This window comes from Ostrea edulis, chromosome 8, assembly GCF_947568905.1.
Source record: "Ostrea edulis chromosome 8, xbOstEdul1.1, whole genome shotgun sequence".
Taxonomy (NCBI): domain Eukaryota; kingdom Metazoa; phylum Mollusca; class Bivalvia; order Ostreida; family Ostreidae; genus Ostrea; species Ostrea edulis.
The window spans coordinates 3,616,576-3,760,754 of record NC_079171.1 but is presented as its reverse complement, the minus strand read 5'-3'; the positions used below and the strand labels follow the sequence as shown (position 1 = coordinate 3,760,754).

Genomic DNA, 144,179 nt, shown 5'->3' with positions numbered 1-144,179 from the left:
GTAGTATATAGCCCTAAAAGGACCCCCCCCCCCCCCCCCCCCCCTGCTACCTGCCTGATTTAGCCATACAAAGATATACTACATTGATATAATCGCCCTTTCCCTTGTCTGAAAAATGACTGCACAATCTAATTTAGGTTAATCCCAAATATGCTGAACTCATTAATGACAGTCCAAATTAGCTCTTTCACAGTCAATGACTTTTTGAAAATGCAGTACTTAGATCTGGGAGAGGGGAACGTATCCCGGAAGCGATCCAACTTATCCAGTGGTAGTAATCCATTCTTTCACTATATCATATCTGAGTGTTCTGCCTTTCAATTCATAGAAATTTGTTTTTGATAGGTTGTGTTGTACCCCCCCCCCCCCTTTTTTTTTGGAGCTCCTGCAGTTTCATAGCCGGCGATGCCTTCCGATGTGGAAGCCAATCGGATCCTGCGCTCGTCCTTTTCCGTAAGGGGTTTATTTGCAGTTACGGAAATAGCCGAGTAGTTACGATTGAGCCTTGTACATCGGATCAGAAAGCCTCGGGAACAAGATGAGCGGTTTCATAGTTATAGAGTTATCTTTCTTGACGAATCAGACGACACATGCACGAGCAGCACAAAAATGGACGCTGGAATCGAAGTTGGCAAAAGTGGCCGCCACTCAGGTACTCTCTATAATTCAATGTAGATAATTGATGTACCGACATATTGTTAAACTGTAACGAAACAAAAAAATGTACATTCCGTTCCACTCACTGCTGTAAAATGCGAAGTTGGCGGTCGAGCGCAGTATGTACAACCACATTTACATATGTACACACACTGTTACACATGTACAAACACTGCTACACATGTACACACACAGTTACACATGTACACACACTGCTACATTGTACATACACTGTTACACATGTACACACACTGTTACACATGTACACACACTGTTACACATGTACACACTTTGATACACATGTACACACAGTTACAGTACACATGTACACACACTGTTATACATATATACACACTAATTGCTCCATATGTACACAAACAGCTTTGGATCTGTCAGTCAGTTAGTGTTTCTGTCTGTAAGCAAAGTCATGTGATCTCTACTATTATTGGTTGAACCCTTTACTTGACAGACATCAAACTTGTTACACTGATATATCTTAAGGAGTAGATGACCTCAATTAATATCAAGGTCACATGGTCAAAGGTCAATCCACTTTGGTACTATTTTCATTTCTATATGTTGAGTTGCTTCATTGACACTAAACTCGGTACACCGGAACAGCCCAAGGAGTAGATCCTAGTTGATTTTGAGGTCACATGCCAGGTCATGGGGGAAAAGCCACTGTGACAGAGGTCAAAATAATTGATGGTCTGTGACCAGTGAGTTTTGGATTTGGTCTAGTGCTTTGTAAAAACCTTGCGTCATTTGGGCTAGTTTATTTAGATATTTATCAAAATTCCTCAACAATCAGGGTAGTAAATATTAGATATGTGTGTGTCCATGTTTTTATCGTATGTAAAATGATTTCTTGATTTTGCTTCTGTTAAGTTGTACTATAAAGCAAATCGCAACACAATTTAAATAAATTCTAGATACAGATCTGAAGCTTTCTCAAAAAAATATTTGAACAGATCAGAGAGCTAAAGATCCACCCCTAACAAAAACCTTTGATTTACGGTGCACAAAAAGATTCGCTTGTTGAGGCCATTTTTCTAGCATCTCCGTCTCATCGATTTCACATAAAAAAATTCCTAACATATGTTCCTCCTATATACTTGTTGTACTCACACATACCTCGAAATATTCATTCAAGTCGTATACAACCTGAAAACCCGCAGCCTTTAATGATTTCATTATTGCAGTAAACGAAATACATGAATGTTTTTAAGAACGAGCTGTTTTACAGGTCATAGGAGACAATTTTCAGAAAAATTGTTGTTTTGTACAAAAATGTGTTTCATTACTTTATTTGTAAATAAATCAATCAGAAAAAAAATCTTCATGTAACATATCGTAAAATTTTGCTGTGGTATGAAGTGTCAATATAGTATGATGACTTGATGATGTCAAAGAGACCATTGATGCAAATGTGTATTTTCATACCCTCGCAACAAAGTTGGGGGGTGGGGGGTATACTGGAATCAGGTTGTCCATCCGTCTGTAGACGCAATGGTTTCCGGGCCTTAAAGCATTATCCTTTCCACCTACAGTCACCATATCATACATATGGACTACCCATGGGACGAAGATGTTCCCCATGGATTTTGGGGTCAAAAGTTAAGCACACTCATAGAGGAGAGACTACACAGGGTTTTATCATGCCCTTTCTTTTTTACACTCAGGAAAGATTGATTGATTAAATAGTGTTTAACGTCCCTCTCGAGAATATTTCACTCAGAAGGAGACGTCACCACTGTCGGTGAAGGGCTACAAAATTTAGGCCTGTGCTCGGTGCTTATGGCCATTGAGCAGGGAGGGATCTTTTTCGTGCCACACCTGTTGTGACACGGGACCTTGGTTTTTGCGATCTCATCCGAAGGTCCGCCCCATTTAGTGGCTTCTTACGACAAACAAGGGGAGAACTGAGGACCTATTCTAACCCGGATCCCCACGGGATACCTACTTTTTTGAAAAAATTGACCTTGCTAATAACTTTTGAACAGTAAGTGATAGAGCATTGATATTTCACATGATTATTCCCTTTGACAAGACTTTTCCGTTAGTACTAAACCTTTTGACTTTGACATTTGACCTTCTTTTAAGAAAATTGATATTGGCTATAAATTCTAAATGGTAAACATCAGGGTTGGGCGGTTAAAACCGCCCCCGGTTTTAACCAGTAGTTTTAACCGTCCCGGTCAATACTCCCCAAGTGGTCAATAATGGTCAATTGTGATTTAAACTGTCCAATTTCCTATTTTTGTACATTTCTGGCAAAGATAAAGATGAATTAACTTAAGTCTTTTCATTATATGGATCAATTGTTGATTAGTATTTTTCATTAGATAATCAAATGTAATTTCATAAGTTTAATATATTTGGTTTGCTGAAACTGACCAAAATATCTTTAGTACCTACCAGAGGGTCACAATGCTATAGCATAGCTTGACAAATGGAGACAGACCTGTTAATATATGTACCTGGACAGATTAAGAATAAAAGGTAGCTGGACATTACCTGAGCACAGGAAGCAGAGTTGACAGGTGTTAATAAGCATAGGCAGGGACCAGAGATGACCAGTGTGTGTGTTATTGTTATGAAAACATCACCAACCCACCCCCTCAAATGTTTATTTAACACTTGATATGAAGATTGATCAAACAATACTTATTAAAATGTAGGTAGTCCTTGTTAAACTAAGGAATTTGAACAGAAACTTTTACATCTTCCCCAATTCAACAGAGTCATTTGTACATTATTTATTTAATATTATGACTTATAAGTTATTATAAACTGATAGTGCATGTTATGAATACAGTGTTTACCATAATGGTCACTTAAACATTTAAAATAAATAACACAGACTATAATGACCAAATAATTTTCAATCGACCAGTATTGACCGGTTTTAACCATATTGACCACTGGCCCGGTCAATACTCATATTGACCACTTTTTTGCCAACCCTGGTAAACATTAGAGCTTTTATATTGCACATGAACATTTCTTGTGACAAGATCTTTTTAAGTTGTTACCAAGGAGACCTGGCGTAATTGTAATGTGTAATGATAATGCATTGTAACTAATCATTACATTTTTTTTTAAAAGGAATGGGGTGTAATATGTAATACACCCATTTTTGAATTACAAGTAATTGTAATGTAATGCATTACTTTCATAAAAATGCCAGTAAAGACCATTACTTTTCAATTACATTTGAATTACATATCAACATCATATATTTCCAAAGAGGTCTAAATTAGGGGGTTATTAACCCCTGGCCTTATCTTCACCTTTCATTAGGCCTAACCATGAAAATGCTTCATTATTCAGGGTTCCAAATTACCGCTTGCCCACTTGGTGATCGTAATTGTCCAATCAAACTTTTATTTCTGACCGATCCGAGTCCTATTATAATTGATTTAATATTAATTACAATGTCCGGTTGAGGTTTTGCCACTTGGCAAGACATTTCTGGGGTATCAAACCTTGCAAAATGTATTTAAACCAGAAGTTGAACAACGCAAGGGTTACTTCAAACAAAAGAAATCGCTGCTTTTACCAAAGTGGAAAGACGGGGATAATATGGCTCGATGACGGCAAAAAGGGATGACGTGCTGTCACTGCTGTGTGTACAAAACATGATACGAATCGTTGTGACAGCTTGCCCAAGTTATAAACTTAACAGCATCGTAAAGCTGAGAAATTTTGAAATCACATAAACAGTCTGAAAAAAGGTATGTTAAAGTCAGACCCGCGAAGATCATAATGTCCATGAACTCTGATATTTTTGCTAGGTTGACGAAATGAGAGTGGAAATGAGGTATTTGAAAGAATTACGGAGAAGAATCATAATTTAGATATTGATATTTTAATATTATTGAGTATGGAATTTAGGTCAATCATTTTCATATCTAATGGTCCGAAGGGACAGTAAAGTTATCAACTGACCACTGACCCGTAAATATTTATGTTGATGCCTAAGTGACCAGTGAATAAAATGATTATTTCTAGTCCTGCTGACATTATACAATTAACCACCAGTCATCAAGTCAAGTCTACATTAAAAATGAGAACCCAAAGGTCACACAGAGGTCACGATCAAGTCTGGTTCCCTATCGGAAGCGGTCGAGGGTAGTGATGGGCAATCGGACCAAAAACCATAATTGATTATCGGCAATAATCGGACACATGTAATCGATTAATAATTGATTATAATTGGAATTGGCATTGAAGTGTTTTCCCCTCAAAATACATAACAGAATCATTAAATGTATGGAAACAACATTTGAATTCTGTTTTGTCTCATTTGTTCACAGCTGAATAAATCAGAATTTCAATATATGAATTTCAATATATTATCTATAATGTCAACGTATCAAAGATATCAGAGATAGACTCCTTTATTTGACTGTTGAATATCATTGTTTTTACTGTCCTTCACATCTCCCGCCATTTCGTTTGCTTATTTTTGATCGGGTTTGACATACAGCAAATAAAATTTGAACAAAGTTGAAGTGATTTCTGGTCGATTTTGATTGGTCAACAATGTCGGCGACTTTTATTTTGTAATCGATTAGTAGCATCGTAGGTCTCTGAACGACCGACAATTGATCATCGGTGACAATCGTTTGTTTCATCACTACTCGAGGGTCCTCATTTTCCCATGCTAAACTAATCATGGTTTATTCAGTCGTTTTGTTATACCAATATAGATATAAACAGATATGTATTATGGATTTATAACACATTTAGATTTCTATTCTTTGTGTGTTCCATTGTTCTTTTCAAACAGTAGACTTAGTATGGCTCTAACATGGACGGGGGATTGTGCACCGAATTTAAAATTCAAAAGATAATTAAATGATCATTTCGTTTAAGAGATAGAAAACTGGCTTACTACAAAACAATCTGATTAAAACCAGATCCTGAGATCCGCCCACTTAAATCGCTACACTAGGATCTGACATAACCCCATACTTGGTCACGTCCGCATGACCTTTCGTTAAGCCAATCAAATTGACCCTGTCGATTTATGCCAACAATAATTTTTCTCCCATGAACCTTTGCGTCATTATTTACGTTAGAGATGCAATAAAAATGGCTGAGCGTTTGACAGACGACTGCACATCTGTCAAAACATGCGATTTAAACAACGTCTGCATTCTCTGCGGGTTTTCTTTCATTCAAACGCTAAAAAATTCCGATGGAGTTCACAATTCAAGGAAAATGGCTGCGATTGTTTGCTTTGAAAGAAAACATATCGCAGCTATATGCGACGTTACAATCCACCGTTTACGTCGACTGGCGTTATATTCCTTGCATTATTTAAGTAAACCATCTTGAAAACTATTCAAATCGTACCCATCCCTATTCATACATAAATCGGAATTCACAAAACATACGATATGAAATACACCCAAATTAAATTAATTGTTGTTTGTATGAACGGAATAGATTAGGCATTATTGCGAAAGTTTAAAATTCGTTATACTAGAATATACAATTTTACAGCGTGGAATAAACCTCGTGAGAGAGAGATTACAGCAATTTGTTTACGAATTGCCAGGAACCGCCTAAATAGCCATCATTTTCTGTATGGCGCAATCTGACTGGCTGATAGTTCTCTTGAATATTTCAAGCGAAAGGTCATGCGGACATGACCCCCTATGGGGTTACGTCAGATCCTAGTGTAGCAATCTAAGTGAGCGGATCTCAGGATCTGGTTTTAATCAGATTGACTACAAAAAAAAATTCTATGATTTTACGTCTGATAAAAAGTCCTACCTCTGTACCTTTAAATATAATGATATTTAAACTTAATATAGTAAGTGTTTAGGGCTGGGACGATTCAGGGTTAGCTCGATTCGGTTCGGTTTCGATTCATAACAGCACGGTTCGATTATTTTCGATTCGGTTCATGTTAGGTCCAATTTATCTAATAATATCACAAAAATTAACAACTTTAATGAATAGCATATTTTATTTTATTTTATTCAAGTTACATAACTATATGTCGTCATTTGTAAACATCATATCTATTTATTATGGCATTGTATAACAATGAGAGAAAAAAGAAAACAATGACAGTCTATTAAAATTTGTTATATTAATGTGCTACATAAGTTTTGGATTATTAAACAAATCTATAGTGAATCTAAAATGTAAATGATATTGTTTTCATATGTAAAAATTCAACAATACTTTGAAAATCTCTCCTTTTTAGCTCACCTGAACCGAAGGTTCAAGTGAGCTATTCTGATCACATTTTGTTCGGCGTCCGTCTGTCTCTGTCCGTCTGTCTGTAAACTTTTCATATTTTCGACTTCTTCTCCAGAACCACTGGACCAATTTCAACCAAACTTGGCCAAAAGCATCCTTGGGTAAAGGGCTTTCAAGTTTGTTCAAATGAAGGGCCATGTCCCTTTCAAAGGGGAGATAATAACAAAAATGCAAAAATAGGGTGGGGTGATTTAAAAATCTTCTACTCAAGAACCACTTGGCCAGAAGAGCTGAAATTTACCTGAAAGCTTCCTGACATAATGCAGATTCAAGTTTGTTCAAATCATGGGCCCCGGGGGTTGGATGGGGCCACAATAGGGGATCAAAGTTTTACATACAAATATATATATAGGAAAAATCTTTAAAATCTTCTCAAGAACCACTGAGCCAGAAAAGCTGATTTTTACATGAAAAATTTCTGACATAGTACAGATTCAAGTTTGTTCAAATCATGGCCCCCGGGGGTAGGATGGGGCCACAAGGGGGGATCATAGTTTTACATACAAATATATAGGGAAAAACTTTAAAAATCTTCTTCTCAAGAACCACTAAGCCAGAAAAGCTGAGATTTATATGAAAGCTTCCTGACATAATGCAGATTCAAGTTTGTTCAAATCATGGGCTCCAGGGGTTGGATGGGGCCACAATAGGGGATCAAAGTTTTACTAAAAAAATATATAGGAAAAATCTTCTTCTCAAGAACCACTGAGCCAGAAAAGCTGATTTTTTCATGAAAACTTTCTGACATAATGCAGATTCAAGTTTGTTCAAATCATGGGCCCCGTGAGTTGGATGGGGCCACAATAGGGGATCAAAGTTTTACATACAAATATATAATTATGATAAATCTTTAAAAATCTTCTTCTCAAAAACCACTGAGCCAGAAAAGTTGATTTTGACATGAAAACTTTCTGACATAGGGCAGATTCAAGTTTGTTCAAATCATGGCCCCGGGGGGTAGGATGGGGCCACAAGTGGGGGGGGGGGGGTCAAAGTTTTATATACAAATATAGGAAAAAGCTTTAAAAATCTTCTTCTCAAGAACCATTGGGCCAAAGAAGTTGACATTTACAAGAAAGCTTTCTGACATAGTGTAGATTCAAGTTTGCAAAGGGTAGTTTGGGCCATAATAGGTACTAAGGTTTTACATGCAAATATATATGGAGAGTCTTCAGATATGGGCCAAGCTAGGTGACTCAGGTGAGCGATGTGGCCCATGGGCCTCTTGTTTGATTTACTTCTCTCATATTAACTGTCAAATCTGTGTCATTACCTACGATGTTGATTTCACTCCACCACTGACAGAAATGCTATATGTCATGTAAAGATAAACTGCAATGATCTTACGGACCATATTATGCTGGTATCTGAGTGGTGAAAATGCTAACTCTCAACACAGTAGTGATTTAAATCCATGTTGCATAAAAAACACGTTCAGCACATCACTCGGACGCCATAGTTGTTGTTTTGGTGTATGTAAAAGACATGTTCCATGAAAAATGCTTGTATTGACTCCCATTGGGAATGTCTTTTCAAAGTGCCAAACTGTGGTAATTTTTTGTGGTAACTAAAAACATTAACACTCAGGATCAAGAAAATGTAAAAAATAAAATTATAAAAGTATTCTTTCAATTTTAATTTCATTTTTTAAAAACGGTTGCTAACATCACATTTTTATGACGGAACACTTGACGGAAAATGACATTAGCAATTAATAAATCTTCTGTTTACTAAACAAGTTATGAAATTATTTAACTACATGGCTCTCTTAATGAAAGGTTTAAATGTAATCTATATACATTACATCGATACCAATGTTTGTTGTGCTTTAATAATGACCCAGAATCTTTTATTTTCTGTCAATGCTAATGTCAGTTCTTGACGGAACTTTTTTTATGCTAATGTTATTGTTTGACGGAACAAAACCTTGTGGAACTTTTTCGCAGCGATGTAAATCATGATAGACTCTAAATAGTTTCCCATGACGAGTTTTTATTGCAACAAAATAGTCTTTGAATTCATAAACCGGTAGTTTGACGTACGATTTAGTACAAATAGAACGATTTCTTATGCTAACGTCACATGTTGCTAACGTCAGCAATTTTGACAGAAAGTCTATCGCTTGAAGTTTTACATAAGTCTAGATACCTCATTCACTCAACCTGCCATGCAATTAGAAAATCCCATTACAACGCCCCTTGCAGGGAGAATTGTAATAATAACAAAGAACCATAACTCTTACAAGGGTTTGGTAAAGAAGTGTGCTAATGTCACATTGTGCCGAGTAGAGTTTGACAGAATGATGTTAGACCAAATATCAATGTAATTTCTTAAGTCAGATATTTTGTTTAAAGAAGATAAAATCTGTTCCAAAATTAGATTATGACTTTTAATACTTAATTCCAGAAAAATAATCAAAGCAAATTGTTTTGCAGTACATCTCTAATGTATATGTCCATTAGTGCTAACGTCAGTATGTTTGACAGAACGAAAGTTACAAAAACTGTTTACTTTGAATTTACTTTTGTATAATTTGTTTTCATAAATAGTTTGCAATTTTTTTTATAAAGATTAAGTAAAAGTACATACATTTTATGTTACATTTTTTTCGCCCCTTGTTTTCTTATATAAGTTGAAATAAAGTACCCAAGAAGTTGGTACCACTTCTCACGGGAGTTAATTCTGTCAATTTTTCTCATATTTTGAACATTCATATACCAAAATAATTTTAATAATTTATCTGTGGCAAAATATTTTTGATTTTATAATTAACTCTAGTCCATTCAAGTTTGTAATTAACAACATTCTTTACTTTTTAAGCATATTTATCTTTAAATACGGAGGGGGAAAAATTGACGGACATTTATGCTAATTTGGTGGAATATGTCAAAATCTAAACCGAACCGAACCGAAATCCGGAATTTGTAATCGGTGCATCGAATCGAATGGTATGAATCGCGGTGCACCGCACAGCCCTATAAGTGTTATTTACAGTAGAGATCCAAAAATGCACAAAAACGATGACGTAATGTCTGTTCAACAAGCGGGGGATCAGAACTTGTCTATCGGGAGTCTACCTAAGATTACATTGGGATTGGATTCACTCAATATGACCATGTATTCTGTTGTATTAGATTGGCAATAAATTATATATTGACTGTATCTAGATTGATGATTGTAGGGGGTCATGTTTTAACCAAATATTTTCAGCCTGTTCAATGCATTGGTGTTTTTAGCTCACCTGAGTCAGAGGCTCAAGTGAACTTTTCTGATCAAAATTTGTTCATTGTCTGTCATCGGTGTCGGCATAAGCTGTTCACATTTTCATCATCTTCTCCAGAAGCACTGGGTCAATTTCAACCAAACTTGGCACAAAGCATCATTCGATGATAAAGGGCTTTCAATTTTGTTCAAATGAAGGGCCATGCCCCCTTCAAAGGGGGTGATAATCACAAATATGCAAAAATAACATAAAGGTGGAATCATTTTAAAAAAACTCAAAAAGGAGCTACAATAGGGGATCGAAGTTTTACATACAAATATATAGGAATATCATTAAAAATATTCTACTGAAGAACCACTGAGCCGGGAAAGTAGTACATGTATATAAAAATGCCCTGACATTGTGCAGATTCAAGATCGCTCTGACCATGACTCCCAGTGATAGGATTGGGCCACAATAGGGGATCAAAGTTTTGCATACAAATACATTTATTAGGATACAATGTTTGAAAATCTTCTCAAGAACCACTGGACTAGGAAAGTACAAATTTACATTAAGCTTCCTGACATAGTGCAGATTCAGGTTTGTTAAAATTATGGCCTCATGGGGTAGGGTGGGACCACAATAGGGGATTAAAATTTTACATACCAATAGATAGAGAACATCTTTAAGAACCCTTTTCTCAAGAAAAAATATTGGGCCAAAGAAGTTTGCATTTACATGAAACCTTCCTGACATAATGCAGATTCAGGTTAAACTTTGTGAAATACATGGTACATTGGTAGTTTGGGGTCACACTAGGGACCAAAGTTTTACATGCAAATATATAGATATGGGCCAAGATGACTCATTAGCCTCTTGTTGTGTGACAATCTCACCCTTACCCTCCGAGTTCAGAGAGTTAATGTACCTGTCATGGCTTGAAACAGTTATGACACACGGGGGCTTGTTTCCCTGGGAATATTGTTCAAAGCTAATAACACCTCATGATGTATATTCTCAATTTTGTCATGACTTTATTTCTGGATTCTTGTAGGGGCTTGTCTGGAAGAAACAGTGAAAAACATTCCTAGGCTCATCATCACCTACAGTAGCTGGACTCAGGCCAACCTTTGAACTATGACAGCTTGTCTACTTGGAAATTGGTCTAAATCTCACACATGTTGTCACTCTGGTCAGTGTAATATCATCCGAGTTGGTCCCAGATTAGGGTTCAAGGATAAAACAAGACCACACCTCTCAATAGCCAGATCCCAGGTCAGTGTTCCAGTACAGCTTGACCTACCCTGCTGGTGGAGGCTGAACATCTCATTAACCTGCAGTCTTACCTGAGTGTAGATACCTGTGGGAGTCCTCATTTACTCTAAGAAGAGTTGGAGAAGTATTCAGTTTTCTTAAAAAATTGTAAAGAGAATGGTAGATATTACAGTTATCTCCCTTAGACTAGATGAATGACCTTAAAACAATCATGTAATTTTAGATATTGCTTTTGAAATGTTTCAAATCTGGTCATTTGTCAAAAGCGTGACTTGTAACTCCACCCCTCACTTTATATACATTCTACATTTTGTCGGCGTGGGTTTGAATCCCGCTCGCGCCGGTAAGTGAGATAGTTTCCCAGTTTACTTTTGGAAGGTCGGTGGTCTCTTCCCAGTACATTGTATCTGTGTTCTCTCTTCCATCAATAAAAACTGGGGTCACCATATAACTGAAAAAATGTTGAGTGTGGTGGGAAAAAATCAATAATTCTACATTTAGCAGCAGATTTCAGGAACACTAGTAATGCAATTGATTGATTGTCATTGAATTACACTAAATCTTACTTCCATGTCTGAATTCTGGTCGTTCCAGCACTCATTGCCACAATCATTTTTCAGCTTTCTAGACCTCAAGAGATGTTGGCATCCTAACCACAGAAGCAGTTCCTGTCCTTTAGAATTGAGGGATCATCTCTTACCATCTGATCCAACTCTGGAGACCACCTTTTGTATGCTGTCGGTAATTAAGTCTCCCCTCTGTCAGGGACATTGTTTTTGGCTCACCTGAGCCAAAGGCTCACGTTAGCTTTTCTGATCAAAATTTGTCTGTTGTCGGTGTCAGCGTTGTCAGCCTCGTGATTGTTGTAAAATTATTCACATTTTCATCTTCTCAGAACCACTGGGTCAATTTCAACCAAACTTGGCACAAAACAGTCTTGAGTGAAAGGCTTTCAAGATTATGTCCCTTTCAAAGAAGAGATTTAATCACAAAAATGCAAAATTAGGGTAGGGTCATTTAAAAATCTTAAGAACATCTGGGCCAGAGGAGCTGCTGACATTTAGATGAAAACTTCATGACATAGTGTAGATTCAAGTTTGTTCGAATCATGGTCCCGGGGATAGGTTGGGGCCACAATAGGGGATTAATATTTTACATAGAAATATATAGGGCAAATCTTTAAAAATCTTCCTCTCACGAACCACTGAGCCAGAAGAGCTGGTATTTACATGATAGCTTCCTGATATAGTGCAGATTCAAGTTTGGTAAAATCATGGCCCCGGGGGTAGGCTTGGGGTCACGATAGGGGGTCAGAATTTTACATAGAAATATATTGGGGGAGGGGGGATATTTAAAAATATTCTCAAAAACCATTTGACCAAAGAAGTTGACATTTACATGAAAGCTCTCTGACATAATGTAGATTCAAGTTTATAAAAATAGGGACAGTCACGAAGGTTTTACATGCAAATATATATGGAAAGTCTTCATATATGGGTCATTTCTACTCAGGTGAGCGATTTGGCCAATGGGGACCATTGTTGTACTGTCTGATCATCTGTCTGTACCTCCGTCCCATCTGTCTGTCACGAAATCTTATCAACATTTCTCTTCCTTTATGGCTTATTGGATAAACTTGAAACTTTGTATAATGCTTCAATGTCCTTTGTACATGTGCATATTATCAGGACGTGATGATCCAATAACATTCCTGAAAGTTATAGTGGATCTAAGAGGGATGGGAGGTGTAACATAGCTTGTGAACACTTACTCCCATATGGCTTATCAGATAGACTCTAAATTGTATGCAATACTTCATTACCATTAAATGATGTTTTCACTGTTCTGATCCTGGGATAAAGTAATATCCCAGAATTTAGAGTTGATCAAAGAGAACTGTTTTATAAGTTTTTAGCTCACCTGAGCTGAAAGATCAAGTGAGCATTTCTGATCGCCTGTTGTCTGTCTGTCTGTAAACTTCTTACATTTTCGACTTCTTCTCCAGAACCAATGTGCCAATTTCAACCAAACTTGACCAAAAGCATCCTTGGGTGAGGGGCTTTTAAATTATTCAAATGAAGGGCCATGTCTCTTTCAAAGGGGAGATAATTCCAAAAATGCAAAAATAGAGTGGGGTCATTTAAAAATCTTCTCAAGAACCACTGGGCCAGAAAAACTGAGATTTGCATAAAGCTTTCTGACATAGGGTATATTTATGTTTGTCAAAATCATAGCCCCGGGGGGTATTATGGGAACACAATAGGGGATCAAAGTTTATATACAAATATATCTATAGGGGAAATCTTTAAAAATCTTCTCAAAAATTACTGGGCAAAGAAAGTGGAGATTTACAATGAAATCTTCTTGACATAGTGCAGATTCAAGTTTAAAAATCATGGCCCCCCGGGGGTAGGATGGGTCGACAATATGGGATCAATTTATGCATACAAATATGTAGGGAAAATCGTTACAAATCTTATGAAAAAACACTAGGCCAGAAAAGTCTACATTCACATGAAAGCTTCCTGACCTAGTCCAGATTCAATTTTGAAAAAATCATGGCCCCCGGGAATAGGTTGGGATCACAATAGGGATCAAAGTTTTACATGCGAATACCAGTATATAGGACAAATCTTTAAATATGAGCCAAGGTGACTCAGGTGAGCGATGTGGCCCTTGGGTCTCTTGTTGTTGTACCAAGGTATATTGACTTTCTACTGGTACTTCAGCATAATAGTCATTAGTTTTGTATCATTACAATTAATGGCATCAGTCACATCGAGATAGAATCTTTTCACTATCTTTGTCCTCAATACACAAAGTGCGGTTCATAATGTTGATGTTCCTGCTCATGCTTTCTCCATACCATGCAGTGCATTAAAGGGGGTGTGTAATTTGGAGCAATTTCAATTTGGGGAGCTGGGGAGACATTTGTTCTTAGGTCACCTGAGTCACTCAGATGATGTATTGACTTTGGGATCCGTCCGTCTGTCAGTTCCTTTTGTGTCAGCGCAAATCTCTGAGATCGCTCAACAGAATTTCGTAAAACTTTGTAGTTAATAAAGGGCATACTTTGTAGATGTGCATATCCACAGGAAATTCTGATTCAATAATTTTTGTGGGAGTTATGTCCCTTTTGAACTTAGAATTTTGAGTCTGTGTGTCCTGTTCTTGTCATTGCAACTCCTTGGAGATCGCTTAGCATGATTTCATGAAACTTTGTAGATAATAAGGAAACACTGTGTAGATGTGCATATTCCCCGGAAATTCTTATTCAATAATTTTTCTATGAGTTATATTATACCTCTTTTGAATTTAGAATTTCAAGCCCATTTGCCCTGTTCTTGCCGCTCAACAGAATTTCCTGCATCTATGTAGTTAATAAGGACACATTGTGTAAATGTGCATATTCCCTAGAAATTCTGATTCAATAATTTTTGTGGGAGTTATGCCCCTTTTGAAATTAGAATTTCGAGCCCATTTGTCCTGTTCTTGTCAGCGCAAATCTCTGAGACCGCTGTAAAGAATTTTGAGAAGCTTTGTAGTTAATAAGGACACACTGTGTAGATGTGTATATTGTACTTATTCAATAATTTTTCTGGGAGTTATGCCCCTTTTGAACTTAGAATTTTGAGTCTGTCTGTCTTGTTCTTGTATTGATGTATAGCATTACCATTCAATTATGTGAGGTTATAATTATCAAGCAATGTTGGAGCGTGGGGTATGCGAGCTTGCTCACCTCTGCTTTCTTTCATTCACATGTGTATTCCTTGTGACAAGACCTTTCCTCTTGTACAGAACGTTGACCTCATGACCTTGTTTGCAATTTAGTCAACTTCCGAAGATTTACTACCTTAGCAATAAGTTGTTAACAGTTAGTGTTGTTAGATTTACAAACACGTCTTCTCATATTTTACTTGTCTGTCATACATTAACATCAGTGTTTTACAAACACATCTTGTCAGATTTTACTTGTTTTTTATACATTAACATCAGTGTTACTTGTCTGTCATACATTAACATCAGTGTTTCACAAACACATCTTGTCAATCCTGTAACTATGCAAGCATCCCCAGTTAGCATAGATACAAGTTTGTTTAATTCACAACCTCAGAAAGGGAGGTAAGTCAGGGCTAGATAGGGGATCAAATACTTGTAACAGATGTGCCTTGATTGTTCAAACCAGCATCCTCATGTTAAGCACATTCAATATTGCTTAATCTTTAAACATATTTTCTCAGCAACAAAAAAAGCCATGATCAGTCATATGATATTCAAGCATCCCTATAGAGTGCAGATTCAAGCTCGTCGAAGGTAGATCTTTCATGTTTTATGCCCCCTTCAAAGAAAAGGGCATATAAATGATTGCTTTGCACCTGTCTGTCGGTCGGTCGGTCTGTCGGTCGGTAAACCACCTGTTGTCTGCTCTATATTTTGACAACCATTCACTAGATCAAGATGTTTCAAATGTGGGTTGGTTATTCAGGTCAAAAGGTCAAGGGTCAATCCACTCTGGAAATAGGAATATATTGTGTGCTCAATATGTTGAGAACCCTTTGCTTGACAGACATCAAGCTTGGCACACTGGTACATTGTAAGTATTGGATGACGCCTAATGAGTTTGAGGTCACATTTTCAAAGGTCAATAATCAGTGCACTTTAGACATAGGAAGAGATTGTATTATCAATGTCCTGAGAACCCTTACATAAGGAGTAGATGACCTTGAATTAATTTTGGGTTAACATGGTCATAGTCAAGGATTAAACTGGACATAGTAATATATTGCCTGCTATATTTTAAAAATCATTTGCTTGATTGACACCATACTTGGTACACTGATACATCCTAAGGAATAGATGACTCCTATTGATTTTTAGGTCACATGGTCAAAGACTAAAGGTCGGTCAACTCTGGACATGGGAAGGTATTGTCCGCTCAATATTTTGAATTGTTGTGGCACTACTATCAATTAAATGATGCATGTGTATAACCCGTTTTAATTTTGCACCATGGGGGTATTTATGTTTTACAAACATTTCTTGCTTGTATAAATGTACAGTGTAGCTTCGTTATGGCAGATCTTGTATTGCATACAATTTATCGATGACTCTGTTACCTTGTGTCACAGATATGACAAGACGCTTTGGGGCTAGGTTGGGGATATAATATGATGTCTTAACTTGTCATGGAAATAAAGATTGAGAAATAAAAATATTTGAAAAATCACAACAGGGTCAAAGTGACTGATGTGACCGATGTGGCCTATGAGCCTAGTTTACTATTACAACCTATCATTGGGTCAAATGTTGTCTAACATGTTTCATACCGATAGTTAGGCAGCTCTTGTCACACTGATTTTGACTACGGGCTACTCCATTTACCTGATTAAGACATGGAGCTCACGACGGGTGTGACCAGACGACGGGATGCTTACTCCTCCGAGGTGTGTCCATGGGTCCGTGTTTGCGCAACTCTTTAATTTGTATTCCTGATAGGAGTTATAAGATTCATTACTGTTCATTATCTTCACCTCTTATGTTATCTTCTTCATAATGCCTAGACAAGTAGTTACCAAACTGAGTACAAAGCATTAGCGAGATCAGGAACGGCTTTACAATTTATACCATGATCACACATTTACTTGACTTCTTGACATCACATAGCCAAATTGTGTTCATAATAATGAAGATATAACTCTCTAACAAACTTGTAAAATTCACGGTCCCTGAACAAATTGTTGTGTACTTTGTAGTTCCGATTTATAACACGGTTTATATACTAGGCAGCCTATGTATGGATCCAAGGTAGCTAATGACGGACAGTAACACTGAACATTGATTGCTCAACCAAGGTCAAGGTCACTGTTGATACATGTTTAAAATATTTGTCATGAGCTTAACTTTTAAAATATAAACGTTAAAATACACGAATGTCGCTGTCAATCAACCAGTAGCAGTAGTTCAATAGTAGTACCTTCAGTTCTTAACTGTGAGGTCATGTGTTCAAACTCCTCTTGTGCCAGGGTCATGAAACCTAAGACAAAACATGGGCATTGATCGCTCCTTTGCCAAACATACCGGTAGCTTGATATAATCTTTAAAATGGAGCTCCCATTTTCTGGCATGCATTAACACGTTAAAGATTCCTCACTGATACAGTCCTGAGCACTATAAAAGGTATAAAATTGTTTTACTTCACCTACAGCTTGTAGCGTCTCAATATCAGGGCTTGAAGCACATTTTTTATGTCACCAGTCCAGCCAGACTGATGGGGTATAATGTCAACCAGTCCGTAGAAAAATTTACCAGTTCAACAGAGTTTTCCAGAAATAGTTATGCACATTTCATTAATGTTATTAAAATGAAATTTAGCTCAATATGTCTTAAACAATATTGTAACACTTAAATGTGGGATTTATATTTACAAATCAGATTTGTCTGATAGGTCTACAGATCGAAGCATGCCAAATGTGTAAATTTCATAAGTATATTTTCCAAAATGATGCTTTAGAAAATTAACTGGTCAGTCTCATCGGACTGACTAAAACAAATGTCAGTCAGTCAGCCAGCCTTTTAATCAGTCACGGAGTGACGGACATATGTTAATTTTTAGCCCTGAATATGAGTGAATGATTCTCATAGGGACCTAAAACAAACAGGCACTTTTAATCGCCTAGATTAAAACCTTAGTTTTCTGAGTGTGACAGATACATCCATTACACCATTAATATTCATTTTTTAAATACATAGAAAGCAAGCACATTATGTAATTATTTCAGGATTTTTATCATTTTACATTGTCTTTATTTGGAAATTTCTTTTGATAGATTGTCAAACTGGACTGGTGTAAGAAATAGCGGTACAATATAAGGAGGTGATTGGATGTATGGAGTTCTTCTCATATCCCACGAACCATACTGAGGTCAGTCTGCTGGACTTCAACAGATTCTGATCAACACCTTTGGTCATTCAACAAGACTGGAGAGCAGCCTCGGCCTGACAAATTGTTAATCTAACTGGTCAGTCAAATTCTGTGTCTCGAAAGGGCGGTGCGGGATGCTCTAGTTTTGAGTGTAAACCGTGCATTGTTTTCTCTTTGTTGGCTCACCTGAGCTGAAAGCTAAAGTGAGTTTTTCTGATTGCCTGTTGTCTGTCGTCTGTCTATCTGTTCGTCTGTAAACTCTTTACATTTTCGACATATTCTCCAGAACCGCTGGGCCAAATTCAACCAAACTTGGCAAAAAGCATTCTTGGGTGAAGGGCTTTAAATTTGTCAAAATGAAGGATCATGCCACCTTCAAAGGGGAGATAATCACAAAAAATATAAAAATAGAATGGGGTCACTTGAAATCTCCTTCTCAAGAACCACTGGGCCAGAAGAGCTGAAATTTATATCACTTTCCCTGACATAATGCAGATTCACGTCTGTTAAAATCACGGCCTCTGGAGGTTGAATGGGACCACGATAGGAAATAAAAGTTTTACATGCAAATATATAGGAACATTCTTTAAAGATCTTCTCAAGAACCACTGGGCTAGGAACGTAAAGATTTACAGGAAAGATTTCAGACATGTGTAAATTAAAGTTTGGTAAAATAATGCAGCGCTCCAAGTTGCGAGTAAAACCGTCGCATTTGCGACCAGAAAATTGATTTTGCAACTAAATATTATAATTAAGGCGCATTTTCGCGAGTGGACAAAATTCGGACTTCCAGTGAAATTTTATCATCGGGATCGGAGGTTTGAATAAATATTTTTCAGTCTCTGTCAAAACAACATTTTAAAGCAATCAAGAATGGCGGGAAAACAAGGTTTAGAGCACGCATATACGGGGTTGCTTTTTTTATTGAAAGACATCAAATTAAAAACACAACTTGCAAGTTTTATTTACAAATTATTTTATCATGGCGAGTAGAAAAATTGTAATTGGCAACTAGAAATTTTAAAATAGCGACCTCTGGTGGTAGGTTCGGGTTTGATCAAAGTTTTTCAGGCGAATATATCGGGAAATTCTTTAAATATGGGCCAAGGTGATTTAGGTGATTGATGTGGCAAATGGACCTCTTGTCTTTCTTATGTCGCCATAATTGTAGATCAGAGACATATAGCTTTTGGTCTGTTTGAATGCAGAAATTTTAACCTAGACCACACTTTTAAATATTAGTAATAGGGCTTTCATGTTTCACATATCTATTTCTCATGACGTGACTTTTCTTTTCATATCAAATTTGTTGGCCTCGTGACCTTGACGTTGGGGTTTGACATATTTTAGAAAAACTTAAATTTGGTATAAATAGCTACATAATTACATTCCTGCCATACTGGGATTCAGTGATTCCTGTTTTTGGTATGGTAATTTCAGCAATGATTTCTGACTTGCCTTGGTAATGATAATCACTAATTCTACACGCTTCCCATTTTTCTATGTTAGATACACTAAAATCAAAATCTCCAAATTTAGAAGTTTGAAATTATTCAGGTGTCTTTATCTCTCAAATCCATTACATTTTACACCCATAACAAGAAGTGTTTGTGAAACAGTATTGCAACAAAGAAGAACAAGAGTCACCTTCACTCTACCATTGCTAAGCTGTTGTGGATTTTAAAATAGTTTTTATAAACATTTTTTCCTATGAAAAATATTGACCCTATATTATAACCCATAACCCTAGCGTAGCCCAAAGTGATCAAAGCATAAATGAAAATGAATTCACATTTACCTCCAATAGTTCAGAAGATATTGAATAGGTCAGGTATATAAAAAGTAGGTCCAGCTCTAATGTCAAGGTCACAAGGTCAAACCTCACAAAATAATAAGGTCTTGTCAGAAAGAACATATACGCAAACTGTGTAAGCCCTACCTTAAATTGTTCAGGAGAAATTGAATAGGTCAGGGACTATTTTTGAAACCTGCCAAACTCCAAGGTCAAAAGATAAAACACCATTGTGTAGAAGGCCTTGCCATAAAGAATCTGTATACATAATGCAAAAGCCCCACCTAAAATAGTTCCGCATATATTTAAAGTTATGTTTTCTTGAAAAAAGATCAGCTCCAAGGACACAAAGTTAAATATCAGGTTATGAAGTGAAAGACCTTGCCATAAGAAAGATATCTGCAAGATAAGAGAAATCTGCCTTAATTAGTTCTGAACATATTGTATAGGTAAGGTGTTTGATAAAAGTAGGTCAAACTTCCAGCTCAAGGTCAGAAGATCACACCCCATTGCATAACATGAAAGGATGATTGATTGTATTTTGTTTAACGTCCCTCGAGATAATTTTTCACTCATATGGAGATGTCACCAAGACTGTTGAAGGGCTTCAAATGTAAGCCTATGTTTGGCTCTTACGGCTTTTGAGCAATGAGAGTTCTTTAGTGTACCACACCTACTGTGACACGGGACATCCGTATATACGGTCATCTCTGAGGACCCGTGACATTAACAACTGATGCAGAGCGTTTGTCGTTGGAACTGTCACTACTTGTTTTAACGACCTTGGTCTGTCACAGCCGGGATTCGAACTCTGACCTTCTACATGAGGGGCGAACGCTCTGCCTCTAGACCACCGTGGCGGTTGAACACATGAAAGATATTTTCATAAAGAATGTATATACAGAATATGAAAGCCCTAGCTTCAATAGTTCAAGAGATATTTCAAACATTTGTCCTATATATATCAGCTTATAACACTTTGATCCCCTACTTTGGCCCTAATCTACCCTGAATTGCTCAGGCTCGAATCTACTCTATTTCAGGAAGATTTCATGTAAATTTGAACTTTTCTGGCCCAGTGGCTCTTTTTAAAGATTTTTAAAACAATTCCCCCTGTAAGCTTGTTTGTAAAACATTTATCCCCCATTGTTGCCCCATGCTACCTACAGGGGCCATGATTTTAACAAACTTGAATCGCTTTCAGCTAAGGATGCTTTTTGCTAAGTTTGGTTGAAATTGACGCAGTGGTTTTGGAGAAGAATTCAAAAATGTGAAAAAGTTTACAGACAGACGGACAATGGGTGATCACAAAAGCTCATTTGAGATTTCAGCTCAGGTGAACTAATAAACAAGGTCATGAACTTTGTTACAAAAAGGTCTTGTTACAAGGACTGCTGGTGTGATATATAAAAGTCATCACTCATCAGTCATAAGTTTTGAACAAGGTTAATGTTTTGGGGATTTGAATCAAACTCGGTCACCAGGTCAAAGATCATACTTTAAATCAAAAGTTGTGTCATAAGGAATGTATATACAAAACACAAAAACTCGACCTTAATTAGTACAGGAGATATTGCTTAGGTTAGATGTTGTTAAAGTGGGTCAAATTCCAATGTCAAGGTCACAGGTAAAACATACTCATGGAATCAACTGAAAAGAATTGCCATTAGGAATTCATACACAAAATATGAATGCTTTATCTTATATAATTCAGGCAATATTGGTAGGTGCAGTATTGTTAAAAGTAGGTTGAACTCCAAGGTCAAGGCTATGATATGAAAAAATTGCATCAAATGAAAAAAAAAATCATAAGAAATCTACATATAGAATGTGAAATCCCTTCCTTAATTAGGTCAGGAGATATTGCCTTAATTAGGTCAAATTCTAAGGTCAAGGGCATGACAACAAAAATCTTTGCATCAAACAAAGTATTTTGTCAAAAAATTCAATTTTAATAGTGCAGGGGATATTGGGTAGATCAGATATTGTTAAAAGTAGGCCAAAAGTCAAGGTCACAAACTTTTGTACCAAAATAAAGATTGTATATATGAGATATGAAAGCTTTATCTATCATCATTCAAAGGTCAGAGGTTAGGAATTAGGTGTAAGATTTGACAGACAAAACTTACCCCCCCCCCCCTTATTTAATGAAATACCACTAAACACTAATAGTCAACCTGTAGCAGTGTGTTTTAACTTGTATATAATATATGATACCATATTTTAATAAACATGAATAGTGCATATGGAATTAAAAGCACATTTTATGATTTAAGTCAAATTCCCAAATTCACCCCCCTTATTATATACCCCCCCCCCCCCCCCCCCCCCCCCCCCTTCAAAGAAGAGGGGCATATTGGTTTGCACCTGTTGGTCGGTAGACCACATGTTGTCTGCTCAATATCTTGAGAACCATTCACTTGATGATAATGGTATTTCATATCTGGGTGGTTATGAGTGGAAAATGACACCTATTGTTTTTGAGGTCAAAAAGTCAAAGGTCAAGGATCAATCTACCCTGGACATAGGAATACAATGTCCACTGAATATCTGGAGAACCCTCTGCTTGAAAGACATTAAACTTGGCACACTGGGACATCCTGAGGGGTAGATGACCCCTTCTGATTTTCACGTGATATGGTCAAAGGTCAAGTGTCAAACTGGGCATAGGAATAGACTGACCATTCAATGTCTAGAGAACCCTTTGCTTGACAGACATCAAACTTGGTGCACTAGTATGTCTTCAGGAGAAGATTACCCCTATTGATTTTGAGGTCACATGGTCAAAGGTCAAGGGTCAAACTGGACATAGGAATATATTGTCCGTTCAATATCTTGAGAACCCTTTTCTTGACAGACATCAAACTTGTTACACTGGTACGTCTTCAGGAGAAGATGACCCCTATTGATTTTGAGGTCACATGGTCAAGGGTCAAACTGGACATAGGAATATAATGTCCGCTCAATATCTTGAGAACCCTTTTCTTGACGGACATCAAACTTGGTACACTGGTAAATCTGCAGAAGAAGATGACTCTTATTGATTTTGAGGTCATATGGTCAAAGGTCAAACTAGACGTGGGAATATACTGTCTGCTCAGTATCTTGAGAACCCTTTTCTTGACAGACATCAAACTTGGTACACTGATACGTCTTCAGGAGAAAATGGCCCCTATTGATTTTATGGTCAAAGGTCAAGGGTCAACCTGGACATTGGAATATACTGTCTGCTCAATATCTTGATTTCCTTTTGCTTGACAGACATCAAACTTTAAATAGTACACTGGTGTATGTTCAGGAGAAGATTACTCCTATTGATTTTGAGGTCACATGGTCAAAGGTCAAGGATCAAACTAGACAAAGTAATATACTGTCCACTCAATATCTTGATAACCCTTTTGCTTGACGGACATCAAACTTAGTACACTGGTACGTCTTCAGGAGAGGATGGCCCATATTGATTTTGAAGTCAAAAGTCAATAGTTGAAATGGACATAGTAATATATTGTCTCCTATATTTTAAGAACTATTTGATTGATTGACACGTACCAAACTAGGTACACTGGTACAGCATACGGAGTAGATGACCCCTATTGAATTTTAGGTCACATGGTCAATTCACTCTTGACATAGGAAGATATGCTCAATATTTGAATTGATGATAATACTATCAATTAAATGAGGTGTGTATAACCCTTTTCAATTTTGCACCATGGGGGGCATATGTGTTTTACAAACATCTTTTATTTACTTACATTTAATGAAATACCACAAAACATTAATAGTCAACCTATTTACAAAATTGTTAATTCTAACATTATTCATCAGTCCAAAATATGAAAACAAATATCATCATAGTGGGAAGTGTCGCTTTGTGCCATTATTTGCTAAGGTCAAAGTCCATAACTCTAGGAAAAATAGGTCAAGGGAGCCCAAGTTCATGTATAAATTTTAATTCAATGGCTGCAGTGATAGCAAAAAAATCAAGATAACTGTCAATGTACAGACACACAGGCTGATCACTATAGGGCTCCCACCTATATAACAGGGGCCCTAATTAATTGTTGTAACAGACTAAGCCCAGTCAATGTACAGACACACAGGCTGATCACTATAGGGCTCCCGTCTATATAACAGGGGCCCTAATCAATTGTTGTAATGGACTAAGTCTGGCCTTTTGTAAAGAGGAATTAACTTTTAATTACAAGAGATTCAGTTTGTCATGATTTTAATTTGTGAGTGTTTATTTTGTAGAATTGTGGAGATTTAGATTCGTGATGTTTATTGACGTGATAAACAGAAGACTGTGACCTTGTATCTGAAGATCTGTGAAGGAGGCCGGACGTTTGTGGTCACTCTCTGTTAAAGTACTACATATCTAAGTAAGTACTCAGTAATAATGTAAGACTGTACACTAAATCATGTTTATCTATCTGTACTGACAGTAATAATGTAAGACTGTACACTAAATCATGTTTATCTATAATATATACATTGAAACATAACACAGATAACAAACAAAATAAAGTTCAATCAAACACTCATAAACAAACACACATTTAATGTCAATGCAGGCGTTAAATACAAATCCCAAACACTGGTGTAATTAACACAGCTGTGATCAACACAGGACTGTAATTAACATCGGTAATCAACACAGAACCTTGTACATGTATAATTAACACTGGAGATGTGAAATTAACACCATTTTGATAGATGTAATTAACACTGTAGAGCTGTGTAATTAACACTGTAGAGCTGTGTAATTAACACAGTGTTTATAGATATTGGATTTTCTTCACTTTAGCAGTGAGCCACTCAGCCACAAAGAGGTTGTCTCTGATGTCCACACATAAACCCCATGGAGACTCTAAATGACAGTGAATGTAACGGAGGAACTGTCCGTCCTGATCTAGGATGTGGATACGGTGATTGTCTGCTGTCAGGATGTGACTCTGGCTGTCTGTAGTGATGCCGCCTGGATAAAATGATTGCTCGGTATTAGAGGGATGACCAGTGTATCTAAATCGGAGTTTTCCTGACTGATTGACCACCACTACTGCACTAGCTGTACAGTCAGCCACACAGATATCCAGGTTCTTGTTCTCACTGAGGCATTTATTGTAATCATCAGATGAGTAGAGAGGACGACCCTGATCATCAAACTGAATGCTTTGTGTCTCTGTGGAGCCGGAGTAACGCACGACTTTGGATTGTTTTCTATCATCACTGACCATGGTAACCAGGAGATTGTTATCCGCGGTACAGCAGACACCGCGAGGTGTCCACCCCTGTAGTGTGATCACGGTCCGTATCTTTTTATTCTTAATTAAGTTCACGGTGTTATTACTATAGTCAGTATAAACAAGATCTCCGTCCCGTGTCACTGCTATGTCGTGTGGTACGTTCCTTGACTTGGTTTGTATTGATGTTAGTAGTTTACTCTGGAGGTTGAACAGCTTCATGGTTTTGTTATTCCCGCCTGTCCAGACTTGATCTTCACTCAGACAGCTAACACTGGATAGTGTGTTATACCCAGTGTCTATGGCGGCGGTAAGTCGCGGTTCATCAAGCAGTGGTTTGACTGTTGTAACGGAGAGTGAAGATAATAAACCAAACATCTCGTTAAGTTTTTCTGTGTTAATTGTTGGAGTAGATAAGCTTGGTAATGTAACTTTGATTGTAGGAGGCAGTTTATTGAATTCATCATTTCTAGATTTGTAAGTTGATGTTAAGGAGATGTCGTTGTTGTCCAGGATGTTTTTCATTTCTAGAATGGCCTGGTTGATTTCAGTCATTCTGTGCGTGATTTCATCTGCTTGTTTATCTAATAGAGAGAGATGTTTAGTTTTTGTCTCTACAATGTTTGCTTTCCGTTTGTTGACAATGGCGGTGACCTCGCGATGCCAGACTTCTCCTTGTTGGTCAGCAGTTGTGGCCAGTTTTCCGTAATTCGTTTGTACTTCGGCTTTCTCAGTTTGGACAGCGGAGGAAATTTCCGTATATCGGGGGTAAATTTTCTTCTCGAGTTCTTCTAAATCTTTTTGTATGCGTTGTTTTTTAGAGCCGAGTTTTTCCAGAATATCTGATAGATCGTGACCTTTGTGTTTACCTGAGGAGATGCAGTTAGAACAGACGGGAATGTGACAGCTCTCACAATACAGTTCGCAATCTTTGTCGGCGTGTTTCAGACATTTTGAGAATTTAGGAGTAAACTTTCTGTGTAAATGATAGGGTGCGATTTTGTGTTTTTTAGAGGAATCTGAGAGATGTTTACTGACACAGTCAGTACAAAGATTGATATCGCAATGTTCACAGAGATACTGTAGGGGGTCAGTTTCACAGAGGTCACACAGTAGGACGTCCTGAGCACGCGGGTCCATCTCTAGGGTCAGGGGTCACGAGTAGTTAGCTGTCAATGAAAAAAAATTGTTAAAACAAAATATTTAGAGTAAGTGCTGTTTTGTTGTTAATAAACAATGTATCGCGGTTTTATCTCGATTTAAGAACACATCTTCCAATTTGACTTAAAAACGTCATATATGTATTACAAAACATAAGAAATAGATGTCTAGGTGTCAGAAGTTTTGTTTGTAGCACACAGGAAATATACACAACGGAAGAATGAGTTAATTTCTACAGAATTGACGAGACATCATTTTAATTTTGATAAATTAAAATATGATATAAAGCCTGATTTCTTTTTATTTATTTATTTATCATAGATGAAATGTTTAATATATTAAGATCATGAAATGTATAATATAGATCGATACCCCCCCCCCCCCCCCCCTGTGCTCTGAAATACATGGAATTAAGATGCTCACTAGTAAGCATATTTTTATTCAAAATAATTTTCCAATACATTTCTAACATTTTAGTTGCTGTACAATGCGTATTGTAAAATAATGGTGTCTAACCTGTAAATATCCAAAATGTCCTCTGTACAGCCGCCTCTTCCTGGTATGTCGACCTGATGATGATGAGTGAATTTAATGTGCAGGCCCAGCTACACTATATATGTAGACCTTCCGCCCTGTCATGTGATTTAAACGGGAAATGCGATCATTTATCCAAATAAACCAAACTTCATTTGCATAGCCACTCAAACTTTCTAATGTAAACAATACATTTATAACGGAGGGGGTATTTATGAAATACACATACAAAACTAAGTTGTCTTTAAACAAACAAATCAGTAACCTGTTTAGGGGCGGATCAAAAATAGTTTAGGTGGTGGTAGCAGCTACCCAGCTTTTCCCATTAGATCCGCCACAGCTGTTTATTTGACCTTTTTATAATTAATACTTTGTGAATTTCAGTTTCGACTTGAAAGATATCGGAATATTTACACCAGTTTGTGTCCCACTCGGGTCGTTGTTTAGCGGTAACAATGAATTGACCGAGGGAAAAAAAATCTTCTATGTAAATGTGCGTATGTATAACTACAACGGCTGTTGTTTTGTAAATTAGCAACTTTTCACAATTGTAAATAAATGTATTGAAATGTAAACGTGTTTAGTCAACTGATAGATAGGAAAGGTTTCTCCATCACGTGACGGCTAACTTTCACATTCTAGAAGCGGTGGGGGAATTATTGTAATTTTAAACATTTCAATCTACAAATCCCGACACTTGTTTTTGGTGTGGTTTGATATCTAAAGTTTTGCCGTATACGACCAGGTAGTTTATTTGTAGGAGAAATAATTATCGCTTTATTTTCGGAAGGATGGAGGTCAAGCGAAACTTTATAAAATAATGTCAGGTGTGGAGTCAGCAGATACAGGACATTGGGAAGTCTGACCACGCCCCTCTGTTTGTTTTCTTCTTTTATTAAGACGAGTAACAGATTATTTCGATTTAGGAGTCCTAAACAAATTTAGATTACTTCCATTTAGGATCGATTGATTGATTGTATATTGCTTAACGTCTCTCTCGATAATTTTTCACTAATATGAAGACATCACCAAGACTCGTGAAGGGCTTTAAATCTAGGCCGATACTCTGCGCCTACGGTCATTGAGCAGTGAGGGTTCTTTAACGATTTAGGTATGTCGCTACCGAGATTCGAACCCCGACCTTTCGCATTCAGGGCGAAAGTAGAGCTTCTAGGTCACAGCGGCGGTTCCATTTAGGAGTCCTGGACAGATTTAGAAAGGGGGATGGGGCTTGTAAAATGGTTTACGTATTCATATCACATCCTGTCTAGAGCTACAGGGAATGATCATTAATACAGTAATTATTAATAATTCTCTTGTTCTTTTTCAGGAAGCTTGATTTCAGGAGGAATGTCTTCTGAGGGGTCCATGAAAAAGCCCCGCCCTACATACCAGTGCACAAAGAATGGAAGACACCTCAAACATTATAGAATCATTGAAATAAAGAATCATTTCCAGACTAGATGTGTTATTATCTAGCTGATCACGTGACCTCAGTGGTCAGAGTTTATTCATGACAAGGAAGTCGTGAGTTCTATTGATTGATTGATGTTTTCCTCTGCACTCGACAATTTTTCAATTTCGAACCCGCGCCGACCAGAGGTGAGAGGTGTGATTTTGAGCGCGATGCTCTAACCACTACGCCACGGAGGCCCCGTCGCTAGTTCGAGTCCCGCTGGTGCTGTGATCGCGTCAAACTTACGACATTAACTTTGTTAGTAGTTAATGCTTGGCCCCTCCTCAAGCGCTTGACATTTACAAAACTACTCCGAAATAGGAGAAATGTGACTACAGTGGCTTTGGCGTATCTAAACCATTTTTTTTTTTACATTATGGAGTAAATTCATTGTTTTATCGATGCTTGATTTTGATCTTGCAGAATAAAAAAGTTTCCATAGTTTTTTAATCAATAACATATGCCTCTTCGTTTTTTATGGTTTTTTTTTTTTTTTTTTTTTTTTTTTTTTTTTTTTTTTTTGAATTCGTGATTTTATTCTTGAATCAGCCAAATGGAAAATTTCAGAACGAAGCATCACAATAGACGCTTAAGTCAACAAGCAATCGTATATTCTCGGAGGCGGACCTTTCCGGCAAGTCAAGAAGTGATGCATGATCAGCATACAATTGTGTAGGTGTTCAGTGTTAGTTATGCTCACAATACTTCTGACTAGCCACATATTTATCATTTGATGAGAACTTCTACGAACGACACCCCCCACCCTCTCCGAGACCAACGATCTGTGAAACGTCGATTAATTATTTTATTACGATAGTCATCTGATATTTTTCGATGTTCTTAAATTTCCCCCTTAATTATAGAAGTCCCTATTACGACTTTTTGTAATGCTTTATCAACAGTTACCAGTATGTACAAACACATGGAAAATCACAAAAGTACTTTTTTTTCTGGTTGATAATATTTTGTGATGACACAGAACATGAAATTAAGTAATAAGTCGAACACTGTCTAACATGTCCTATATAGAAAGGTTTGGGACTTTCTGGAAAGTCTGCGCCTTATAACTTTAAAGTTAAAACATTTTACGGAAATAAGGTTGTACATCTACACTACCAGACAGTGTCCAAGGAATCAGGCCACTGTTTACAGTACAGCAGTACAATACAAAATTTCGAAATTATGAATGACCGTTCATGTTGTCTTTTGTCAACTATTCGTCATGAAGGATCAGGGCGAATCCAGGAATTACGATTAGGGGGGATGTAACTTTGTGAGGCAGGGGTTCTGGGGCCGCCTTGAGACCTTCAGTGGGCACAAGATGAAGCCCGGGGGTGGGGGAACCCCGGGAGCTCCTGATTTTTACAGAGCTAGAAATATGTCTCCTATGTTGTGATTTTTACTGTAAAATTAATAAAATGACGCAAATTAATAAAATGACGCACATTTTAATAGTTTTTGTAAACAAAAAAGGTCCCCCAATAAAAGTTATTCAATAAATCAGAAGATTTATTTATTTCTCCTGGCGTAAAAGAAATTGGTACTTATTTTATTGTTTATTTTTTCTCAATGAAAGATCACAACGTTCCTTTAATTTGAAGATTTTAGCCTCTTGAATCCTACACTGCGGATTGCAATTGCCTTAGACTAGTAAAATCATTAACAAATACCCAATAAGGAGACAAATCATTTTTGTTATATAAGGAACATTTAACTAATGCACGCAATTATTCATCAATTGTTTTTAAATTCATTTCAATTAAAGATATCTTTCATTCAATACATGTGCGCAAACACGCATTAAAAAAGTCCTTCCCTATGCAATATTTGTGATTTCCCGCGGAGTTTTATCTAGTATTATAACCAATGATTACCGGTGCTCTCTCTCTCTCTCTCTCTCTCTCTCTCTCTCTCTCTCTCTCTCGATGTTATAGATTCAGTAGAACTTCATTATTTTCATACATTTAAACTAAAAATGATTTACTGCAGAAATTAAAAATGATTTAAGATCGAAATTAGGAATGTTGATAATCGATATCATATGAACAGAGGCGACTTAAATAAAAGTTATTGATTTTTATTTTTTGGTCTATTAAATGATTTTCATGAACAAGTATTTGACCGAGGTTATACATCTTTGCATATTGAATACAAACCACAAAAATTGAGGGGGGGGTGCCACAATTTTAATGACGATCATTATATTGAGTGTCTCGCTTATTTTTGATTTTAGCAGTGAATGAATGTGAGACGAATGAACATGCAATATATAAGCTTTAAAGTTAAGAATTCAATCCATGTAGCGACCACAGTCCCATTTAAGAAATTGAAGTTGGGAGGGGGGGGGTAAGCAGTTTGCGTGGACGACGACTATTACTCCACCCCCTCCGTCACAAACATATAAATGTACACGATCTAGTCGCAAACATATAAATGTACACGTTCTAGTCACAAACATATAAATGTACACGATCTAGGGTCTTGAAGATCAGATAATTTAAATAACTTATTTTTTTTCAGGAGGAATTAAGCTTCAGATTTGATGCTAGAAATAGATGGACATTTAGTTACTAGTCTTTGTGTATACTTTATCAATCTTACCTGGTGATCGAGACGTCCGTGCTATATTTTGATGCTTACTGCGTAAACCAGCTCGAAAGGGAACCGGTTTTGATCACACAATAATAGTAGTGAAGTTTACACAATCACACGAATTATTTTAGAGTATATAGTAGGTTATGCTTAGGAACGGGTACGATTGATGATAATTATTATGGATTGTTAATACACTGTATGTTTATGAAATTTTGTTAACACTCGGTTTAAAATTTTTACGCGTGATTTTCCCTCGACACATGTCGACAAAAGTACATGTGGCTGTCAACTTATCGGAAGAGAAATTAGCCGTTATAAGGGCTCTTTCTTGCGTATAATGGTTGAAATTGGGATCCAGATTCGGAAGAAAGAATTCTTCGTCTGGACCGATTATTTTTTTAGGAGGTTCGCTACACCAGAGAAATTTGATGTAGATGAAAAGTGGAGGATATGTACAACAATATTTTGAAGTTGAAAATTTTCAAATTTACTTTATTTTGTCAAAAAATACAGTTTTAGTAGAAGGTAATCTGAAAAAAATTTTAAAACCCCTGCTGGACTCGAACCTGCGACCTACAGTTCAGCAGTCGGTATTCAAACCTACTGAGCTAGGTATTTTAATGGAAAAGGAAAACACAAATATTGCTGATATCGATTTTTTCATCCATGTTTTTAAAGGAAGTCAGCCATTATGACGATGTAGAGTACTACCTTTTAAACGAACTGTTGGGAAAATCCAAATGTCTTGACTGTTTTTGTAGGCCATGCGTTATAGACGAGTCACATAGACAACTTTGGTAGCCAGATAATTCTGGTGTGTGGTCCAGGAAAACTAATTCAAACAGAATAAACCTTTCTTGCAGTTTTGGTATTGGCTGCGTAACTGTAGCTCTCTGTAAAATAGTTTGACGGAACAGAAAGCTACAGATCCACCCCTAATAAAAACTTTCGATCTACGGCGCATAGAATTAAAAGCTGCGCACGGTTGAGGCATGATATCGTTATCGTTGTATTCTTGTGTTCCTGTCTCAAAAATTTAATATAAAAAGTTCTTAACATATTTTCCCACTATATTTGCGTCCAAACATACCTTCAAATATTGATTAAAGCCCCATACGACCCGAAAACTCACAGCTTTGAAATGATTTCGTTTGTTGAGGTAGCCGGTCTGTCAAGATATTTTTTTTCGGAGAGCTACAGTTCTGCAGCTAAGCTACAACCCCCCACCCACCCACCCCCGATACATTGAAAATTAAGTAATGATATTATCTATGCCTATTACAATGACTTGTGTATAACTTGTATGTTCCATGCAAATTCAAAGAACTTTCGCCACAATAAAACTATTGATGGTCAGCAAATTCGGGTATTTGAAATCAACACAAGTGTTTGACTTCTAGCGAAATGTGTGAAAGATGTATTTGAAATCAACACAAGTATATGACTTCTAGCGAAATGTGTGAAATACGTGTACATTGCATAACGTGTATCTTGTACCGACCCAATTTCACACTTTCTACAAGAAGTCGAGAACTTTTGTTAATTTGAAATACCGGGAGTTGCTACCCGTAATTTAGTTCTATTGTGACAAAAGTCCCCAGAATGTGTATGAACATATACTAGTTATACTTAAATCATTGTATTAGCCAGGCCCTTCTGATGGACAAGTTTTGATGCTTCTGTTATAAATTCATTCCAGTTTGTTAATCATCGACATTGCTGTAATTTCTATTTTGAATCAAATGTACCTAAACACTTGTCAGAGAGAGAGAGACCACATCCATACTTATTCAATATCCATATTACATGTAGCATGTTTTTCCTTTACTGAATACAAATTTGCATTCAAAACAGAGATTGTCCGCATTACTCATAAGTATTACTATTATTGTTAAACAGTGAATTTAAGCAATAATGAACGGGATTAGGGTTTGAAAATAAAATTTTAAAAACCAGGTTTTTTTCCCCACAAACATACGTATACAGTGGTGTTTTTTTTTGGTATCGTTGGAATTGTCTCAAAAAAGGCTGGAAAAACCATATTTATATCCTGAAATAATTGATATATTTTTTTGATTCCACCTTGATTATGATATGATTATTTAACCTGCTGTAAATTTTCACGCCCCCTGCAAGGCGCTGATAGCCACAAAAAGGTCCCAGGATGCTGTATGTATTGGTAGATAATATACACCGTGGGGCACGGAATGGTATCCACGGTGTAATCTGATTAAAATTAGATCCTATGATCCGCTCACGTAGATCGCTGCACTAAGGAGCGGATCATAGGATCTGATTTTAATCAGATAGTGCAGGGCGGGGCGTATAAAACTCGCGTCGTGTACTGTATATGTGTATTTAACATAGTCGAGTAAAAAAAAAGAGCGACTTTAGCGACACACTGTAGTGTAATCAAGGTGGCTCGATACATGTTGATAAAAATATCTTAACATATCTCTATCCTATGTCATGGGGGTGTGGGAGTCTCGATACCCGCTTCCTGTTTACAGGCACTCGACGTCACGCATGGTTTCCCCGGGACAGGGGTATGCTGGGGTCAGTCTGACCGCGGGCTGACTCTCGTCTTTTTCTGTGATACAGTGGCTGGGACTGGGCTGAAGAATGTATACTACTCCGCTGACTGCCTTTCACAACATGGATGCAAACATAAATATCGGCAATATTTGTTCGGTTCCTTTTGAAAATTGAATTGTCCAGCTAGGTTTGCATGTCATCTGGTGAACTGTAAATCACGGGATCGGGTCAGGCAAACCGATTTCACACATAAACACCACATTTATCAAGTTTGACTCCGCCTTGTAGATAATTAAACATACAAGTGTGGTAGAGTTGGTAAATCTTTTTGCTCTACATGACTATGTATTATTTTATTTACATAAGTGGTTGTAAATGATAAAGAAGAATTTTGAAAAAAAAAGTCAAATTATGAAAACTTTAATTCCGCCTTGAAGGAGGAGATTGCAGATACTTTAAAAATTTACAATATCTGCCCCCATCCCCGTCCCAAGGGTGCTTAGTACCAAACTTGAAAAGGAATGAAATTATAATGACCAAGAAGTCAAAAATGTTCGATTGTTTACACATTTCATCACTGACCATTTTGGCCACACCCGATACCAAAACCACCGCCAATGCGCTCTACCTCTGTTGTTTAATAGCCTTTCACCCATAGTAGACCCCGCCCTGAAAAATCGCGATATAGTAGCCTCTACCCCATAGTAGCCTTTCTCCCATAGTAACCCCCCCCCCCCCCACACACACACAGAATGACTATATAGTAGCTTTCTTCCATAGTAGATCCCCCTGAAAAATTGCTAAATGATAGCCTTTCCCCATAGTAGCCTCTCTACAATAGTAGATTACCACCACCCCCCCCCCCCGGAAAAAAGGATATATAGTAGCCGTTCCCCAATTAAGGGTGAAACACTACTATATAGTAAATCTTTCCCATAACAGGGCTACCCACTCATGTTTTTGGTTTTGATTTTAGAAAACAGACTATGGAAAGCCAATGGGGCTTTGAAGAATAAATATTGATATTGCATAGATTTGAGTATCGAAAAATGTATGTTACCGATAGTTTGAATACAGATCCATGTATTTTCATAGAGACAAAATTTAGCGATATGCTTTGCAGTATTACTGAGAAAGTATAAAACATACGAAATCATAATAAAAACAATTAAATTAATCCCATAGTACACATGTAAAAGAAAACACCAGGGGCGCAGCCCCCCCCCCCCCCCAAAAAAATCAAATTCAAATTTAAGGTAAATCGTGGCATCTTGTTTAGAGAAATGTACTAAACGATAAAAGAAGTAATAATTTCTTCCACACCCGGAGAAATAAATGATAAATGATAAATTCTTTTGATTTCTTGAAATATTTTAATGGGAGAACTGAATTTTTTTTAAAAACCCTTAAAATTTGCGTCATTTCTTTTTTTTTTAATTTCACCTTATCAAAAATGATAGAAAATAGTACAAATGACTAAATAGGAGACATATTTCAAGCCCTATAAATCTGTAAAATCCAGGAGCTTCCGAGGGCTTCGCCCCCTAAACTCCACCAGGGCTTTGTACTGAACGCACTGCCTCATAAAGTGGCGCCCACGTAACCGCAATCCCTGAATCCACCCCTGAACACACTCACATCCACCCCTAAACCCCCAAAACACAGACACACGCATATATATATATATATATATATATATATATATAGATAGATAGATATAAAGAGAGAGAGAGAGAGAGAGAGAGAGAGAGAGAGAGAGAGAGAGAGAGGGAGAGAATCCCAGCCGCGACAGTCTTAAGTCGTTAAAACAGGTAATGACAGTTCCATCCCTAAAAGCTCGGCATCAGTTGTGAATGTCTCGGGTCCTCGGAGATGACCTCAAAAACGGATGACCCGTGTCTCAGTAGGTGTGGCACGCAACCCTCAATGCCCAATAACCGTAAGCGCCGAGCAAAGGTCTGAATTTGAAGCCCTTCACCGGTCTTGGTGATGTCTCCATATGCGACGTTAAGCAAGATACAATCAATCAATCTCAAACATGTTTACTTCGAATTTTTAGATGAAACAAATGGTTTGAGGCCGTTCTTTTGACACTTTGGTCATTTTTTCCGGTTGTATATATTGATCATTAGGGCATCTGCAATACCACCAAACAAAATCGAAACGAGCCTAGGCCTACGTAGGAACAAAACGAAACCAACCAAAGTTAGGGGTGGATCCAGGTAATATTTTCAGGGGTCCAAATATTTTAAGTATAGACCCAATTTTCGCAGGGCGTTCAACATTGGGGGGGGGGGGGGGTGCAAATATATATATCATTTAATTTTATATGTTACACGTTTTTTTTATTGGTTGAAAAGTTATTGGAATATCTTATCCAACAAAAATAAATAAATGAATAAAAGGTCGGATCTGCATTCTGTTGGAATGTTAAGGATTCCTCTGGATGCTTCGTATTTATATATAGATTGGGGAAGCCAAATGTGGAGTTTTACTCACAATTTGTTGGAAAAGGGGGGAGAGGTCCTACCCCTACTAAAAAAATCTAACGTTGGGACTAGCCGCGAAGACACTAAAAGTAAGTGCTATATTTATGTCAGTTGTATAAACATTGGTCAGTAGGAACAAGGAAGGGTTTCTGTTAAACTAATGATTTTTCTTTCTAAACAACACCTTTGATGCCTTTCAAAATCACGTGATCTAAATAAGCATTGAAAATTCAGCATGAAGACACCTTTGAATTCCGGATGATCTTCAAAGCGCAGTTGAGAGCAAATTGATGCATCCAAATTGTTCAAAATTGCCAGTATCGTTTGTTTTTTTTTTTATCATTTTATCAATACGTGTTTTAAGTAGCGGTGTTTTAGAATCAGGGCTAGACAGAGAATAGAGCTGTATAATTTAAGTTTTACTCCACTATCTGTATGAAAAGCTTTAATTTGTGTTAATTTCGATTACTCGTACGATAAATTCTTATTTGTGTAACTAAATTTCCGTCGGGGGAGATCTACTATATAGTCATTTTCCGTGGGTGAGGGGGGGTACTATATAGCCATTTTTACCGGGGGAAAGATAGCTCGGGGGAAAAGCTACTATATAACACCCCAATGCCTAATATTATTTTAATTTACCGCCTCTCTCTCTCTCTCTCTCTCTCTCTCTCTCTCTCTCTGAAGTTCCTAATGTAACGTTGTTCCTTACTGAATGGGATGATTTAAAGAAGGAATGGCACATCACAAATGATTGTAATGCAATGTGATATAAATGTAGCATATTTTGAAATTGAAAGCTTACACATTTATTTGATTTGGTCCAAAATACAGTTTTAGTATATATAGTAATGTGATTTTTAAAGAAATGGTCTTGATCAATTGATTGATTCTATATTGATTTTTCTCATGGAGACGTCACCATTGCCAGTGTAAGGCTGGAGACGTCACCATTGCCAGTGTAAGGCTGCACAATGTAGGTCTATACTCAGCGGTTAGGGCCTAAGAACAGTGAAGGATTTTTATAATGTCACACCTGCTGCGACACGAGGCCTCGGTTTTTTGCGGTTTCGTCCGAATGACCGCCTCATTTAGTCGCTTCTTACGACAAGCAAGGGGATGCTGAGGACCTATTTTAACCCAGATATTCACGGGATTCTCGGTTGCGAACTTTTTTTTTCGAAAATTCAATTATCTACCTTGTTGGCTGAGTTGGTTAACATGTCAATTGCTCAAATCCGTTATCTACAGTTCAGCAGTTGACATGACAAATCCGTTATCTACAGTTCAGCAGTTGACATGACAAATCCGTTATCTACAGTTCAGCAGTTGACATGACAAATCCGTTATCTACAGTTCAGCAGTTGACATGACAAACCCGCTATCTACAGTTCAGCAGTTGACATGACAAATCCGTTATCTACAGTTCAGCAGTTGACATGACAAATCCGTTATCTACAGTTCAGCAGTTGACATGACAAATCCGTTATCTACAGTTCAGCAGTTGACATGACAAATCCGTTATCTACAGTTCAGCAGTTGACATGACAAATCCGTTATCTACAGTTCAGCAATTGACATGACAAATCCGTTATCTACAGTTCAGCAGTTGACATGACAAATCCGTTATCTACAGTTCAGCAGTTGACATGACAAATCCGTTATCTACAGTTCAGCAGTTGACATGACAAATCCGTTATCTACAGTTCAGCAGTTGACATGACAAATCCGTTATCTACAGTTCAGCAGTTGACATGCCAACCTACTGAGCTAATCAGCAAGATAATTATATATTTAGGGATATAGGCAAAGATATTGATATTAAATGGTGAATGTAGCAATCATTGCAGAAAAACATATATTCTGCATAAGAAATATAAGTTTAAATGGGTATGGTTACTCCTCCTAGGCACCTGATCCCACCTCTGGTGTGTCCGGGGGTCCGTGTTTGCCCAACTATCTATTTTGTATTGCTTGTGGGAGTTGTGGGGTTGATCACTGTTCGTTGTCGTCGCCTTAGATAGATTGATAAATTTCAATTTAAAATATCTTTAATATGAAAATATCATTATTTTAACAGACCACTATCTAGTGCTTTAAGTGTATGCATCTTTTGTTTTTACTTTCTTAGTAACATGCATGTACAGGACTAGTGTCATCTCTCTCTCTCTCTCTCTCTCTCTCTCTCTCTCTCTCTCTCTCTCTCTCTCTCTCTCTTACGCGTACTCAATATCTTAGTAACATTCGCTTATAGCGAATTTTTACAGAGTGTCCGTAGAAATTCGCTACAACAGAGTATTTCTGTATTGGGTAAGAATTACTTTTGTTGTATTTTCTATTTAATGCAGAGCTATTCCATTTCCATATTTCATTTTAGTTTTTTTGTCTAAAGTCATATGGTCCGAATTGCGACCATTTTTTTCGCCTTGTATAAACGCTTGTTAAATCCTCGCACATAAGTATCTATGAGGTTGTGTGGCATGTCATACGTTACTTTACATGCTTTAACCAAAATTATTTGATTTCAAATCAGTGTTTACAAACAACATTCACGGGGCTATTTCAAGTCACAGTCCCATGACCAGTTAAGACTATTTATTGACGCAAATCTATGCGTTCATACTATCATTTACTATTTCAAATAAACGTTTCACTGTTTTCTTTTACATGCAAATGTTTTCAAGCATAAACGTAAGGGAAAGTTAATGACATTAAAAACCAATTAATCTGCTTTAAAGTAATTAGGTACAAAACTAATACCCGAGCATCGGATCATACAGGTGACATATGCTATTAGCACAATAATCTGACAATAATCTGAATTATTCTGCAAATCTTCACGTTTGTCCTATGAGTTTTAAGAAAGTTAACAACATTATAGCAATGTCTGTGTGGCACTATCGTTACTTGTCTACATGCGATAGTTACGTCAATAAAAGAATGACCAAACTAATACAGCTGATAATTCGCATTAATGGTGGAGTATATAACTTAAGAGGCTGTCTACGATAGAACCATGCAAAACCAATAAATTATTATGGAAGGTGTTGTCAAATTTTCAGACCTTTTTATGATATTTCAAAAGTATTTTACTAGTTATATCATATTTTGTGGCAAAATCGATGAGTACCTCCCGAACTAACACCTAATGGGCCGTTCTATTTTTAGCACAATATACACATCAATTTCATGCAAAAATGGTGTATTTTCAGCTAGTCATTAAAATATCAAAAGCAGAATAATCACATATAATTTCAGTTCCGCATAGTCTATTCGAACGGTATCTTTGAATTGGTGAACACAACTTTAAAATTCATTCTCCAGATTTAAGTCGTATAGTGTTTGAACTAGTAAGTTTATGTAACTTTCAAATTAAATGCTATTTTTAGTGAGTCATAAAACCCCAAGAAACGCTTAGAATAAATAGTTTCCAGGTTTAAAACACAGATTTATGCAGAAATTATCACTACTAAACGGGAATTTGGTTGCAAATAAATAGAAAGTCATTTATTTGGGGTATAAAATTCGGAAATTTTATCAAAAAATTATCTCCCTTTGTGGAACTCTCATGGGAAGAAGGTAGGGAAGAATGATTCATAAGGCAGATGACAACAACATGGAATGGGTGGAAAGTGATGGGAAATAAATTTATAGCCTTGGTGAAAATTACAAGGAAAGAGGGAGTCTATTTACATCAGGGTTGCAAGAAGTATACTTCAGCACACCTGAGATTTTTAAATGTCCATCAGAAATTGTGTGAATTCCAGAATCATTGTTCACTGCACTGCACAGCTGATGTGCATTAACTATGATCTAGACTTAACAGACATCATCATGCCTATGCCAATCATGGACATTGACTTTGAATAAAGAACAACATGTTGTCACCCATTACATGACAAATCTAACTCATATGTGAAAGGGGGGGGGGTTAACTCCAAAGCCGATAGATCTGCCACATTGCTCAAGCTGCCATTGATTCTGGTAAGTTATTTTTTTTTTCATCTTCCTGCACTAACAGATATTGAATTATGCATAAATACTCATGGATGAATTTTTTTTAATTTTTACTTCTATTTGAAATTTTCAAGATATCAATTTCCTCAATGCACAATTTTCTAGATTAAAATACTGTTACAACATATTTAGGGAATATAATGAAATTTTAATATATGTGTTTTGTGTTTGCAGACAAGACAATATATTGAGAAATACAAAAGTTGTGTCCAGATTAAGACAGATGTAAAGAAAGAGTTGAAAGGTATGATGCAAACAAATGTATGAATAAAATCCAATAGGAATTTAAGTGACACCTTCTAGGTTAACAACTAACATATATAAGTTGATAGAGTTATGGATGGAAACTGAATTAAGTCAAACAAATAAAGTACAAATTCAAGTCCAGGATTTTTCTGGAGAATGTAAGAGCAAATTATGTTGTAGTCTTTAGACATTTTTTTAACTTTTAAAGAAAATGATAATAGAAATGATTGAAGGGAGGAGGTGTGCATTGATATTAATGTAACTGTAGTTTCACTACTAGCTTGTTTTTTTTTTGTTTTTTTTTAAACAGAAAATCTATTAAGCAGTGCATATTGGAATCAAGATAATTTTAAAAATCAATTTTGGAATAAAATCAAATGACATTAAATATTTATGTATGAGTCTGTGGAGATATTTGTGAGATCTGTGATTAATGAATTGAAAATCAGAAAGAAGTAAAATTTTATTAATGATTCTGTTATTTACATTGTATCATGTTTATTGCACACTTAAATTAAAATTAACTGTAAACACTTATTACAGGTCATCTAACATTAGACAGAAAGTGACTTAGAACTAAAGAGTGCTTATACATAAACAATAGTGCAAATTTCAGGTTGCTTGAATATAATAAGCGATCTCCCTCCTTATTTTTGAAAAAGTTGAATAGATTTAAAAACTTGGAAGGGCTTGAAAACAGTACTCTAGTTGAAATATCATTTCCTACTTTCATGCTCAAAAACATAATTTTGGCAATTGCACTGATTCCCTCCCCTCCCCCCCCCCCTTTTTAATTTTTTTATTTGAAATAAATATGAAAGAATTGTCAAAACTAGGGTAATCCCTACCAATTTTGATAGGTATATACATGTATATCAATAATATATAAATGGTACATGTACATGCAAAGAAGTAAAAGTAAAAGAAAAAGAAAATTGTGTTTCCATCTAAAATCTATCATTAAAAAAGTCAATTTAAAAAAATGAAATAAAATACCTAACTACCTACATGTACCTACCCTATTTTTCAAGGGAGTGTAACCAGAACCACACATTATTTTATCTGGCCTCAGCCTGTATGTGCATTTGTGCATTAACAGTTTTTATGACTTTTGGCAATGTGTCTGCAGCTATTGATTTGAAAATTTATACATATATTTATATCAATGGGTTACAGGTCAAGTTACTTTTTTTGATAAAGGTTTTGACCTTGTGACCTTAAATTTGGAATTTGACCCAAATTTTAAAACTGGGTGAATGATAGGCTGTCATATTTCATATTAACAATCCTTGTAACAAAACCTTTCTTTTCGTATCAAAATGTTTTACTTTGTTTATTGTTCTTTGTTGCCATTAGTGTTTCACATTTTGTGTTACTTTCAGTTTTTTGCTTCAGGCAAGCCATGTTTAAGCAACTTAACCCCTTGGTTAGACAACTCACCCCTTGTGTAGACAACTTGACCCATGAAATATTGTTTTTATGTGAACACTAGAAAAAGAAACACCATCTATAAATCAATTAATTATCAAGTTTTTAATTTTATTAGATCACAAAGAGTATATCAGTGCATACTGATTTGAGATAGAAAATTCTCACAATGAAATGAAAATCTTTATCTCGATCTCTTAAATTCAAATTTAATGATTAAAAGAGGTGCATATGCATATTATTGTGCAATAAAAACAGTGAACAAATTGCAAGGAGGATTTTAATACCAAAGGATGAGCTGCTGAAATTGTAATTTATGGTTAAACGTGGCCATAAAACTTCTAAATATTATAAAAACTTTTCTGGTTATTTAACGTTCAAAACATGTGTGATGCTAATATGTCTGGGTTTTCTATATGACCGGGGGGGGGGGGGGGGGGACCTGACAAGAGGCAAACTTATGCAATAATAAGAATTGTTTTGTTATTTTGCAGATGTTTTCTGAAGTGAGACAGCCATACTCCTGCTTTCCAAGGAACCAAACAATTACTTTCCTTGTATTGACATGGTGAAAAATGGGGAGGGTCCAGAAAATGACGAAGACCTCCAGAATGTCATCAGTGATATTGTTGCAATTGAATGTAGCCAATTATTATCCAATATAAATTATCTATGACTGAACTCATAAGTGGTTAAGGAAAACTGTTTTAATTTTTATTCTTGCAAAAAAGAATTGCAATGATTAAATCTGTATGTTTATAATGAATGTGTCTTTCATGAATTTTTGGCATTACCAGACTTACAGTGGAATATCACCCCCCCCCCCCCCATTCTTTATGGCTTTACTTACAATAAAACTACATATGCAGAGTGAATTTAAAACATGAGAAATATATCATATGTTGTAATTGCCTGCTGAATTTGATAGACAGCAAAAACGCTTTGAATACACAATTCTTGTATATGACTACAATAAATGTACCATTTATTGGTGGAAGGTAATGGTGAAAGATTTTTTCAAAATAACCCCTCTCCCTCCAATATTGGGTCAAAGTACAACAAACAATAATTTTCACCCTTCATTAATGCTCATGCATGACATGTGCAATGATATTATTACGTTATCTGAAAATTTTAACTCTACACAATCGACATTATTACCCCACCCCCCTTTTTTTCTTGCATAAACACCCCCCCCCCCCAATATACCACTATATTTCATTTGCAACCAAATTCCCTTTAACATGTATTACAAATTGATAGGTTCTACACATGCATCAAATATGATGTCTATTGAAGTGTTTCTTGGGCAACTATACACATTTCAGTACAAATAGGTGAAATTAGGTAAAATTTCAGCATTTCCCTCATTTTAAAACTTTGATATTTTATTGCACTGTGTATTAAATTTTGATTGTTTATGTGTTATTAATTCATATTTGTCTCTGCAATATCATGAAATAGGTATCATTAAATTGCAAAACATGGGTTTTACATTAAACCAAAAAGAAGAGTACATTGTCTGATTTTCTAAAATAGATCTAAATATAGAAATGGGAAAAACCAAGTGTCTCTCGTTTCCATGGTTACCGATCAAGTGGAATGAAAATAATTATTTTTACGTTCAAGTTATGTTATCTAAAGCATATATACCAAGTTTCATGAAATTCCGACACATGTCCATCAATAGCCATTTGCATGGTTCTATCGTAGACAGTCTCTTAAGAACACGTCTTGTTTTATACCGTTTCTGAATATTAGATTTTAGCTTGGATAAACAGAACAAGGTCTTTTTTTTTTTATTGTACAGCCCCCTAACGATTTAAGAAACTGGGAGAAGATGTTGTGGTGAAAAAGGAAAAGCACACTTACCCATGATGCACATTATTTAGGGATTTCAAGATTGGGAACAGTTATTTTATTCGGATGTCAAGAAATTTTATTCCAGTAAAACCCAATTTTATTCTGGTGGTGGGTGAAGGTCTCACAACTACAATAAATTCTGGATCCTCCACTGGAGAGGGGTTTGTTCGATGCTAAGTTTAGGGCTTATGACACAAAACTTTGAGTGTAACAATGATGACAATTTGTTAACTCTCTATCATGAGAGGTATCAATACTTAAGCACTTTCGTATTCTCTTTTACCGGGGGTGGGGGTTATAACCTTAGGGAAAATAGCTTCACGCTTCAAACATTATATCAGGAAGAGTAAATTACAAAGCCAGACTAAGTCGAGTTCAACTGTTTGACACGAGGGGCCTGGGGGAGTTTGGAGCAATAGGACGATCACGTCCCAAAGGAAACAGTTCCGAAACAAGTATTCCAAGAAACGCAGCATTTCGTCTTAAGTGATCTATAGCAGCAATGTAATATATCATCGCGATAAACCGCACCATTTTTTAAATCATGTTAATTATCATGGTGTATGTTATAATAAACCAAGGTAAATTATGTTAATTCTCATTGTGTATGTTGTAATTAAGCACAAGAAACTATATTAGTTACCATTGTGTATATTATAATTAAGCACAATAAATTATATTAATTCTCATTGTGTATGTTATAATTAAGCACGACAAATTATGTTAATTCTCATTGTGTATGTTATAATTAAGCACGATAAATTATGTTAATTCTCATTGTGTATGTTATAATTAAGCGCGGTAAATTAGGTTAATTCTCATTGTGTATCTTATAATTAATCACGCCAAATTATGTTAATTCTCATTGTGAATGTTATAAGAAAGCGCGGTATATTATGTTAATTCTCGTTGTGTATGTTATAATTAAGCACAATAAATTATGTTAATTTTCATTCTATATTTTATAATAAAGCGCGGTAAATTATGTTAATTCTCATTGTGTATGTTATAATTAAGCACGACAAATTATGTTAATTCTCATTGTGTTTGTTATAATTAAGTATGACAAATTATATTAATTCTCGTTATGTATGTTATAATTAAGTATGACAAATTATGTTAATTCTCATTGTGTATGTTATAATTAAGCACAATAAATTATGTTAATTCTCATTGTGTATATTATAATTATGTAGAATAAATTATGTTAATTCTCATTGTGTATGTTATAATAAAGCGCGGTAAATCATGTTAATTCTCATTGTGTATGTTGTAATTAAGCACAATAAATTATGTTAATTCTCATTGTGTATGTTATAATTAAGCACAATAAAGTATGTTAATTCTCATGGTGTATGCAAGGAGAAGATAACTAACAGTGATTAATCTCGTAACTCCTACAGGCAATACAAAATAGATAGTTGGGCAAACACGGACCCCTGGACACACCAGAGGCGGGATCAGGTGCCTAGGAGGAGCAAGCATCCCCTGTTGACCGGTCACACCCGCCGTGAGCCCCATATCCTGATCAGGTAAACGGAGTTATCCGCAGTCAAAATCAGTGTGCCAAGAACGGCTTAACAATCGGTATGAAACACGTCAGACAGCATGTATGTTATAATTAAGCGCGGTATATTATGTTAATTCTCATTGTGTGTGTTATAATTAAGCGCGGTGTATTATGTTAATTGTCATTGTGTGTGTTATAATTAAGCGCGGTATATTATGTTAATTGTCATTGTGTGTGTTATAATTAAGCGCGGTATATTATGTTAATTCTCATTGTGTGTGTTATAATTAAGCGCAGTAAATTATGTTAATTCTCATTGTGTGTGTTATAATTAAGCGCGGTGTATTATGTTAATTCTCATTGTGTGTGTTATAATTAAGCGCGGTGTATTATGTTAATTCTCATTGTGTGTGTTATAATTAAGCGCGGTGTATTATGTTAATTGTCATTGTGTGTGTTATAATTAAGCGTGGTATATTATGTTAATTGTCATTGTGTGTTATAATTAAGCGCGGTGTATTATGTTAATTCTCATTGTGTGTGTTATAATTAAGCGCGGTATATTATGTTAATTGTCATTGTGTGTGTTATAATTAAGCACAGTATATTATGTTAATTGTCATTGTGTGTGTTATAATTAAGAGCGGTGTATTATGTTAATTCTCATTGTGTGTGTTATAATTAAGCGCGGTGTATTATGTTAATTCTCATTGTGTGTTATAATTAAGCGCGGTGTATTATGTTAATTGTCATTGTGTGTGTTATAATTAAGCACAGTATATTATGTTAATTGTCATTGTGTGTGTTATAATTAAGCGCGGTGTATTATGTTAATTCTCATTGTGTGTGTTATAATTAAGCGCGGTGTATTATGTTAATTGTCATTGTGTGTGTTATAATTAAGCGCGGTATATTATGTTAATTGTCATTGTGTGTGTTATAATTAAGCGCGGTATATTATGTTAATTGTCATTGTGTGCGTTATAATTAAGCGCGGTGTATTATGTTAATTCTCATTGTGTGTGTTATAATTAAGCGCGGTGTATTATATTAATTCTCATTGTGTGTGTTATAATTAAGCGCGGTGTATTATGTTAATTGTCATTGTGTGTGTTATAATTAAGCGCGGTGTATTATGTTAATTGTCATTGTGTGTGTTATAATTAAGCACAGTATATTATGTTAATTGTCATTGTGTGTGTTATAATTAAGCGTGGTGTATTATGTTAATTCTCATTGTGTGTGTTATAATTAAGCGCGGTGTATTATGTTAATTCTCATTGTGTGTGTTATAATTAACCGCAGTAATTTTCCGTTTTCATCAGAAAGATCTTTTACATGTATTATTTTACTTTGAATTTAATCTTTGAAACATAGCGTCATTTTTGTACCTAAAGACTGTATTTAACCAAATTGGTTGACAAAATTTCATAGGACGATACAAATGTGATATTCTGTAAAGCCTTTCATTTATTAAAATATAGTTGATCACTTCGCAATACAATGTAGGAATATTTGTCAACAGTGTCTTAATTAATTTCTTGTTTATTTTTTGTGCTTAGACTTAGAATATAACTTGGGTTAATGTTGTATTTTCTTAGGAAAGAATGAAACAAGTCGTTTTGTGATGCATTTGAATTAAATAGACGTTTGATCCACATTACTTTTATGGCTTAAAATTTGCTTTCGATATCTGCTACTTCTAGTCCCTCATCTTCTACTGGTCCTGTAAGGGTTTTTCTTTTTATTCTTTCTCTTTTGTTTTTTCTTCATAATGATTTCCTAATCCAAATTCTAGTTTTCTTTTTCTATTCATATCAATGAGACGCGAGTCTGTATTTTCTATTTCTTCTAGTTCCTGTTCCAGTTTGTGTATTTTATTACGTCGTGAATTGCTATTGTGTTTTGCGAAAGATATAGAACAACCTTTTATCAATATTTATTTTTTTCCCATTTCATTTGATCATTACGAATAACATTTAACTCATTTTCATTACTAGCGAGTAAATCTTTAAATCCTTTAATATAATCTGTATTCAGTAACAAGGATGTGTTTAACTTCCAGTAACCCGGACCACGATAGTTAATATTCAGTGATAAGTCAAAACGTATTGTTAAATGATCAGTTGACCTATTGCCATTTGAATTCGGCACCTTTTTAAAGAAGTGTTGTTGGGTTTCCAAATTGAGATTTTTCGAAATAAATAGATAATCTATCCTGCTTTTAGCATTACCATTCCCGTCGACCACATATATCCATTTTTTCCATTATTTTGTTCTTTCCATAGATCTTTAAGATATATTTCTTTTAAAATATCAATTGAAAACTTTGAACTCTTATCTTTATTTTTTGTCTTTATTTTGTCTGTCGTCTGAAGAAAGACCACATTTAAAATCTCCCACTAAAACGATATTGTCCCTATCAAGAGTATTTTTGATAATCCAGGTTTTAAGTCTTTTAAAGAAGTATGTTCGAGCATTTTCATTGTTTGGGGCATATACATTTACCAGACAGTAAGTATTGTCATTATGTTTTATGTTTGTAAGAATTTTTCTGCCGTCAATTGATCTATGTACATTAAAGATTTCACATTCAAAGGTTTTCTTAATTAGAATTGACACGCCCCTACTATGAGCTGGATCTGAAAAACAATGCAAGGATTTGCCTTGTCATCTTGAATTAAATTTGAAAACATGTTGTTTCCAATAATGGGTTTCTTGCAAGGAAACAATATCAATATATCAGTTATAAATTTTTACCCTTTTATCATAATTAATAAGAAGCTGTTTTAAAACTTTGAATACATGCCAAACTTGTTTTACAAATAGTTGGCTCAAGGAAATATTGTCCTCGCTAAGAAACAAAAAAAAACACTTCCTTGATTCTTGTCAGCGTCCTTAGAAAACACTAGAAACCAAGGGTTCGTGTCTGTATACAGACCAGAAATCTATTCCTAGCATTTGAGTGCAGAAAACATTTCCCTCTCTTGACAAAAACTGCCTTGATACTTATCAGTTTTTATGGAAAACCACTCAGAATCGAGGGCGTTTTTCTCTTGTCAGTGCGAGATACGATTTTATAGGAAAACATCCTTGATATTAATCGACTTTCACAGAGCCAATCAGATTCACGGATTTTTCTTCAATTATTGGAATATAAAAACTTCCTGGTCAGCTTCTTTTATGTATGCATTAATCTACTGAAATATTCGATTTGTACATTACTGTTCTACGTACATGGCATTTATGCTGACCTAAAAACTGTAAACAAGACATTTGAAGAGAAATAACGCAAATATTACATGGTCAATGTGTATCATGGTCAGAATGTAGAAAACCACGAGTCTAAGGTATTTAAGTCAGATGAGTAAGGGGGCTTACTCCTCCTAGACATCTGTATCCAGGGGTCCGTGTTTGTCCAACCATCTATTTTGTATTGCTGATAGGAGTTATGAGATTGATGAATCTTCGTTATTTTCAGCTTTTCTGAGTCAAATTATGGTTGTGAAAGAAGACTACTTACTTTTGATTTTTTTTTTGCTAACCCAAACCCTTCCTAGTCGTCACACCAGATGTTTGTCTATAGGAGTTATGAAATTGATCACTCTTTGTTATCTTCACTTTTCATGCGTTATTGCATGAAGACCGTCTTGTAGAATTTCAGTCCCCATATTTAGGGATATCATAGAGGTTCGATATCCATAATTAGGAATCTTTTAAATGTTTAATCTTCATTTTTAGGAAGAAATGAAAAGATAATTCTAGGCATACATTGCAGATCATTGTAGTATAACGATTCATATGAATATTTAGGATTCTATAAATATTCTCATGAAGTTCAAACGAACAAACAATTGTATATATCTAGTTCAATGCCAGATTCACATGCATCAGAAAGACTTGTTCTGTGGTTGTGTGCACATCTTTAGAGATTTGAGATTGTTGAAGCAATATCACAATATTATATCAATGTTAAATATCTTTGTATTATGAATTTATCGGTCGACTTTCCAGGAGTTGTCGTTATTTGTTATTTACAGGATGAGGTTATCAACTAGTTTTGTACCATAATGCTTTACCGGTATTGGATTTGATTTTCATTCTATATTTAACTCTAGAACAGGCAAAACGTGTTTAGTCCGTTTGGCTAAGTATACATGTAGATATTTCGGGTGTTGGAGGAGCGAAAAAATGTAGATATACCTTCCCCCGAGTGATTCTAGTAATTTACCTTAGTGATTTAATATTATTAAAAGGGTACAGTTCAGTAAATGCTGATCATTGTTTCATTTTACGAAGTTTATATTGCGTTGTATTCTAAAACAAGTGTCCGTTAAATGTAGGTCAATATTCCTAATTATAATTCATTAACCTATTGCAGTCTTTATCAGCAATGTACTATTCAATATCGTTGGGTTAATTATATGGATTCAATGTATTAGATAGATAATCTTTTTATATGATGCTGTACAATATTTTGAAAAGGTGACCCTAAGTATATTACTTGTAGCTTGAGTCAGCTTAAGAGCCGGGGAAATCAGTATGGATTGACACGACACATCATCGGAACACGTGATACAGGAACTTCCTCGTGTTGATATATTCCTGGTGTCTCTATCGTATGTAGGCTGCTATAATCGATATCCGATCAATTATCAACGGTGTTCTTCATAAAAATGAAAATTCATGACTGTAAATACAGTGTCTATTAAAACCTGTATATGTACATTTATATTCCAGATGACCGTTTTGCTGAATCCAATCTCCTCTTAATAAAATTAAAAAAGAAATGTCACTTAATATTGATGTGGAGCCTTAAACTGTTATACATGATGGGACTACAGGGAGAAAGCACTGTCGTCTGTTATGTACTTTTAATTACAAGTTTAGTTGACAGTCTATGTAAAATTACCTAAACACTATACACAGTTATTAAGCATTTTCATGAATGATTCACTTCCTGAAATTTCTTAACAGAAGGCAGGCAGTCATAAATCGAGAAGTAAGCTGCCATTTGCATTGATTAAAAGATGCCTCCATATTTGGAATACCTTGATTAACCCTAAAACACATACACACACACACACACACACACACACACATATATATATATATATATATATATATATATATATATATATATATATATATATATTTAAGCCCATTGAAATCCCGAAAAAATGAAATTTACTGAAAATCTCCGTAACTTCCATTGCATGTATTTATAGTTGATATGCTTTATTGTGTGATTAAGTGGTAGGGATCACGTGTTTTAGAAGAAACATCTGAATTCATCTTATGTTGGGCACTCAATGGGTGTTATAAATAGTCTCGGAAATGTGTCATTAGCCTCAAAACAAGGACGGAAGGGAGAGGGGTTAAAATATGTCTGAAGCGTAACATTGAAACTGAATAAACTTGAATGGATATCAAAACATGAATGAATGGAAAACAATATTTGATAGTATAAGACAATAGACGTGTTTGAATGTTGATTGACATAATGCAGTACGTCTAGCATGTCTGAGTATGGGAATAAGGCTGTTTTTAAACACTTAAAAAAGTCAAACAATGTACAAGTTTTAGAATATCCACGTCAAAATATAGTGTATTGTACACTTTGAAATTTTAGATTATTTGCGTTGCACTAACTAACTCTAATTTGCGTAGTAAAATACATCAATTATAAAAGGTACACTGACAACAAGTGTAAGTAAATGTAGTAAAATACATCAATTATAGAAGGTATACTGACAACAAGTGTAAGTAAATGTAGTAAAATACATCAATTATAGAAGGTATACTGACAACAAGTGTAAGTAAATGTAGTAACGATATCAGTTGCAACTCTTCATAAAAATAAACTAGGTATACTGTAATTCACATGAATTTACATGTACAGATATAGCAACGGATATGACGTATTCATTGATGTATTTGTTAAACAAACTGATCATTGACGTCAAATATTTCCCAAAAAAGAAGATATGCTTATATTCAACTCAAAATATGAATTCAATATGTTAGCAAAATAATTGCATGAAATGAATTTTAACACAAGATTCCACATTTGATTGGACGGTGTTTAGTGCGTTCTATGAATAGAAACGGAAACCGATAAATTTTATACAGGGGAATGTTTTTATTACAACAGCTGCATCCTATTCAAATTACAATAATACCCAAATTCAGGTTTTATCTTTTTGCATTTGATGCAATTTTGAAATAATGTACACAAGATTGAAACGTTTTCCACTATTTAATAGTAAATGTATGGCTTCTTTATCAAGAAAGTAATTGGATTTTTTTTTTACAATTATACTGTTTGGTTTAACAAATCTTGTACTGTAATTATTTTAAAACAATCTAATGAGTAATAATTACAAAACTGCATATTGTGTACTATATTGTATAATTTGATGGGTTGTGAAATATTATAATTTATGGTTGTTTAGTAGAATGTTTATAGAATGTATATACATGTGATATAAACCTTACATAGAACATGAAAGATGGAAATAACGAACAGTGATCTATCTCATAACTCCTACTAACAATAAAAAATAGATAGTTAGGCAAATACGGAAATCCAGTAATATTAGAAAGCACTGTGATAAGGGGAATAACTCTAGGTTGTAAATCATGATTTTCAAATGGATATTCATTTCTTTTCATTTATCCTATGCCTTTGCTTCATGTTAAGATATTCATTAGATATACATCTAGATCATTGATGCTATACAAAAACCTGTATTAAACGTTTGCTCTATGGCCAAATGCATTAAAATCCATGATCCAACCTGTTTATTTTTTAATATCTAATTCCTATTTCACAAAGAACATATAAGATATCTAAATATTTCATTAGGTGAGAACCTCTTAACTGATGTACAAACCCACTGTGTATTATATATACAATGAAACATGTTCAAAGCAAAGTTATTCCTGAGTAGAATTTCACTTGTTCACGTTTAACGATTTACAGAAATTATATTATAATGATGAACGAGCATTCATACCACTTAAACAATGATATTATCTGATTATAATACTTGTGTTTTCGTTATGTAACAATACTTGGACAACTTCAATGTTCACTAAATTTAATTCATTATGTCTGTGATGTTCTTTCACCACACTTCCACAACTTGAATGCAAGGTGAAGATAACGAACAGTGATCAATCTCATAACTCCTATAAGCAATACAAAATAGAGAGTTGGGAAAACACGGACCCCTGAACACACCAGAGGTGGGATCAGGTGCCTAGGAGGAGTAAGCATCACCTGTTGACCGGTCACACCCACCGTGAGTCCTATATTCTGATCAGGTAAACGATTTATCCGCAGTCAAAATCAGTGTGCCAAGAACGGCTTAATAATCGGTATGAAACACGTCAGACAGCATTTGACCCAATGATACAATGAATGTTATACTATTGCCGTACGTTGTTGATTGAACATTTTAACGCTACTCATGACTAGAGGAGAGCCTTTTCTGCAAACTTGTTGAAATGTTAACGTTTTAATCGATGTACAATTTATGAAGTCATTGTTTGATGAAGTGGTACACGAATTTGAATCACATGAGTTTACATATTGTGTCAAAATTATAAAACTATACATAGATGCAACAATGAGTCCTTGATATGAAACAATTGTCAGGATTGGAAATATTCGGTGAAAAGTGAAGACGATGATCAATTGTCAATCTTATTAATCCCATGGAAGGTAAATATAACGAACAATGATCAATGTCGTAACTCTAAAAGCAATAAAAATAGAGAATAAAGACTTTTCGGGATGTACCAGAGCGATCGATTATATTTAACGTTTATACACCACGGTCACGTGATAATGACCAATTGTAGGGTTTTAATTTGAAATTTAATCTTTTCATGAATGTAAACCATTTTTTGGAACCCTCATCAAAGCTAAAGATTTGCCACTTGCTAGACAATACATCAATGCTTTTAATTCTGAACCCAGGCCTACTAAATTCAGAAAAAGCAGCAGTTGCGATGATTATTTTAGAAATACTTGCGTTAATTATGCCCCAATCAACCGCCTTCCTATTTCTAAGTCATTTACTCCAGCAAACCCATCTGAAGTTGACCTTGACCATGATTATTCATTTGAAAAACTCTGGTTTCGAGAAAAAGATATTTACAGTGCAAAAATTCGTTCCTTAGAAAAAAAAACTCTGGGTCAATCAAACAATCGGAAAGATGCGAAAGATTACATTCCTCAAAATCTGGTCAAACTCGCAAATATACAAATAGGACACATGAAACTAAATTGGCAAAATCTCTTACATGTTTTCATGATATCAAATCAGCTTCCATAATTCAATGTGCCATCTTCAGATTTTTTGAATGACTGCTCGCATTCTCGCCATGGAAAGCTACTTGGGACAGCATGGTCTTTTAGCTGTTTCTTCCTTGGTGTAGGATCTATTATATGGATGGAAATACTAACAAATTCGGAAGTTTAAGCATTAAATGTACATTTAATTGATATTGTTTATAGTATTGTTCTTGATCATAGTTTACGTTATAATATCTGAATCTACAACAAAAATGAAGATTACAGCTTGAATTGGATGAATTTTATTGATGATGGAACACTTTAGTGGAGGCACAGGGCAACATATCCTCTTTTAATACTAGCAGAAGCAAACTACACAATTTAATTATGCAACTTGTGAACATTTGAGGTGGTGAGGTTCAAACTTGAATATTCATTGTTTTATATGTAATACATGTAAAACTTATATGGTACCAATTTTGATGCATCAAATGCGCATTTCGACAAATAATGTCTCTTCAGTGATGCTCAACCGACATTTTTCGACAAATAGTGTTTCTTCATGTTATGAAATTGTTCAGGTAAGTTAATGTAGTTTCCAATAATAATTTAGGGTTGGGAATCGAACCCACACACCAAAGTGTGAACATGTTATGTTGCAGTATAATACCAGTAGAACAACTTTTTTTCAGTGTGCGAAATCAACGGTAGACAGAATCTACTTAACCCCCCCCCCCTCCTCCCGAGACGAGTATCTTGAGCAAATATGTTTATAGAAAGAATTAATGCAGTTTAAGACATTTACACATTTTGGACATTCTGTAGTTCAATTTCATTTACATCTACAACTTGCATAAATTATACTCTAGATATTATCACCAAGAAATAAAACGTTTTGTAAATGATCTATGCATATTCCATATCGAGGGATAAATCTGTTTAAAGTTACAAGAGAAAGCGAATACAAATGATAAGTACAATTAGAATGTGTTGTTTTTATGCTGGTCTATAATAATCAGTTAGGCCTATAAAATTTGAAATTGCGGTATGCTCTTCGAAAGCAAGTTTTGCACATTGATATTCAAACAGCACCGTATATACCCGCCTAAAATTTGGATTTTAGGAAGTTACATTTGGGTCAAATGGTAAAAGCTATCCTGCTCTTGCCTTGAGGAGTGTGTGTTCCAAGTTTGACAGTCCTAGTTCCAAGATGTCTGAGCTAGGACCCCATCTGTAAATGCGCCACCTACTTGCGCCGCAAGAGAAACAACAAATGAATCAAAAATGTATGCCATTACACCCTCAATTCGACCCTAATCTCAGGTGACCTTTCTATTTTGAAATTTTTTGAAATGTCAATGGCAATCGCCTTTGATTAGTTCGATCTAATTGAATATCCTGCTAGATAAAACGGCTAAGTTCATGATATACAACAGTTCACAATTAAGATATCATGATTTTAACCCAATGCAATGATCTTGATTTATTTTGTTTTTAATTATACACTTAATGTATATCCAGGGGCATGTGTTTGCCTATTTGATAGTTTGTATTCCTTATTTTGCGCATCTGGTGCATCGAAATTGGTACTGTACAAGTTTAAGATCATTTGAATTATGAGGATGAAAACTGTTCGTTATCATAACCCTCCATACATAAGACTGAAGATGATACACGCTTTATAATAATCTAATTGATTAATCTTACAAATTGACTAATTGGTTTTCTCATGTATAAAAAAGAAAAGAAAACAAACACTTGTCTTTGACGAGGATCGAACACAAGACTTTTAACAAGAGAGACCACTGGTTGATTTAAAGCGTTGTCTATTTAGCCAGATCTTTAGCATATGTCTAACACTACCATATTAGTATAGTTTCACGGGCGATAACTCTAATTGGAATGTGAGACCGGAAAGAAACTATTCAAAGCTGCTAATAATAAATCATTGATTTAAAGGACTGGATTCTGGTGGGGTTTTTTTTTTTGCGTGTCATTATATGATCTTACATATAAATGAACGTGTTTACACTCTTGAAAAGTTTTACTTTGTTGTCAGTTTCCTAAATACATTTGATAATCCCATGTAATTAATTATTACTTAACATTTATTCAATGTTTTACACTATTACTGATTTTTTTTTTATTGATCACTAAACAATATTTTATTACTTTAAAGTATAGTTTTAGTTAGTCATTTCTTTTTTGGTTATTTTTGTGTGAAATGAATGAGTGACGGTTGTGCAGCATTTATTCTAAATAAAACAGTTACTAATACATGTCATAACTTAAAACGTTTTTTGTAATTAATCGAATCAAATTAAATATTTTTCGTCTTTCACTATCAGATATACTTATTGTAAATTGAAAATACTGAACAATGATGCTTTGGTAAAGTAACATTGTGAGTTAGATTTCACATTAAGATTATCCTATTTAGATAAGCATAATGATGTCTGAATGATTAAGTTAATGAAATGGTATTGCTTCCTTCCTTTAAATACTTACATAGCGCTGTGTAGTGATAGCTTCCGATAAAGGATAACACTCCTTTTCAGACTCTTTGTCCTAATCCCATTAAATATTCTAACCACAGATTACTATTGATATAATGACCCTGTGATAAACACTTCCTATTGATGTAAGGACACCTGTTATCCACAGATAAATTTGCTTATTTGTTTTTCCTTTCTCTTTCTTGTGCACTGAATGTGACTGTGAATTGATCAATCTATCTGATCGAGATATAGAAATCACGATCATGAAAGCTGAATATAACGAAAAGTAATCACTCTCATAACTCCTATAAGCAATACAAAGTAGATAATTGGGCAAACACGGACTTCTGGACACACCAGAGGTGGGATCAGGTTCCCAGGAGGAGTAAGCATCCCTTGTTGACCGGCCACACGACCGTGAGCCCTATATCTTGATCATGTAAACGGAGAATTCCTTAGTCAGAATAAATGTGCCAAGAACGGTCTAACAATTGGTATGAAACAGATCATATATCTAAATATGTATCGTTATACAGAAGTTTTGAAAAGGATTGGAATTAGCGCCCCATGGAGTTTGTATCACTCATATTGAGATGTCATCAGCTTCAGATAAAGTACCACAAAATTAGACATTGGTTAGTGCCCAGGTCCCTACCTCCTGCCGTGACAAGGGACCTCAGCTTTTAAGTCTTATCGGAAAGATCCGTCTTTCCAACTTTTATATTCCGAGCGTTTGGCACTAGAAATGAGTGAAGTACAATAATCAAACTGCATTATCAATAAATAAAAAACCTCTGTCTCAACCAACAGATCTGTGATTATGAATCATTCCTAAATACCTAGCGTTTGGCGAAGGAGAAACCACTACCATTTATACCTCTTACGTTTTTTACGTATTACGTGAGTTAGTTGCACGTCTTGAAATGATAATGACCAATCATGCCGTCTTTCCCGGGACATGATAGCTGCTACGTTTTGGAATCATTTTGTTTATAGTTACATGCCTCGAATATGTAATAAGGCCTCTTATGGAAATCGGTGTTCGTTCAATCGCACACAACCAGGTACACAACAATATTTAACTATTGAAGATGACAGACTCAACGAGAAGTGAAGACAACCCTTCTGAAATACATGCATGATGTAATCAAGCGTATTTCGCATACCCCATAGCAACAAAGTAAAATTTAGAATCGGAAACGGTGATCAGGTAACCTTTCAACTACGTACTTTACGTCTTAGGTTTTACTCAACCACGTCACGAGACGTCTACAGTTTCCTGGTTATGTAAATTTCAGATTGCTTGTAGTGTGCACGATGTGTTTTTAAAATCATCTAAACCAAAATATCAACAACAAAACAGATTACTTGTAGTGTGTAGAATGTATTTATAAACAAAACGAAAGTTGATTTCCCAGTAGGAGAAAATGAAAATGGAGCATATCACACTACTTAAGTAGACCATTTGATGAGATAACCTCTGAGGTGTGTATTGATAAATATCAGCAACAGGCGTTTCTGAATGGAGAACCACAAAATGAATTCTCTTTGCAACCATCATCATTGTTAAAGAACGTAAGCAACGTCCTTGTCTGGAGTTCAACTTCTACATTTTAGTGACGTCATATTCTGAATGGGACAACCGTTTTATAAAGGTAACTGGTTAAGTACTTAGGATTATATAGTGTGGATATATAAAATCTCATCTAATTAACAAAACATTTTTCTACCTTGATCAGAAAGAATTGTTTAGAGGTCATATCTACATTGTGAGTAGATGATATTGAAGTCAGCATTTCGTAAATTCTATGGTCGTTATAACGATCTAGTTCGTCATTACAACCTATCATTGGGTGAAATGCTGTCTGGCGTGTTTCATACCGATTATTTGGCCGTTCTTGGCACACTTATTCTGACTAGGAATAACTCCGTTTACCTGATGTGGATATAGGGCTCACGGCGGGTGTGACAGGGGATGCTTACTCCTCCTAGGCACCTCATCCCACCTCTTTTGTGTCCAGGGATCCGTGTTTGCCTAACTATCTAAATTGTATTGATTTTAGGAGAATGATCACTGTTCGTTATTTCTCATTTGTGTGTAGATGATACATATATTGTTAACCGATAATATTTACATCGTCGTGGCCAAAAAACAAAAGGATATGAATTCTGCAATTTCAACGGTGCAAAATAAACTGGTTTTGGTTACACGTATACCAATAGCTGACCGTAAGTTCAAACAATGAAGTACGTGAGGTAGTTTCAAAGGTAGATTCAAAAGTCGATAAGGAATGACACAGATCATGGCCGTACTGCACAGGCGTATATAGCATTGATGACCTCATAATAAGTTATAATTAATCGACATGCATGGAAGGTGAGAAAATGATCATACAAACAAAACGTTTGTAAATATAACTCGGGTATATTATTTCTACATTATTTTGAAATAGATCAGAAGAGAAAAAAAAACCAGTTTACACATTTTCTTTCCAATGATCATTGTGATGATATTAGTGTCATAATGAGGGTGAAGATAACAGAAATAATTCACTTTCATAAAACTCATTAAAAAACCCACCAAGAACAGGATAAACACGGACTCCTGGCTACACCGGACTCCTGGCTACACCGGAAGTGGAATAAAGTGTAAGACACCGTATATCATATAAGAGGAACCTCTGAACACATCGGGAGTTGAATAAAATGTTTAGGGATATGATGTTTTGTATAAGATACGGTACAATCGCTAAAATTGTTTTGTTTGTATTCGTTATCACTCTTCATGAGAATGCATATCTTAAACGCCCGGTTTATCTCTCGTCAACACGTGATAAAACTCTCGAGAAGATTGAGCCAAGGAAGATAACCCGTAGTTCTGTACACATTGTGATTGTATCTTCTACAAGATGAAAAGGTGAAAATATCTAGCAGCTATCGACGGAGATAGGGAGATTGCACTGACCACGTATAACTTTTGTTAAAGTCTTTTTAATTTATCTGTTATTCAGAATATAAGGGGATTCCGTGCCGAGTGGTTAGAGCATCGCGCTCAAAATCACACGGCCTCTCACCTCTGTCGGCGCGGGTTCGAAATCCCGCTCGCGCCGATAAGTGAGAAGTGTTCCCAGTTTAATTTCGGAAGGTCGGTGGTCTCTTCCCATGTACATTGTATATGGGTTCTCTCTTCAACCGATAAAAACTGGGCGCCACCATATAACTGAAATATTGTTGAGTGTGGTGGAAAACATCAATCAATCAATCAGAATATATATTGGACCGATCGAGGTAGCTCAGAGGTAGTGCGTTCGCTTTGTAACCGATAGGTTGTGAGTTTGAGTCCCGCTCGTACCATGGTCGCGTCAAACATAAGACGTTAAAATAGGTATTGATAGCTTTTTCGCCAAACGCTTGACATCTAGAAAAGAAAATCACGGGTCTTTTAGATATGGCCTTAGAAACAGAGGTCCCTTGTGGTGGCAGGCGTTGACACAATAAAGAATTTCGATAGTCACGGCCTTGAGCTCTAAGCATTGGTCGAAATTTGGGATACTTCACCTACAGTTTGTATGAATAACAAATTCTAGACGGGACATAAAATGAATCAATCGATCAAAGTATGAAGTAAACGTTTTAATGATACTCATAGCATTAAGTTTTCACATGATAAAATATTTGTTAGACCTGCAATGTTCTAGGTGATACCTGGATATTTGTTAGACCTGCAATTTTCTAGGTGATACCTGGATATTTGTTAGATCTGCAATGTTCTAGGTGATACTTGGATACAATATATCAAAATTGCACGTTCTACTACGGTAGTAGTGATAGAAGTGAACAGAACCATTTATTTTAAAGATTGTAAAACTTATCCGGATTTGCAGTGATGGAAACAAAATAAGACATATTTTCAATTTTGGAAGAGTTCGCATAACTGAAAGGTGAAGATAACGAACATTGTTAATGTTACCCGAAACGTGTACAACAAGTAAAAGAAATTGCAAATCACGAATCTGTTATGTTGTCTCCATGCACTTGTTAATTAGTCAGAAGTTAGAATCAAATGTCAGATCATACAGATTTAACAAAGTTAAACGGAAATAATCTATCTCTTACTCTATCCTCATACATATTTCAATTAGTTACACAAATTAGAAACAAATGATATCCAAAAGAGCACTACCCACTACTATTGCCACGTGGTCAGGCAGATGTCGCATTTCTTGTGCACAAGTAAATATGGAATACCGCTTGTATCACACCTAAAGCAGAAGTAGTGACTATAAATTGTGATTGTTCCTTCGCTCAGCGTTTTTATATTAAAGATCGCGTTCTTTTTTATTCGGATGACACCTTAAACCCCGTCCATGTCTTAGTGAAAGGTGAATATATCGAACAGTAATCAATCTCATTACATCTATAAGGAAACACGGACCCCTGAATATACAAGAGGCGGCATCGGGTGCATAGGAGGAGTAAGCACCCCCTGTCGACCGGCCACACCCACCGTGAGCCCTATATAGTTATCAGGTAAACGGAGTTATCCGTAATCAAAATCAGTGTTTCAAGAACGGCTTAACAGTCGGTATGAAACAAGTCAGACAGCATTTAATCCAGTGATAGGATTGGCAAACTAGATTGTTATAACGACCACAGTGTGATAACAATATGATTAATTAATTAATTGTATCTTGCTTAACGTCTCGCACGAGAATTTTTCACTCATATGGAGACGTCACCAAGACCGGTGAAGGACTTCAATTTTAGGCCTATGCTCGGCGCTTACGGCCATTGAACAGTGAGGGTTCTTTAGCGTGTCACACCTACTGTGACACGGGTCATCCGTTTTTAAGGTCATCTCCGAGGACCGAGGACCCGTGACATTCACACCTGATGCGGAGCGTTTGGCGATGGAACTATCACTACCTGTTTTAACGACTTACACATGTAGGTCTGTCGCGGTCGGGATTCGAACCCCGGCCTTCCGCATGTGGGGCGAGCGCTCTAACCTATCGGCCACCGCGACAGTGATAACGACATGATAATAAAAGGAATATAATGGGATCAATAATATAAAGTATTTATACGAACTGCATGAATGTACATCGGATGTACACGGGGGTATGTGTTTACCCAACTCTCTAGTGTATTCCTTATGGAAGCTATGTCATCGATCACCGTTCGTTATCTTCACCTTTCATTGATCTCTGTTCGTTATCTTCACCTTTCATTGATCACTGTTCGTTATCTTCACCTTTCAATGATCACTGTTCGTTATCTTCACCTTTCATTGATCACTGTTCGTTATCTTCACCTTTAATTGATCGCTGTTCGTTATCTTCACCTTTCATTGACCACTGTTCGTTATCTTCACCTTTCATTGATCACTGTTCGTTATTTTCACCTTCCATAGGGTGATTTGAAAATGAAGTGAGGATATTTAACAATCGAACTTTATACAGACATATCATATGATACCACTCTGAATTATATATTTTTTTTTAGAAATATATCCATTTCATCATGATTTCTTAGTGTCATATCATTAATGAACAAGAATCAAGAATATTCGAATCGTTTACTAGCTGCTCAAATTAATGTTTACTCTTTTTTATTTAATCTTTTTAATTTAATTCTTAAATGAAATGAATTGTTATTTTCAGTGAGCAGTGATTGAATGAATCTGGAGGATTGGGGAGGAACATGGCTGTCATTTATATGGTAGTCTTTGTAATGTATCATCATATAGTTTTTTAATGACTGATGATCACGGTATCGTACAGTGCAGACTTCTAGACAAATGCTGAGTGTTCATTACACGTGCAATTGAAATATGCTCATTATGGTTTGAGTATGTTTTATTTCTATTTGTAGATGGCGGTGTTTGTGATCGTAATAATATTATTGTGGTATTGGTGTACAGGTAAACGTTCGGTAGGATGGTCCTAAGAGTTAAAGTCCGTTGAATGCAGAAAGACTGAGCGGTCCATATGTTTACTGTTTTATTGAATATGAATAATCAGAGTGGTTCATACACGTACAAGTTAACTAAATATAAATTGTCTGGACGGTTCATTCTTGTTCAGGTTCACTATATATAGAGAGGACGGTCCATAAATATACAAGTTAACTAAATATAGACAGGACAGTATATAAATGTACTACATATAAATACGCAGAGCGGTCCATGCATGTACACGTTCACTAGATATAAATAGGGAGGACGGTCCATACGCGTACAAGTTAACTAAATATGGATAGGCAGAACGGTCCATACACGTACAAGTTAACTGAATATAAATATGCATGGCATTCTTCACACATACACTAGAGGTTCACTGAATATAAATAGGCATGACATTCTTTACACATACACTACAGGTTCACTAAATATAAACAGGCAGGGTTGTCCACACACTTACAAGTTAACTGAATATAAATAGGCAGGGCATTCTTTACACATACACTACAGTTTCACTAAATATAAACAGGCAGGGTTGTCCACACACTTACAATTTAACTGAATATAGATATGCATGGCATTCTTTACGCATACACTACAGGTTCACTGAATATAAATAGGCATGACATTCTTTACACATACACTACAGGTTCACTGAATATAAATAGGCATGGCATTCTTTACACATACACTACAGGTTCACTAAATATAAACAGGCAGGGTTGTCCACACACTTACAAGTCTACGGAATATAACTAGGCAGGGCAAGATATACGCGTCCACGTTCACTGAATATAACCAGGCTTAGCGATGTATACACGTTCAAGTTAATTGAATATAACTAGACATAACGATGTATACACGTTCACTGAACCTAAATAGAGAGGGTATACAATTTACAAGTGTACTAAACCTCAATAGGGAGGTCTGTTCATTCAGTTACAAGTTTACTTAATCTAGAAAGGCGGGACATCCAATACACTTACACTCCTACTAAACGTAAAAAGGCGGGACAGTCAATACACTTACACACCTACTAAACCTAAAAAGGCGGGACAGTCAATACACTTACACACCTACTAAACCTAAAAAGGCGGGACATCCAATGCACTTACACACCTACTAAACCTAAAAAGGCGGGACAGTCAATACACTTCCACTCCTACTAAACCCAAAAAGGCGGGACAGTCAATACACTTACACTCCTACTAAACCTAAAAAGGCGGGGCAGCCAATACACTTACACTCCTACTAATCGTATACAGGCGAGACAGTCAATACGCTTACACAGCTACTAAACCTAAAAAGACGGAAGAGTCAATACGCTTACACAACCACTAAACCTAAAAAGGCGGGACAGTCAATACACTTACACACCTACTAAACTTAAAAAGGCGGGGCAGCCAATACACTTAGACTCCTAATAAACCTACATATACAGCATGACACATAGTAATCTACTAAATCGAAATAGACAGTGCGCTCCATACTCTTGCAAGCCAACCTACCTCAAATAGACAGAGCACTGCATTAATGAAGAAGTCTACTAAACTTAAATATACCCCGCGGTACATGTAGTTATATGTCTATTAAACCTAAATAGTCCGGATAGTGTAAACACTTCCCCGCCTACTAAACCTGAACAGACATGACAGTCAATAATCTTACACAACCAGGAAACCTGAACAGACATGACAGTCAATACTCTCACACAACCAGGAAACCTGAACAGACATGACAGTCAATACTCTTACACAACAAGGAAACCTGAACAGACACAACAGTCAATAATCTTACACAACCAGGAAACCTGAACAGACATGACAGTCAATAATCTTACACAACCAGGAAACCTGAACAAATATAACAGTCAATAATCTTACAAACAACATCGTATTTCTACTATTCCCAATAAGTAAACATGACTATCCAACTGAGGTGAATGTTGAACCAAATAGCTTTCTCACTTAAATACAATGATTAGATGTAATCCTATATCATTGAATATACTACTTCTTCTGCAGCAATAGCTTTCTCACTTAAATACAATGATTAGATGTAATCCTATATCATTGAATATACTACTTCTTCTGCAGCAATAGCTTTCTCACTTAAATACAAGGATTATATGTAATCCTATATCATTGAATATACTACTTCTTCTGCAGCAATAGCTTTCAAAGATGTAAAATCGACGTGTTTCACAGACAGAGGTGGTATTCTCATCATTTTGGATGTGACTATTGATTCCAACTTTCCAATAACGTCGATACAACTTGTTAAGTCTGTAGATCAAGGACAGTATTCTGTAATGGCATACGTTGTTCCAAGGAAGAGGAAGATATGCATCGTGGATTTCTGCTGTTACTTGGATTCCCATGTTATGTACAGGATAGAGGTGGGTAATGCTTTTGGGATATCGTCAACGGAACCGATCCATATTAACCTGCTGCAAGGTATTTATAATTATGTAATCCATTTCATGATGACGTCACACGACAAACATACCCTGCTATATGATTGAATGTTGTCTGAAGTGTGTTAAGCCGTTCTTCACACACTGATTTTGAACACGGATCACATAGTTTATCTCATCAAGATATAAGGTGTGACCGGTCAAATGGGAATGCTTATTCGTTCCACAGACTCGGTTGCCTTGCTGTTTAACGTTCTGCTCGAGAATACCTTACAAAAATTAGGCCTTTGCTCGAAGCTTAAGGCTTAAGGCCTTCGAGGAGGGATCTATCTTGATCGTGCCACACTTACTGTGACAGGGGGCCTCGATTTTTTATGGTCTCATCCGAAAGACCGTCCCATTTATTCACCTCTTACGACAAGCAAGGGGTACTCGACAATCGACAAACATTAAGAACATGTTGTGGAATAGAAAATACTTTCCGAAATTAAATCATCAGTTTTTAATTTCCAATGAATATCTAGTACGTAGCGATTTGAATATGACCAGGGAAGTACAATACCGAAACATACCTTGATATCGTTGTATGTAAAACTTATACATACCAATTTTGATGCACCAGATGCGCATTTCGAAAAATAATGTCTCTCCAGTGGTGCTCAACCGAAGTGTTTGAAATCCGAAATAACGATAAATTTGCTAGAACTATTTTAGGGAAAAACAGAGTGCCACAATGTGGAGTCAAATTCGTCTAAGAATAAGAGCTATGCATGATGGAGATAATCCTTAATTTTGAAATGAATTTTTAAATTTTATCACGACAATAAATATTCATCCGTATTTTCAAGCTAGTAACTAAGTACTTAGCTACTGGGCTGTAGAGACCCTTGGGGACTAACAGTCCACCATCAGAGGCCTCGACCCAGGGGTCATAATGTAAATCTTATACGGTACCAATTTTGATCCACCAGATGCACATTTCGACAAATAATGCCTCTTCAGTGATGCTCAACCGAAATGTTTGAAATCCGAAATAATACTTAATATACACTTAAAGGACACATCTCATATTTTCAAAGTATACAATATTACATGCATTTTGTCTTCTTTATGCTTATAGTAATTAATTCTAATAGTTCGTTCGCCGAAATTCTGCGATATTTAACCACAATACAGACTTAAATCTAAGCCCCGATTTCAAAAAGTCAAGTTAATTAGGTAGGTAGTCACGTGGTACAGTGACGTCACATGCGCCCTTCGGATTGTGAAAGTACTGCGAGATATTATTAAAAACTCAACTTTTAGGGGCCTAATTAATTTACCATGGGCAACATTTATATCGATGTTGATAAATTGTCCGAGTTTTATATGTGTTCGCCACCAGTGCACACATATAACGATGTAAATACCCAAATATAGCGAGTAAAGCGTGTATGAAATCGGCAAAATTGTGAGTAAATAATGTTTATATGGGCCGCTGTCTACAAACTGTTTGGGGATGTTATTCCTTTATACATCTGTAATTGGCGCTGTTTTTCTAAAATAAACAGTGCAATCATTATTTATTTTTGGATTAGACAAATTATGATACGTTAAATTGTTGACAACTAGGCCATATGCCAAGCTATTGTCACGCGTGCATTTCGGAAAGAAAGAAAAAGACAACACACACACAAATCAATAAAAATATTCAAATTTAAAGTGGTAATCACATTATTTTATTTTGATAAAGCAATCTTATTACTATTTTTGAATTGTGATCTGCACGTCTTTAGGAAGTACGAAGTGGGAGCACGGCGTTATAGCCTACTGACGCACTCAAGATGCTACGAGTTCAATAAAGAAATAATTTTATAATTCAATTTAAAGTTAGGAAATACAATATTCTATTATTTGTATAATTAAAAGTTCAATTATTTTGTATCTTTATTTTTTGTCGTTGTAAATCTACCAGTTGGTAGAAGTTACATTGTATCGTCGATATATGTTGTTACAAGGTGAAGGTCAGTTGATCCGAGTGTGTATTGAATTTGAAGAGCAAAACAGAATGTATGCTATAGGCCTACCAGTGCTTATAGCTTCGATATATCCATTTTCTCGCAGTTTATCAGGGTCTCTGTCCAAGCGATGTTTGAAAAGGTGACTGGGTGTGTTTTTTAAGGTAAAGTTCTTACTCCAACAAAAAAATTATCCACGTCTTTTTTCTCGTACTTTCCTTCGAAAAATTGAAAAATACTCAGTCTAAATCCTTTCTACCGACAACTAGTACACCCGAGCACGGCACAAAACATCTTAATGCATTATTATTTACAAGCCGTTAACGTGACAATTGGTTTTTTGTCGATTAAATCTAATCTGTTTATGAAATGGCTAATAGATGTTTTCAAACCCGAGGGCGCATATGACGTCACACAAAATGGCGCGTAAACTAGCGAAAGAAAATATGCATATCGCAAGATTTGAATTTCATCGCTCTCAAACTCGAAAACTATGCAAAATATTTCATTTAAAACATATTTAAAGTAGTTTTAGGCATAAAAAGAGTTAATTTTGCTGAAAAAATGAAAAAGTTTAGAAACATGCGTTGTATCCTTTAATGTTTCAATGCCAAAGAGAATAATTTGTCCAACGTAGACCTTATTACCGAGATATAATTTCAGTATATTTTCCCAATTTCTACAATAGTTTTTCTTTTTCATAGAAAAAATTACTTTTCTCTTTTCTATTTAAAGATTTGAATTGTTTACCTCCTGGAATGAATATCTTCTTTGAAATTGACTCCTGTTCCATTCCACTACCACCGTAAGTATGGACTGGTGAGCTAACTGTACATTAGCATATCTTTAGGAATGGAGACAGACAAAACGATAAGAACATACGAAACATGTCAGCATAGATTTAGGAATGGAAATACGACAGAACGATAAGAACAGATAAACATTGTTGATACTCCTCCATAACAATAGAAAAAAGGCGACCTGAACAAATTAAGCTCTCTGTCATGTTTTGTTCACTAATTTAAGATAAACCAAGTTTAGTTCTTTCAAAACCCTTCTTAATAAATTGTATGTCTAAAACATAAAATGTTTTTATAGGAAACGAATATTTGACGATCCAACATACATGGACAAAACTCTGATCCGAACACCTATAGTCCGCGAGGTACGTCAACTAAATTCAGTTCGTCAAGTCAAAGTTGCAAGATTGCTTTGTTCCAACTCACTAGACCAACGCAATTCTAAGTGTGTTCGTCTTTACACAGGATACATGTGTGAAGTAGTAGTGACCGTGCCATAATAAACCTTCTCCAGCTATCCCAACAGTCAAAGTGATGAAAATTACAAAGAACAAAATTACAAATAGAAATATTACAAAGATATATACGAGGCAAAAACATAAATGATGAAGGAATTCACGTGCATGTCCTTTAAGGTACATAGATAAAAGAGGTTTTTACTCATCTTAGTCTCCTGATTTCCAAATCGTGTGTGCCAAGTTAGCTTAACAGTACATTTGTCCTCCTCACAGGATTATGAGATCGGATCGTCATCTTCACTTTTTCATTCAATGATTTCATTCAGTGTATTGTTATTACTCCCTGAAAAAGATTATGATCTTAGCAATTACTTTGTGTTTTTAAACTGCAATTCTGGCATTTGATTATTTTGGAATGAGTTCTGGAATTAGGTAGTAGATAGTTTTTACAAGTACCAATACTATAGGAGGTGAAGCATTACACATACCATTATAGACACTTATAGACACTTATACACGCTTATAGACGCTTACAGACACTTACAGACGCTTACAGATGCTTTCAGACGCTTACAGACACTTACACACACTTATAGATGCTTAAAAACACTTACAGACATTTATAGACACTTATAGACGTTCATAGACACTCATAGACGCTTATAGGTGCTTATAAACGCTTATATACACTTATAGACACTTATACACATTGTTTATTGTTAGTGTATTATAGACACTTATTGACACTGTTTATTGTTAGTGTATTATAGACACTTATAGACACTGTTTATTGTTAGTGTATTATATACACTTATTGACACTGTTTATTGTTAGTGTATTATAGACACTTATAGACACTGTTTATTGTTAGTGTATTATAGACACTTATAGACACTGTTTATTGTTAGTGTATTATATACACTTATTGACACTGTTTATTGTTAGTGTATTATAGACACTTATAGACAATGTGCATTGTTAGTGTATTATAGACACTGTTTATTGTTAATTCATTACAGACACTTATAGACACTGTTTATTGTTAGTTCATTATAGACACTTATAGACACTGTTTATTGTTAGTGTATTATAGACACTTATAGACACTGTTTATTGTTAGTGTATTATATACACTTATTGACACTGTTTATTGTTAGTGTATTATAGACACTTATAGACACTGTTTATTGTTAGTTCATTATAGACACTTATAGACACTGTTTATTATTAGTGTATTATATACACTTATAGACACTGTTTATTGTTAGTGTATTATAGACACTTATAGACACTGTTTATTGTTAGTGTATTATAGACACTTATAGACACTGTTTATTGTTAGTGTATTATAGACACTGTTTATTGTTAGTTCATTATAGACACTTATAGACATTGTTTAGTGTTAGTGTATTATAGACACTTATAGACACTGTTTATTGTTAGTGTATTATAGACACTGTTTATTGTTAGTTCATTATAGACACTTATAGACATTGCTTATTGTTAGTGTATTATAGACACTTATAGACACTGTTTAGTGTTTGTGTATTATAGACACTTATAGACACTGTTTATTGTTAGTGTATTATAGACACTTATAGACACTGTTTATTGTTAGTGTATTATAGACACTTATAGACACTGTTTATTGTTAGTGTATTATAAACACTTATAGACACTGTTTATTGTTAGTGTATTATAGACACTTATAGACACTGTTTATTGTTAGTGTATTATAGACACTTATAGACACTGTTTATTGTTAGTGTATTATAGACACTTATAGACACAGTTTATTGTTAGTGTATTATAGACACTGTTTATTGTTAGTCCATTATAGACATTTATACACATTGTTTATTGTTAGTGTATTATAGACACTTATAGACATTGTTTATTGTTAGTGTATTATAGACACTTATAGACACTGTTTAGTGTTTGTGTATTATAGACACTTATAGACACTGTTTATTGTTAGTGTATTATAGACACTTATAGACACTGTTTATTGTTAGTGTATTATAGACACTTATAGACACTGTTTATTGTTAGTGTATTATAGACACTTATAGACACTGTTTATTGTTAGTGTATTATAGACACTTATAGACACTGTTTATTGTTAGTGTATAATAGACACTTATAGATACTGTTTATTGTTAGTGTATTATAGACACTTATAGACACTGTTTATTGTTAGTTCATTATAGACACTTAGAGACACTGTTTATTGTTAGTGTATTATAGAAACTTATAGACACTGTTTATTGTTAGTGTATTATAGACACTTATAAACACTGTTTATTGTTAGTTCATTATAGACACTTATAGAGACTGTTTATTATTAGTGTATTATAGACACTTATAGACACTGTTTTTGCTAGTGTATTATAGACACTTATAGACACTGTTTATTGTTAGTGTATTATAGACACTTATAGACACTGTTTATTGTTAGTGTATTATATACACTTATAGACACTGTTTATTGTTAGTGTATTATAGACACTTATAGACACTGTTTATTGTTAGTGTATTATAGACACTGTTTATTGTTAGTCTATTATAGACACTTATAGACACTGTTTATTGTTAGTGTATTATAGACACTTATAAACACTGTTTATTGTTAGTGTATTATAGACACTTATAGACACTGTTTATTGTTAGTGTATTATAAACACTTATAGACACTGTTTATTGTTAGTTCATTATAGACATTTAGAGACACTGTTTATTGTTAGTGTATTATAGAAACTTATAGACACTGTTTATTGTTAGTGTATTATAGACACTTATAAACACTGTTTATTGTTAGTGTATTATAGACACTTATAGACACTGTTTATTGTTAGTTCATTGTAGACACTTATAGACACTGTTTATTGTTAGTGTATTATAGACACTTATTGACACTGTTTATTGTTAGTGTATTATAGACACTTATAGACACTGTGTATTGTTAGTTCATTATATACACTTATAGAGACTGTTTATTATTAGTGTATTATAGACACTTATAGACACTGTTTTTGCTAGTGTATTATAGACACTTATAGACACTGTTTATTGTTAGTGTATTATAGACACTTATAGACACTGTTTATTGTTAGTGTATTATATACACTTATAGACACTGTTTATTGTTAGTGTATTATAGACACTTATAGACACTGTTTATTGTTAGTGTATTATAGACACTGTTTATTGTTAGTGTATTATAGACACTTATAGACACTGTTTATTGTTAGTGTATTATAGACACTTATAAACACTGTTTATTGTTAGTGTATTATAGACACTTATAGACACTGTTTATTGTTAGTGTATTATAGACACTTATAGACACTGTTTATTGTTAGTGTATTATAGACACTTATAGACACTGTTTATTGTTAGTGTATTATAGACACTTATAGACACTGTTTATTGTTAATTCATTACAGACACTTATAGACACTGTTTATTGTTAGTTCATTATAGACACTTATAGACACTGTTTATTGTTAGTGTATTATATACACTTATAGACACTGTTTATTGTTAGTGTATAATAGACACTTATAGACATTGTTTATTGTTAGTGTATAATAGACACTGTTTATTGTTAGTGTATTATAGACACTTATAGACACTGTTTATTGTTAGTGTATTATAGACACTTATTGACACTGTTTATTGTTAGTTCATTACAGACACTTATAGACACTGTTTATTGTTAGTGTATTATAGACACTTATAGACACTGTTTATTGTTAGTGTATTATAGACACTTATTGACACTGTTTATTGTTAATTCATTACAGACACTTATAGACACTGTTTATTGTTAGTGTATTATAGACACTTATAGACACTGTTTATTGTTAGTGTATTATAGACACTTATTGACACTGTTTATTGTTAGTGTATTATAGAAACTGTTTATTGTTAGTGTATTATAGACACTTATACACATTGTTTATTGTTAGTTCATTATATACACTTATAGACACTGTTTATTGTTAGTGTATTATAGACACTTATAGACACTGTTTATTGTTAGTGTATTATAGACACTGTTTATTGTTAGTGTATTATAGACACTTATACACATTGTTTATTGTTAGTGTATTATAGACACTTATAAACACTGTTTATTGTTAGTGTATTATAAACACTTATAGACACTGTTTATTGTTAGTGTATGATAGACACTTATAGACACTGTTTATTGTTAGTTCATTATAGACACTTATAGACACTGTTTATTGTTAGTGTATTATAGACACTTGTAGACACTGTTTATTGTTAGTGTATTATAGACACTTATAGACACTGTTTATTGTTAGTGTATTATAGACACTTATAGACACTGTTTATTGTTAGTGTATTATAGACACTTATACACATTGTTTATTGTTAGTTCATTATAGACACTTATTGACACTGTTTATTGTTAGTCTATTATAAACACTTATAGACACTGTTTATTGTTAGTGTATTATAGACACTTATAGACACTGTTTATTGTTAGTGTATTATAAACACTTATAGACACTGTTTATTGTTAGTGTATTATAGACACTTATAGACACTGTTTATTGTTAGTGTATTATAGACACTTATACACATTGTTTATTGTTAGTGTATTATAGACACTTATAGACACTGTTTATTGTTAGTTCATTATAGACACTTATAGACACTGTTTATTGTTAGTGTATTATAGACACTTATAGACACTGTTTATTGTTAGTTCAATATAGACACTTAGAGACACTGTTTATTGTTAGTGTATTATAGAAACTGTTTATTGTTAGTGTATTATAGACACTTATACACATTGTTTATTGTTAGTTCATTATATACACTTATAGACAGTTTATTGTTAGTGTATTATAGACACTTATAGACACTGTTTATTGTTAGTGTATTATAGACACTGTTTATTGTTAGTGTATTATAGACACTTATACACATTGTTTATTGTTAGTGTATTATAGACACTTATAAACACTGTTTATTGTTAGTGTATTATAAACACTTATAGACACTGTTTATTGTTAGTGTATGATAGACACTTATACACACTGTTTATTGTTAGTTCATTATAGACACTTATAGACACTGTTTATTGTTAGTGTATTATAGACACTTATAAACACTGTTTATTGTTAGTGTATTATAGACACTTATAGACACTGTTTATTGTTAGTGTATTATAGACACTTATAGACACTGTTTATTGTTTATTTATTATAGACACTTATACACATTGTTTATTGTTAGTTCATTATAGACACTTATTGACACTGTTTATTGTTAGTCTATTATAAACACTTATAGACACTGTTTATTGTTAGTGTATTATAGACACTTATAGACACTGTTTATTGTTAGTGTATTATAAACACTTATAGACACTGTTTATTGTTAGTGTATTATAGACACTTATAGACACTATTTATTGTTAGTGTATTATAGACACTTATACACATTGTTTATTGTTAGTGTATTATAGACACTTATAGACACTGTTTATTGTTAGTTCATTATAGACACTTATAGACACTGTTTATTGTTAGTGTATTATAGACACTTATAGACACTGTTTATTGTTAGTTCAATATAGACACTTAGAGACACTGTTTATTGTTAGTGTATTATAGACACTTATAGACACTGTTTATTGTTAGTTCAATATAGACACTTAGAGACACTGTTTATTGTTAGTGTATCATAGACACTTACAGACACTGTTTATTGTTAGTGTATTATAGACACTTATAGACACTGTTTATTGTTAATGTATTGTAGACACTTATAGGCACTGTTTATTGTTAGTGTATTATAGACACTGTTTATTGTTAGTTCATTATAGACACTTATAGACACTGTTTATTGTTAGTGTATTATAGACACTTATAGACACTCTTTATTGTTAGTGTATTATAGACACTTATAGACACTGTTTATTGTTAGTGTACTATAGACACTTATAGACACTGTTTATTGTTAGTTCATTATATACACTTATTGACACTGTTTATTTTTAGTTCATTATAGACACTGTTTATTGTCAGTTCATTATATACACTTATTAACACTGATTATTGTTAGTTCATTATAGACACTTATAGACACTGTTTTTGTTAGTGTATTATAGACACTTATTGACACTGTTTATTGTTAGTGTATTATAGACACTTATAGACACTGTTTATTGTTAGTGTATTATAGACACTTATAGACACTGTTTATTGTTAGTGTATTATAGACACTTATAGACACTGTTTATTGTTAGTGTATTATAGACACTTATAGACACTGTTTATTGTTAGTGTATTATAGACACTTATAGACACTGTTTATTGTTAGTGTATTATAGACACTTATAGACACTGTTTATTGTTAGTGTATTATAGACACTTATAGACAATGTGCATTGTTAGTTCAGTATAGACAATGTGTATTGTTAGTTCATTATAGACACTTATAGACACTGTGTATTGTTAGTGTATTATAGACATTAATAGACACTGTTTATTGTTAGTGCTACACATACCATCCTAATGCTTATAGACACTGTTTATTGTTAGTGCTAGCCTTTAAAGCTGTATGTGAAACAATGTTTTCTTCTCCAAAGTTAAACCATGTCTGAATAGTTTTATGAATATTCTTGCAGAACGGACCATCGAGGAGAAGAAGAAAACGAAAGAGAAGATAGGAAAAGTTTCATTTTATTATCTGAAATTTGTTTTTAGTTTGCATGAATGTTTGGGCAGTAGACATATATAATTATCAAACAGAATTTCTAGAATTTTGTTTTATATCGGTTATGGGTTGTCAAGGACAAAAGTTAAGGTAGTGTGACTGAGGACTGATGTACTTATACATGATAGAGAGGGAGTCTCTAGAGGTAGGATAGACAGGGGATGTTTACTACTCCTAGGCACCTGATCCCACCTCTCTGGTGTGTCCAGGGGTATTTTGTATTGCTTGTAGGAGTTATGACATCGATCATTGTTCGTTAGCTTCACCTTTCTTTTGGTGAATGCTGTAAAATGGGTGAACGTAGAGACCGGCTTGTTATCAGAATCGGTTGGATAATGGTGTTCAGTTTACTATATTAATTGTAATTGGACAATAATATCATAGCTTAACGTGTTACAGGTACTTCATATCCACTTTTTTGGCACGCTGGTTTTGGGTATATTTAGCTCTAAAACTTCATAGTTATTTCGGATTTCAAACATTTCGGTTGAGCATCACTGAAGAGACATTATTTGTCGAAATGCGCATATGGTGCATCAAGATTGGTACCGTATAAGTTTTACATTATGACCCCTGGGTCGAGGCCTCTGCTGGTGGACTGTTAGTCCCCGAGGGTCTCTACAGCCCAGTAGCTAAGTACTTCGTTACTAGCTTGAAAATACGGATGTATATTTAATTGCTGTTATAAAATTTAGAACTTCATTTCAAAATTAAGTATTATCTCCCTCATGCATAGCTCTTTTCTATGGACGAATTTGGCTCCACTTTTATGGCACGTTGGTTTTGGCTATATTTAGCTCTAAAACTTAATAGTTATTTCGGATTTCAAACATTTCGGTTTAGCATCACTGAAGAGACATTATTTGTCGAAATGCGCATATGGTGCATCAAAATTGGTACCGTATTAGTTTTACATCAGCCCGGGTTATGGATGAGAATTCTTGAAAACCATGCTGTCAGTTCCTTAAACTTAGCATTACAAACATACATTATATTTCTTAACTGTAGGCCATTTTATACATAATCCACCCCCGCGCTATTCTTCTTGTAGTTATAACTCAGCTGGATACGCCATTACTGATGATATCAAAGTGTCTGAAAATAAAGACCCGATATCACTTTTTAGAAATTCAGAGTACCCCGATCTTCCCTTTGGCAACAAAACTTCTGTTGAAGACCATGCTAGACGATAGGGGTAAAATGATAATAAATAGGAATTTCTGTTGAAAACCATGCCAGAGGATAGGGGTAAAATAATAATAAATCGGAATTTCTGTTGAAGACCATGCCAGACGATAGGGGTAAAATAATAATAAATAGGAATTTGATACACTGTCAAAGTAGATAAAATTATGAGAGGTGAAGACAACGAACAGCGACCAATCTCAAAATTCACATAAAGAATACAAAATTAAGAGTAGGGCAAACACTGACCCCTGGACAGGTACATGGGGGAGTAAACATCCACTGTCGACTGGCCACACCCACCGTGAGGCCTATATCTTGATTAGGCAAACGGAGTAATCCATAGTTAAAGTCACTGTGTAAATATGTGTATTAGAGTTTTATTAAAACTCCGTATTAGTATCATCAAACAGATGTACGTACCGTATATCCTCCTGTGTTTAGTAAACCATCAATAATAAAATAATATCTTTTAGAGCTAGCTGACAAGGCTTGTAACAATCTTGTCTATGTGTGCAAGTTTTGCTATTACAATTGTTTTTAAACAACCTGGACTTTAATTCCACATCTGGTATTGTTTATATCCGACATTACTTTTCAACATATGAAATATGTCAATACTACACTTCCGTTGGAGTACCTGTAAAGTGCGAAACAAAATCGAAACGAAATCTACTGAAACGAAACGAAACCCACGAATTGAAACCTAACGAAGCGAAACATTGTATAACCGAACTATTTTAATTATAATGATTAAAAATGGTATCTTGGGCCCCTGTAAAAGTTACCACATATATATAAGATTCGCCTCCCCTTTGATGTAGGTTTTCGGCTTGACTGATACAAAGTTTTAAAAGTTGGAAAGGGGAGGGGGGTGAGTAAGCACAAAGTTTATATCCTAGGTTGATTGAATACCATGTGGAATTAGTTTCGGATCCATACATTTCAGAACGGAGGGTTGCAGTCTCACAGGTCAGAACTTTGGAGAAACACACCAAACGAGGGGTGGGGTTGTCGGCGTTGGATCCATCTTTGGGCATAAATTCATGTTTCAGTATTTTTTGCTCTAAAGACAAATCTATGTATACAATCTATATAGGACCTATATTCTTAAAGGTTCTAAATACAGGGAACCTCGGTCTTTTAATTGGCGACAGAACTTCATCTCTATTATGAGTTCTGTCGAAGATTATGCCAGACGATGGGCTAAATATGAAAAAGAAGAACTTGATACATTGTCAGAATGGGTTAAAAGCATAAGAGGGATATTAAAATCCCGCATTAGACACATGAAAACAAAAGTACGTACCAGCTATCCTTCTCTGTTTAGTAAACCAGAAGTGATAAAAGAATTAGATAGGTTACATGAGGAATATATTTTGGTTCCAGCTGACAAAACTAGTAACAACATTGTATTTGTTTGTAAGGCTCATTATTACAACTGTATTTTAAACGAACTTGGCATTAATTCCACTTTTGATAATCATACTTATACTCCAACTGCCCTTTCAAAAGACGAAATTCTTCAAAACCATGCTTCAGTTTTAGACACATTTAATATTCCAGTCAATGGGTCGAATGAATATGAGTTACCGTACCTATACTGGATTCCTAAACTACATAAAAACCCTTACAAACAACGATACATTGCTGGATCCAGTAAGTGCTCTACCAAGCCCCTATCTTTGCTCCTCTCGAAAATGTTAACAGCTGTGAAGGAGAAACTTCAAACTTACTGTGCGACTACATATGCCAGAAGTGGTGTTAATCAAATGTGGATTCTAAAAAATTCTAAAGAACTTTTAGTAAACTTGAAATCACAGAATTTTTCCCAAATCAATAGCATTAAAACCTATGACTTTTCAACACTATACACGACCATTCCTCCCAATAAATTAAATACTAGACTTTTTGACATCATAGGCACTTGCTTCTTCAACAAAAACGGAAAACGGAAATATTCATATATAGTGATCAGTCATTCAAAAACTGACTTTGTTAAACACCATTCTGATTCCACGCACAAGTACTCTGAAGTTGAAATAAAAAATATGCTAGAGTTCCTCATTGACAATATCTTCGTGGTCTTTGGTGATCAGGTCTTCCAACAGTCTGTTTGGAATCCCCATGGACACGAATTGTGCTCCTTTGTTAGCTGACCTGTTTTTATATTCATATGAAGCAGAATTTATTCAAAAACTTCTACGTGAGAAGAAAAAATCTCTCGCTGTGACCTTAAATTCGACTTTTAGATATATCGATGACGTTTTGTCTATTAACAATGATAGCTTTCATTCATATGTCGATTTGATATATCCATGTGAGCTCAAAATAAAGGACACCACAGAGTCGTCCACTTCTGCTTCATGCTTAGATATTTTATTGAAAGTAGACATTAACGGCAAACTAACAACTCAACTGTATGACAAACGGGATGATTGCAGTTTCTCCATTGTTAACTTCCCACATTTATGTAGCAATATTCAATTATCACCTGCATATGGTGTTTATATATGTAAAACTTATACGGTACTAATTTTGTTCCACCAACTGATTCGATATGCAAGAGCTTGTTCTGGGTATAGTCAGTTTTTAAATCGAGGTAAGCTACTGACAAACAAGTTGATTGTACAGGGATTTCAACAGTCTCGATTGAAGTCAGCATTTCGCAAATTATATGGTCGTTATAACGATCTAGTTCGTCAACACAACCTCGCATTGGGTCAAATGCTGTCTGACGTGTTTCATACCGATTGTTAGGCCGTTCTTGGCACACTGATTTTGACTGCGGATACCTCCGTTTACCTGATCAGGATATGGGGCTCACGGCGGGTGTGATCGGTCAACAGGGGATGCTTACTCCTCCTAGGCACCTGATCCCACCTCTGGTGTGTCCAGGGGTCCGTGTTTGCCCAACTATCTATTTTGTATTGCTTGTAGGAGTTATGAGATTGATCACTGTTCGTTATCTTCATCTTGCATACATGTGGATATTGTGTATCTGTATGCAGTATATCAAACGGTGGATTCTTAGTGTGTCTTTCCGTTCTCGGTTCTCTGTTCATAAGTCATTTGAGTTTACAAAATGTTCACCTCCTGATATCATTGTGTAATGTCACAACATTGAGTTGTCTTTCTTTGTACGTTATAGTCAAGGCATGTATTTTCCGGACTGAGTTCGTTGCCTATTTTGACTTTTAGTAACTGTTTCCGCCCAACTGAAGAATCACCGCATGGCGGTTTTAGTAAATAGAGGTGCCTTTTCACCATTTTTGCACAACTTAGCCCCGCATAGAGTAAGTTTCTCGTGTTTTTTTTGTTTATCTTAGGTTTAAACAATTTTCATGTTGCTCTTTTATTGCTTTCACAAAATAGGAATCATGATGTTTACATGTTCGTTGATCTGATATATGTATGGTAACTCACAAGTGTCATGGTTAGGTTATCACATGTTTATGTCTGTTGCACTTGTTATACTTATGTGCTATGTCATGATATCAGTATCTAATTTTCCATATTTAGTCATTTCGGCAGCATAAGCCACATTTTATCTAACATTGTCAATGTGTAGTACATTATGTTACATTTTCCTGCTCAAATACCAGTACATCAGTCTAGATGTGAACTCTAAACTTAGACTTATTGATGTTCAATAATTTTCTCTCTTGTACCTTCAAACTGGGTTTATAGAATTCATGACAAGGTGTATGATTTTTTCATTGACATTGTATTCAGAAATTGTTTATTTTTTGCAGTTTCTTACTACATGTGGATTTCATATTAGTACATATGACAATAAAGTGAAAGCGTTCATAACGAAAAAGGCTTTACACATTGAATAAAAGAATATACGTTTTCCGACCCGTGTTCGATTCCCCGTCTTAGCAACACCCCACATGTATAGAGTTATCTTTAGACTCACTATATATCAATAAGTTTTAATGATACATGTGTATATATCTTACCGAATTGCATTCATATAATATGGTATACTATTTATTTCTTGTTCATTATTGAAAGTACTAGCACCTCAGCCGTTAGAGATAAAATAAGAGGTTAAGAGCTCTTCCTGCTTTCAAGTTTCTCAGACACCAGCTTTCTTCAAACAATGTATCTATACCCAAAGGCGGATCCAAAACCGGCGACCCCACCCCTGGTAAAGTGTGTTTCCCCAGACCTCTGAGACTGTAACCCTCCGTTCTGAAATTCATAAATCCGAAACTAATTGCACGTGATATGTAATTAACTTCGGATGTGTACTTTGTGCTACATGTATATCATATACGTAGTAGTGTATCAGCCCTGATACACCTATCTTGGCTAAGGTGAGACAGCTGCAAGTAGGTAGGACTGCCTCGCCCTAAGGGCCTAGACATCTCTTTTTCGGCCCGTTGTCAAGGGGCTGTCACACCCTCAAATTTGAAATGGCTATTTTTTCTTTAATCTTTTGAAATCTAACATAACTACATGAAACACTTATGTTAGACACAATTCTTTTTCCAAATATAACATTTTCTTCCACGACAACATTTGATTTAAGCAGAAAAATTAGATAAAAACGTTTTAAAAAACAGCGCTAAATTGTAGTGAGTATCTAAGCAAAGAGGGGTAACCCAAGTAACAATTGTTTATTTAGAACAATGACACGTTTAACTTCATTTAAACACAATCAACGTTCTAGGCGATAGAAAACAGTATGGAGGGTGATACTGAGGCATTTTCAGACATTCCCGGTCCTAATGGAGATCAAAATATCAATTTACGGCAATCTTGATGTAGAAAACTGCTTTAAAATGATTTATGAAATCTAAAATCCCGATGACTTGGCAATAAAACGAGATAAACAGAATCAATATCTTTCGACGTATTTCAACGACTTATAGATGCTAAACAGATGAGAAACGGTAAAAAAAAACCAACAACTTACTTCAGTATAAAGTAACATTCCCCAAGCAAAGAAATTGCAGCATCATATCTTTAAACATTCCAGTTCATGCGATGACGCCATGTATACAAAGTTCCACAACTTTTACAAATTATATATAATCATGAAAACGGGCGCGTATGGTATATCCGAAAAAATAAATAGAAATAATTCACTGATTTCCAATCTTAGTAATAATTAGCAAACCCCTAGGAGCTGCTTAATAGTATATACGTGTACATGAACAACACAACGATAGATGCAAGGTGAAGATAACGAACAGTGATCAATCTCATAACTACTACAAGCAATACAAAATAGATAGTTGGGCAAACATTGACCCCTGGACACACCAGAGGTGGGATCAGGTGCCTAGGAGGAGTAAGCATCCCCCTGTTGACCGGTCACACCCGCTGTGAGCCCGATATCCTGATCAGGTAAACGGAGTTTATTTAGCTAACATATGATTCTTACATTGTCTAACGTCCATCTCGAGAATATTTCACTCATATGGAGACGTCACCATTGCTGGTGAAGGGCTGCAAAATTTAGGCCTATGTTCATCGCTTACATACGGCCTTTAAGCAGGGAGGGATCTTTATCGTGCCACACCTGCTGCGACACTGGACCTCGGTTTTTGCGGTCTTATCCGAAGGACCGCCCAATTTAATCGCCTTTTACGACAAGCAAGGGGGTACTGAGGACCTATCCTAACCCGGATCCCCACGAGATAGCTGACATATGAATGAAAATGAGTTTGCTATTCGATAAAATGTTGTTGATATATCTAAATGTCGCGTTGAAAGTCACAGCAAGATATTTCGAATTGATATTGCACCTTAAGAATATGAATACAGACCAGGATACCCATGGGAACTATAGCAGACCGTTGGAAAGTCGGGTTATATCAGAACAAAATATGTACCCATGGGAATCACAGCAGACAGTCAGAAGACCTGATAACCAATGACTACGTAATTATTGTCCATGACAAAAATTGGTACAAGTTAGGGACATTTCCTTGTTCCATTTTCAGTGAAGAAACAACTGTTTATGACGAAAAGACAAAGATAATAAAGAAACACCAATCCCTGGACACATGAAAGCTGAGATCAGTATAAGTGTACAGATATCGACCGGTCACACCCACAGTGAAGCCCATCATTTCATCAGGAAAACGGAGTAATCCGCAGTCAAAAGAGGGTGTTGCACCAAAGCGGGAATTTTCCCTAATCGGAGCTCCGTGCCAGCACTCGTGACGTAGTACTGACCTTCATTAATATTTATACTCATTGCGTATTTTCATTTAAATACCTGAAGGATTCCCCAGTACTAGAGACAAACCTAATACATTGTATGTGTCAATACATTATACATGCAGTCTAAAGATAATTTTTGAAATCGTGAAAATTAAATTGTCTTCTTTTTTTCTGAGTATTATATACAATGTTAAAGGTTAAATGTTACGGATGTATCAAATATTTAATATTTTATACTACTACAGTCCAAAAGCTCTTATACCCGTATGCATTATTTTCTACAACCAACAATTGGCAACTGTACATGATTCTGACCACAAAACAAAATGTGGGAAGTTTAATACGCATTAATAAAGTTCAACATGATTCGAAGTACATGCACATGTACATAGGAATTTGCTACTAGAATACATATAAACTCAAACTGTTTAACGATTATTTACCTTGTTTGGCCTTAAAGTGTTTCTTCTAAAGCTTTGGAAAGTTCAAAACGGTTTTTCGTAAAAGGCATCATGCCTTTGTCAACAGCTTTCATTCAGAAATACATACAAGTTATTTTCTCCCCAGTGCCCTCGTCCGAAAATAAATATTTTCTTGACTATTTGATGATAAACAAAACAGAAAAAGTGAATAGGTTGGTTGCGGTCGTTACAAGATCGCTTTTAATAAGCAAAGATCAAATCGACAAAGCTGAAAAAAGCACTAATGTAAGCATATGAATTCAAAACTGGAAATGGGCTGGGCGGGAGGGAAGGCTACGGCACAGAAATACAAAAGCGACCCGTGTTGCTTGTAACGAACTTCGCACTGCCCGAACACTGACCAGTAGTAGTATATATACTAAGTGCAAAAGCGTTTGTGCATGAACTGAAAAACCCGCGAAATGTATTTACGGAAAATAACGAAAAATGATGCAATGTAAAACGTAAAGAAATGAATTCCGTAAGCAGCATTGACTATTAAAACATAGGTATTGCATGCTGTATTCGGCGTGTTTGTTGAGAGTCATATTCACAAACTAAACAGTGACAAGGTTGGAACTTAATTTTAAACTCGGCACATTATAATAAACAGAGATTCGACATGGAACTAGAAGTGTTTCAAGTAAGAAAAAAATCTAGATGGAAAACATAATATGAAAAAAAGAATGTGTTCGTGAGGGAGTCGAACCCGGTCATTTTAAAAATAGAAAACATCTTTACACCTTTCCCACTGAACCACACAGTAGACCATACATTACTAAAGGAAATTAACGTACAGGTGAAGCTGAAAACAATACCATTGAGTTCGTTTCGATTTTTTTTTAATTTACAAAAAAAGCCCCCGTGAAACAAAATTTCAAAGCGACAGTTTTTTAGAGGAAAACTCAAAGAACATGTTCAGGCTACATTTATTTGTTTCACGGAGGCAGTTTTTTTTTCCTGAAATACGGGGATACCCCTCCATTTTAACGCTAACAATCATATGCAAGGTGAAGATAACGAACAACGAACAACGACGAATCCCACAACTCCCACAAGTCTTATTGCTTGACTTAAACTCGAAATATGTTGGCTAATTTTGTCAATACACGTCTTTTAAACTTATTTTAAAAAAAATATTGAATCAAGACATGCGTTCCTATTGATTTTATCATGTATTTGAATAACTAAATTTTTTCGATCTTTCATGCAACACCTGTAGGGAAATGAACATGAGACGTGCAACACCTGCTTTTGTATGTAAAGAACAATACAACCTGTCATTAGTGTTGATACAGAGGTAGTATTGACAAACTAGATCGTTATAACGACCATGAAGTTTGTGAAATGTTGATTTTAAACGAGTTTGATTCGATGATTTTTTTTTCATACCGATTGTTAGGCCGTTCTCGGCACACTGAATTTGACTACGGATAACTCCGTTTACCTGATCAGGATATAAGACGCATGGTGGGTGTGACCAGTCGACAGGGGATAGTTACTTCTTCTAGGCGCCTGACCCCCACCTCTGGTATATCAGGGGGTCCGTGTTTGACCTACTTTAATCTAATAAGAAATATGAATATTATCAATGTTCATTTTGTTCGCCTCTTCGTTGTGTCAAATCATTGTGTTTTTTTTGTCGTTTTACAACTTTGTCAGTAACAAAACAAAAAAAACTCAATACAAGATCCTTAGCTGGATCCACACCTTCAACATAATACATAAAACATTGAAATCGCTGGATCCACCCCTTCAATATAATACATAAAACATTGAAATCGCTGGATCCACACCTTCAATATAATACATAAAACATTGAAATCGCTGTATCCACACCATCAATATAATACATAAAACATTGAAATCGCTGGCTCCACCCCTTCAATATAATACATAAAACATTGAAATCAGTGGTTGCAGTAGATCAGAAATTAGCGTGTTCCTTTTCAGACTTCGGTCGTAAGTTCGAGTCCTAATTATATCTTTGTCCACAACTTAACACTTGAGAGTAAGATATGAGATGTTCGAAATGAAGCCGTATAAGATCGCAGGAGACAGTGTTAAGCTCTTTGTCTCCGCCCTGAGTGATAAACATAGGTGTTAAGATGCAGGGTCTACCGCTGGTGGTATGTCGAATAGAGGAAATAAATTCTTACTGTAAAACTGATACGGTACCAATTTTGATGCACCAGATGCACATTTCAATAAATAATTTCTCTTCAGTGATGCTCAACCGAAATATTTGACATCCGAAATAGCGATAAACTTATAAGAGCTATTTTAGGGGAAAACAGACTACCAAAAAGTGGAGTCCAATTAGTCTAAATAAAGTAAGCTGTAACGAGTGATGAAAAACAACACAACTAGAGAGTAGCAATAATAGTAGAACAAAATAAAAACATGTAAAATAATATACAGGCAAACTGTTAAAAAGAAGAATATGATTCGTGATACGCAGGACTACATACGAATTTCCTGTCACGATAAAATAATGATGTTCCCTGTCACCTGCCTCTTATCACTGCGCGAGATAATGCGGAAGTCATTCCGGTCTATCTGCGCATGTGTAGTATCGATATTTTGAACAAGATAGAGAACTAATCTTAGCGGTTTTACTAGCCACGTTTCGCTAACGTATATCCTTACTAGACATAAAGTTGTTTACAACTAATTAAAACATAGACATATAAACTATTATTTCCCGCCAGAATAAACATGATCCGGATATTAATCAGCATTCTCTTCACGTCAGGTAAGTTTTTCAGGTTTTATTCGTGTTTGTAAGTTATCATATTTTAAACTGGTGAATCTATGTGAATCATTTGTTTCTGTATAACGACTGCGCAGGGTAATGTTAGAACTATTTACGACAAATGTAGAAAACAAATGTTTGTTCGAATTTTAAAGTAATTCTATATAATATTGATGAAATATACTTATTATTTATTGCTTCAGTAACATAATGCTAAAACAATGCCAAGAAAAGTAGAACATAACAAAAATATAGATATTGAAAGTTGAGAAACTTGAATTTGAATGAAAAGCGAATTTAACGATTGATTGATTGTGTATTGTTTAAAGTCCTTCATATTTCATTCCTATGGAAATTACACTATTGCCGGTGAGGGGCTGCAAAATTTAGGCCCTTACTTGGCGCTTACGACCTTTGAGCAGGGGGAGGGGTCTTTATCGTGCCACACCTGCTGAGAGACGGGATCTCGGTTTTTGCGGTCTCGTCCGAAGCACCGCCCCATTTAGTCGCCTCTTACAACAAGCGTTGGGTACTGAGGATCTGTTCAAACCCGGATCCCATGGGGAGGGGCGTGCACTCAGGAAGCGGATGTAATGAATAGAACTGGTTTGCTTTAATCGAAGAAATTAAGACTGTTTACATCCTTTTTAGTATGCCAATAAAAGAAATGGGAAGAACTGTTCTTGATACGGCTACTGGGACGATGACGTAGTGTATTTACATCCTTAATTTTGTGACAGATATATGTTCCTCTTCTGTGATAAGAATCAAAGCTAACTAGGCAACGATAAATTTGTTACGTTAAATTGATATTGCAATGGAGAAAGAAGTGCAATGTTCATCTATTGCTCCGCATTATAAAAAAATGTCGTATCTAAAATAAAATAATATAGCAGTGCATGGGCTAGTATCAGTTGGGGGATTGGATCCCGAAACTTTCGCCATTTTGTAAAGTTCAGTAGTTGATAAGTAAACTTAAGGAGTGATTGCTCCTACGCCTAACGCTCGAAATTAAATAGTGGGAATCACGGGTAATAGTGGGAATCATGGGTAATGGTGGGAATCATGGGTAATAGTGGGAATCATGGGTAACAGTGGGAATCACGGGTAATAGTGGGAATCACGGGTAATAGTGGGAACCACGGGTAATAGTGGGAATCATGGGTAACAGTGGGAATCACGGGTAATAGTGGGAATCACGGGTAATAGTGGGAATCATGGGTAATAGTGGGAATCACGGGTAATAGTGGGAATCATGGGTAACAGTGGGAATCACGGGTAATAGTGGGAATTATGGGCAACAGTGGGAATCACGGGTAATAGTGGGAATCACGAGTAACAGTGGGAATCACGGGTAATAGTGGGAATCACGGGTAATAGTGGGAATCACGGGTAATAGTGGGAATCACGAGTAACAGTTGGAATCACGGGTAACAGTGGGGATCACGGGTAATAGTGGGAATCACGGGTAATAGTGGGAATCACGGGTAATAGTGGGAATCACGGGTAATAGTGGGAATCATGGGTAACAGTGGGAATCACGGGTAATAGTGGGAATCACGGGTAATAGTGGGAATCAAGGGTAATAGTGGGAATCACGGGTAATAGTTGGAATCACGGGTAATAATGGGAATCACGGGTAGTAGTGGGAATCACGGGTAATAGTGGGAATCACGGGTAATAGTGGGAATCACGGGTAATAGTGGGAATCATGGGTAACAGTGGGAATCACGGGTAATAGTGGGAAGCACGGGTAATAGTGGGAATCACGGGTAATAGTGGGAATCACGGGTAATAGTGGAAATCACGGGTAATAGTGGGAATCATGGGTAACAGTGGGAAGCACGGGTAATAGTGGGAATCACGGGTAATAGTGGGAATCACGGGTAATAGTGGGAATCACGGGTAATAGTGGGAATCACGGGTAATAGTGGGAATCACGGGTAATAGTGGGAATCACGGGTAATAGTGGGAATCATGGATAACAGTGGGAATCACGGGTAATAGTGGGAATCAGGGGTAATAGTGGGAATCAAGGGTAATAATGGGAATCACGGGTAATAGTGGGAATCATGGGTAACAGTGGGAATCACGGGTAATAGTGGGAATCACGGGTAATAGTGGGAATCAAGGGTAATAGTGGGAATCACGGGTAATAGTTGGAATCACGGGTAATAATGGGAATCACGGGTAATAGTGGGAATCACGGGTAATAGTGGGAATTATGGGCAACAGTGGGAATCACGGGTAATAGTGGGAATCACGGGTAATAGTGGGAATCACGGGTAATAGTGGGAATTATGGGCAACAGTGGGAATCACGGGTAATAGTGGGAATCACGAGTAACAGTGGGAATCACGGGTAACAGTGGGAATCACGGGTAATAGTGGGAATCACGGGTAATAGTGGGAATCACGGGTAATAGTGGGAATCACGGGTAATAGTGGGAATCACGGGTAATAGTGGGAATCACGGGTAATAGTGGGAATCACGGGTAATAGTGGGAATCACGGGTAATAGTGGGAATCACGGGTCTTTCGAATATGACCTTCATTAACAGCGGAGGTTCCGTGTCGCGACAGGCGATGACACGTTAAAGAACCCTCACCAGGAGTGGATTCAGGAATTGCGGCTAGGGGGGACGCAGCTTTGTGAGACAGGGGGTAATGAGGGGCGCCTTGAGGCCCCAGTGGGTCCAGGATGAAGCCCTGGTGGGGAAAATATATCTCTTATGTAGTCAGTTTTACTATTTTATGTCATTTGTAATAAGGTAAAATTAATAAAATGACGCAAACAGTAAGGGTTTTTGGAAAAAAATGTAAGTTCTCCGAATACAAGTAATTCGATCAATGAAAAAGGTTTTGTCATTCATTTCTTCGAGAGGGGAAGAAATTATCGCTACTTTTAACATTTACATTTTTTTTTCTAAACAAGACACCACAATTTACCTTAAATTAAAAATGTTGAGGGGGCACCCCCTTATTTCCGCCACTACTCACTTCTACGGTCCTGGGGTTTAAATTTGCGGTAATTCCCCTACATTTGGTGACGTCACAGTTAAAGTGAAAATTCGCGAAGGGTAAATCTTAGTTACCCACTGAATCATGTTATGAGAAGTTTTGCTCGCCAGAAATTATGAAAAGTGTAGAACATTTTAATTTGGAGAGAATATCAAAGTATTTCATGAAAATTCCTAGAATAGAGCGCCGGCGACCATTGGCACGTGTAAGTGATTTAAGGAGGTATGCTACACCTGAGATAGTTGATATGGAGGAAGTGGAGGATATGTCTAAAATATTTTGAAATTGAAAACTTCCATATTTACTTTATTTGGTCAAAAAAATGCGGTTTTAGTGGAAAGCAATGTGAAAGTTTAAACCCCGCTGGACTCGAACCCGTGATCTATAGCTCAGCAGCTGTGCTAATACACTGAACTACTCAACTAGGCAATACAATTGACGTTGTGGTATCACAGTGTTCACAAGTACGTGTTAATTTACATATTCCCTTCAATGGTCCACGTGACCTACTTATTCAGATGCACGTGATTACAGCACCTGAATTGCCTAGTCATCAATTGAAAGTATTGATTTGGTACATGTATTTCTCTGTGCATCAAGGTTAAGTGTACCTATACTGTTAAATGTAATCATGCATCATTATGAATGTATTCTTCAAAGGATGACAAGTGTGCAGCCAGAAAGAAAATGAAGTTACCTATACTGTTAAATGTAATCATGCATCATTATGATTGTATTTTTCAAAGGATGACAGGTGTGCAGCCAGAAAGAAAATGAAGTGTTGTAAGGGGTAATGCGGCTACCAATGAAATAATCTATATTTTTGAGCATAGAAACAGGGTTTCTTGTTAATTCGAATTCACAAAATTATTTTTTAAATTGTTTTATTACGCCAACTCACCTTATGTATTCGGACTGATTTACACTCACTCTACGAATTGTTTTGTCCGGTGTATAATGTTACTAATAACAAAGAACGAATCCTCCAACACATGTACATAGCATATCATCTAAATTGTCGACATGGTGTTAATGATTTGAAAATCAAAACAGGTTGAACGGGCATAATAATGTTGGTAGAATTATAGACTTGGACTATAAAATGCAGTTATTTTTGAGACACAAATATTTTAAATAGTTTAACTGCAAATATCTCTCTCTCTCTCTCTCTCTCTCTCTCTCTCTCTCTCTCTCTCTCTCTCTCTCTCTCTCTCTCTCTCTATCTCTCTCTCTCTCTCTCTCACACACACACACACACACACACACACACACACACACACACACACACACACACACACACACACACACACACACACACACACACACACACACACACACACACACACACACACACACAAACAATGTGTACGCAGTTGCAAACTTGCGTATAGCCACCTCTGCACCTGGATGGATACATTTTGATTGTAAAAGTATGGGTGCCAATTAGTGTCATTGTCAGCATTGTCGCAAATTTTGTGGTCGTTATAACGATCTAGTTTGCGAATACAACCTATAATTTGGTCAAATGCTGTCTGACGTGTTTCATGCCGATTGTTAAGCCGTTCTTGTCACACTGTGTGCCTATGAATCATTCCGTTTACCTAATCAAGATATAGGGCTCACGGCGGGTGTGACCGGTCGATAGAGGATGCTTACTCCTCATAGGCACCTGGTCCCACCTCTGGTATATCCAGGGGTCCGTGTTGGCCCAACTCTCTATTTTGTATTGCTTATAGGAGTTATGAGATTGAACACTGTTCCTTATTTCCGCCTTTCATTTGGGATCATTTAAGTACAGAAACCCATTTTAATCATATTTCTAAATCTTTGTGACTATATTTGAGATTTTGTGAACAATTATCTTTTTTTTTGGTTGCTTTTTACGACTGGTTTCTGAACAAACTCTGAAAATATAACTTGAGAATCGGTACATATAAAACGCCTGAAAATTCACAATGCAATGAGATTCAGTGATGCTTCTTACACGACATGTCAACTATATTAGTCACTGTAACAGTGTTTCAAACTAATCGTTCCCAATCGATCATTCTTTAAGCATTCGTGTTTACAAAACATTGTTCTGACTACCCGATCAGTGTAAAATAACAGCGAATGTGACAGGTCAACAGAAGATGCATGCTTCCGGAAGCGCACCTTTATTCCTCGGGATCGGTGTTTACCTTACTCTCAGTTTTCGTATTCGTTGTTTGTTTAGGAGTCGCCCATCATCTGTGTGCTTGTTTTTACAGTTCTCTCATCACCACCATCAACGGAAACCGAGACAGAACTATCAAGAACACACCACAAACAGAAAAGATTTAATTTCCCCGGGGGTTCGTCATCAATGATGGGTGGAGGCGGTCCATTTCATGGAGGTGGATCAAGTATGGGATCGATGGGCGGATCTTTATCTCACGGACCAATGAGTGCCCCCTCCATGTCCGCGGGATCGGGTATACAAGGACCACATCCACCAGGAGGTGGTATGGGAATGGCAATGGGCGGACCCCAATCCCCGGGCCACGCCTCTACTTTTAACCCCACTAAGTGTTTACGACAGGTCAGGTGTCCACAGTGGTGTTTGATGGTTGACTCATATGGATGTCATTCATGTCCGTGTGGTCCAGGTAAAACGAATCATTGACAATACAATCTACATAAAAGCATTGTTGATAAGAATGATTGACAATGTAATATACATAAATGTTCATAAAGATAGGACCTTGTAGATGCAGACCATTGAGAAGCGATGCAAAAATAACTTTGATAAATTCTGCATTAAGATCATACAGTTGGTTTTCTTTTACAATCGTCAGTGGCGGTCCAAGAGCCAATTCGCCAGAATGTGTCAAGAAATACTGAGCAATATAATACACCTTATTTTCAGACCTTGGTGGGTTTTTTTCTCTTGCTGTTACATCAGGGTTTCGTCATGGACCAACTGGGGAACTTCAAAACAGACACCAGATCCCCAGTCCATTACAATGCCCCCGTTCAAACATTCCCATTTAGAAATGTCTATCCAATTATGCATCAATTAACTTTTATCGTTTTAACTGATATAATCCCCAAGATCTAAAGAAAAAATCAGCAAAATAAACAAGGGAATATTGTTTGAAAGCATACCTACAATGAGCTTTTCGTATAAACCGCCATTGTGTCGTATACATGGAAATGGGAACGGTGATTGCCGAACATAATATGGTTACTGAGACGGACGTCATATACAAATATGGAAACTGACGCGAGTAACTACACGTTCCGTTTGTTTAAAATATTACATCGTTTCATGAATGGCAAGAAGTACTATTAGTGTAAGAAAGTAATAATTACGTAAATGTGCAGCTCAAATGAAATTTTGATGGTGAATTTTCTATAAAATTGGCATGTTAAAATGTTTACAAATATAACACGTGCTCAGTGCCTCTTTTTCGCTTTTTTCCGAACTGGTGACCTCCTAAGTCAATGTACATCGGAGATTTCGAGCATGAATTAGTGCCAGGATGACAGTGATTCATGAATCGACATTTTCTGCTGATTTGACAGGTTTATTGCTTCATATTCACTCTGATTCTATTAAATTGTATGTTTCTAATCACAAATATGTTCAATGTTTGTTCTTTTATTTTTCAATATATGTACCGTCAGTTACAGTTTGTATTGCTTTTTAAGGAGGAATGATAAATTACATTCACCACGTGGGAAAATGTTAGGATGAATAATACATTAAAATTACTACATGGAAAAATTGAAGCGCGGTTGATAAATTAACATTACCACGTGGTAACATTTAAGGAGGATGATGAATTACCATTTTCACGTGGTAACATTTAAGGAGGATGATGAATTACCATTTTCACGTGGTAACATTTAAGGAGGATGATGAATTACCATTTTCACGTGGTAACATTTAAGGAGGATGATGAATTACAATTACCACGTACTTGATTTAAGGTGGAATGACCCATCATCATAATGACTTGCTTCGTTTTCAAACTTGAATACAAATATGCATATCAGCGATACTTTCATATTCCTTTTGAATCTATGTGCCTAACTACATCGCTCAGTGTCGACCGCTGATCTGTAATTCGCACGTTTGAGTCTAACAGGACTATTCATCTTTTGAAGATTGCTCTAACTAAAATTGCTTTTTTCACTAATAATATTTTCAAACACAAATATACTATAACACTTAGCATCCACTTTCCACCAAATCAAATTACTCGACTGTGTTACTCCTCCTTAAAATCGAATTCAATGGAAACAACACGTGTTTTCTTTTAAATATTTTGTAACGTCATGCTTTATCGAAGTTGCAATGATTTACATATCACGTGATGTGTTGTGGAAATTAATTAATGTCTGGAAGCTTATCAAACTTAAGTTACAGTTTTCAAATTAGCTTTAGATAAGTAACACACGGTACTGCTTTATCACAAAGTAAAAGCTGTATTAAACGCTTCATTTCATGCTCACCAGGGGGCGGTATGATGGCGGTACCGGGAGGGTCCTTCATGTCAGGAATGCCGTCAATGGGCGGGGCAGCATTTTCTCACGTCAGTCAAGGAACTAAACCTAAAACTGACTGCATAGGAGTGGAGCTGTGCACATCCACCTGCCAAGGACACCACACCTTAGGTCCTGTGGGAGCAGATGGCTGCCCTTCGTGTCAATGCAACTCGGTGTCAGGTTGTTTATCTTATCTTTTTATAAGTGTCTCATCTTCGTAAAACAATAGTTTAAACTGCAACTGATGTTAAAATTCCATTTTGTGCTGATAATTGTAGTCTGCAAGTATGACGTCATAGTAATACATTATCCTTGCAGGTAAATCATTTATTAAGATTTTCTAAACCAAAATTTTGTTATAACCTCCAGATGAAGTCCACAGAAAATTAATCAATTTTATCAAATAGAGACGCTATACATGTTAATTCATTTATTGTGTTATCTTAATTGGAATTTTTTATCCGATGATTTCATTGAAAATTGTAATGATGAACAATGTAAGCAACAGGGAATGCACTTCCAGTGGGGGCATCGAGTGGTGGATCTGGCTACGTGGCTGGCGGATCAAACAATGGTATGAGTGGTGGATCAATTGGTGGTACGGGGAGCGGATCAAGTGTAGGATTCGGTGGAGGATCTGGTGCTGCAGGTGGATCTAGTGGAGGTAGTGGAGGATTTACACCCTTTAAATTTACGGGGAGTGGAGGAAGGGGAGGAGGCATGGTCACCGGAAGGCGTCCTTCTGTCGCTGGGACCACCGGAACAAGCACTCAAACTGCATACGTCGTGGCCCCTGTTAAAGAGTGCCGAACGGAGGCGATTTGTAAAGAGACGTGTGGATCTAACTTCCAGATTGGCGGGACAGGAAATGATGGATGTGGGACGTGTATCTGTCTAAAACCTTCCGTGACATATAGTAAGAAGTGTACACAGTAAAGCAGTGAGACTCCCAAGACTCTGAATACATTATGTTGTAAAAATGTGTTATTACGATAGCTGTCTAGGTAACTTGAACTATGACCGTTGATAAGAATAAAATTAAGTTTGAGATTTTATTTAAAAAAAAGATTTTGGTTCGATTATATATATTGTATTATATAGAAATGTGTTTCCACGGGAAGGCAGTAATGTAATTTAACTTCATTCGGCACCTCTGACTCGGTTTTCCATTAAAAATATTGATATCAAACTTTTATCATTATCATCACTTTTATCATTGTTCTACATCATATAATCTGATATTACATGTACTTTGGTATCAGTTTTTTTTAATTTGGGGTTGGGGTCCGTTGATAATGCTGTAAGACAACTTTATTTCGCGATCGTCCAATAGTAAGCTTGTTCACGGAAAGTAATTTTTGCGAAAATCTTATACAAATTCGAAAAACCTGATAGGGCTTGCTCGCGGCAACATTATTTACGAACTTTGCGAAAATCTCTCGCACCGAAATAAAACATGATTTACATTAAATGCTTTAGTCAAAGAATAGAAAATAACCGTACGGTTTTTCTTATGCTACAAAACGGATGTATTCTGCAACTGATACAATCTCTAAAATTGCGTATAATGTATACATGTAGCTACTTTCTAAAATGAAATGGATCATCCCTATGTAGGACACAACATATGTTTAAATTGTAGCTCAAGGGATTACCCAAGTCGTTCAACCGGAAGGTATGTAAACCATCGAAGAAAACCGCCCCTCTGCTTGCAAATTTGTTTTGGGGACTATTCCAGCATCCATCAGACAACAGCTTCAACTTTCAAACTATTCTCAAACAACCTTGGCTTCCATATTGTATCCGCTTTCGTTCCCCATTACTTTCTATCGACGTTACAATGAAATCGACACTTCATGAACTTAACATAATCAATGTATTCAAACTTTAATAGCTTATAATTTAAGCTTTGGTGATTAACAGTTTAAAAGTTCATAATTTACATTTTAAACGTTAGTACCCTTCAATTAAAGTCGTGATTATTTATAATTCAAACTGTAATATATGCAAATCACAATTTAGACTTGCATGCTGACTCGGACTTTTAAATGTATTGTTACATCACGTGATTTAATATGACATATATGTGCTGTGAAAACCTCTTAAGGGGTTCTCACGTGCCTTTCAAATCTTGGAATATTCGGTGTTACTTGTAATTAAGTAGTTATAAATCATTCTTAACGGAGACCCGCCCATGTCTCTGTTGACCAATGTTTTTAAACTGACACGTAACGTGTACAGATAAAGCTAACACTTACTTTTAAATCTCTGTGTGTTTCACTCCTACTGACGTCATTGTAAATTCTTATTCCCGTGTGTGTTTTATTTCCTTTTATTTTTATCCCTTTTCTCGTCTACGCATTGTACGCTTTCTCTCACTGCACAACATGCTGTAATTGTTACTATTTATGCGCATGCGCCAGAAGACCAAAATGAGGAGAATCCATGTTTTTACTTAATACAACAAGTATTAATTTTGTGCGTTAAAACGAGATTTTTCAACTTTCGAAACGTGTTATCTTTGTAAAGTCCATACACAAGATCTAGAACAGCAAGCTCAAATGTTGTCTGACGTGTTTCATACCGATCGTTAGACCGTTCGTGGCACACTGATTTCGACTACGGATAACTCCGTTTACCTGATCAAGATATAGGGATCACGGCGGGTGTGATCGGTCAACAGGGGATGCTTACTCCTCCTAGGCACCTTATCCCACCCCTCGTGTATCCAGGGGTTCCAACTATCTATTTTGTATTGCTTATGAGATTTATGAAATCGATCACTGCTCGTTATATTCACCGTTCATGCACTAAAATGCGCAACAAAATTTAAAAAAGCTCTTGGAAAATTGTGATTTTATGATTTTTACTGATGTTGAGTTGTAGGTCTCTTTAAGACAATATACTTTCTTTTGGCTTTTCGCTGTTCAGCAAAGCGTGACGATGGCAAATATCAGCACCGGGTGTTTGTAAGATGGGAGTACGTTTTGTAAAATCAGCAGGTTATCACTTAACCTAGCTCCATGTCGGTTAATATTTTGCAGTTCAACAAGTCGTGACCTTGACTTGTCCGAGCCTGACCTGTAATTACGGATGCAGTGTTGGTTATAAGTGCGGGGAGGATGGGTGTCCTACGTGCGACTGTGCATTGCCTTCCGGTATGTAAGACAAATATTTCAGAGCCAAAATTTCAAAATACATATTTTTGTATCACTGGACTTGCTTTTTAATGATTGTGTCTATTCATTATGACTATTAATGTTAATTATCGTGTCATTTCATGGTATGTAGGTTACGCTACACACGAGGTGGTTATCCAGCACATAGTGGATTGTGTGACCACATTCAACTGTCCTACGTCATGTGAAATCGGGTATACCTGTGGTACAGACGGCTGTCCTACATGTGAATGTTTAAAAGGATATGTGCAGACACAAACTACAAGTAAGTGTTTGTGTATATATGTAGAGGTTTTATACCGATTGTTAGGACGTTCTTAGCACACTGATTTTGACTACGGATAACTCCGTTTACCTGATCAGGATATAGTGCTCACGGTGAGTGTTACCGGTCTACAGGGGATGCTTACGCCTCCTAGGCACCTGATCCCAGCTCTGGTGTGTCCAGGGATCCGTGTTTTCCCTATTATCTATTTTGTATTACTTATAGGAGTTATGAGATTGATCACTGTTCGATATCTTCACCTTTCATCAGTGAGTGTTATGTATGTAGGTACATGTTAAAAAATATATCTTATTTCTCTCTAATTGTCATAGTTGGAAGGAAAACAAACAAAATCTTCTCACAATCCCCCACTAGTTCATGCTTCAACATCCACGTGTGGCTTTAACTAACACTTGCTTTGTTGTTTTATGAGCATGGGGTATTACGTGTTTTTAAATTTGTCATTTAATAACAAAATGTTTGTTTGTTCCAGATGAATGAATAGATTGTGAATATATCGATTTCCTTACTCCTACACCAGAAAGTGTCACCTATGTACAAACTGTTCCCAAACAAACAGAAACTGTTTATGTCACAGGAGGAAACGAATGTCATGATTGTGACGTTAAACCGCAGATGGTTTCCTACGTTCGACCAAGACCGCAGACGCAAACTGTGTATGTTACAAACACAAATGAATGTCATGATTGTGCGCCCGTTAAACCTCAGATGGTGTCATACGTAAGACCTCGTCCCAAACCACGCCCCCAAACGCAGACTGTATACGTCACAGGTACAAATTTAACTTATGTATATTTCTTTGTATATCTTACATTACATTAGCAATATAAAGCATCGTACTTCAGTATCATTAGGCAGAATCAAGTAGGATTGGTTTTATGTTGTCAAATGTCCTACTCGAGAACTTTTCACTCATATGGAGAAGTTACCATTTCCAATGAATGACTGGGAAACGTAGACAGATGATCGGCGCTTATGGCCTTTGTGCAGGGAGGGATCTTTATCGTGCTGTGACAAAGGGGATCTGTTGTGGTCATATCCGAAAGATCGCTCATTTAGTCGCCTCCAACGACAACCAAGGGGTGTTTAGACCACGGTGACAATCTTTAAGGAGTGTGTTATAAAGAAATATAAGAGTCCAAACTAGATATTTGCAGTCTAAATTATTGTTGTCCAATACAAATTCCATTGCATTCGAAGGATACAAGCAGTTTAATTTTTACCAAATTACTGCATCAGATATGACTACGTATAACTTTGTTTACCTGATCAAGATATAGGGCTTACGGCAGGTGTGACCGGTCAAGGAGGAGTGCTTCCTCCTCCTGGGCATATGATCCCACCTCTGGTGTGTCCAGGGGTCCGTTTTTGCCCAACTACCTATTTTGTATTGCTTATAGGAGTTATGAGATTGATCACTTTTCGTTATCCTCACCTTTCATGTTCACGTTAGATGTCGATCCGATTCCCCTCATTTAAATTGAGAGAAGCATTTGCTTGGATTTTACAAATAGATGAAAGAACAAAAATAGATTTCATGTGATCTGGAGGGATGATACCGCAGGAAAAGCAAACTGGAGACCAGACATCAATAGCATACAGTACATCAAATCACATTTCTCTGACATCAATAACATTTAGTACATCAAATCACATTTCTCTGAAACCAATAGCATATAGTACAGCAAATCACATTTCTCTGACATCAATAACATATAATGCAGCAAATCACATTTCTCTGACATCAATAGCATACAGTACAGCAAATCACATTTCTCTGAAACCAATAGCATATAGTACAGCAAATCACATTTCTCTGACATCGTCAGAATAAAAAGTTTGGAGAATTCCTTTTTGAAAATGTTCCCACATCCTTTTCCAATGGAATCAAACAGGAATGAAAAAGTAAAAACCGAGTAGGGGCCACTGGAAGGCGAAGATAACGAACAGTGATCAATTTCACAATTCCTATAAGCAATAGATGGTTCTTTACGATCATCATCAATACTGTCAAGGGCATCAAGTATCTGCGAAAACCTGGAGACAAAGCTGCTGCATGCATGTCCATGGGATAACCACCTACAAATAAATTCACACTACAGTAACTTGAAATACATTTTACAAATATTACATATAAGCTGTGGGAATTTCATTACAATAAATTTAGAAATAGAATATTTAGAACTTGTCCTCTTTTCTCTCTAATAAAGATTTAACCAGATATTGCCATTACTTGCCTGATGAATTGCATACATAATGACCTTGTGGTTGCAGCACGAATCAGTTTCAGTGACTTCTTGCCATATGTAGTTTGCACTTCCTAAAAACACAGAACTTCTTTGGACTGTACTCAAAAACTTTCCACAATCGAAGAAGAACTGAATCAAACTCTTGAAAGACAGCAAACTCGGGATTTTCATGATATGTAAAACTTATACGGTACCAATTTTGATGCACCAGATGCGCATTTTGACAAATTATGTCTCTTCAGTGATGGTCAACCGAAATGTTTGAAATCCGAAATAACAAAGTTTTAGAGCTATTATTGGCAAAACAGTGTGCCAAAAAAGTGGAGTCAAATTTGTATAAAGGATAAGAGCTATGCGTGAGGGAGAGAATCCTTAATTTTGAAATGAATTTCTGAATTTTATAATAGCAATTAAATATGCATCCGTATTTTCAAGATAGTAACGAAGTACTTAGCTACTGGGTTGTAGAGACCCTGGGGAACTAACAGTCCAAGGCACAGATATAGATTGTGGCACCTGCAATTCATATACAGGGCACGTGACGATTCATGGCGTAGACGTCTCTGCACACCTGCAATACCATACTGACTTAATATTTAGAATTGCAAAATTATGATCTGTAAATATAGAATTATATAATAAGAGAACTGAGTGACATTTCATAAAATTTGAATCTGATTGTTTTTCCTATTGACATGCCTTTTTTTTCCACATATATCAGTCTTTAATTCCAAAATACATTACTATTTCGGGGTAAGGTCTCCGCAGAGACCCCCTTATAATCTTTACCTAGGGTGCCAGGGGCCCCTTGGATTAGATGTATATAGGCATACATATACATAAATTTATACATATAAATTTCTACATATAGAAAACACAAACATATATGCATACATACAAAAACACACACATATAATATACTGTTATATAACAAAATTTATTAACATGTTATGGCAAAAAAGGTTCTTATTTTTACGGAAAAACCAACAACACAACAATATAATTATGTACATAAAGAACCTGAAACTGCCATATGCGGGGTTAACAATTCAAAAGTTCATATCACAACCCCCATGGCAGCACTATATAGGAGGACAGGATCCCTCCTCATAGTGGGAACGTTTTGCAAAATACCAGTATATAAAAGGTTTATTACAAAATTTTATTTGATATATAAATATAGTTATAAATGTGCATATACAGATATTTGTCAGAGGTTTCATATTATAAAAAGTCATACCTGCAAAGGTGTATAAATTACAATTTGTCTTTAATTGCTTTCATAACTTTAGCATATTTTTTATCCTGAATTTTTGCGTACACTTCTGTATAAAAATTCAATTTACTTTTTATATGATTACATATTTCTTGAGGTTTTTCGTCTTTGTTATCTTATCTACAATACATTTCATACTTGTATATTTTACAGGCAATAAGAGATATCATGCTATTCAAAAAGAGTGTCTTTTCATTGTTTTCATAGTAAAATCCTATCACAATTGTTTTCCACGATATATCAAATTTTAAAATTTGTTTAACAATGTCCCATATATGAGAAACATGTTTACATTTTAAGATGAGATGTTCATTGTTGTCTTTACCATCTCTGCAAAAGACACAAAAATCATTTTCTACTATCTTCCATTTATTCAGCAATTCTCTGTTACACAATATATTATTTAACAATTTATAATTAAATTCTGATATACTTCTGTCTCTTATGGATAAGCTTTTTTGTTCATAAATAGATTTCCAAGCCGTTTTTGTTATTTCAATAACCTTTCCGTAAAATGCTTGGTGTAATGGAGGTATAAATTTTTCATGGCAAAGAATTTCGTAAATCAACTTTGAATTGATATCACACACTTTAACATGTCCTTTACATAATAAATCGCATGATGTATTCCCATGAAAAAAATGTTTTCGTATCGTATATTTGACTTTTGAAGGTTTATGTTATAACTGTTTTTATAATCAGATATTCACACATCCAGTTTTTTTTTTACATATAAGTTTGTCATCAAACCATTCCAAAGGTTTTATGCCATTTGCATTTACAATATCATTCAAATATTTAAAACCGCTCCTCAGCCAATTATGAAAAAATATTGGCTTGTTTTTGTACATAAAATTTTTATTACACCACAACGGTTCTTTCAATAATGCATTCAGATAAAATTGTTTTTTTTTTTTTTTACATTCGTTGAAAAATACAAGCATTTCCTTGTAGAATAGAGGAAAATGTTCCATTATTTGATAATCATTTGATTCCGTAATATTTGTTTTACATAGATATTCAAAATCAAAGTCTCTTTCTTTGCACAAACTATCTACAAAAAAGAAAAGAGAGTTTCTCTCGCTTGAAATCCTGTTTATCCAAGATACTTTTATCGATTCTAATTTCAAAGATACATCGACAATTCCAATGCCTCCCTTTAGGACATTTCCAATCTGTGTATTTCTTTTAATTATATCTCTTTTGTTCCATATATAGTTATATAACAGACTTTGAAATTTCTTAATTACTTCTTCATTTGGAAAGCTCAGAACTGATCCAACATATATAATCTTTGATATTGCTAAGCTATTGATGACACAAACTTTACCAAAAATGGTTAGTTTTCTTTTTCCCCATGATTCAAACAGTTTTTCTAAGTCATCTACAATTTTTGTCCAATTGTTTTTATAACATATTTCTTTGTTGTGTCCTATATAAATTCCAAGAGTTTTTATGCTATCATTGTTTACGTTAACATTTCTAATTTGTTTATAATGATATTTGGGAGGAACCGTTAATATATATTCTGTTTGACATATCTAAATACATACCCGAAACATTGCTGAATTTTGCTATGACTTTTAAAGAATGTTCTAGAGAGGTTTCATCTTTAAGAGGAAAAGTACAATCATCTGCATGTTGTATAATCTTAATATTTTTAGTCATTCCTGGTTTTTGAAATCCATTAATATTTGAATTCGATCTAATATTTACCGCTAATATTTCTATAACAAAAAGAAATAATATTGCAGAGATGGGACATCATTGTCTTATACCTCTCTGCATATTGCATGTATTGGACATCCATCCATTATTTTTTATTTTAAATATAGGTTTATTGTATAGTATGTTGACCCATTTGAGAAAGTTTTCGCCAAACTTATTTTTTTTAAGAACTTTCGTCATAAAGTTCCATTCCACAGAGTCGAACGCTTTTTGGAAATCAAGAAATAACATTATTGAGTCTATATCATTTTCTTCACAATATTCAAAATATCAATAATTAACCTTGCATTCAGAGCTATATTTCTCCCTTTTATATAAGCTGATTGATTAACATGTATTGCTTTATCCAACACTTTTTGTAGTCTATTAGCTAAAAGGAAAGCTATTATTTTATAATCAGTATTTGTAAGACTAATAGGTCTAGAATTGTTAAGACTCTGAGGGTCTCCTTTTTTAAATAAGAGAGTAATTAAAGATAGTCTTTGTGAATATGTCATTGTATTCTTTTGGAAGATTTCTTGAAGAGTGCAATAATAATGTTGTTTTATGTTTTCCCAGAAAGTTTGATAGAATTCACACGGTAATCCATCAAATCTGGGTGATTTTTTTTCCATAATGAATACTGTTTCCGTACATTCTGATAGTGAGGGAAGGGTGTCTAATTCATTTTTTCTTCATCATTTAGACTATATTCTAATTGTATATTACTTAAATATTCATTCACTTTATTATCATTTCCATTATTTGATGTATACAATTTTTCATAAAAATTGCATGTAGAATCTAATATTTCATGTTCATCAAAAACTGTACCTTTTTCATTTTTAATGATTTTATCACATTTGCTATTTGTCGTCTCTTTTTTAAATTTAAAAAATAAGAGGTATTTCTTTCTCCCTCTTCAATCCATTTTGCCCTTGATCTTACCTGTGCACCTTTTGCCTTTTTGTTTATTAATTCTGTCAATTCATTTTCTAATTTTCTTTTTCTATTCATATCTATTTTTTGATATGGCATCTATCTTACTTATTTCTCCTTGAATAGAATTTAGTTCGTTTTTGTAAGATTTAGATATATTTTTCGATAAATTTATACATTTTGTTTTTATATTCCTTTTCAAATTTTCCCATGAATCTAGTGCATTTTCTTGATTGAAATTATAGTTTTTCAGGAATGTATTCATTTCGTTCATGAAGGTTTCATTTTCAATTAAAGATGTGTTCAATTTCCAGTATCCTGGACCTCTAAGGTTTTCATTTACAATCAAAGAAAAAAGTAAACACTTATGATCAGACATCCTAGTACCGTTTGAGTGTTAACCAGGAATGTTTTGAAGCCTTATATTTTCACATTGAAAACAAAAGGTATCGGATAGTAAAATATAATCTATTCTACTTGTTGGGATATTTACTCCGTTACACCATGTATATCCTTTTTTGTCGCTTTTCATAGTTTTCCACATATCGTGTAAATCGAGCTTGTTCAGTAGTTGTTTTAAAATTATAACACTTTTATCTGATTCATTTTCTGTTGAGCAATTAAGGTCACCACATATCAATAGATTATCAAAATTTGCTGTATATTTACTAATCCATTCTTTAGCTCGTTTAAAAAAATCACATCTATAATTGATATCGTTTGGAGCATATAAATTAACTAATGTAATAATTTTTTCATCATATGCTATGTTAACCATGCTCTTCCTGCCTTCATTAGATTTATGTATATTTAGTATTTTGAAATTCAAATCTTTATTAAATAATATTGAAACTCCTCTACTGAAAATTGAATCGGAAAAGCAATGTATTGATATACCTTTCCACCTTACATCATAATTTAGTACATTTTTTTCAATATAGTGGGTTTCTTGCATAAATATTACATCAAAACAGCTATCATTATTCCAAGTATAAAATTTCATACGTTTTTCTGCAGTATTTAAACCCCTGCAGTTCACTGAAATAATATTTAACTTGTTCATGCGTGTGACTGACTAGCGGTTTTTTGTTTGTTTGATAGACTTAACTCTGTTTTTTTTGCCCTGCTTGTTTCTTGTTGATTTAGAGGAATTGTTGGTAGCTGAATTTTCGTCCGTACGCTGCAATTTGGCTGCCATGACCTCGAGGATACGTCCAAGCTTATTTTCACCTGACCAATGTTGCATTAGAGTATGAGATGTTCCGGCCACGTTCAGCCCGCTACCCCAATAAGTGTCGCAAGTCGATTCCACCAGAATATCTGATTTTCTGATTTTTTAAAAGCACTTCTGAATTGTGAACAATGCTATAGTTTAGATTCCAGTATTCCCCGCATAACGGAGTCTTTAGATGTAATCCAAGCATCAGATTCCAGGACCTGACCTCCTACACGTTTGGCATCTAAGGCGGTTTCAGCTTTACTTACGGCTTCTGCACGGTTAAGATCACCAGAACGTAAGGATTTGATGTGTTGGAAAGCATGTTCGGCTGAAGGATATGTTTGCCCGCAAACCTTTAACTCAGTAGGGAAGAAATTTGAGTAAGGGTTATCTTTTCCAGAGAAGCATACTATGTCCTCCTGGTGAGTGACATATGATCTGCATTTATCCGATCCTGGAAAGTGACTTGGTTGCTTGCATATTCTACAACTCTGCTCGAATTCGCAAGCATTTTTGTAATGGTCATCTGCCCAGCAGTTTGTGCACTGCTTCTATCGTTCCCGTAGGGGTTGGCCTTTGTGAGATATGGTACAGTGTAAACCTGCACATGACACAGAGCGTGGAAGGAATTTTCCATTCTCTAGAGGCGACATATACACAAAACGATTTCTATTTAATATTTCAGTCATTCTGTGGGTTTTAGGATGTCTGATTGTTTCATATTTGCTATCACTTGTTAATTCTACACCTAGGCCTAAGCCTTTGAGCATCTTTTTAATACATGAATCTTCAACCGATAGAGGTATACCTTTAATTAGGACTCGAAAAACTTTCTCATCAGGAGAGTCTGTACCCGCAGAGAATGGGTTCGTGTCATAAACCTGGATCGATCTGCTTCCAAGTGAGAATCCTTCAGTAACTAATTTCGACCTACTCTCCGCAGACTTTATGTAGATCCTCCACAGATCTCTATCTTTTTGTACACATATCACATCCGAGACTGTTGCGCTCGCGGCTTCTGCAATGTCAAAGTCGGTGAAATATTTACCTTTTGTTGTTTGAATGTCTCTGTTCCGCATATAAACTGGCTTAAGAGTCTGTGTCCACTCCATAATTTCGTTATCTTAGACACTATGATACTCTGAAACGCCGTTCGAAAAACACAGGCACCGTGAGTAGATTGTGAACAGTTATTCACGCTCAACACAGGTGTAAATTCACAAAAACAGTCCAAAAACAAGATCACCTTGAGAAATTGTGTCAAGAGTCAGAAATATATACACTATCTATCCAAACTCCAAACTCTGAGAAATTCGCATTAATTTCTCGAATTAATTAAAGAGTGAAAATGACGGTCAAATTGACGGAGCAAAAAAGTACGTCCGTACCTTAGCTCATCACGTGACTTCTCCTCTATTGGCATGCCTTAATAGTTTTAAAAAGTCATATGAGAACATCAATGCCAACCTGTCTTCTCTCCACTCGTAACATTTGCTCCATCAAATGCCATCAATCGCATTCTTTTAAGTTGAATGTGTTTTACCAGCAAGAAATGTTTAAGTTGGTTGAGCAATCATGCACTGTCTGATTTTGGAACATGAATGACCCCTAAAAATCGTTCTTTGATCTCATTTCATCTTCCCACTTTCCATACAAGGCAAACCGTTCCCGTCCAGCCTCATCACAACTTTCATCGGCAAGCAGAGTGAAGGCGTCAGCATTTCTAAGATATGTCAGCATTTTTTTTTTCAATATGTTCACTCAATATTTCGATGAGTTCAGTAACAGTAGTTGAAGATAAGTAGGTTGCAGTTTGGGGAGCTGTCTCTATGTGACATAGAACATAATCAACACCTAGAGAAGCAATACATTTCACAGAATCTGAGAAGTTTTCAGAAAGTGCCCTTCGCTTATGGATCGTGAAATTTGCACAATGAAACATTTTCTTAATAACATTCCTATTTAATGTTTTCCTTACTATTTTTTCTTCAATACTTCTTGCAATTATTAATGAATAAACACTTCCTCTTTTCTGCTACTCTGAATTTTCTCTGTGTCCTTATGGGCAACACTTACTGCATGGCTCCCTAACACTCTTTTTGGATAGTCACCCAAGGAACAGTCAGTAGTAAATTTTCCAGACTTCCTCCCAAACATCTCACATATTTTACACATGTATCCCCTGTTCGGGTAGTTGTAATACAACCACTTGTACCGATTCTCGTATTTTTGAGATGAAAAAGGTCTCTGATCCAACTTAACACTAAATCCATCACATTCACCCCCTGATTCTCACCCTCATCACTACAAACGCTGTTCTCCCCATGTCCGACTCGCCTCTAGGTTAAGCACTTTCACATATATCATTATTTTGTTTTGTATTTTAAAAAAAAAAACTTTGCAATTGTTGGCATTCCAATGGCATCTTTTCTTCTAATCCTCTTCAAATATGCTTTCGCATTATGCGACATACTTGCCGATCAATATTACTTTGAAGCTTAAACTTGCCTCTACGTTAACGGTGCTACGACAAGCGTTTTAATGACGGAGGTTTATCACCATATGTAATAAAGCCATCATCGGATAAAAACGGAAAAATTACGGTGATATCAGAAATAAATAATTTTAAATGTGGTGTTAATAGGGAAATTTTTCATCTCCAAAAGGGGAAATTTCATTTTTGTTAAAGAGGGGAAAGGTATTTGATTTTTAGGTCACATGGTCAAGGGTCAATCCACTGTGAAAGAGGTCAAAATAATTGATAACCCGATGGCCTGTGACCAATGAGTTTTGGATTTTGGCTAGTGCTTTGTAAAAACCTTGCGTCATTTGGGCTAGTTTATGTAGATATTTATCAAAATTCCTCAACGATCAGGCTAGTAAATATTAGATATGTGTGTCCATGTTTTTATCGTATGTAAAATGATTTCTTGATTTTGCTTCTGTTAGGTTGTACTATGAAGCAAATCGCAACACAATTTGGATAAATTCTAGCTACAGAATTGTAGCTTTCTGAAAATAAAAATATTTGAACAGATCAGAGAGCTAAAGATCCACCCATAACAAAAACCTTCGATTTACGGTGCACAAAAAGATTCGCATGTCCGTCTCATCGATTTCACATCAAAAAATTCCTAACATATGTTCCTACTATATACTTGTATTCACACATACCTCGAAATATTCATTGAAGTCGTATACAACCCGAAAACTCACAGCCTTTAATGATTTCATTAGTGCAGCAAACGAAATTCATAAGTGTTTCTAAGAACGAGCTGTTTTACAGGTCATAGGAGACAATTTTCATCTAAAAAGTTTGTTTTGCACAAAAATGTGTTTCATTACTTTATTTGTAAATAAATCATTCAGAAAAAAAATATTCATGTAACAGATCGTTCAATTTTGCTGTGCTATGAAGTGTAAATATAGTATGATGACTTGATGGTGTCAAAAAGACTGTGTTGATGCAAATGTGTATTTTCATACCCTCGCAACAAAGCTGTGGGGGTTATACTGGAATCAGGTTGTCAGTCCGTCTGTAGACACAATGGTTTCCGGGCTCTAAAGCTTTATCCTTTCCACCTACAGTCACCATATCATACACATGAACTACCCATGGAACGAAGATCTTCCCCATGGATTTTGGGGTCAAACGTCAAGCACACTCATAGAGGAGAGACTATCCAGGGTTTTATCATGCCCTTTTTTATTTACACTCAGGAAAAACTGACTGATTAAATATAATTTAATGTCCCTTTCGATAATATTTCATTCATATGGAGACGTCAACACTGTCGGTGAAGGGCTGCGAAAGTTAGGCCTATGTTCGGCGCTTATGGCCATTGAGAAGGGAGGGATCTTTATCGTACCACACCTGCTGTGACACGGGACCTCGGTTTTTGCGGTCTCATCCGAAGGACCGCCCCATTTAGTCGCTTCTTACGACAGGCAAGGGGTAACGAGGACCTCTTCTAACCCGGATCACCACGGGATACCTATTTTTTGATAAAAATAACCTTGCTAATAACTTTTGAACAGCAAGTGATAGAGCATTGATATATCAGATGATTATTCCTTTTGACAAGACTTTTCCGTTAGTACTAAACCTTTTGACCTTGACATTTGACCTTCTTTAGAAAAATGACATTGGCAATAAATTCTAAATGGTTAGCATTAGAGCTTTCATATTGCACATGAGTATTTCTTGTGACAAGATCTTTCTACTGGTACAAAGCAGACCTGGGGTAATGATTAAATGTGTAATGGTAATGTATTGTAATCATTGTATTTCTTTTAAAGTAATGGGGTGTAATATATAATGTAGCCATTTTTGAATTAAAAGTAATTGTAATGTAATGCATTACTTAAAAAAAATGCCAGTAATGACAATCACTTTTCAATTACATTTGAATTACATATCATTGACGACATCATATATTTTCAAAGAGGTCTAAATTAGGGGGTTACTTGGAAATAAAATATGTGATATTACTACATGTATTTGAATAAACAGCAAGGTATTTGACTTGAACAGATCTTGATACTTAGTCATCGTGTGATTGATAATCACTCTGATTCAAAAGTTAACTTCAAATAAATTGTATTCATAAATTTCCTTTGTATTTTCCCCATTGTAATGTGTACTGTAATTCATTACTTTAGCAAAGTAATTGTAAATTAATGAATTACTTATATGAATGAGAGTAATGGTAATTGTAATTGTAATGGTGAAAATTCCAATGATAATTGCTAATTCAAAACTACGCAGCTGTTGAATCCAAATTATCATGAACAAATACATGGTAAGCTTGTGTAAAAATAAAAGTTCAAACTTCGCTGCTCCAGTGACCACATATATCGTAGTTGTGTTCGCTGCTCCAATGTTGCAGATATCGACATAAGCTTCAAAGAACGGCTGCAAATAATTTGTTTTATTTCACCGACCGTCTGTCATTTTTTCCTCATCCCCTCTCCTTTTTTTCAAAAGTATTGGGGCGGCATCTGTATAACGCGATTACAACTGTAGTTCCTTATTGAGATTGCATCTACATAGATCGGCGTAAGTGGTGTACATGTACGCATATCCAATTTATGTACATGCAAATGATTCCATGATAAAAGATATTACACACATTACACACATTCATTAATCATAATAAGCAAAACTTTCAAAATTCATTTTGTTACTTTCGTTTTACATTCACATTGTGAATACCCTCTTCTAGAATGATTTGTTTTTAGAAAAAATGTAAAATCTAATTGCAAACCACGTGTATCTATAATATTTATAGTTTAACATAGTTCAAATTATTACCCAAGGTTGTAAATATACTTAAATTTCACATGTCGTATGAAAATATGATAATGTATAATTCAAGATTTTTTTTTGGGGGGGGGTACTTGTTATAGAGCTTATAGCTTTTAAAATGATGCATCAACATATGATTTTCTTACGCAAATCCTTTTTCTGAGATAATAATCTGTAAATTAGAAACAATTTATTCAAGGTTTAGTTCATAAAAATTGGGGGAAAAGACAAATATTGACATCAAATGACATTTTCAATAGTATTTCTGTTAACATGTGTGGGCTCACAAAGTATACATTATGAAAATAGTTATTCAAATTTATTAAAATAAATGATTGCATATCATTAAATAATGGGTATATAGTCTGTGTTGCTTATTACAGCCCATCTGTTTTGGAAAAATAATATTTATTAAGAAAAATAAGGAGGAGGAATACATTTTTATTAATGCTGATTATATGTGGATGGGGTACTTACTTTTGAGAAGCAATAATAATGAAATTAGCATGTTGACATATATATTTCTCAATGTTTATCTATTACTGGAATATATATATATCCTATAAAGGCAATTTTTTCATGATTGAGTCCATTTAAGGCCGAGTATAGGTCTACCTTAATGCATTATATTCCAAAGTAATTGACCGCAGGTCTGGTACCAAGATATATATCCTTGTGACCTTGGCCGTCTTTGGAATTGGCCATTATCGGGGGCATTTGTGTTTCACAAACACATCTTGTTTTCTAATGGAGTGCAAATTTTGCAAATCCGATTCGTTACTGAGGACAAAATAAAAAAATAACATTTTCTTACGTAAATTGATTGTACTAAATGATTCTTCATATAAGCACTAATGTCACAAAATTTATTCTAAAGGAATGTTAACAAGCCACACATATCTATTGTAGTTATATCCACATGTTCTACTAGAATAGATGCACGCGGTACATGTAAAAATACTGAAGAAAATAACTACGAAATACAGCACTCACGATGTGTGCAAAGGGAGTTCTGATTTGGCAATAGAATATATCCGATTCAGGGTGGGGTTTACCCATGTAGAATAAAACAGAGGTTGTAGGGAAGGGGGCGTGTCCACCTTTTTCTTTTCGCTCACCTGATAAATCGTTTTGAACTATGATTTTTAAAGGGGGCGTGTAGAAAGTTTGATTACTCTGCACTTCACACAAAGTTATGAGCCACATGATGAGTTCCTAGTTAGTATGTTTAAGAACGCACATCTGCAGCTGCAAGTCAGCTTTCTTCATAATACAGTCATCTACGGTGACATTACACTTTCACAAATGACAAAAAAAAGGAAGATGACGAAATAGTTGCTAACTCACCCGATTTTGTCGGGTTTCACCCGATTTTACGATCCGTAACCCGATTTTTTTTATGCCCGTCGGGTCATACCTTTCACCCGATTTCCAGATTTGGTTTTGTGAATTAGTTCACGCGTGTAATTTCCAGTTTGCAACACGAGCTTGAATCTACGTAAACAATGCCGATGGTCCTGTACGTTACAGATAAGTAATCAAATTATCTATGAGTTGGTTTGACAAATCGGGGATTGAAGTCATTAAATCTAATATATCTTACGGCGTGACCGTGTTTTAGTGTGAAGCAAAATATATTGGTATTAGTATCTAGATCCATAACAGGACAAAACATGTCCCGAAATATTAGCATCTAACGTGTGAGGACAGAGCTCAATCAAAGTATTCTAACTTTAGACATTTTAAATCCGCCTATTTATTGAACGCGGGAAACACTATGCAACTGACGAAACCAATGCATTGTGACGTCATATTCAGCGTAGGTGTTTAGCAAATACACAGACACAGGAAACGTTGTACAATCTTGTTAAACGAGGAGTGTTTATATATGATTAAGAAAATACGATTTACATGCATGCTTTTACGAATTTTATGTAACATCTCAGAACGACGTGAACTTGGGTACACGAGATTCAAAATGGGGAAATGCATGTCCACGCGATAGTATTTGAATCGAGGACATTAGGACCAAAATTTTCAAGTTCCATACGTATGGTTTAATTTTCCATTAGTTTTCTATATTTTCCTTTTAAACATGTATATATGTGTTACTCATAGGAAGAGCTCCATCTCACAGCCCAAAGGGTCGTGACAGGGTTTCTCCCTCTAGAATGGCTTCCACCAAGAAGAGATCCTTATCAGGGCCTGGCAGCATGCACACCAACAAAAATATAATTGTTTAAGATCTACATGATAAAAAAGAGTCACTGAGGACAGCATGAAGCGTATTGTCCGTTGTGTAACTTGTAGCATTGGGTCTAGAGCTAATAATGATCTGACACAACGCAAAATCGTATAAAATATACTTTACCACAAACGTCATCTGATCACTGTCGTCATATTTGCCATGATGATCTTTGGATATTAATACATGCATTGTAAAGAAAATACAAACTGAATTCAGATCTGAACTAAACAATGAAACCTTAAGTGCTCTCTTATCATGTGAATTTAATCAAATTGAATTTGTGTCCTAGCTGCTTTGAATATTGTCCATCTTCATCAGTTTTGAAAAATTCAAATTCAAATATGCCACTATTATTTGCAATGCTTTTCGTCAATAAATACACAATATACACATTTCTGTCATTTTTGAAATATAAACACTTATAACACATATATTCCTAGTAGGTATGTCGTGAATGCCGTTACGCATTATAACCAGATTTTAGCTTTCCAAAGAGGGTCGTGTGACCCTTGTTTTACATGTTGACGGTTGGCAACTATGTGACACTGACAAGTTTTGTAAGTTGAAGTCAAATCATGGATAAAAATAGTAATACTATTGATAACATTTTTCTTAAATCGTTGCCGATGCTAGTTTAAACAAACTAGATATTGGGCGGTTCTTGGCACACTGATTTTGACTACGGATAACTCCGTTTACCTAATCAGGATATAGGACTCACAGGGGGTGTGACCGGTCGACAGGGGATGCTTACTCCTATTAGGCACCTGATCCCACCTCTGGTGTGTCCAGGGGCCCTGTTTGCCCAACTATATATTTTGTATTGCTTGTAGGAATTTTGAGAGTGATCACTGTTTGTTATTTTCACCTTTCAATAGGCCTAACCATAAAATTGTTTCATTATTATTGAGTATGGAATTTTTAGCCATTCGTTTTCATATCTAATGGTCCGAAGGGATAGTAAAGTTAGCAATTTACCACTGACCCGTAAATATTTATGTTGATGCCTAAGTGACCAATCAATAAAATGATTATTTCTAGTCCTACTGTGGATATTATACAATAAACCACCAGTCATCAAGTCAAGTCAACATTAAAAATGAGAGCCCAAGACCATGTATAAGAGGTGAATTTATATGACAAAGGTCACGCAGCGGTCACGGTCAAGTCAGGTTCTCTATTGAAAGCGGTTGAGGCCAGTCGAGGGTCCTCATTTTCCCATGCTAAACTAATCATGGTTTATTCAGTCGTTTTGTTATACCAATATAGATATAAACAGATATGTATTCTGGATTTATAACACATTTAGATTTCTATTCTTTGTGTGTTTCATTGATCTTTTCAAACAGTAGACTTAGTATGGCTATAACATGTACGGGGAGTGCACCGAATTTAAAATTCAAAAGATAATGAAATGATCATTTCGTTTAAGAGATAGAAAACTGGCTTACTACCAAAAATAAATGATTTTACGTCTGATAAAAAGTCATAACGGTACCGTTACATATAATGATATTAGGTAGAGTTATTTACAATAGAGATCTAAAAATGCTCACAAACGATGACATAATGTCTGTTCAACAAGCGGATGATCAGAACTTGTGTACCGGAAGTCTACCTACGATAACATTGGAATTTGATTCACTCGACATGATTATGTATTCTGGTGTATTAGATTGACGAGAAATGATATATTGACTTTATTTAGATTGATGATTGTAGGGGGTCATGTTTTAAGCAAAGATTTACAACCTATTCAATGCATTGGTGTTTTAGCTCACCTGAGTCAGAGGCTCAAGTGAACTTTTCTGATCAAAATTTGTCCATTGTCTGTCGTCGGTGTCGGCGTAAGCTGTTCACATTTTCATCATCTTCTTCAAAACCACTGGGTCAATTGCAGCCAAACTTGGCACAAAGCATCATTCGGTAAATGGCTTTCAATTTTGTTCAAATGAAGGGCCATGCCCCCTTCAAAGGGGGTGATAATCACAAATATGCAAAAATAGGGTGGAATCATTTTTAAAAAATCTTCTCAAAAAGGGGCTACAATAGAGGATCGAAGTTTTACATACAAATATATAGGAATATCATTAAAAATCTTCTACTGAAGAACCACTGAGCCAGGAAAGTAGTATATAAAAGTGTCCTGGCATTGTGCAGATTCAAGATCACTCTGACCATGACTCCCAGTGATAGGATTGGACCACAATAGGGGATCAAAGTTTTGCATCCCAATACATTTATTAGGATACAATGTTTGAAAAAATTCATTGCTCTGACCATGACTCCCAGTGGTAGGATTGAGCCACAATAGGGGATCAAAGTTTTGCATACAAATACATAGGGATCAAATGTTTGAAAATCTTCTGAAGAACCATTGGACTAGGAAAGAATAAATTTACATTAAAGCTTCCTGACATAGTGCAGATTCAGGTTTGTTAAAATTATGGCCTCATGGGGTAGGGTGGGGCTACAATAGGGGATTAAAATTTTACATACTATATATAGAGAACATCTTTAAGAACCCTTTTCTGAAAAAAATATTGGGCCAAAGAAGTTTGCATTTACATGACACCTTCCTGACATAATGCAGATTCAAGTTCAACTTTGTGAAATGCATGGTCCATTGGTAGTTTGGGGCCACAATAGGGACCAAAGTTTTACATGCAAATATATAGATATGGGCCAAGGTGACTCAGGTGAACGATGTGGCCCATGAGCCTCTTGTGTGACAGCCTCACCCCTACCCTCCGAGTACAGGGAGTTAATGTATATGTCATGGCTTGAAACAGTGATGACACACAGGGACTTGTTTCCCTGGGAATATTGTTCAAAGCTAATAACACCTCATGATGTATATTATCAATTTTGTCATGACTTTATTTCTGGATTCTTGTAGGGGCTTGTCTTGAAGAAACAGTGAAAAACATTCCTAGGCCCATCGTCACCTACAGTAGTTGGACTCAGGCCAACCTGTGAACTATGCCAGCTTGTCTACTAGGAAATTGGTCTAAATCTCACACATGTCACTCTGGTCAATATAATCTCATCCGAGTTAGTCCCAGATCAGTGTTCCAGTACAAGACAATACCACGCCTCTCCTCAGTAGCCCAATCCCAGGTCAGTGTTCCAGTACAGCTTGACCTACCCTGCTGGTGGAGGCTGAACATATCACTAACCTGCAGTCTTACCTGAGTGTAGATATCAGTGAGAGACTTCATTTACTCTAAGACGAGTTGGAGAAGTATTCAGTTTTCTTGAAAAAGTGTAAAGAGAATGGTAGATATTACAGTTATCTCCCTTAGACTAGATGAATGACCTTACAACAATCATGTAATTTTAGATATTGCTTTTGAAATGCTTCCAATTCGGTCATTTGTCAAAAGCGTGACTTGTAACTCCACCCCTCACTTTATATACATTCTACATTTAGCAGCAGATTTCATGAACACCAGTGATGTAATTGATTGATTATCTATATATAGGAAATGGGAAAAAACCAACATAAAGTAATATATGTCTAAACATGTATTGTTTGGCGTTGTTGGTCGTGGCATGATATATAAAAAGCAATGGGTCGCAAAGCAGGGCAGACCCAACAATCAAGCAACAACAAAATACAAAGCAAAGTATCATACATTTTTTTACCATCCCGGGTTTACCGGAAACAGTTATTTGCTTTAAGCTCAATAATGTTTGTCAATACAAAAGTTTTGAACACTTTCAAATATAGCAAAGCAAGCACAAAATAAGCAGCACAATTCAAGTAGCATTTGTTTGATCCAGGTTGACCGCGAACAATGAAATAAAATGTTATTATTAACATTATAACATATCAAGCAAATGTTCACAGTTCAATGTTTTCAAAATAGCATACACAGTCCTAAGCACACACATCAGTTGAATCGAATGGGCGTAAATGCCTTCAAGCGAGCTAGCTTTGGACTTTAGTTTCTTCCATTAAAGGACACATCGCATGTTTTTAAACTTTTTAATTTTTTCAGCAAAATTAATTTATTTCGTGCCTAAAACTACTTTACATGTGTTTTAAATGAAACAGTTTGCGTAGTTTTCGAGTTTGAAAGCGATGAAATTCAAATCTTGCAATATGCATATTTTCTTCGATAGTTTACGCGCCATTATATGTGACGTCATATGCGACCTCGAGCGAGAAGATTTGAAAACAGTTGATAGCCATTTCATAAACAGATTAGATTTAATTGACAAACAAACAATTATCACATTAACAGCTTGTAAATAACACTGCATTAGGATGTTTTGTGCCGTTTAAGGGTGTACTTGTTGTCAGTAGAGAGGATTTGGACTGTGTTTTTTTTTTCAATTTTCGAAGGAAGGTATGAGGGACAAGACGTTAATATTTTTTGTCGGCACAACGACTTTGCCATAAAAACCCCCAGTAGAATTTGTCCCTGTATTTTTTCAAACAAGCACTTGGACAAAGACGTAGATAAACTGCAAGAAAATGGTTCTATCGAAGCTACGCACTGTTACATATAGGCCTACGGTATATGCTTTCCGTTCTGCTCTCGAATTGAATACACACTCGCACCAACTGACCTTCACCTTGTAACAACATATAGGCAGAACTTTGCTAGCAGTGTCTACCAACTGGTAGTTTTAAAAAAGAAATTTAAAGATAAAAGATAATTGAACTTTCAATTATAAATAATGAAATATAATATTTCCCGACTTTGTATTGAATTATAAATGCTTTCATTTAAGGAACGCGTACGTTCTTACAACAACAGCACGCCGCGCTCCCACTTCCTAAGTAACAACGTGTTGATAACAAAAAATAATGATTAGGCCTAATAAAATTGCTTTAATAAAATAATTTAAAAGTATTGTGATTTTCACAATAAGTTTGATCATTATTATTTTTTTTTTCGAAATGCACCCGTGACAGTAGGCCTAGTTGTCTATGATACATAATCGTATCATAATTTAGGCCTATCTAACTGTTTATTTTAGAAAAGCAACAACGTTAATTACAGTTGTTTACAGAAATGGCATTACCAAATTGTGTTTAGACAGTGATCCCATGTAAACATTATTTACTCGCAAATTTATGCAGATTTCAGACTCGTTTTTCTCGCTACATTTGGGTCGCTATTTGTATGCACTGGTGGCTAAAAGATATAAGACCCGGGAAATTTGTCAACATCGAAATAAATATTATCCATGGTAAATAAATTTTAGGCCCCTAAAACCCGAGTTTTTAAAAATATCTAACACTACTTTTACAACAAGTTGATCGACGAAGGTCGCATATGACGTCACTGTACCACGTGACTACCTATCTAATTAACTAGGCTTTTTGAAATCGGGGCTTAGATTTCAGTCCGTATTGTGGCTAATTATCGCAATATTTCAGCGAACGAACTATTACAATTAATTTCTATAAGCATAAGGAAGACAAAATGCATATAATTTTGTATGCTTTGAAAACACGAGATGTGTCCTTTAAAGATGCCACGATAATACACGGAATGCAGCAAGAATTGTAGGATGCTGTGATGTTCTGAAACAAACAAGCAAAAGAAGCAAGAGCAGTGCCTATTCAAATACACAACAACACGGCCCTTAATTAATGGGTAGGGAGGGGTGGGGTTCAAAAGAAATTAAACAGGATTGTGATTATTTTTTCAAGAGCTTAAATTGTATGCTACCTTTCTGTTTGAAGAGCATGTAAAGAAGGAAGTGTATACCAAACCCGATCGGTAGGCCAAACCCGAGCCAAAATCATACATTTCTTCATAAGATAAAGGCATCTATATTATAATTATATAGATGCTATTGTCATTGAATCACATTAAATCTTACTTCCTTGTCTGAATTCTGGTCATTCCAGCACCCATTGCCACATTCATTTTTCAGCTTTCTTGGCCTCGAGAGATGCAGCTTTCTTGGCCTCGAGAGATGTTGTAACCCTGACCACAGAAACAGTTCCTGTCTTATAGAATTCAGGGAAGGTCTCTTATCATCTTATCCATCTCTGGATAACTCCTGTTGTATGTCGGTAAATAAGTCTCCCTTCTGTCAGGGACATGCCGTTTTTAGCTCACCTGAGCCAAAGGCTCAAGTGAGCTTTTCTGATCAAAATTTGTCCGTTGTCTGTTGTCGTTGTCAGAGCCGTCATCCTCGTGGTTGTTGTCTGTAAATTATTAACATTTTCATCTTTTCCAGAACCAATGGGTCAATTTCAACCAAAGTAGACACAAAACAGCCTTGGGTAAAAAACTTTCAATATTGTTCAAATAAAGGGCCGTGTCCCTTTCAAAAGGGGAGATAATCACAAAAATGCAAAATTATATTATGGAAGGGTCATTTAATTTTTTTCCTATGAACAACTGGGCCAGAGGAGCTGACATCTTTATGAAAGCTTCATGACTTAGTGCATATTCAAGTTTGTTCAATCATGGTCCCGGGGGTAGGTTGGGGCCACAAAAGGTGATTAAAATTTTACATAGAAATATATAGGGGGAATCTTTAAAAATCTCCTCACTAAACACTGAGCTAGAAGAGCTGGGATTTACATGAAAGCTTTCTGACATAGTGCAGATTCAAGTTTGTTAACATCATGGCCCCCCGGGGTAGGTACAATAGGGGATCAAAGTTTTACACAGAAATATATAGAGACATTTTTTAAAAATCTTCTCGAGAACCATTTGACCGAAGAAGTTGACATTTTCATGAAAGCTTTCTGACATAATGCAGATTCAAGTTTATAAAAAGCATTGTCTCCAGGGGTAGGTGAGGGTAACAATAGGGTCTACGGTTTCACATGCAAATATATATATATATATAAAGTCTTCACATCTCGGTCATTTTGACTAAGGTGAGCGATTTGGCTCATGGGGACCGTTGTTGTACTGTCTGTTCGTCTGTCTGTACGTCCGTCCCATCTGTCTGTCACGAAATCTTATCAACATTTCTCTTCCTTTATGGCTTATTGGATAAACTTGAAACTTTGTAGGATGTTTCATTGTCCTTTGTACATGTGCATATTATCAGGATGTGATGATCCAATATCTTTCCTTTAAGTTATAGTGGATCTAAGAGGGATGGAAAGTGTAACATAGCTTGTGAGCACTTACTCCCATATGGCTTATCAGATAGACTCTAAATTGTATGCAATACTTCATTATCATTAAATGATGTTGGCATTGTTCTGATTCTGGGATAAAGGAATATCCTACAATCTAGAGTTGATCAAAAAGGAGTGTTTTATATGTTTTAGCTCACCTGAGCTGAACGATCAAATGCGCATTTCTGATCGCCTGTTGTCCGTCGTCTGTCTTTCTGTAAACTTTTTACATTTTCGACTTCTTCTCTAGAACCAATGGACCAATTTCAACTAAACTTGGCCAAAAGCATCCTTGAGTGAAGGGCTTTCACATTTATTCAGATGAAGGGTCATGTCTCTTTCAAAGGGGAGATAATTCCAAAAATGCAAAAATAGGGTGGGAGTCATTTTAAAATCTTATTTTCAAGAACCACTGGGCCAGAAAAGCTGAAATTTGCATGAAAACTTCTTGCCATAGGGCCCATTTATGTTTGTCAAAATCATGGCCTTCGGGCGTATTATGGGACCACAATAGGGGATCAAAGTTTTATATACAAGTATATATATAGGAAAAATCTTCTTCTCAAAAACTACTGGGCCAGGAAAGTGGAAATTTACAATGAAATATTACTGACATAGTGCAGATTCAAATTTAAAAATCATGGCCTCCGGGGGTTGGATGGGGTGACAATAAGGAATCAATTTATACATACAAATATATAGGGAAAATCATTAAAAATCTTCTGAAAAATCACATTTACAAAAGAAAGAAATATGATAAAGAAACAAACCACACAAACACTCGCACACCAATCACACATCTAAAACGGCTAATCCTCACAACGATAGGAAAACAGTATATCTACATGTTTTTAATCATATATACATGTATATAAATCGTATGATCCCGTATTATAATTGCAAAATTTAACTGGCAATTAATGAAATTAGAAAATAGTGAGTACTCGTACAGTAATATGACATCGTTGTTCTGTGTTTCATTTCTAAGCAATATATTCACCAGAGAGACGGTTTATAAAATGGCGGATCAAACTTCCGGTCACTTTCTTCCACTTAGCCATTTAAAAGAAAATCAACACTCGAGAAGACCAAAAAGAAAAAAGAAAATGAAAAACAGAATGATAATGCGTTTAATATGTAGTACAGCAATGACAAAAATATCTATAGAAAATCTTAATACTATATATTATACACTCTCTCGATAATGACACACCTGAGAGCACATACAGGTAAAATTTCCAGTGAATGTCAGATAGGGTGACGTTGCAGAACAAAAGTTGAAAGTACATTTTACCACCAAATATACTACATTTCACCACAAATATACATTTACTACAAAAAATACAACATTTAACAGCAAAACATACTACATTTCACACAAAATATACTACATTTTACCACAAAATATACTACGTTTTACCACAAAATGTGTATACTTGTGATGCTGGATCTTTCCACTGCATTTGACACTATCGAACACACTACCCTGTTGCACCGACTTGAACATCTGTTCGGAATAACATGCAAATCACTAGGATGGATATCATCTTACCTCAGTGACCGTCACCAAACGGTATGCATATATGGTGCCAAGTCAAGGCCAGTGAAAATGAATTTCAGTGTGCTGCAAGAATCAGTGCTGGGTCCCAAATTCTATACAATGTACACAAAACCAATTGGTTCCATCTGTAGATATCATGGACTTGATCACCATTTTTACGCTGATGACTCTCAGCTTTATCTGTCTTTTAAACCTAGGGACATACCTACACAGGCAGAGACATTACATTGTATTGAGGTTTGTCTATAAGACATCGTGTTTTGGATGCATGGCAATATGTTGAAACTCAACACGGATAAGACAGAGGTCATTGTGTTTGCATCTGATCGTAATGCAAACCTCATTAGAAACATTTTAGTGACAGTAGGTGACTCACAAATTAATCCTTCAACCTGCGTTCGAAATCTTGGTGTCATGTTTGACTCCAAGATGGATATGGAGAAACAAGTGAACTCTGTCAGCAGATCTTGGTATGCACAATTGCGGCAAATAGGCCACATCAGAAAATATTTAACAACAGAAGCAACTAAGCGAGTTACATCAAGGTTAGATTACTGTAACGCTCTCCTTGTCGGTGTTCCAAAGAAATTCCTGAGCAAGCTCCAACATATTCAGAAAACTGTCGCACATCTCATATCCAGGACCTCTCGTTACAACCATATCACTCCAATACTAAGAGAACTACACTGGTTACCTGTGCAGTATAGGACACAATATAAGATACTTACTTATACTTACAAAGCCTTACATGATGAGTGCCCAACTTATATCAAACAATTACTAAAGGTATATAAGCCTACCCGAAATCTTAGGTCTATAAAACAATCAGTCACTCTAGTTGTTCCAAAAAGTCGAACCGTAACGTACGGGCATCGGTGTTTCAGAACAATAGCTCCAAAACTGTGGAATGCTCTTCCAGAACATGCAATGAACTGTAGTACACTGTGTGCATTCAAGAAGTCACTGAAACCACATTTTTCCATCAAGTTTCCCAGGACTAGTTTCTATCATTTCAGTGATTCGTGTAGGTTGGATTCTGTGAGAAACCGTGAAAACTAAAGACCGTGCGTCTTAGTTTTCGAGTACCATTTTGTGATGTTTATTAAAAAAAGGAATTCTATGTTTTAATGTATTATACCTGAGACATTATATGGTGTGTGTGTGTATTTCATTATTATTATTATTTAATTCGCCCCGAAACTGATGTTTAATCTTATCTAGCATATTTATGGTATCTTGTGTTTTCATGTTTTATATGTACAATCAGGATAGGTACAGCTTTTATGCATTGTAAAGCACCTTTGAGCGTACATAATGTATGAAAAGGGTACTATATAAATATGGCATTAATATTGAAATATACTACATTTAACAACAAAACATATTACATTTTACCACAAAATATACTACCCCTTCACCACAAAATATACTACAAATGTAATGTAAAATATTCACAACAGTTAGTTATTTGTGCCCAAGTCATAAGTTCCCTAACTAACATGCACTATTTGAATGAATGCAGATATTTGTCTCCTGTGACAATGTATCAGACTGTCTTACATCACGGCTCTTCTGGAAATGATCCGGCTGCTATTATTCCGGCGTCACAGAGCTATTTGCAGATAACGATGCGTTATTCTATTTTCAAGGGCGTATTCGAGATGACATACTCGTGATTGTTACAGTCTACACGGATGTGTTGCTTGTTATTGTTACCTTCATTCACCATGCCACAATTGTTTCAAGTAACATAACTTTTCTTTTGACAAACCTGAATACCATGGTCCATCTGCCAACTGACCCAATAATTTACTCAATAATACCCAAATTGTATAGTTGGTAATTCATTCAAAGTAGCATGACCCTTGGTATATGATTAAGTTGCAATTATATTTTCATATTTACAGTTTGTGAGGACTACAAGATCCACGGTTTACAGAGTCCTAAATATAGGTTCATCTCTAATGCAAAGGTAGGTGTTTTTGTAACAAACCCTCTCCAAAAAAAAAAAAAAACCCAGAAAAAGTAATCACGTGACATATTCCAATTAGTTGTCGCCCGTCGTATGTTAAGCAATGGATAAATAACGAAATGGTGTTGAATAATTAAGAGAAAACATTGCCACCGAGGTGGGCGTATATTCTCTGAACTATTATTTATCTTACTTAAAAACATTCCATTGATTTATCCCCTATCCAACTATTCTCTTGCTGAAAATATATAATACGAGCACTCTGAACATAGTCATGCGACCTATCCATCTATCCAACAGTAATACCGAGAACATTGTCACACAAGTTCTTACATCATTTCATAGAAAACGAAAAATGAATCTGAAGTAAGGTACGGTGAACATATACTGTTCTTAATGATATTATTTTTGGATGTAGAATCTGTATAGATGACCACGCAATGGTCACTGATTTGTGTCACGTGTTATTGACGTTAAGTTTCCTGTATGTATAGATTGCCATTCAATAATCTGTGTCACATGTTGGTGACGTTAAGTTTCATGTTTGTATAGATTGCCATTCAATGATCTGTGTCACGTGTTGGTGACGTTAAGTTTCATGTTTGTATAACTTGCCATTCAATGATCTGTGTCACGTGTTGTTGACGTTAAGTTTCATGTTTGTATAACTTGCTATTCAATGATCTGGGTCACGTGTTCTTGACACTATCTTGTACACGTAAGATTCCTCTAGGTTCACCCCCACACCACAGAGCAAACCTAACCACGCCCACTGGATTCTCTGTCAAACTGTCCTCCATTCCGGGTGCAGGGATGGGCGCATTTGCAGATATATTCGTACCAAAATACACGATACTTGGCATGTACGAAGGACAGACACACACCCGGGACACCTCGGCTGATTTATATTCTTGGCAGGTAAGATTTTGATTTCAAATAAGAGTCTAGAGTTTGATGTGATGTAAGATGTTCTTATATCAAATATCATTCGCGACAAATATCATAAACCCTGAACCATATTACTATTTTATTTAAACCGTTTCATCTCGATAAGAAATGTTCCATCTCAACATCAAACCGTTCCTTTCAAACCGTCCATCGTTGCGCCCCCAGATCAAAGCGTTTCGCTCTCGTCTGAACCATTTGTAACCTCAAACCGTTCGTCCCCGCATGGTCATTCAGAGTTTGCGCCTGACAGTCACTGTAGAGCAGCATGGCGCTTGGTGGAGGTGGGAAAAGTTTAAATACTCTTGATTTGACACAATATTCTGAAAGTTGTATAAGGCTGGGTCAAATAAAAATAGCTTACAGACAAATTACCAATTCACCACGGCATGGCAGGGCATAGTTTTATTTCATGTAAAAGGAGAAAGTAGCTTTCATCAAAGATTGCGAACTGCAGTCAGCTTACTGAAGAGGAAAATATGTGAAAATGGATTTTCATTTTGAATTGAAAAATAAATAATTAACGTTAATGTTCTTTTAAACAAGCATAATGTCAAATTATAATATCTATTTTAAGCAGTATACCTCTTACACTAATATGAATTTGGCATGTTTGCATGGAAGTGTTGGAAAACTGATTGGAATTACTGATTTGTTAGTATTTCAAATGGATTGATGCCATCTTTAAAAGTAGATATGAAGAGATCGAGACACTAAGAGCTGCTATAACGGTGTACATGTACACGTACTAGTCTATGGAATAATTGAGCCCACCTTATAGGTCTCCGTCTCACTAGTTTCCGGGATAATTGAGCCCACCCTATAGGTCTCCGTCTCACTAGTCTCCGGGAGAATTGAGCCCACATTATAGGTCCTCGTCTCATGTGGCATTGGTTACCTTGATATCCTTCTCTAAATTCTGACAGGTGTCGTTTAAAATTTAAAATTCTTAATTAGTATTCATTGTTGAATTACATTGATAAAATTAAGAAATTAATTTCAAAATTAAGAATTATCTCCCTCATACATAGCTCTTATCCTTAGAAGAATTTGACTCCACTTTTTGGCACTCTGTTTTACCCTAGAATAGCTCTTATAAGTTTATTGTTATTTCGGTTTAAAAACATTTCGGGTGAGCATCACTGAAAGACATTATTTGTCGAAATGCGCATCTGGTGCATCAACATTGGCACCGTATAAGTTTTACACGTAAACTTCTAAATATGGTATGCATAAGAAAAAATGGATCCAAACAGTTCAACGAGCTCTATATACTGTGATGTACATTTTTTTAATAGGTATGAACCATTGATTTGAAGTTAAGAAGAAATACAGAATGGAAATTAACTCTTTTTGAGGAAAAAATGTCTGCATAAAGTAATCAGAAAAGTCATAAAAATTGACTTAACTGTGACAATGTTACTGAAATTACCCAAAGCAATTGTTATTCCTAAATAAAGCTTTTTCCTTGGTTTTATTTTAGACGACATTTCAACCCCTGGTATATTCAGGAGCCCGAGTCTGCCCAAATCTCTATTTTGTATTGCTTATTGGAGTTATGAGATTGATCACTGTTCGTTATCTTCACCTTTATAGGAGTTAAGAGATTGATCACTGTTCGTTATCTTCACCTTTATAGGAGTTATGAGATTGATCACTGTTCGTTATCTTGGACTTTCATACATGTAAATTTTAAGATGTAGAATTTAAAGCACGTGTAACTGTATGTATCAAATTATGTCCTTCAATTTTGAAATGTTAATTATTCTAAATAAATTAAACCGATGTACTGTATCTGAAATCCAGGTTAATCCTTTTGTTCCCAATGCATAACGTTCTAAATGAGAATCACCCGTTCCCTATTTTAAAGTATTCTGCTCTCGTTAAGAGTCATTTCGTCATTGCCAAGAACTGTTCTGTTGAAACCGTTGAATGTTCGTCCCAACAAATAAATTTTCATTCCCCAAACAAAACATTTCGTCCAGAAACCGATCAGCGTTTCAGTGTTGTAATAGTACACCTCAGTGTCTGTATCATCGCATACATATCTGTGATTCTGTGAAATTCAGCTGCCATAAATCATGTTACGACTCTAATATTTGTATATAATAATAAAATCTGGTAATAGGACTGTTCTGTAGTTATGATTATCTTACTGGGTCTTGCAAAGGCAGTTCGTATTTTCAGGTAGACATGCAAGAGACCAATGGAACCTATATCATAGACGCCTCTGATCCTGCCTGCTCGAATTGGCTCAGATTCTTCAATGCTCCATCTTCATACGAACAGGAAAATGTGGTCCCCGTGTCATGTGCTGGGACCATCTTCTATATGGCTTCACGTGACATCGAACCTGGAACGGAACTTTTGGTGTGGTACGGGGACAGTTATGGAAGATATTTAGGGGTAAACCGTATTCACCCGGGTAAGTTAGTATTTGTTTTCTTTGCTTGCATGCTATTTTCTGCAAAATGGAAGACGGATAAAACATTGGCAGCTTTTCTAGATGTAGCATTTAAAAAAAATAAATACCTTATTTTGCTAGTCTTTTTGAACAACTATATGCCTAATAGTGTAATTCAGAAAAATAACATTGTCAAAATGCTTGGCATTCTCCTTCGATATTCTTCTCAGCTTTGAATTCAAATGTAGCTCTGAATGCATTGTTTTACACAACATTCAAACGCGCAATATAAACGCAGTTCCTTGTTGTGTAGGGGCGGTAAACAATATACAGTATTTGTTTGTATAGATGTTTCGATGAGATGGTTGGCATTGATGTATGTAAAATGATTCTTTTCTTTCAGAGAATGACCTTAATGGCTCATTTGCATTTCGAGCAAATGTGTTAACGTTTGACGACAATGACCGACTCATATTTGATAACTGGGCACCTGTTACATACCAAAACTGGTTCCTAAACACGGAGGACGAGGCCGACACACCGGTTGACCACATTTTCGGTCTCCTGCTGGCATATCATCACGACGAGCAATGGTGATGGGTGGCGGAGAGGAACTACTCGTATTACACTGGAGAAGAAGGACTGAAACTTCCGTTCATTTGTGAGCATTCGCCATTCCACGTTGAACCGGGATGATGTTTGTAAATTCAATACAATCAGATGTGTGATTGATGTCTATATGCTATTGAATAAACCTTACAAAGTCACTATAGTAATCTACAATACTCTTCTCCAGTCAGCTTTCATATGGGGTGAATATGACAAAAGGTATCAAAATGGATCCCCCAAATACTATACCCCATTGTAAATAGGACCACAATAGTTTGATCATGTTCATGGTTTTAATTGCTTGTTCGTTTACTTATATCAAGACATCACCAGATGTAGGCGAAGTATCACAAATTCAGAATTCAAAGCCGTATCAGTGAGGGTTCTCTGACTTACCAAGGACTATTACACCATATGACCTGTACTCTGAGTCATATACAAACGCTCCGTGGTTCTCCTATCTAAATAGTCATTGTCGTCCATATGTAAAACTTATACGCATTTCGACAAATAATGTCTCTTTAGTGATGCTCAACCGAAATGTTTGAAATCCGAAATAACTATGAAGTTTTAGAGCTAAATAAAGCCAAAAACAGCGTGCCAAAAAAGCGGAGCCAAATTCGTCCAAGGATAAGAGCTATGCATGAGGGAGATAATCCTTAATTTTGAAATGAACAAAACGACGCATGGGTCTTTGCTTTTGCTTCATACTTAATACTCTATTAAACATAAATAATAACGGCAAACCAACAACTCATATTTACGCAAAACGAGATGGAGTAACATTGTTAATCGTCAACTTTATATTAACATGTATCAACATTCCATTATCATCTCTATAATACCGGGTTATCTCTCTCAGCTGATTGGATAAGCAAGATCCTGTTCTACATATGATCAGTTTATAAATCCAGACAGACTACTGAGAAAGAGTTTGATGTTGTGGGGGTTACAACAGTCTGGTTTAAAGTAGACATTTTGCAAATCTTATGGTTGTTATAATGATCTACTTTGCATTTACAAACTATCATTTGATCAAGTGTTGTCTGACGTGTTTCATACCAAGGCAAGTCTTTACACACTGATTTTAACTACGGATTTCTCTGTTTTCAAGATATAGGGTGTGATAGGTCAACTCCTCCTAGACACCTGATCACATCCCTAGTATGTCCAGGAGTCCGCGTTTGCAATACTTTTAATTTTGCATTCTTTTTAAAGGGTTTTGAGGTTGATCATGCTCACTATTTTCATCTCTTCGTGAGATTGATCACTGTTCGTTATCTTCATCTTTTAATACATATACAAGCATTGCACTGTAGCGCAGATTACATAAGACCTGGGGTTAAAATTGGGTTAGAATAGGGATCCAGTGTATTTAATGAGAATATACATCTTTAAAAACACCTCTTTCAATATAAAAAAAGGACGCACTACGTCATATCCTAAAATAAACTAATACAACTAAGCAATATAGATTCATTGGGTTTTTAGCTCTTCTGAGCCAAAGGCTCAAAGAGCTAATGCTACGGCCATTTGTGCGGTGTGCGGTGTGCGGTGTGCGTAAACTTGTTAGAAAAAGGGCTATAACTCAAGAACCTCAAATTTGTTTCAGGGTATCATTGGCCCAAGGGCTTTCATACATACTAAATAGAGGGATGTGACCCTTTAACAAGGGGAGATAATCAGGAAAATACAAACAAAAGTAGTGGTTGCTAAAAAATCTTCTTCTCAAGAACCACAAGGCAGATTATCACCAAACTTACACATAAGGATGAGGATATGTTGTAGATTAAAAATTGGTAAAGGCATTACCCTGGGGCAAAGGGCGTGGTCTCAAGGTCACTTCAAAGTTGACCTAAATTAATTTTTTTTTTAAATTCCTTAAATCTTAGATATTTTAGTCATTATAAGGACTAGGGTCATCAAATTTTGACAGTTGATGCATCTTAGGACCTTGTGTCAAGTTGTCTCAAAAGTAGGTCACGGTGACCTACTTTTTGAATTTTGCAGGTATTTATTTTAAAATTAATTTTGATGCATATCTTGGACACTTTGAAGCCTATGATCATCAAAACTTGTCAGTTGGTGGATCATGGGACCTTGAAATGCGTCAACTGAAAAATAGGTCACCGTGACCTACTTTCTGAATTTTATGGCTTATCATTTATAAATATATTTTAAGTTGTTTTTTCAAATACCGAGAGGTTTAGAATCATCAAATCTTGTAAGTTGATGCATCTTGAGGCCTTGAAACATATTTATAAAAAAGTAGGTCACAGTGACCTACTTTTTGAATTTTGCAGATATTCAAATTTCACATTGGTAATTTTAGATGCATATTTTGGACACTGTAAAACCTAGGATCATCAAACTTTGTCAGTTGATGCGTCTTCAGTCTTCGGTTTGTGTCGACCAAAAACTATCTCACCGTGACCTACTTTTGGTATTTGACAGCTAAATTACTATATTTCAGACTCTATTTGACCTACAAGCATCAAACTTTGTCAGTTGATGCATCTTGAGTCTTCGGAGTGTATCGACCAAAAAGTAGGTCACTGTGACCTACTTTTGGCATTTGACAGTTATATTTATATATTTCAGTCACTAATTGACCTACAATCATCAAACTTTGACAGTTGATGCATCTTAAGTCAATGGAGTGTGTCGACCAAAAAGTAGGTCACCTTGACCTACTTTTGGAATTTGACGGCTATATTTATATATTTCAAATACTATTTGACCTACAGTCATCAAACTTTGTCAGTTGATGGGTCTTGTATGTTCGAAGGGTTTCGACCAAAAAGTAGGTCAACTTGACCTACTTTTGGAATTGGACACCTATATTTATATATTTCAGATACTATTTGACCTACAGTCATCAACCTTTGTCAGTTGATGCGTCTTGCATGTTCAAAGGGTGTTGACCAAAAAGTAGGTCACCTTGACCTACTTTTGGAATTGGACGGTTATATTTATATAATTCAGATGCTATTTGACCTACAGTCATCAAACTTTGTCAGTTGTTGGGTCTTGCATGTTTGAAGGGTGTTGATGAAAAAGTAAGTCACCTTGACCTACGATTGGAATTTGACAGCTATATTTCAATATTCAGATACTAATTGGCTTAAAATCATCAAACTTTGTCAGTTGATATTTCTTGGGTTCTCAAAATGTGTAAACCAAAAAGTAGGTCACATTGACCTACTTTTTTGAATTCTTAGGATTTAATTAAAGATTTAGAATACTAAGAGGCTAAGAATAGAAATGGTGGGGTTGTACAATTTATCAGAAGAGCGATTCTAGGCCCTTGGGCCTCTTGTTTAATTATGAACTCTGGGGTTAGCGATTTTTATTTTCATGTTAAAGAATCGTCGATATACACTTTTATCATGATACATGCATACTGGTAGAAGTCAAATCAGAAATGTCTTTTAATGTATTACAACTTTCCTCATTATCGGGGTTTTCAATGCTAGGTGAAATAATGCAGTGTACTTTTTCTTCAGGTATATCGATCCCCATATGACTCATCAATATTAATGATTGAAAGTTGAAAACCTCTATTAATTTTCACTCAATATTGTTTAATTCAATCATTAACCAAATGAATTGCGTATGTCACCACCTGACAAACAAAAAAAGCTCAGAAATATGTGTGAACATCCGAAAATCATACATGTTTGTCAAACAAAATGATAAATATAGATAAGAAATTGTTAAAATAAAAACATCTTTATGTGAACAGCTTAGAAAAACTACTAATTCATGAATATGTATAAAGTAATTTCAGACATTATGAAAACCTATGAATGGTATGCATGCAGTCGAAGGAATACCAGCATAAGAGTAATGCAACAAGGCAATGTTTATTTTAAATCACAAATAATTGATTATGCATGGAAAATATCGACCTTTCAACTCTATATTTCACCATTTTTCATTTTATTCAGTGAATAACATTCCTCTGAAATATGTATTTCTGTTCGTATGAAAGGTGAAGATAACGAACAGTGATCGATCTCATGCACAAAGTTAAATTTACGAAAGATTGTTGCTAAAAGCTATGACATCACGAGGTTCGATCTACCTTAACTAGCGTTAGGAAATCCATCATATGAGTGAACCAATCAATACACATGAATGCAATCCTCTCCAAATACGTAAATTACATGCACGCTAGTCTGCCGTATAACAAAGGAAACACATCCGCCATGTTGATAGTAAGTATTCACTCCAGATAGTACGGCTGCCTTCTTATGAAAGGCGAAGATAATGAACAGTGATCGATCTCATAAGACCTATAAGCAATACAAAATAGATAGTGGGGCAAACACGGACCCCTGGACACATCAGAGGTGGGATCAGGTGTCTAGCATGAGTAAGCATCTCCTGTCGACCGGTCACACCCGCCGCGAGCCGTATATCCCGATCACGTAAACGGGGTTATCCGTAGTCAAAATCAGTGTGCCAAGAACGGCCTAACAATCGGTATAAAACACGCCAGACTGCATTTGACACAATGATAGGTTGTATTGACGAACTAGATCATTATAACGACCATATAATTTGCTGACTTCAATCGAAACTGTTGAAACTCCTGTAACATTAACTTGTTTGTCAGTAGCTTGCTTGCAGATAGAATACACGTTTTGATGAGTGTATCCACTAATGATATAATTGTTTATTGACCTCCCAGCCAGAAGTAAATTTTGATAGGTATAAAGGTGTATTTATTTTCGTAATGATAAAATACTGTTCCCTTGTTGGCATCAGTGGAGGACATTTAGCATATGTCCACTACAATTTGTATCGGTAATGAACCGCTTATTTGTTCTCAAGCCTTAAAGATTATCTTATTATCTTTATTAGCTAACGGATTATCATTTATGCGAAACACGTCAGACTACGTTCGGTTTAACAGCGTGTTCTGATTGTAAAAATGACAAAAAAACTGGCCATAGAAAGACTGTTTCAACCTCTGTATAAAAGGCGTTATTCGTTCAGTATCCACCGGCAATGATATATAACTCATCGTGCAATGATCTATAACTCATCGGGCAATGATACATAACTCATCGGGCAATGTTACATAACCCCATTGTTAATCATACATAAATCCATTGGCAGTGCCACGTAATTCCTCAGGAAACAATACCTAATTTTGGTAACGATGCATAAATCCATTGGTAATGTTACACAGCGCTATTGGTAATGATAAAAAACTCCATTGTTAATCATACATAAATCCATTGACAATGCCACACAATTACTCGGGGAACAATATCTACTTCTTTAGGTTGGTAACGATGCATAACTCCATTGGTAATGTTTCATAGTGCTATTGGTAACGATGCATAACTCCATTGTTAATGTTACATAATGCAATTGGTAATGATACGTAACTCCATTAATAATTTTACATAACGATATTGGTAACTATACATAACTCCATTGGTAATGTTACAGTAACGCTATTGGTAACAATACAAAAATCCATTGGCAATGACACACAATTCCTCGGGGAACAATACCTAGCTCTATGGACAATGATACATTTTAAGGAAGGAGAAGTATGTCCTGAAATAAAGCGATATTATCGTGATATTTTAAAAACAATTCGTGATATATTGCGACACATTTTCTTGACGATGACCATCCCTACACTATAAAGATACCCCACAGTTCAAAGGACATAAGCGCCTGGCATAGGCCTTAACTGTATAGCCCTTTACCGGCAGTGGTGACGTTGCCTTATAAGTGAAAAAATCTCAAGCGAAGCATTAAACAGTATACAAGCAACTATAACTCCATGAACAATGATACATGTATATATGTTCATGGGGATTTATACCTAAGTTAACTAAGTGACTACGTGGATTTAGATATTCCAAAGTCAGTTTGCTATATCAAACGTGCTTCAGTATCCATCACATTAGACGCATACCGTATAAGTTTTACATCGATACCCGCACATTTTTAGTCAATGGAAAGTCTTCACATCTGGGTCATTTTGACTCAGGTGAGCGATTTGGCCCATGGGGACCATTGTTGTACAGTGTTCATCTGTCTGTACGTCGTCCCATCTGTCTGTCACGAAATCTTATCAACATTTCTCTTTCTTTATGGCTTATTGGATAAACTTGAAACTTTGTATAATGCTTCAATGTCCTTTGTGCATGTGCATATTATCAGGACGTGATGATCCAATAACTTTCCTGAAAGTTATAGTGGATCTAAGAGGGATGGAAAGTGTAACATAGCTTGTGGACACTTACTCCCATATGGCTTATCAGATAAGACTCTAAATTCTATGCAATACTTCATTATCATTAAATGTTCTCACTGTTCTGATCCTGGGATAAAGTAATATTCTACAATTTAGAGTTGATCAAAGAGAAGTGTTTTATAAGTTTTTAGCTCACCTGAGCTGAAAGATCAAGTGAGCATTTCTGATCGCCTGTTGTCCGTCTGTCTGTCCGTCTGTAAACTTTTTACATTTTTGACTTCTTCTCCAGAACCAATGTGCCAATTTCAACCAAAGTTGGCCAAAAGCATCCTTGGGTTATTCAAATGAAGGGCCATGTCTCTTTCAAAGGGGAGATAATTCCAAAAATGCAAAAATAGAGTAGGGTCATTTAAAAATCTTCTCAAGAACCACTGGGCCAGAAAAGCTGAGATTTGCATAAAGCTTCCTGACATAGGGTATATTTATGTTTGTCAAAATCATAGCCCCGGGGGTATTATGGGAACACAATAGGGGATCAAAGTTTATGTACAAATATATCTATAGGGGAAATCTTTAAAAATCTTCTTCTCAAAAATTACTGGGCCAAGAAAGTGGAGATTTACAATGAAATCTTCCTGACATAGTGCGGATTCAAGTTTAAAAATCATGGCCCCCGGGGGTAGGATGGGTCGACAATAGGGGATGAATTTATGCATACAAATATGTAGGGAAAATCATTACAAATCTTATGAAAAATCACTAGGCCAGAAAAGTCTACATTCACATGAAAGCTTCCTGACCTAGTCCAGATTCAATTTTGAAAAAATCATGGCCCCCGGGAGTAGGTTGGGATCACAATAGGGATCAAAGTTTTACATGCGAATATATAGGACAAATCTTTAAATATGAGCCAAGGTGACTCAGGTGAGTGATGTGGCCCTTGGGTCTCTTGTTGTTGTACCAAGGTATATTGACTTTCTACTGGTACTTCAGCATAATAGTCATTATTTTTGTATCATTACAATTAATGGCATCAGTCACATCGAGATAGAATCTTTTCACTATCTTTGTCCTCAATACACAAAGTGCGGTTCATAATGTTGATGTTCCTGCTCATGCTTTCTCCATACCATGCAGTGCATTAAAGGGGGTGTGTAATTTGGAGCAATTTCAATTTGGGGAGCTGGGGAGACATTTGTTCTTAGGTCACCTGAGTCACTCAGATGATGTAATGACTTTGGGATCCGTCCGTCTGTCAGTTCCTTTCGTGTCAGCGCAAATCTCTGAGATCGCTCAACAGAATTTCGTAAAACTTTGTAGTTAATAAAGGGCATACTTTGTAGATGTGCATATCCACAGGAAATTCTGATTCAATAATTTTTGTGGGAGTTATGTCCCTTTTGAACTTAGAATTTTGAGTCTGTGTGTCCTGTTCTTGTCATTGCAACTCCTTGGAGATCGCTTAGCATGATTTCATGAAACTTTGTAGATAATAAGGAAACACTGTGTAAATGTGCATATTCCCCAGAAATTCTTATTCAATAATTTTTCTATGAGTTGTATTATACCTCTTTTGAATTTAGAATTTCAAGCCCATTTGCCCTGTTCTTGCCTCTCAACAGAATTCCCTGCATCTATGTAGTTAATAAGGACACATTGTGTAAATGTGCATATTCCCTAGAAATTCTGATTCAATAATTTTTGTGGGAGTTATGCCCCTTTTGAAATTAGAATTTCGAGCCCATTTGTCATGTTCTTGTCAGCGCAAATCTCTGAGACCGCTGTAAAGAATTTTGAGAAGCTTTGTAGTTAATAAGGACACACTGTGTAGATGTGTATATTGTGCTTATTCAATAATTTTTGTGGGAGTTATGCCCCTTTTGAACTTAGAATTTTGAGTCTGTCTGTCTTGTTCTTGTATTGATGTATAGCATTACCATTCAATTATGTGAGGTTATAATTATCAAGCAATGTTGGAGCGTGGGGTATGCGATCTTGCTCACCTCTGCTTTCTTTCATTCACATGTGTATTCCTTGTGACAAGACATTTCCTCTTGTACAGAACGTTGACCTCATGACCTTGTTTGCAATTTAGTCAACTTCCGAAGATTTACTACCTTAGCAATAAGTTGTTAACAGTTAGTGTTGTTAGATTTACAAACACGTCTTCTCATATTTTACTTGTCTGTCATACATTAACATCAGTGTTTCACAAACACATCTTGTCAATCCTGTAACTATGCAAGCATCCCCAGTTAGCATAGATACAAGTTTGTTTAATTCACAACCTCAGAAAGGGAGGTAAGTCAGGGCTAGATAGGGGATCAAATACTTGTAACAGATGTGCCATGATTGTTCAAACCAGCATCCTCATGTTAAGCACATTCAATATTGCTTAATCTTTAAACATATTTTCTCAGCAACAAAAAAAGCCATGATCAGTCATATGATATTCAAGCATCCCTATAGAGTGCAGATTCAAGCTCGTCGAAGGTAGAGCTTTCATGTTTTATGCCCGTTTCAAAGAAAAGGGCATATAAATAATTGCTTTGCACCTGTCTGTCGGTCGGTAGACCACATGTTGTCTGCTCTATATTTTGACAACCATTCACTAGATCAAGATGTTTCAAATGTGGGTTGGTTATTCAGGTCAAAAGGTCAAGGGTCAATCCACTCTGGAAATAGGAATATATTGTTTGCTCAATATGTTGAGAACCCTTTGCTTGACAGACATCAAGCTTGGCACACTGGTACATTGTAAGTATTGGATGACGCCTAATGAGTTTGAGGTCACATTTTCAAAGGTCAATAATCAGTGCACTTTAGACATAGGAAGATATTGTATTATCAATGTCCTGAGAACCCTTACATAAGGAGTAGATGACCTTGAATTAATTTTGGGTTAACATGGTCATAGTCAAGGGTTAAACTGGACATAGTAATATATTGTCTGCTATATTTTAAAAATCATTTGCTTGAGGTCACATGGTCAAAGACTAAAGGTCGGTCAACTCTGGACATGGGAAGGTATTGTCCGCTCAATATCTTGAATTGTTGTGGCACTACTATCAATTAAATGATGCATGTGTATAACCCGTTTTAATTTTGCACCATGGGGGTATTTATGTTTTACAAACATTTCTTGCTTGTATAAATGTACAGTGTAGCTTCGTTATGGCAGATCTTGTATTGCATACAATTTATCGATGACTCTGTTACCTTATGTCACAGATATGACAAGACGCTTTGGGGCTAGGTTGGGGATATAATATGATGTCTTAACTTGTCATGGAAATAAAGATCGAGAAATAAAAATATTTGAAAAATCACAACAGGGTCAAAGTGACTGATGTGACCGATGTGGCCTATGAGCCTAGTTTACTATTACAACCTATCATTGGGTCAAATGTTGTCTAACATGTTTCATACCGATAGTTAGGCAGCTCTTGTCACACTGATTTTGACTACGGGCTACTCCATTTACCTGCTTAAGACATGGAGCTCATGACGGGTGTGACCAGACGACGGGATGCTTACTCCTCCGAGGTGTGTCCATGGGTCCGTGTTTGCGCAACTCTTTAATTTGTATTCCTGATAGGAGTTATAAGATTCATTACTGTTCATTATCTTCACCTCTTATGTTATCTTCTTCATAATGCCTAGACAAGTAGTTACCAAACTGAATACAAAGCATTAGCGAGATCAGGAACGGCTTTACAATTTATACCATGATCACACATTTACTTGACTTCTTGACATCACATATCCAAATTGTGTACATAATAATGAAGATATAACTCTCTAACAAACTTGTAAAATTCACGGTCCCTAAACAAATTGTTGTGTACTTTGTAGTTCCGATTTATAACACGGTTTATATACTAGGCAGCCTATGTATGGATCCAAGGTAGCTAATGACAGACAGTAACACTGAACATTGATTGCTCAACCAAGGTCAAGGTCACTGTTGATACATGTTTAAAATATTTGTCATGAGCTTAACTTTTAAAATATAAACGTTAAAATACACGAATGTCGCTGTCAATCAACCAGTAGCAGTAGTTCAATAGAATTCCTTCAATTCTTAACTATGAGGTCATGTGTTCAAACTCCTCTTGTGCCAGGGTCATGAAACCTAAGACAAAAACATGGGCATTGATCGCTCCTTTGCCAAACATACCGGTAGCTTGATATAATCTTTAAAATGGAGCTCCCATTTTCTGGCATGCATTAACACGTTAAAGATTCCTCACTGATACAGTCCTGAGCACTATGAAAGGTATAAAATTGTTTTACTTCACCTACAGCTTGTAACGTCTCAATATCAGGGCTTGAAGCTAATTTTTTATGTCACCAGTCCAGCCAGACTGATGGGGTATAATGTCAAACAGTCCGCAGAAAAATTTACCAGTTCAACAGAGTTTTCCAGAAATAGTTATGCACATTTCATTAATGTTATTAAAATGAAATTTAGCTCAATATGTCTTAAAAAATATTGTTACACTTAAATGTGGGATTTATGTTTACAAATCAGATTTGTCTGATAGGTCTACAGATCGAAGCATGCCAAATGTGTAAATTTCATAAGTATATTTTCCAAAATGATGCTTTAGAAAATCAACTGGTCAGTCTCATCGGACTGACTAAAACAAATGTCATTCAGTCAGCCAGACTTAACCAGTCATGAAATGACGGGCATATATTAATTTCGAGCCCTGAATATGAGTGAATGATTCTCATAGGGACCTAAAACAAACAGGCACTTTTAATCGCATAGATTGAAACCTTAGTTTTCTGAATGTGACAGATACATCCATTACACCATTAATATTCATTTTTTTAAATACATAGAAAGCAAGCACATTACGCAATTATTTCAGGATTCTTATCATTTTACATTGTCTTTATTTGGACATTTCTTTTGATAGATGGTCAAACTGTACTGGTGTAAGAAACAGCGATACAATATAAGGAGGTGATTGGATGTATGGAGTTCGTCTCATATCCCGGGAACCACACTGAGGTCAGTCTGCTGGACTTCAACAGATTCTGATCAACAACTTGATCATTCAACTAGAATGGAGAGCAGCCTCGGCCTGACAAATTGTTAATCTAACTGGTCAGTCAAATTCTGTGTCTCGAAAGGGCGGTGCGGGATGCTCTAGTTTTGAGTGTAAACCGTGCATTGTTTTCTCTTTGTTGGCTCACCTGAGCTGAAAGCTAAAGTGAGTTTTTCTGATTGCCTGTTGTCTGTCGTCTGTCTAGCTGTTCGTCTGTAAACTCTTCACATTTTCGAAATATTCTCCAGAACCACTGGAGCAAATTCAACCAAACTTGGCAAAAAGCATTCTTGGGTGAAGGGCTTTAAAGTTTGTCAAAATGAAGGATCATGCCACATTCAAAGGGGAGATAATCACAAAAAATATAAAAATAGAATGGGTCACTTAAAATCTCCTTCTCAAGAACCACTGGGCCAGAAGAGCTGAAATTTATATCACTTTCCCTGACATAATGCAGATTCAAGTCTGTTAAAATCACGGCCTCTGGAGGTTGAATGGGACCACGATAGGAAATAAAAGTTTTACATGCAAATATATAGGGAAATTCTATAAAGATCTTCTCAAGAACCACTGGGCCAGGAGCGTAAATATATACAGGAAAGATTTCAGACATTACTGTGTAAATTGAAGTTTGTTAAAATAAAGCAGCGCTCCAAGTTGCGAGTAAAACCGTCGCATTTGCGACCAGAAAATTGATTTTGCAACTAAATATTCAAATTAAGGCGCATTTTCGCGAGTGGACAAAATTCGGACTTCCAGTGAGATTTTATCATCGGGATCGGAGGTTTGAATAAATATTTTTCAGTCTCTGTCAAAACAACATTTTAAAGCAATCAAGAATGGCGGAAAAACAAGGTTTAGAGCACACATATACGGGGTTGCTTTTTTATTGAAAGATATCAAATTAAAGACACAACTTGCAAGTTTTATTTACAAATTATTTTATCATGGCGAGTAGAAAAAATTGTAATTGGCAACTAGAAATTTTAAAATAGCGACCAGAAATATTTTTAGGTTGCCATTTCTCGACCTGATAGCAAATGTGACTTGGAGCACTCTAATGTTCCTTGGGGGTAGGATGGGGCCACAATAGGGGATCAAACTTTAGATACAAATATATAAGAAACATCTTTAAAATCTTCTCAAGAAACAATAGGCCAGAAAAGTTAACATTTATACGAAAGGCGAAGATAACGAACAGTGATCAATCTCATAAAGCTCAGAAAACGTTTCTGACATAGTGCCGATTCGGTATTTTTCTTTAAATCATGGTCCAAAGGGTACGGCGGGGCCATAATTGGAGATCAAAGAATTACATACAAATATATAGAGAAAATATTTAGAATACTCTTCTCAAGAACATTGGGCTAGAGAAGTTTACATTTACATGAAAGCTTCCCGTCATAGTGCAGATTCAAGTTTGTGAAAAGCATGGCCTCCGGTGGTAGGTTTGGGTTTGATCAAAGTTTTTTAGTCGAATATATTGGAAAATTCTTTAAATATAGGCCAATGTGATTGATGTGGCATATGGGCCTCTTGTCTTTCTTATGTCACCATAATTGTAGATCAAAGACATATAGCTTTTGGTCTGTTTGAATGCAGAAATTTTAACCTAGACCACACTTTTAAATATCAGTAATAGGGATTTCATGTTTCACATATCTATTTTTCGTGGCATGACTTTTCTTTTCATATAAATGTTTTTGGCCTCGTGACCTTGACTTTGGGGTTTGACATATTTTAGAAAAAAAACTTACCTTTGGAATAATCAGCTACATAATTACATTCCTGCCATACTGGGATTCAGTGATTCCTGTTTTTGGTATGATAATTTCAGCAATGATTTCTGACTTGCCTTGGTAATGATAATCACTAATTCTACACGCTTCCCATTTTTCTATGTTAGATACACTAAAATCAAAATCTGCAAATTTAGAAGTTTGAAATTGTTCAGGTGTCTTTATCTCTCAAATCCATTAAATTTTACACCCAATAACAAGAAGTGTTTGTGAAACAGTATGGCAACAAAGAAGAACAAGAGTCACCTTGGCTCTACCATTGGCTAAGCTGTTGTGGATTTTAAAATAGTTTTTATAAACATTTTTTCCTATGAAAAATATTGACCCTATATTATAGCCCAAAGTGATCAAAGCATAAATGAAAATGAATTCACATTTACCTCCAATAGTTCAGAAGATATTGAATAGGTCAGGTATATAAAAAGTACGTCCAGCTCCAATGTCAATGTCACAAGGTCAAACCTTACAAAATAATAAGGTCTTGCCATAAAGAATCTATATGCAAAACATGTAAGCCCTACCTTAAATTGTTCAGGAGAAATTGAATAGGTCAGGGACTATTTTTGAAACCTGCCAAACTCCAAGGTCAAAAGATAAAACACCATTGTGTAGAAGACCTTGCCATAAAGAATCTGTATACATAATGCAAAAGCCCCACCTAAAATAGTTCCGCATATATTTATATATATTTAAAGTTATGTTTTCTTGAAAAAAGGTCAGCTCCAAGGACACAAAGTTAAATATCAGGTTATGAAGTGAAAGACCTTGCCATCAGAAATATATCTACAAGATAAGAGAAATCTGCCTTAATTAGTTCTGAACATATCGTATAGGTAAGGTGTTTGATAAAAGTAGGTCAAACTTCCAGCTCAAGGTCAGAAGATCACACCCCATTGCATAACATGAAAGGATGATTGATTGTATTTTGTTTAACGTCCCTCGAAATAATTTTTCACTCATATGGAGATGTCACCAAGACTGTTGAAGGGCTTCAAATGTAAGCCTATATTTGGCTCTTACGGCTTTTGAGCAATGAGAGTTCTTTAGTGTACCACACCTACTGTGACACGGGACATCCGTATATAAGGTCATCTCTGAGGACCCGTGACATTAACAACTGATGCAGAGCGTTTGTCGTTGGAACTGTCACTACTTGTTTTAATGACCTTGGTCTGTCGCAGCCGGGATTTGAACTCTGACCTTCTACATGAGGGGCGAGCGCTCTGCCTCTAGACCACCGTGGCGGTTGAACACATGAAAGCTATTTCCATAAAGAATGTATATACAAAATATGAAAGCCCTAGCTTCAATAGTTCAAGAGATATTTCAAACATTTGTCCTATATATATCAGCTTATAACACTTTGATCCCCTACTTTGGCCCTAATCTACCCTGAATTGCTCAGGCTTGAATCTACTCTATTTCAGGAAGATTTCATGTAAATTTGAACTTTTCTGGCCCAGTGGCTCTTTTTAAAGATTTTTAAAACATTTCCCCCTGTAAGCTTGTTTGTAAAACATTTATCCCCCATTGTTGCCCCATGCTACCTACAGGGGCCATGATTTTAACAAACTTGAATCGCTTTCAGCTAAGGATGCTTTTTGCTAAGTTTGATTGAAATTGACGCAGTGGTTTTGGAGAAGAATTCAAAAATGTGAAAAAGTTTACAGACAGACGGACAATGGGTGATCACAAAAGCTCATCTGAGATTTCAGCTCAGGTGAGCTAATAAACAAGGTCAAGAACTTTGTTACAAAAAGGTCTTGTTATAAGGACTGCAGGTGTGATATATAAAAGTCATCACTCATAAGTCATATGTTTTGAACAAGGTTAATGTTTTGGAGATTTGAGTCAAACTCGGTCACCAGGTCAAAGATCATACTTCAAATCAAAAGTCGTGTCATAAGGAATGTACCGGGTATATACAAAACACGAAAACTCAACCTTAATTAGTACAGGAGATATTGCCTAGGTTAGGTGTTGTTAAAAGTGGGTCAAATTCCAATGTCAAGGTCACAGGTAAAACATACTCATGGAATCAACTGAAAAGAATTGCCATTAGGAATTCATACACAAAATATGAATGTTCTATCTTATATAATTCAGGCAATATTGGTAGGTGCAATATTGTTAAAAGTAGGTTGAACTCCAAGGTCAAGGCCATGATATGAAAAAATTGCATCAAATGGAAAAAAAAATCATAAGAAATCTACATATAGAATGTGAAATCCCTTCCTTAATTAGGTCAGGAGATATTGCCTTAATTAGGTCAAATTCTAAGGTCAAGGGTATGACAACAAAAATCTTTGCATCAAACAAAGTATTTTGTCAAAAAATTCACTTTTAATAGTGCAGGGGATATTGGGTAGATCAGATATTGTTAAAAGTAGGCCAAAAGTCAAGGTCACAAACTTTTGTACCAATATAAAGATTGTATATCTGAGGTATGATAGCTTTATCTATCATCATTCAAAGGTCAGAGGTTAGGAGTTAGGTGTAAGATTTGACAGACAAAACTTACCCCCCCCCCCCCCCCGCCCTTATTTAATAAAATACTACTAAACACTAATAGTCAACCTGTAGCAGTGTGTTTTAACTTGTATATAATATATGATATCATATTTTAATAAACATGAATAGTGCATATGGAATTAAAAGCACATTTTATGATTTAAGTCAAATTCCCAAATTCAACCCCCCCCCCCTTATTATATACCCCCCCCCCTTCAAAGAACACCTGTTGGTCGGTAGACCACATGTTGTTGCTCAATATCTTGAGAACCATTCACTTGATGATAATGGTATTTCATATCTGGGTTGGTTATGAGTGGAAAATGACACTTATTGTTTTTGAGGTCAAAAAGTCAAAAGTCAAGGATCAATCTACCCTGGACATAGGAATACAATGTCCGCTCAATATCTGGAGAACCCTCTGCTTGAAAGACATTAAACTTGGCACACTGGTACATCCTGAGGAGTAGATGATCCCTTCTGATTTTCACGTGATATGGTCAAAGGTCAAGTGTCAAACTGGGCATAGGAATAGACTGACCATTCAATGTCTAGAGAACCCTTTGCTTGACAGACATCAAACTTGGTGCACTAGTATGTCTTCAGGAGAAGATTACCCCTATTGATTTTGAGGTCACATGGTCAAAGGTCAAGGGTTAAACTGGACATAGGAATATATTGTCAGTTCAATATCTTGAGAACCCTTTTCTTGACAGACATCAAACTTGTTACACTGGTACGTCTTCAGGAGAAGATGACCCCTATTGATTTTGAGGTCACGTGGTCAAGGGTCAAACTGGACATAGAAATATACTGTCTACTCAATATCTTGAGTTCCTTTTGCTTGACAGACATCAAACTTGGTACACTGATACATCTTCAGGAGAAAATGATCCCTATTGATTTTATGGTCTAAGGTCAAGGGTCAACCTGGACATTGGAATATACTGTCTGCTCAATATCTTGAGTTCCTTTTGCTTGACAGACATCAAACTTTAAATAGTACACTGGTGTATGTTCAAGAGAAGATTACTCCTATTGATTTTGAGGTCACATGGTCAAAGGTCAAGGGTCAAACTAGACAAAGTAATATACTGTCCACTCAATATTTTGATAACCTTTTGCTTGACGGACATCAAACTTAGTACACTGGTACGTCTTCAGTAGAGGATGGCCCATATTGATTTTGAAGTCAATATATTACTGGACATAGTAATATATTGTCCCTATATTTTAAGAATTATTTGATTGATTGACACGTACCAAACTTGGTACACTGGTACAGCATACAGAGTAGATGACCCCTATTGAATTTTAGGTCACATGGTCAATTCACTCTTGACATAGGAAGATATGCTCAATATTTGAATTGACATTAACGGCAAACTAACAACTCAACTGTATGACAAACGGGATGATTTCAGCTTCTCCATCGTCAACTTCCCACTTTTATGTAGCAATATTCCATTATCACCTGCATATGGTGTTTATATATCTCAACTGATTCGATATGCAAGAGTTTGTACTGGGTATAGTCAGTTTTTTAAATCGAGGTAAGCTACTGACAACCAAATTGATGGTACAGGGATTTTAACAGTCTCGATTGAAGTCAGCATTTCGCAAATTCTATGGTCGTTATAACGATTTAGTTCGTCAATACAATCTCGCATTGGGTCAAATGCTGTCTGATGTGTTTCATGTCGATTGTTAAGCCGTTCTTGGCACACTGATTTTGACTGCGGATAACTCCGTTTACCTGATCAGGATATGGGGCTCACGGAGGGTGTGACCGGTCAACAGGGGATGCTTACTCCTCCTATGCACCTGATCCCACCTCTGGTGTGTCCAGGGGTCCGTGTTTGCCCAACTATCTATTTTGTATTGCTTGTAGGAGTTATGAGATTGGTCACTGTTCGTTATCTTCACCTTGCATGATAATACTATCAATTAAATGAGGTGTGTATAACCCTTTTCAATTTTGCACCATGGGGGGGGGATATGTGTTTTACAAACATCTTTTATTTACTTACATTTAATGAAATACCACAAAACATTAATAGTCAACCTATTTACAAAATTGTTAATTCTAACATTATTCATCAGTCAAAAATATAAAAACAAATATCATCATAGTGGGAAGTGTCGCTTTGTGCCATTATTTGCTAAGGTCAAGGTCCATAACTCTAGGAAAAATAGGTCAAGAGAGCCCAAGTTCACGCATCAATTTTAATTCAGTGGCTGCAGTGATAGCCAAAAAATCAAGAAAACTGTCAATGTACAGACACAAAGGCTGATCACTAGGGTTCCCACCTATATAACAGGGGCCCTAATTAATTGTTGTAATGCACTAAGTCCAGTCAATGTACAGACACACAGGCTGATCACTATAGGACTCCCACCTATATAACAGGGGTCCTAATTAATTGTTGTAATGCACTAAGCCCAGTCAATGTACAGACACACAGACTGATCACTATAGGACTCCCGTCTATATAACAGGGACCCTAATTAATTGTTGTAACGGACTAAGTCCAGTCAATGTACAGACACACAGGCTGATCAATATAGGGCTCCCGTCTATATAACAGGGGTCCTAATTAATTGTTGTAACGGACTAAGCCCAGTCAATGTACAGACACACAGGCTGATCACAATAGGGCTCCCGTCTATATAACAGGGGCCCTAATTAATTGTTGTAATGGACTAAGCCCAATCAATGTACAGACACACAGGCTGATCACTATAGGGCTCCCATCTATATAACAGGGACCCTAATTAATTGTTGTAACGGACTAAGCCCAGTCAATGTACAGACACACAGGCTGATCACTATAGGGCTCACGTCTATATAACAGGGACCCTAATTAATTGTTGTAACGGACTAAGCCCAGTCAATGTACAGACACACAGGCTGATCACTATAGGGCTCACGTCTATATAACAGGGGCCCTAATTAATTGTTGTAACAGACTAAGCCTGGCCTTTTGTAAAGAGGAATTAACTTTTAATTACAAGAGATTCAGTTTGTCATGATTTTAATTTGTGAGTGTTTATT

The 144,179-nt window shown here is 35.7% G+C and overlaps 3 protein-coding genes, 1 long non-coding RNA gene and 1 pseudogene across 18 annotated transcripts; 4 read left to right on the top strand and 1 right to left on the bottom strand.

The window, feature by feature from the left end:
* Positions 1–23,128: 23,128 nt before the first annotated feature.
* Positions 23,129–26,516, bottom strand: LOC130049364 (E3 ubiquitin-protein ligase TRIM36-like). The gene is made up of 2 exons (XM_056146817.1): positions 25,577–26,516; positions 23,129–23,151 (listed from the first exon to the last, which is right to left on the bottom strand). Exons 1-2 carry the CDS (start codon positions 26,514–26,516, stop codon positions 23,129–23,131), a joined length of 963 nt encoding a protein of 320 aa, XP_056002792.1.
* Positions 26,517–39,598: 13,082 nt separating this feature from the next.
* LOC130049826 (uncharacterized) lies at positions 39,599–42,601 on the top strand. Its single transcript, XR_008798172.1, has 2 exons — positions 39,599–40,407; positions 42,332–42,601. It is a non-coding gene; the product is annotated as an uncharacterized LOC130049826 (long non-coding RNA).
* A 14,728-nt stretch (positions 42,602–57,329) lies between these two features.
* On the top strand, positions 57,330–79,410 carry LOC130046485 (uncharacterized). 15 transcript variants are annotated; one of them, XR_008798151.1, is made up of 8 exons: positions 57,372–57,588; positions 61,677–61,734; positions 61,888–61,936; positions 64,144–64,431; positions 67,124–67,193; positions 67,487–67,553; positions 74,314–78,883; positions 79,343–79,410. XR_008798151.1 is itself a non-coding variant. In XM_056147930.1 (7 exons), exon 7 carries the CDS (start codon positions 76,760–76,762, stop codon positions 77,744–77,746), a length of 987 nt encoding a protein of 328 aa, XP_056003905.1. In that variant the 5' UTR covers positions 57,330–57,588; positions 61,677–61,734; positions 61,888–61,936; positions 64,144–64,431; positions 67,124–67,193; positions 67,487–67,553; positions 74,314–76,759; the 3' UTR covers positions 77,747–79,334. The 15 variants fall into 15 exon arrangements, 14 of the variants coding, with proteins under 14 accessions (XP_056003905.1, XP_056003914.1, XP_056003909.1 ...); XM_056147930.1 differs by lacking the exon at positions 79,343–79,410 and having other exon boundaries at positions 57,330–57,588; positions 74,314–79,334; XM_056147934.1 differs by lacking the exon at positions 79,343–79,410 and having other exon boundaries at positions 64,144–64,373; positions 74,314–79,334.
* Positions 79,411–84,836: 5,426 nt separating this feature from the next.
* LOC130049363 (uncharacterized) lies at positions 84,837–110,924 on the top strand. The gene is made up of 9 exons (XM_056146816.1): positions 84,837–84,986; positions 90,256–90,633; positions 92,489–92,698; positions 93,042–93,056; positions 93,141–93,434; positions 95,563–95,676; positions 95,810–95,974; positions 96,468–96,755; positions 110,800–110,924. Exons 1-9 carry the CDS (start codon positions 84,950–84,952, stop codon positions 110,922–110,924), a joined length of 1,626 nt encoding a protein of 541 aa, XP_056002791.1. The 5' UTR covers positions 84,837–84,949.
* Positions 110,925–119,874: 8,950 nt separating this feature from the next.
* On the top strand, positions 119,875–125,681 carry LOC130049362 (histone-lysine N-methyltransferase PRDM9-like; annotated as a pseudogene).
* The last annotated feature ends 18,498 nt before the right edge of the window (positions 125,682–144,179 follow it).

Bases quoted from the DNA above. Each gene is read 5' to 3' on its own strand.
- LOC130049364 (XM_056146817.1), bottom strand. From the start codon at position 26,516: ATGGACCCGCGTGCTCAGGACGTCCTACTGTGTGACCTCTGTGAAACT. The intron at 23,152-25,576 runs GTAAACTACTAA...CTTCTTCTGCAG, and splicing joins GAAGCTGTTCAACCTCCAGA to ATTTACCAGTGTACCAAGTT.
- LOC130046485 (XM_056147930.1), top strand. From the start codon at position 76,760: ATGAGTTCTGTCGAAGATTATGCCAGACGATGGGCTAAATATGAAAAA.
- LOC130049363 (XM_056146816.1), top strand. From the start codon at position 84,950: ATGATCCGGATATTAATCAGCATTCTCTTCACGTCAG. The intron at 95,975-96,467 runs GTATATATGTAG...ATGAATGAATAG, and splicing joins AACTACAAGTAAGTGTTTGT to ATTGTGAATATATCGATTTC. The intron at 96,756-110,799 runs GTACAAATTTAA...TGTTACTCATAG, and splicing joins GCAGACTGTATACGTCACAG to GAAGAGCTCCATCTCACAGC.